Source organism: Asterias rubens, chromosome 8, assembly GCF_902459465.1.
Source record: "Asterias rubens chromosome 8, eAstRub1.3, whole genome shotgun sequence".
Lineage (NCBI taxonomy): Eukaryota > Metazoa > Echinodermata > Asteroidea > Forcipulatida > Asteriidae > Asterias > Asterias rubens.
The window spans coordinates 21,155,729-21,284,050 of record NC_047069.1 but is presented as its reverse complement, the minus strand read 5'-3'; the positions used below and the strand labels follow the sequence as shown (position 1 = coordinate 21,284,050).

Here is a 128,322-nt window from a genome sequence, read left to right as displayed (position 1 = left end):
AGTCTGATCCCTTTGTGATGATAATCTTTGTTGGTAATTGGCAGTATAAATACAGGGTTCCAGAGAATCTATGGTGATGAATGCTTTCTCGCTATTGTGATACATTAAATGATAGCTTTACCTTTAATATCGATAATACAATAAGATAAGTTCATGTATCACTGGAAGTCCATCTCAATCAACATGTCTACAAAACCTGTGAGTCAAACATTTCTTGGGACTGAAAAACCTGTCCAATGTAACGAGTACAAACAAACCTAACCGGGTTTCTACACCAGGGGTCGGGTTAGGCTTAACCTGCCGGGGAGTTTGGTGAACCTCAGGAATTAGAAACAAACAGTTACTTGCAAGAAACCACTGTGTCATAGTCACCTTTTTCCTGGATAACATATTTCTGAGAAGAATTGTACGATAGGGTCGACCTTGACTTGACGATTTAAAAAGGACCCTCACTCGTCAAAAAATATTTGAAAGGAAACTGCCCGAAGCCGTTGTCTGTAACATGGCCTTAACAGCTTTGACACTAAAATGAATAACAATAGAACAAATAAATAATACAAAGTCCTGAAGGCACTGGTGCGTGTTTACGAAAAACTGAATATTGAGTTTATTTTTAAATTTCAGACATCAATAACGTACGATCCATTTCCAAAGTACAACACCATATTGGACCGGTTGATTGCTTCTGTCAAGGTTTCCTTCTGACTTTACATTTATTAATGACATGAGATTACAATAACTGGAGTTTGAATTACTTATTATTTATTGATAGTTAAATAACGACCAGGAACCTGCAATTACATTGTCAGTCCAGGGATGGGGCGGTTGAATGGTACGTGCAGCCCGTGTTACCACCAGTTTGTATCTGCTAACTGTGACCTGACACAGTATTAGCCTACTAAGGTGTTACTAAATTATTTAGTGAATGGTCAAACCTTTTGGTCAACTCGATGATTGTTACATCAGCGGTATACATATCATGGGATTGAGAGACAGTCATATTATACTGTGTCAATCTAAACCATGGGAAATAAGCTATCAGTGAACCCCATGAACTACTTAAATTCTAATTTGTTTGAACACAATTATTTCTTTATCTAGCGACTACCCTCTTTGAGTTAAAAATGACTTTTGGCTTGTCCCTATATAGATCCACATGGAATCATCCCCAAATTAAGTCAAGATCCCAGTATATAACGTGTATCAGATCATCAATTTAAGCAAATTACTCAATTACTTCAACCATCTCAATATGACAGAGACATGCCTTCACGCTATGAGTTTAATTCGACCTTTCTATCATCACGAAGTCCTTAATTTGCCCCGATAGCCAAGGAGGTCAATGAAGATGAGGATGTGGTTTTAAGTCATGTATGACATTATTTCATATTTTGGGATGGATTAATTAGTGGATGCAACATGCCTGCCACTAAAGGCCGGTTCAATATCACAATATAACTTTCATCCAACATACGTCTATGAGCAATTAAGTTATTAGTGTACATTGATAAACGCGTGGCTAAGTGTCACCTCAGGCGTACAAAGAGTAAACAGCAAAGGCGTGAAAATCCTTGCGACGTACCGTCAAACCTGACTAATTAATGCTGATATTAAGATGCGGCTGAATAAGCGAATTGGATTCATTGGCGTGTCCCCTATGTTTACCTTCATCCATGGTGCTTGTAAAAGTTTGATGTTAACAACAAAAAACTCATGGGTAGATTTCATAAAGATAATCCTCACTTAGTCCCAATACTCATTAAAATGAGTTGTTTAAACAAACTTAAAGGCAAGTCTTAAGTTAGGACGAGTGACTCGCCCTACCTGGAGATAAGACTTGTCTTAACTCTTTGTCAAATTCACCCCTTATTGCAGATCGTTGTTACAACCGACGGTAGTCCTCATTTTCAACGGTGGTATACGGTGTTATTAGGACCGTCGCTGTTGGTTGGTATCTGGAGTATATACAATGACATCATGCTACAAACACGCCAGAACTGAAAGGAAACACTTGGAATAGCAAACTTATAGCCGTTACCTGGCAACGCTTTATTCTCGATCACCACACACATGTATACAATGTATACAGGTCTCGCTGATTTATTAGGCCAATGAACTTAACTCCTCCAAGTTTAGGTTTGAACCGCGGGCTTGACGAGTTGGTTCATGTATACATGGGCATCATTTACAAAGTACTAAGACTAACCCCCTTTCGGCGATCAATTTCCAGAAATGTACTTTGTTGTAGCGTAGCTAGGCCTATATCTTTAATTTGATAAATTGGGGCGATATTCAATTGATTGTTTCTGTTATTATGTTATTGCTGCAAATGCATTGACAAGTTGATACCTTTGTTAATAATGTTCTCGTATTACCTACCGCTAAGCCTCGTTTAACTATTTACAGATCGTGATACGGTGGGACAGCAGCTCACCGTGTTCCACCCGGGATAGATGGACACGTAGGTAGGCCCTTTGGGTAATTAAGCACGCATTGTGTTCCGTTGTGGTAATTGACAACAAGTTGTTGTTAACACAATAATATGAGATGCGGAGTCGTTATAAAGACAGGTGCTAGGGACATAGATATCATTGTAAATCAACAGTTTCCCTTCAATGTCAAATATGGCAATTTGGATTAACTTTTTTTTTACACGAATACCCAATCGAAAGCAATGTTTGTTGGCAACGGTACGATCCAAGATTTTATTTCACATTTGCATTTTACTTTAGTTGGATTCAATTACCTGTATCGGATCATGAAACTTAAAAGAACATTTGATACTTGCTGCTGTAATATCGGTAAGTAAGATCATCTAGATATTCTTGAAACCAACCCAAACCTTCATTTGATTCGTCCTAATGTACGATTGAAAATAGTACTTCCCGTCTTTAGTAGTTTTTTCTTTTGTTCACTACTATAGAATACAGATGATACCGGTGACTAATAAAACGAGAAACCTTTTAGCCAAGTTGTGTCAACAATCTTTGTGAGCTAGTTTTCCCACGTGTCTAGATCAGCAAGTGTGTGGTTGGGTTTCACTAGATAGAAATAAAGGAACAGAACAAGGGAAACAAAAGCTGTGTTGTCCTAATACAACTGTCTCCCAGCCTAGGCTCTTTCTTGTTACCCAGAGGAGTGAGAAAGTGTACTTGACCGGGTTAATCAACCGGCGCCGATACAAAAGGAGAAGGTTGAGCCTTTCCAGAGTGATCGAAACCATCAATAACTCTGGGTTGAAACGGAAATTCTTTATGGATACCATATTGAAACTTCTCGGTAGAGGTCGATCTTAATGGGTTGGGGGATATTTTATTCTGCTTTGAAGGTGCAATGTTGTCCCTGAAAAGCCGCCAGTTATACTTTGTATCGCCTTTTGTTTTGTTCGGTGCAGTTGATGTTGAAAAAAATCGAAAACAGGACATCGAATTTAAATGTTGACGTTATGGCAGACTCCAACATTATTTCAAAACTCACGACTTGTGCTATAAGTCGTAAATATTTACGACAAAATTCAAGATGGTGACTTTGGGGGCAAAAGTAAATATAAATAAATAATTGTATAAACATTTTACGACTTTGTAAATGAAGTAGTGAATTGTTGCGTCAATGTTCACGAATTGAGGCACACATCGTAATTTTTGCGTCAATGTTCACGAATTGAGGCACACATCGTAAGTTATCTTGCAGTCTGTGAATGGTTATTTTCGATGGTCGTTTTTTGCGCAATATGACAAGCGTTTCGATCAACTGGTAAATATGCCCAATGACTGTTTTGATGTAGGACTGTTCCCATTGGACTTAGTGGCTGATTTTCACATCCGTCTGATTTGGTCCAATCCGGTCCCTTGCTGCTCGCTTCCGATTCTAGAATGTGTGAATGTTTTACACCCTCCAAAGAGTCCAACTCAGATTACAACAGGATTTCATGAGACAAAATGTTTCAAAAACACGCACACAGTGATGGATGTAGAAGCTCCATAGGGGGATAGGTGTGGACTGAGAAAAACCACCGCACTGCAATGTGTCAAACCACCTAGTTTAAACAATGTGTCTATAAGGTTTGAAATAATGCATGCAGTCTCTAAATGAGTTGGGGTGGTTTCAACTTGACGTTTCGATCAGTGCTCTTATTGTCTTCTGGAGAAAGCTGGACCCTGCTGTTGCATGCTGCTTCAGTACTGTGGATGCGGATTAGCTTGGTGATGCACAAAGGCGGGCAGATTGAGATTATCATTGTATATGCTGGTGGGATACAACGGGCGTGTGTTTAAATACTATATGAAAACATAGTTTTGGCTATATCATACCTGTTATTATTATTATTTGGTGGAAAACCATTGATATCGGTTCGGTTGGAAAGTGTGGTAAGATATAAACACATTTTTTTGTTATCACTCAAACATTTAATTGTCAAATTGACCCAGATCCAGGTTCCTTACTAGGGTCTGACCCATTAATGGGTCAGTGTGACCGGAAAGACAAAGCCTGACCTGGAAAAGGGTCAGTCCCCCTGGGACCTGGAACCCTGCTTTGTCAGATTCGTTTTAATCGAGTCAAGCTTCTTCATGCGAAATGCAAATCTTCTATGCACATTTCCGAAGTGTAGGTGGGGAGGGGGTGGGGGAGGTACTCCAGTAATGGAAGCCATACAATACAGGTTAGCTCAAGTTCATTTCAACATTGTGCCGTCACACCTTGCAGGTAGTGGCCTACGCATCGGTATGTTGGCATCGGCCCCGTGTCCCATGGGATCAGCAGCGGCCCATAGCGGTCGCCGAAGCATCTACACACAACTACCTAAAATAGCTACAGGGGGAACTCGGGTCTGACCGCAGGATCCGTGCAGTTAACGAGGACGTCTTATCTGACCGTAACACGAAATAATATCCGTAGCTCGTGACTTGAGATCCTTGAACATGATACGTCTATATGTCATTAACTTTCCTAATTTCAATGTCCTCCTCCCCCAATCCATCACCCCGCCCCTTACCTTTCATTGGATGGGTTCCGGAAGTAGTGGAAATCCTTAGTGTCCATCATTAAGGGCCACTTAAACCATTTAGGAGGTGGACCTAAATCTAATTATAAACGTCTAGTCCGGGGAGGTGTTTTTATTATCACAACATTAACATCACCTTAACCCTTAACGTAATGAGTGCATTGGAAATTAATAACCATAGAGGAAGAATGTTCGTTTGGAAAGCTTTAGGATTTTCCGGTCAATTTTAAGAGGCAGGTGAACCCTGAAGATCACTGTTTTCTCCTTGTATCTGAAGCTTGACGTATGACCCTACAGTTTGACCTGTCACACACACGCTGTGTTGAGAAAGCAATATCTTTGTTTCCATTTTGATAAAAATTGAAGAAGTAAAACCAACAATTGTCAGAAAAAAGTACATCTCGATGAGTTATTGTATTTTACAGTTTGACACAATTTCGGTTGTCTAATAAACCAAAAGAATTCAAGCCAAAGCTAATTACACCTTAATTTTCTCTCCAATGTTGTAGTTTACGGATTAGTTCGTATTTTTGTCGCTTCCCTTCTTTCGTTCCTTTGCATTTTAAAAAAAGTATGTTAACCCGGTAGATGTGCGACTGTTTCCTCTCTCAAGTAGTGAGCCTAAGCGAGTGGAACCAAACTATCTGCCCCATACGTGACGAACGTGCAAATTGTATTGTCGAACGGCCTCAAAGTTTAGAATTTAAAACATAAAACAAAACTTAAAAGGGCGCCATCTATAAACCAATATGTGCCAAGCTATTCAAAGTGAAGACACCCGAGGGATTGAACAGTCCCACTATCATCTTAGGTCAGCATTCCGGATCCTCATTTCAGATCATTGTGGTGAGGTCACTGGCTTATAGAGGCGCCAGGGTGCTAAACTGACCCAAACCTTCCTCCATGCCCCAAACCATATATTGGTATCTCATCGTTGACAATCGATTGTAGGGAAAACAACTTCAACACTGCAGGATAGAGTGGAGTAGACAGGTGATGGGCAGGGCACTGAGATTACAGGGTAAGTTGTTACCATATAGCTCTATGGTTGTTACCCTTAATGCCAGGATGTCGGGATTTAATCGGTACTTAATTTGCCATTGACATTGGACAACAATTCTATGTCATTATATGTCTATAGGTAGAAAGTTTGTATGTACCATAGAACTAGGACCCTGTACACACCTATACCAAAGTTAACCAACACATCGCCACCTCTTCAAAAAGGCTATTGGATTATCCATCCCCATGTTCGAATAAAATCAAAGATACAACTTCTTTAACCCATGACTGTTTATGGCTAGAAGATTAACAAGTTAAATAATTCCACAACGTCGAACAGGACTCAGAACATCAGATTGCCATTTTGTTTCCTCTTGGCTAAAAGAAATGTCTATCAAATGTATTTCGCCCGCGGTAGTAACGTTTCAATGTGTTGATATGCTATAAGTGCGGCAGATAGGGGAATGTTTGGGGTTTTGGGGCACACGGTCGCAGCCTCAACAACAAGATATTTAACTGATCTGAGTTTTGAAAAAGTATTGGTACAATAATGAGCATTCGTGTTCTTTGTAATTTCTACCAGTGCCAGATTTGATAGAATACTTGCATATAGTATTTTCCCTGACAGGTCCGTATAGTCCATCTTTTCCGTAACACTCCGTGTGCGAAATTCAATACCCTACATGCCGCGTCCCACATGTCAGTACATTATTTGATCAAAGCGCCCTCTGTCGACAAGCGTTGTGTCGTTTAAGTTTGTCCAAACTTGGTAGCATATGACTTTGGAGTACTTTTCAATGACTAAGTTTCAATACTAATAATTGTTCGCAATCCTGTGAATAATTAGCTCCCTGTTAACAATTCTAAATGGTTTTAAAGAAGACATCTCGACCTACTTAATGTAACACTTTGTGCTAGTTTGTAAAATAACTCTTTGACAGCCCCAAAACCCAAATATATTTATACGACCAAGTGTTAAGACTTTGTGCTAGACCCTAAGGTCGAGTCGCCTATTTAATTGCACACATAAAATAAAGCTCCCCCCCCCCTCCCCAAAATACATGAACAGGTCTAGTATTTTTAGAATATTCGTCGCTGACGCTACAATTTGCTTTATTTCGGGTCAAAGCATGACGGCATATCCTGGAAAACCAGGAGTATGAGATGAAATAATGGAGGCAGGTGGAATTGGCCCGAATGACCCCTCCTTCCATGGAAATACGTCACTAAGTGCCTTACCCTTCTCTGTCCTCGGACTCGGAATTCGGGTTGAACTACCCGATGCGATAGCGGCGTCGATGGGGCTCTTTAATCACTCTCTGACTGGACTAGTTTCACCTGAGTTCAGGCACGGTTCACTCATACTAAATGTTTTTGTTCTCTGAGTGTACACGACGAACAGCGGAGTAGGTTTTCTGGGTCACAGACCCTGTCAGAAGTAAAAAGGCAAAGGCAGACTAACATTGGACGATGGACCCTCCATACGTCATTGAGATGTAGTAGGCAGTGACTGTTCACACACTGACGGCTGGCTGCTTTAGAAGTAACTCTTAGAACACCACACATTGACTGTGCTCATACAACGTGCACTGACTGCTTCACGTGGATACTTCATAGTAATTACAGCAGGATCGCAATAAGGGCCCGTAGGTTGGCATTTTGGAACCCGTTGGAGTATGTTGATGTTTGCTCTATCGTCGTGTACCCAAAGGTAACGACCGGAAATAATCCCGTCAACTGTGGTGAAACTCTGGGAAAACAAACTAATTGGAAAACAAACTAAACTGTTTATATTGGTATTTCAGCGAGCTAAACCAAAGCCTCATCCTTTTGACCATCAGATGACTACTCGGAGACTAAGTATACACCATTCTACTGGAGCAGTTTGCGTGTGAATGAACCACCATCGGTTTAGAGGAGAACGAATCCAGTTAATATTTCAACTCTTCATCTTTTCTTGTCTTGGATTATGACATTGGGATCGAGAAGGTGATAAAGGTTTCGGAGGTGTAGGAGGAGAAGATGTCTCTCAAGATGCTTTGGAAATCCTTCGGTGTGGTTTCTTCAATGCTGATGCTACTTCAATGCTCTCCTTGCTCAGCAAAGTAAGTCAAGTTCGATTTTTAAGACAAATTCCCACCTTTTTAAATTATCCTTTCCCCTATCTTCTTCCTCTTTAAAGCCTCCGTAATTTGCCTCAGTTGCGACGGATCTGTATTTAGTTTCATAACGAAGTCGCAGTTCTCGGTCAAATGAGGTTATAATGCCAAACTTCCTCCTACGAATTTGGGCTCCATACAGACACACATTGAACATTAATAACTGTTTAATTGGTCTCTGCACGACACCCATTAAATTGTCAAGACTACACAAATATGAAAAACACGATCTTAAGTAGCGTCTAAAACACGATGACAGAGTATTGGCACGCCGTACATCGGTACGCCATAGGAGGCTACCGGATGGAGCTTTCGCCGGCTGCGTTCATTGCAATCAAAACTACTGCCCCTTCTCGCTTTTGCTTTTCTCTGTAACCCCCCCCCCCCTTCCCCCGCCCAACATCCTCTCTCTTAACAGCTGTCTCTTTTAATATTAATTAAACTAATAACTCAAGTAAATCGGAAGTGAATGACGTGAACTACGCCGTTGTCTTCAGAACGAGTACTGAGTTATTCTAACTCATCATATCTTGTCTCCTTGCCCCGGGCATGGTCGCTTAATATCCTTGCCGATGGCTAAAGGGAGTCACAAGACGATTTGACCACATGGTTTTTGCTTTAATTTATTGACGAAAACACGGCAAACCGTGCATGGCGGGGAAGGGGTAGTCATACCCCCATGGTCTCTACAGGTGTGTTTGGGAGACGATTAGACTTGTGGACAAGTCGTTAATTTGATGTCGGGCGAAAGCGAAAAAAGACCTTTCGCAATGTCTCTCGACCTTATACGCGAGACGTTTGCTCTCACCACTATCCCGCATCCTGGTCCGATCAAATCTAGGAGAATTGTGTACGTCTTCGAAAATATTCGTGTTTGTAAGTAGTGGAGATGATATTGGTAGCTAGATATCACTCTTTTTGCAACTATATTATTGGTAAGTTGCACGCACCGCAGTTGAGTGCAATAAAACAGTAGCATTACTGCCTGACCGTGCCAGGGTGTACCATCTCTTTTTAGACGGTGAAGGTAACTTTGGACGGGAAGTGTAGACGATTAGTTCGTTAGTGTTGCTAGTAAAGGTTACAATAAATTCATTATCCAAAGTCCGAATTCGTTGTACAATATGAACATTAAATTTAAAGGAGCCTGACTACTTCCCGCGTTTCAGCCTCGGTTTAAGTCCATGTTAATGGGAGAGAAAAACAATGACCTTTGTAAAGGTATGCCACAATAAAGGAATAATCGTTCTTAGTCCTTCATGGTTAAATCTAAGTGGATAAACAGAGGGATTGGTTGGTTTGGGGGGGGGGGGCGCCCACATGTTGTACATTACTGGCATAAAACGCTCTGTTTTGGAATGATAGGAATGTGGTAAATCTTGTTTGCCCTATCACAGGACAGTTGTGTCCTTGTCAATTGTTCTAGTGATTGAGTGAATTGCTAAAGTAAACTGGATTTTCCAAATGTTGCTTCACCATGATGTAGCACTAGCAGTGTATTCACTGATATTTGGTGTTTTGTACGAGTAAATGAAGTGCGAGCTTATCCACATTCATTAAAAATGTTTCTTTGTAAAATAATTTCCCAACTTTCAATGAGAGAGACTGCAAATTGTTTGCACTCTGATATTTGCCCAATGTATTCCTTTAGCAACAATAGATCAGGGCATCATAATAATATTAGCCTAAAATAACAAGTACGTTTTGAAAATAACCAAATGAGTTTATTCTAAAAAGTCGCCACTCCCTTTCTCGTTTGCTGAATGTACATACCCCCCCCATTCATCCATCATCTCCTTTCTACGAAACCTCCTCAACTTTAAATTTCCGCAAACTCCCCTTCTTTTTTTGTATTATGTCTTGTTTCAGTTCTAGCTGCGCATCCTGTCTCATTCATCTCTCATGTTGGATCCTTGCTTAGTTCCTTCCTCGTACTGAGTACCAGAATAACTCACTTTGGCCCTTTGCGAATCCACGGCTTCGGTTTTGAATTCAGCTTCAGGCTCCGTTCTCTCGTCTGAAGCCCTGGGTACGTAAGCCCTGGGCACGTACGCAAAGCAAGTGCAATACTGTCAAAAATAACTAATATGGAGCTGAAGACGTGGTTTCAAGGAGGACTTTGCCATGTCTCCCCACTCTGTTGGTACCTCTCCAGAACAGTCTGGTTGCCTCTTACTCCTCCCATTAATACTGCATAAAGCCTCAGGGTCCTAGACTTCCAAACTGTCCATCTTCTTCATCCAGTCTTTTCTCGCATGAAGTCGCTTTGTGTACCCCTCATGAGTTATCAGTCCTCACGCCATGTTGTCTCCCCCCCCCCCCTTCAAGGAAGAGGCGTGGATTTTAATGAGCCTACAGTTTGATGCATCGTGGTATCAACAAGTTGTCGATTATTGTTACGATATTTTGTCGGGAAAAGGGTGAACTTATTTTGACAACATTTGGGAGGGGGGGGGGCTCGTAGGACGACGCAGTCACGGGATCGGAACCTGAACACACGCCAGACAATTGCTGCCAATGCAGGTATCGTCTATACTGGGATTATTCACGGTCAATTTAAAGCGGTCTGACTGGAAGTATTTGAGCCGTGAAACACTTCGCTACCTGAGGGTCGCGGAATTGTTTCTTGGTCTTTCTGATCCGACAATGGATTTATCTAAGTTGGATGTGACATTGCCTTGGGTTGCTTAAGCCCAGTCAGATCGTTCGTCCAAAAGGAAACTCATTGATTTTGGTTGTGAAACAACCGCCCTGCCAATACGGCGCCAGATAGAGGAAGGAAACTAATTGGCTATTCCTACCAAGTGTCAATCTCTGTCTTGGGGGGGGGGGGGGGCACCCAGTCACCCAGTCAACCACCAGCTCTTCTTGCCCACAAATCTCACTTGTCAGCATGCTGTGTTTCAGACGTATGTACATGTGCAGTTCTACTTGTTTTATTAGAGAGTGGACATTCATGCAAATTATTGCGGGATTGAAACTATGAGGAATTGTGCTTTATGGTTTTCGCCAAGTCATATTTTTATGATTTTGTTCTTTCTCGTAAACACATTGACTTGCTTAGTAATGAGGAAAGCAATGTTCCCATTGTGGTTATACAAAGAGTTACATAATTTGTTTCGTTTCATATCGGCAAAGTGAAATGCCTCGATAATATAATTAATATATTTTACTTTGGTTTCATTTTGATAAATCATCATCATTTAGGCTGTCTTCATCTAGCGTAATGTGTAGCCCTCCTCAGATAGACGCCATTCATTTATGTTTCTTGCAGTTCTGGTCCATGATGTTCCTGCATAATTGAGATGTCATCTCTCCATCTTCTTCTCTGTCACCTCTTTTCCTTTTCCCTGTCCTTGGTTGCCATTCCATTATTATTGTTGTCCATCTATTGTCATTTCTTCGGGCAGTGTGTTCAGCCCATCTTCATGATGTATCTCACTTCAGTTTTCTTTCGTATTTCTGTGCATTCAATCCCGTCTCTAATTGAGATATGTAGCATCCATAGCTATTCCTGTAATGAATGTTGTGATTTTGATTTTGATTTTTATTGTTTCAACCCGATAGAGGTAATCCAGGCAAGCCTCCATATTCAAACTTCATCACTCACGTTCGTGGATATCAATTCCGAGGCAATGATGGACGTACCACTACCACACAATGGAGACCATACCAGTCGACTACTCGCTGGCCCTCTAGATCAACTATTGGCACTACTGGACCTACATGTCGATATGGCAGCCGTTTCGATTGCTGTTACGGCTGGAGGAGAGACCACTATGGACGTTGTCAACGTGAGTTATCTGTGACTTTGTATTCATCATTTCATTTTCCAAGAAAAGTTTCTGACAACTAAGATTTAATAAGTTTTTAATAATTTCATAAACTTTAAACTATGACATTCCTACCCCCCCCCCCCCCGGCTCAAGAAATTGTAAAGAACAAAGGTAGGAAGAGTGTGGGATTTTGACCGTTCAACGGAAGCATTCTTGAAGGTGCCCTCGTTTCATTTCTCACACACTCTAAAATTGTTAAAGTCACCAGGGAAATGAATAATTAAAGTGCGGTTCAGCGCCACTCAATGCGTGTGCTCTCTAAGTTTGGGAAACCTGTTAAATTTAATTATTCAATATTTGGTTGACATGTGTTAAGCATATGGCATTTCCGACTACTTTCTTTTTTTTGTTCACGATTCTGTGTGTGGCCCTGTGCCTTGTATACTCCGAGACGTTAACACTTCGTAGCCTTGATCATGAACCTCGGGTTATTTGTTAATACATTTAGGAAGGAACACTAAAGTCAATATAGAGAGAGTATATGGTCTCTGATTAGGATCACAGCGGGAAGGTGATCTAGCGCTTCCTTTGGGTAGAGTCTGTACCCCCGGTGGTCTGGTGTTTATCAAGGGTATTTATACACGAGTGAAGAAGGCAACGCGACGTGGTCACTTGCTCATGTTTTACTTGTCTGCTCCCCATATAATAACGTGTGCAAAGAACTAAAACGTTCCCAAGAGAAGCCCGAGGCCCAGCTTGAGGAGGTTCTACGACCCCCGTCTCAATTCATTATCCCTCAGCTGTGGTCAATACCGAGTCATATTATTGAATTGTCATAGTTCAAAGAAATAGATCAAGTACAATGACTAGGGCCTATTTGACTTATCCCATCCTCGTTCCTGAAAAGTAGTCCAGTGACCAGATTTAACCGTTAGACTTCCGTATTGTTTTAAACTGGTTGCAAACGAATATGAACACGTGTAGGCATTACGTCATCGTTTGAGTATGTTAATGTACCGTGACTTAAAAGAGGGCTTGCCTCGTCTTTCCCCACCCAAAGGGAAATGTTTTGTGTTATCAAAATGGAATAATAATGCCCATTGTCGACATGACAGTTTTATTCCTGAATGGAAACAGTTGCACCAATTCATAGATTAGTCGATGTTGTATTATTTTGATCCCAGGCTCTAGCCTACGGTAGGATTCTGAAATAGTCCAGTGGGCTACAACATATAAAAATTTTGAAATGGGTTGCAGTAACCCTGAAGGAAACTTAATTTATATTTACATGTCATCGCAGTATGGGAAGCAACTTTGCCAAGCTCCATTCCTTAAGTGCTTTATAGAAATAGCCTTCAGTTAATAATAACTCACCATATTAAGTAGTGGCCTTCCTTCTTGAATTAAAGCTGCACTAACTTTGCTTGAGTTTCGACACTAAACGGTCGTGAAGAGGTCTGATGAGTACTTTACGTATGTTTTCATAAAATAGGCAAACAAATATGTATCTAGTTTATCTATAAACTTCCTGCATGTCGTGTGTCTCTTGTGATCATGTGAGTATCCATATAACTTCTGGCCCCTTCCTTGGTGGGAACACATCAAAAGTCGGGTGTCAAAAGCTGAGGTATTAAAACAGATTCAAATGGTTTCATTACAGCCTTCACACCGAGATAGTTCATAAGCACGTGAATTAATGATACTATCAAAGTTGTTGGAGTGAAGACACGGTGCTAACTAAACAACCTAGGGTGACGTTTGATGTTTGGGTTTTCACAACATTCTCCCTCTCCTGGGCAAATTTCCAGAACAAGATTTCCCATTGAAGCAATCATCTTGTTCAATATTGTGTATCCATTTTGAAGCCCGTCTTTAATTGACAGTGTCGGGGCAAAACAAAATATACGCATTATTGAAACACGCACTAATATAGTTCGTTGACTTTTCGTTAGCATGTCTTGTGTACAAGCTTTATGTAGGGCGTGGTCACAACTTTCAGAATTACTTTTCCGAACAGGCCTATGTCACTAAGCAACAAATTAAGTTACAATATTTGCTGTAATCGATGGATCACAAGTTGGCACTTGCAAAGCCTCTCGCGAAAGATCGATATTATTTTTCTTTCTTTTCTTCTTGAGTTTAGGGCAAAGGGTGGCGCAATGAGATTGATACAAGTCAGAAGATTGTGCAAAACGCTTGGCAACTTTCAGGAAACGGTTTGGAATATATCTTAAAACACAGGTGATTGACCACATCTGGGTTTTGTTTTGGTTTTTTTACACTGGAATGGATTTTGATAGATGATCTAGATGTTAAGCAAAACGCCAACAATCCTGTCAGTAATTGCCAGTTGGCATAAATATTTTGTATTTATAAAAGGTCAACAAAGAGGAGAGGGAACAGGGTCCAGTTCAATGTTTCGATTAAACAAAATTATCTCTCTCTTCAATTCGTATCTTTAGTGCATCTTTTTCGAGAAAAAGAAGAACACACAACTATTGCCTTTCTTAATCAACATACAAACGACACTTAATGGCGATGATGTCTGTGAAATCCATTGCAATGTGTTAAGACCGTAATTTGACAAAAATGCCTCCCGTAAATAAAATGCCTTGTTTAGATAACAAATAAATGTACACAACCTTGCGACAGCACGATATCACTGAAACCATACAGCGTGTCCTTGTTGACCCTTGTTGACCCTTGTTGACCCGTACTGGTTATGCCCATCAATTATGTCATCAAAGTGAAAGGGTAACTCTTTTTTTCTCAGAAAATAAAAAGAGCTAACAATTTTTGGAAGATTGAAATAGAGTAGAGGCGCCGGTGAGCCGATGTTGTCCGTGACCTTGGGTTGAAACAGTTGTCCTGATATATCGTTATTATTCATAACAGTGTAATAAAATTATAGGAAAAAAATGTTTGTGTATTGGTTGGCATGGGCGGCCGAGCTGAGGTTGCGTGCAGGGAGGAATTAGCGTGACCAGTGACTGGACTGTGTTACTGGCTGGAACCACCGTGGCACGCGGGCCCTTGACATCTTGCGGCTTGAGATTAGTTTTGCTAACACTGTTAATATCCCTTTATCATTTTAGGTTTGAGATTTTGATTGATACTTAAAATTGATACAATCAGCCTTTGTAAAAATAGTTTTCAGGGCTTTTGTAAAAAATTTTTATAACTATAGTGATTTAGGACAAGTTCAGTGTGTGTTTATCTAGAACGGAATTAGAAACGAACTTAGTTTTAGGTATAGCATTGTTATGTAAAGGGATGGTATGGTATACCTATACTCAACAAACGAATCACCATAAACAACGAATCACCATAAACACTTAAGAAGCTCTGCAGCTGTTGACAAAGTAGAACATTATCAGATTAATGTGGTTGTAGAAATATGAATGCAATCTGAGAACCGTTTTATGCATGAAACGTTTCTCAGATTGTGTATTCCATTTAAATGAATTGTTCACGGGTTGGTTTTATCGTATTCGAACTTTTTAAAGGCGAATGTGTAATCAGCCTTTATTTGGAAATTTGCCTTCGTATACGGATATAATGCGAGCAGTAAATTTACATATGAATTTCTTTAGTTTTATATAAAAGGGAAGTTTTGTAGTGGAATTACCCTGTTATTGTGTAATGGAGTGGTGTCTTGTTCTGGAATAGAAAAGGCATATACAGTGACGTAGCCTGGGTTGAACGTTTGCAACCTCTTAACCGTATCCGTCAAATTCAGAGAGCTTTATTCAACTTAAAATGGAAACAGTTAAGAAAGGAAGGTGGTTGATCAATCATTCGCTTGACTTTATTTTTCGGGGGATCAAGCAACCAACAATATGCAACCAGAACACAAACAGTACTGACTACAGAGCGCTCACAAATTGCTGCCATCCATCTTTATCACAATCCAATTTAAACAATGTTTGAAAAAGTTGGCATGAAAACAACTTATGTCAGTGTAGAGTAGCGGTAATCTCGGTATGTCTTTTTCAATTCACATTATTTTGTATAATGTTGTTTGTTTGGCCTTAACTTTGGTCTTGCGTGATTACGCACAGTAAAATATACATACCTTGCATTTAGCTAAACAGTACTGTCATTATTTGAACTGATTTTATTACTTTTTAAGCAAATGTTGCGACAAAGGTAGCATAACTGGTGTGACTTTATATGACACTTCACAAATTCAGTGTTATTGAACTTAGGCAATGTTGAACACTTCGTTAGTGCGGAATGGAACCACGATATCTGGGTACCCAGGTTAACATTGCTTAATAAGAATCCCATTTTCCCACCAATTTGGACACACTAAATCGCGTTTATATTCCTCAATGTCAGCTTCCAATACTTGATAAGCTCCTTGAAACTTGCCACAATAGATATACTTAAATTGTTCACTACCTGAAGGGGACAATTGATATAGAGCAGATTGCATTCCTATCGATAGGGCATGGAAGTGGTCATCCTTTTGGATTGAACGGGATTGGTCAACCGTTAGGGCTAGAAAGTCTCGCATGACAGACAGCTGACGCACAGCATTATGAACACAGTATACAGGTATTCGATGACACAATCCTACCCTGGTCATGCGTAATTATCTTCATAAACATCAAGGTTATCAATGTGTTAACCAGCCATTGAACAGGTGTAGCGGCACATGTCCGTAGTTTAGCCATGGATGATGGGTTGGCCTATTTGTTTTGTCCAGGAGGGACATAAGATGGCCTGAAAACCTCGATACACAGCGCAACTTTGTTTTCTCTTAATGAGCTTAGGTCGAGTTGGCTCTGCCCTCCGAATTTGAAAGTTTTTTCCCTGAGATTTGATCTTCTTTTGGCTAAAAAATTTGCATAGTTCTTTCTCAGCAATAACGTATGTGTTTTTATATAATACTTAATTAGTGGATGGGGAAAGGGTAATGTATGGAGGTAGAGTTTCGAAAGAAGTGTGTTCAGTCACAGTAAGTAAATAATATGATCACAATCTCAGGGATAATAGTCGCCCCTAGCTATGAAATTAGGACTGACATGTACTTCCACACAGTGTAACCTTTGACCTGCCTAGCCATTTGAATGCGAACGTATCCCCATCTAAAACCTTTGGCAAACTGCGGCTGCGTACATGTATGTCTGGTTTTCATGACGAGGCAGTGTGATGCACTTGACTACGGAAGCCGTTTCTTACCATACGTTCACCAAGCGGACCTCACTATTTATTCAACAATTGTAAACTGTGAATATTTGGTAGACCCATTTGTTGACTCAATCAACAATAGTTATTATGTCAGTCGATTGAGCACCAAGGTCAGTCAAATAGGAATTTCAACTTGTTGGAAAAGGAATGTTAGGCCTAGCCGTACATGTTGATCATCATACACGGTTATATTATATTATTAGGCCGTGTTAATTTCGGCTACCTATTCCAAGAAGCAGCAGTAACAGTTTGAAGTTGCTCAAGAAAAATAAAATTCATATTAAATTCAGAGACCGCCATGCTTACAAAGTGAACAATTTTTTCTAGTATGTGTTTCGCACAGTACACATGCAATGAAGAATCATTGTTACCTTCAAATAAAACATAGAAACGCCCCCAAATGCAGGTGTTCACTGAAGGTGTATTAATTCATTAAGTGTTTTAAAATACGTTAACTGTTATTAACCTTTAAAAAGGCAGGGTGAACTGTTGATTATTCTTCAAATACCATTATCACTTTTTATACCTCAACATGGCAAACAAAAATAGCAAAATAACCAACCCGTGAAAATGTGGTCTCAATTGGTCAGTCATTGAAGTTGCAATAAAGTAAAGAAGGAAAACACCATGGTATGTTGCATACGGTGTGTTTTCAGAAGTAAAACACCATGGTATGTTGCATACGGTGTGTTTTCAGATGCCCGATTGAGAAAGGCTTCACGCCTGAAGTTTCAATTTGTTGGTGATACAATTACATGTTTCTCGTTCCTAATAGTGTTTTGTTGTACCAACAGTTTTCCAGGAGTCTTTACCAAGTTTTTACGGTCGTTAATTTGTTGGAGTAGCTATAGGCTAGAAAGTAAAACCTCCTCCCGTTAAACAACAGAGATTGAAGCGAAGCTCAAATGGCCAGCAGGAGTAATTTGTTGAGTATACAAACATTCGAGCGAGAAATTAATGTTGATGTTTTTTTTATTCCGGTTGTTGCACAACTACGTCGTTAAAGCACCTTTGTTCACTCCTTACCACGTTCGACTGGATGTTTGCCAGCAGTATAAAGGGTTCAGGATATATCCGATTCAATGGGCCCTTTTTTAACAATGAATTAAATGCTATTGGAAAATATTGTCAGGTACACTTGACAAATTGCTGAGCTAACATACCACACAGCTCAATCTAGTGTGACTGTGATGATTAATGGCCTACGAACAACGAGCGGGTTGGGGTGAGAGGATTTTGTTTCGTCGTTATTGAAATACGGTTCAAATGAGAAATGTCACCTCTAGGTAGTTTAATGACTTGGGATTAGGCTCCTTTTCATTTCTATGTGGGTTCGTAAAAACCCATCCGGAGGACTACCTACTTTCCTGTCAAAATGATATTCGGTGGTAAAATGGGGGGTCAGCATAGCATGCAAAGAGAATGTATAGTATACAAATATTGACTGCTTCGAGTGCTGTGGTTAAAACTATGTCTCCCAAGGTGATCCCCGAAACGTTCTATTTTCCCAAGGCGAAAGCAGTCAATATTTGTTTTATAACACCCCAAACATTTCTAAATACTGTACTATTATTATTAAGTTACAGACCTGAATGCTACAATCCACGGACGACGCGAATACAGATTGCAAACACCTTTTTACTGTGCTGCATGTAGTGTCGTGCAATCCGAAATGGTTACAGACTATTAATTTATTATCCTCGTACACGCAACGGACGTCTGGGTACTGCACGCCGTGTGCTAGTCTTCGGACTAGCGCATGGCAAACCGACGCACTATCACACGGCCGTCGTCTAGCAAAACTAAGACATGTCATGTGACGCGCTCTAAACCAATGAGCAGGCAGAATACTTGCAAGGGGTGTTATAATGATGATTACAGTGTCTGCGTACGTCATATTCGTTAAATGCGCATTGTTGATGTTTGACACACCCCCCAGTACCCCAGTACCAGTAGCTTACATAGCGAACTACAAACAATAGTCAAATATTAACGAGCGAGATTTTCATATGCAATGTCAATTGATACATTTTAAATTCACATTCGGACTAAGATTAAGAACTGGTCTAACTTTGAATAAAAACAACAGGTTTTATTTCGCATTGTTACGTAGTCATCTATTTTAAAGACAGTGGACACTATTGGTAATTGTCAAAGACATGTCTTCTCACTCGGTGTATCTCAACATATGCATAAGATAACAAACCTGTGCAAGTTTGAGCTCAATCGGTCGTCGAAGTTGCGAGATAACAATGAACGCAAAACACCCTTGTCACACGAAGTTGATGTGCTTTCAGATGCTTGAGACCTGGAAATATAATACTAATTAAGCGGTCTTTATATCAAATTCGTGGAAATTTACTTCTCTTCCGAAAACTACGCGACTTCAGAGGGAGCCGTGTCTCACTTTTATACTATCAACCTCTCCCCATTACTCGTTACCAAGTAAGGTTTTATGCTAATAATATTTTGAGAATTACCGATAGTGTCAACTGTCTTTAAAGCCATTACACAATTTCGGTTCAGAAAAAGTTCACAGATTTACAAATAATTTACAGGGTTTACAGAAGGTAATGGTGAAAGACTTCTCTTGAAATATTGTTCCATGAAATGCTTTACTTTTTGAGAAAACATTAAAACAATAATAATTCTCGATAGCGAGAATTACTGATTTATTTTAAACACAAAAAGTCATGTCATGACACGGCGACACGTGCGGAAACAAGGTTGGGTTTTCCCGTTATTTTCTCCCGACTCCGATGACCGATTGAGCCTAAATTTTCACAGGTTTGTATTTTATATATAAGTTGTGATACACGAAGTGTGGGATAAGGACAATACTGTTTACCGAAAGTGTATAATGGCTTTAAAGAACAAGACACGCGAAATCAATACGTTCTCAAAAATGTATTGACCAATTTGCTTTCAATTGTTGTCATTGTTTGTATTAATAAGTTTACCAAAATGCAACTTTCTCCCAGAATATCCCAAGTTAATAAGACATCATACCTTGACAGGTTATTCTAAGCTGGGTCTGACACTGACAGATAAATAATAACCATACGGTTGTTATGCTGGTCTGTATTATTTCAAAGTGGACACAATACCATTGCACTTTAAAAATGCACGTTGTTGACTTTGCATTTACCACCCAAGGGAGTTTCAGATATAAAAACTGAAATATTTACCGGTTGACTTGCCCCTGAAACTTAGTAAATTCCTTGACGATTTATAGCACAGGTACTGAGGCTATCTGTGTCACTGTCATACAATACATTGTCCCTATAGAATGTCTGTTTGCCCCTTGAGTGACCTGCAACATTCACCTTTAAGTCCGTGATGGAGGGGAGAAAGCCTTGCCTCGCCAAGGCCTGTTGGTGACATGATTTACCATCACAGACCCTGACTTTGTTGGGGCTGGTTGGGGCGTGTATGAAGGTACAAGGACCCGACTAGTTATAAATGGTCATCGAATACCGCAGTACCAATGTTGGTAGTGTACATGTGAACGTGCCCCATCAACTCGTGATTTGCGTCATTCGGGTGCGCCACAGGTTCCTCCAGCATTCAGGTTTTATTTCGGTAAAGTTACATCCCTTCTGTTTAAAGCCATTGGACCCTTTCGGTTCAGAAAAAATAATAAAAGTTCACAGATTTACAAATAATTTACAGGGTTTACAGAAGGCAATGGTGAAAGACTTCTCTTGAAATATTATTCCATGAAATGCTTTACTTTTTGAAAAAACAGCAAAACAATATAAATTCTCGTTAACGAGAATTACGGATTTATTTTAAACACATGTCACGACACGGCGAAACGCGCGGAAACAAGGGTGGGTTTTTCCGTTGTTTTCTCCCGACACCGATGACCGATTGAGCCTAAATTTTCACAAGTTTGTTATTTGATATAGAAGTTGTGGTACACAAAGTGTGGGCCTTGGACAATACTGTTTACCGAAAGGGTCCAATGGCATTAAATTGTGGCCCAAAACACCCTAAGTTGTGCTGCCAATTAATCAATGAATCAATCAACCATAATAATTTTGGAGCGCCAAAATCAAAGGTTAATTGAAGGTAAGGAGAACAAAAGTCATTTTTCAATTTAATGTGGGTGGGGTTGGCTTACTGGATGGATGCCAGACCGCAGGATAACACGTAATTTATTTATTCTATTATTTTTGACTGATTTACGTAGTTTGACTTTAAATAATGAAGACTTTAGCAATTATTGAGCATTAATAATGACGATGTATGGATATAGTTGAGAGTAAATTGATCAATAAACAGGTCATGTTGAAGCGTCACTTACGAAGCAAATCGGCGTGTTCAAACTTGAAACCTCACTGATTGCAGTTTCTATTTCTACCGTAACAATCCCTTATAGGAAATGTTTGTATTTGAGAAACTACCAAAGGAACATTGCAAGGTCTCATAACACTGTGGCTGTCGATGATCCCCTCACATGGCGAGCCATAAACACGGGTGACCCCCCCCCCCCCCCCGTAGTCTGATCGTGCGCATACGTTTCGGTGTTGCATTGTTACCTTTTTTATCGCAAGACCGTCAAGAAGTGAATAACTATAGTTTTACGGAAATCAGCATGTAATCCTTTGAAATTCCACACCCGCGAAATGTGTTCACGCTACCCCCCCCCCCCCCCCCCATAACGAAAACAACTGTTTTGACTCTGCCTGATCGGGTCTATTTCCATGCGCAATGCTTAACCAACACACATTTATTTTATTAATGCGCTATTTGGGCAAAATACTTTTGGGAAGGGCAACAGGACTCACCCGGACGTTGAAGCACATTACTTGGTGCTTATAATTTGTGTTATGAAGTTCAAGTGGCTACAAAAACAAGGACTGTAATGTCACGAGCCATGTCCATGTGGTAGTGTCACAACATTAGACCATGGGCCAATAAACTATCTTGCTCCATGATATGAATAGACACACCCGATTTAGGTCTGGTTCCCGAAGGCATTGTAACCCACTTTATTTGGATCATCTCTAGTGTATCTGGGAACATGAAGTAGTAGTGAAAGTCGTGGGGGATAGACCGTGTACACTGTTTGATTGGTGACTTCTGTAACGTTACTTCCGGATCTTTATAGGATAGTTTGTGTCATCAGTTATAGTTAAGCCGGGCAAGTCAAATGAATGGGAGTGGCTAGTGGGTGTTTTAAACTATATCAGTCGTAATAGTGGTTTTGCTCATTACATGTCTATGCAGAGAGTGAGGTTTGTTGGGCCTTCGTGCCAATTCAGTTCTGTGGCACGTGTAGTCCTTGGTGCTCGTTATTTTATTGCAGTGTACTTACCGCATGGACCTTGCCAACGGCCTTAGACTAAAGCTACAGACCCATCCACCCCTGCCAGACTTTTAACCACCTACAATGTATGAATTCAACTATTTCGCATGAATGGCCTGACCAACGTTACTTATTGATGTTATTAGTAGAATACTACCTTGATATTATTGGGGTAATGTCCGGTTTGCCTTTTGTACTGCAGCCTTTGTGAACCCAGGTGACTTTTGGAAGAACGAAAACACCTTTGTTGGCCTTTGATAACAATCCAGAAATACCGGCGCATCAAATGACGTTAATACGGTCCACTAGTTTCGGCGTTGTTGTATTTCACACCAAGAATAAAGGATACTGATTACAATTCTTGAGAATAAAAGCAAGCTACAGAGTTTTAGAGCCAGATCAAAGGTGCCAGTACTATAACGACGCACCTTTTGTATACCCATACAACTTAAACATTTTCGGAAAGTCAACTGACTGTGAAGAGTTCATGATCGCTTTGACTATACGTACATTCAACTCCCCTGTCGGAGTCCAACAATGGGGTTGAAGGGAAGCAGTTTGAGATGGTCTTGCTGATAAAAGGCAACGAAAAGCGCGATGGATGTATAAATGCATGAAGTTCATTCATCCCTCCTAATTGCACTGGGCATCCGTGGCTAAAACAGAAGCAGTGCTTAACATTTAACAACATTATTCTTCAGGTTGCCTTCATCCATGGTTGCAATCCTGGTGTCTGCTCCATGGTTTGCTCCATGTATTGTGGAACCATGCAGTTCCCGATGGCTATAGGCTACATTGTACAACCACGTACAAAAGTCTTTTGGGACTCATGGGAGAGGTGTTGGTTCGGAGAACACCCGTTGTGGTGTTGACCTTTCGAATCATAGGCCATATACTCTTCTCCCAAAAGTGTTGTATTTATACGGAGTTGCACCCTCAAGTTAACTTCTTCAGTTTTTCTAATGATTCACAACATTCAAAGCTTCAAACTTCACTTGTGCATTGTTCGCATTGTAACATTCCAGTAGGACTGAACTTGTTTGGTGATAACACTAACACTACACGTTGTTGAGTGTTGGTAATGGATACGTTGTGGTCGAACGATTGGAAAGTGGTACTCCTTTTTGCATACCGTGGTATAGGCCTACTTGTCACCTTCAGAGGTCACCTAAAGGTTAGATAAGGCACTACAACTTGGCTAAAAGCTTCTTAGATGTCATAAGGTGGTCAATACACAAATAACACGTGGTCCATTGACACTTGTCATGTAACGCTAATTCTACCTCCATGGTAACGCCAAAAACGTGCGGCAATAGTTTTGTTTACGATAAAAACAAATCTATGGGGCAGTTGTTAAAAATGTTTTTCTCGGTGGCAATTTTTTTTGGGGGGGGGTAAAAAGCCTTTAAATTTGGTGGATTGTAAGGACTAAAACCTCAGTATTGCATACACAGTAAATGTCAATCACTGCAAGTTTTGAAAAGCATATACCTTAAACAAATAACAAAAGTACCAGTTATCTGGATTATGAAGTTGGTATGTTCAATAATCTGCCATTAGTATAATGTTATGTAAGGAATGAATTGCCATGATAACACAAGTCATGGCGAGGTGTTGGAAAGTAAATAACTCCGATAACCATGATGATAACATGTCCAGCTCATTCCAACTTACACCTGCCCTTTGACAATTATTATTGTAAGATACCAAATCGTCCTGACCCTTCTTACGTGCACTGGAGAGTACACACAACTCTCTAGTATATACAGAACAAGTAGCGTTTTGCTATCATCCAGTTACTCCAATTTGAACACTGATTGTCTTCACACCTACTAGAGATAAGATAATCTGTCGACTTTTTTTTCATTCATTTGTATTCATATTGTGAATGGAAGTTTCAGTTTTATATGTGGAAGGAAAACCCCAGAGAATTACACCAAGGAAGACCGATGTAGTCCGATCAGGACAACAAAGCAAAACCACGTAGTGTCCCCGTTGGGATTTGAACCAGGGTTTCAAGGCGAGGATAGATACCACTATTGTACAAATATTACATGAACTGTGATTATTTAAATGAAGGGGTCACCACTGGACAGCGCATACAATTTCCTCAGGTTCGCCCCTCATACATTCATATTTTCAAATTCGTTCATTGTCATTCTATAAGTGAACGACGACCGGCAATTTTCTTTTCTCAAGACCAGGACATGGACAGTTTTCGTAACATGTTCATGTAACTCATAACATTGGACAATGTTTTATTCCATCTGTACCACGGCATGGTGTCCTGATTGAATAATATATATGAACACGTGATGATATGTTATAATCATAACCCGGCCTTATTCTTGAACAATAATTGACTGCATGGTTCCTAGTGAGAGGGTTAGGTTCCATCTGACCTGAATGTGATTAAAGCCACACGCCCCATGAACTTCAATTAACTACACACTACATTGTGGTCAACCAGAACATGTACTGTTAGTGGTGTTGTGTTCACGTATCATATCTACATAGAGTTTTCTTTATTGAAGTGGGATGTCCGAATTTGGTTGCAATAAATTTAAATAAAACACTTTCTAATTAGTCTCAAGCTATCTGATCAAGCAGAGAAAACCTCCTGCTAAATTAGTACTGTCATTGTTTAACGACCCTACAACCCACCCCAACAACTTAAAGGATTATACAACAAGAACATGTATTAATAAAATTAAAATAAATAAATAAAAGGATTGAAACAAATAAAAATAATTATAAGACAATCAAAAATCAAATACAATCAAATATTTGCAAAAAAAGATAAACATAATTTAGAGAAGAAGAACAAAGTAATACCAGTCACCGTTGTCTATTTTGATTGCTGCGATCGAAATAAGAAGGGTTGACGAAGCAAGAACTACCCTCCGTTATTTAAATCAATTTCCCTGGCGAGTTTGATAATCATAGATTTATTGAAAGTCGGAGGTCTACATTTGTTCAATTCTTATTCCTGTATTTTCCTAAAGATGTTTTGATTTTTATCCACAGAAACCGGAACAATCTTCAGTGGTATCTAATAAGTTTGACTATATTTTTCCAAAGTGTTGCAAATGTTGTAGTTTTGTATGTTACCTTTAAAGGAAATACCCACCTGTGATAAACCCACTGGGTGGGTACCCAACCCATTATCAACAAGGTCGGACAGCATAATATTATTAGCTGTCAGCAAAAATAAACTTCAGAGAAGTTATCATACGGCACTTGATATCTTGAAACAGATAACTTTACAATTGGGGATGGTGATGTGTACGGAATCTTGGCTCAATAAGTAAGGAGGCCTGTGTTTTTGGCTAAGACACACTGAAAGCTGTGAGGTAGCGCCCTCATTGACCAATCCCTTTATAGGGGGACTGGATTAATAAATAGATCGCAAATAGAGAAAATTAAACCGTATACTTATGTTATTGTTAACACGTCTGGTTCCATTGGATGTAGCTACCGACCATCCGCAATTTTTGAATTCCTGTGTATTTTTTTATGCCCCCTTGTTTTAATGTCAAACCTAATTCTGATAATGTCTGCAATTTTATTGTTTTATCTGTAAATTTTGTAAATTCAATGTAATTTTGCCGATGGCAACTAATTTGAATGTTTTTAATAAACCACGAATAATAATAATAAATAATAAGGCAAAGTGGTGAAAGTCGCTGATGAACAAAACGTCCCTTTGCTTGTAAGTTCCACCTCAATGTTAACGTCATGTTCACGACAAGTGGATTGAATTAAGTTCATCCACGTATGTATCCTTTGTATCGAGAGACGCCCAGTAGAAGAATGTTAACTACATCTACATTTGTAGGTAAAGCCTGGCGGGCGACATGTGATATATTGCCCCTGCTGGACTCCTAGACCAAACATGTTATTGTTAACAATTAAAGCGCATGACCCAGTTTAAAGAGGAAAGTTATCGTATTTCATTGTTGACTTTTTCAGTTAAAGTGATTGTATTCCAAAAGTAATTTGCAATTTTCATTTACGGTATAATGTAAATGCAATTTTCTTTTACTGAGCTCGGTACTACCTCGCCTGCGCATAAATCTAGAAGTGAGGCTGTATAACCCTAACCCTACATGAAACAACTTGTTAAAAGGAAATCAGCCATTGAGCATGGTTTAGCATACTTCACGTGTAACCATCGTAGGTGGTCTTTGAATACGACTACATCAAGCTAGTCGAAACGTCGAAATTAAACCATTGGTTCTCCCCAGAGCCAATGCTCGTCCACTGTACCCGACCATTGTATTCGACACACATGGTCACACCAAAATGATCCATGTCGGACAAAATATTGTGTGATACAGACGTAGCATTGTTTTAACATGGTTTTGTTTTTAGTATCATAACGCATGCGTATTTCCATAAAGCTGTTGAGCGGGGGAAAACACTGTCAATTGCTAAAGATTGAATAAAATGAGTGGGGCACCAGATGCAACATACACTGTGTGGAATATTTGCGTTTAACCAATTTATGTAAGCAAGAATTTGATGTGCTTAGCACGTGGTTATGCGTCCAGGCTTTTTGGAATTGGGCTCCGTTTGTAGCAAGTTTGCTTGCAAAACGAAAAGAATAAATATGTGAAGAAATCAACAGATAAATATAGTTACAGCAACAAATACAACTTCACTCTCACATTCTCAATGTTCACCCGTTTCTTTCTAAGTCCTTGGGAATCACGTGGGGTATGTGGCGATATTAACTGATCTACACATCCGCGTTACAAACTTAATTTTACAGACGTGACTATTTAAAGAAGGGCTGAGGATCCGAGGTAGAATGGTGCGATAAGAGAAGATGCTGTTTCCGAAGGGATTAGCTGCTGTTTTATCGACTGTTTATTTTTAAACATGAATGGTCAGGGATCGTCTATGTTTTGAAACATTCACTCCGTGGCTGGTGGACACCGGGAGTGTATATATGGAAGGGTCTGCTAAGCAAGTTGATTTTCATTTTCAGAAATGTGTATAGTGTTTGTTTTCTGTGGAACTGTGGTTGCCGATTGGTGCAGTTAGTGTGAACTATCCAGCATCTCTTAATTGATGATAGGTTTATTTTTAAGCAAACGAATGAGCATTGTTCGTATAATCGGGGGGGGGGGGGTGGCGCTTGGAGGGGTTGCAAAGTCATCGACGGTATAAATCTTTGAATTGTAGGCTGGGTGTAGAATAATAAAAGTTGATAATGAACTTGCTGCAAGGAACTCCTTATTCCTGTTTGTTCCCAAGGAAATCTCCACATAAAACTTGTTTCCCGAAAGACCACAACGTTATAATCATAGCATGTCCGCACCGTGACCGAAACCACGAAGTGATGGTCGTGTATTCCACAGACGATTATTAAAGACACAATGCCGTGGAAATAACTGCTTAGTTCATTGGTTGTGATGTATCAAACCAGCTTAATTGTTATTAATCAGTCGGTGTGTAATTGTTTTCATAAGGTGGGTACTGTCTATCGCAAAGTGGAACAGGCCCCGTGAAATACTATGAATAAAATGAGTTTTTCAGACCAAGCATGATGTAATGATATACATTGGGTTATTATTTACATGGTGTAAACTTTCTGTCCTGATCCAGGGCACGGGCATAGGTCCATGTGCCCATTCCATATGATGTCCTTATAATTCGCAGGGAATGTACGCTTTAAAACCAACGATTTGCGAGATTTATAATATTATTAAAGTTGCTTGAATTGATTCATTCCCCAATACAAAGGTTGTACTTGTACAATTGTTAAATCGGCTGCGTATTAAACACACTTGAAATACAATCTTACACAAACCTATTTACAGTGCCCGTTATGTCATAATACAAAGCAAACACTGAGTTTGCCGAGAATCACAATATCGTGAATGTGGGTGCATTTTAGAGTTCAATTTTACTATAAGGCTAACCCCCGTTATTTTCATTACAAAGTCAAAGTTCAGGATTACGTTTGGGTTTTAACCATGAGTTGTGCAAAATCTACATTGTCATATTGACTCAAGAGGTCCAAATTCCTGCTCTAATATCATTGAATGAACATCAGCAGGTTAATATTATACATGCCTGAATTGTTTGTATTACCAGGAAATTGGGTCGCTTTTGAGGAAAAAAGGAAGAAACACTGAGGGTCACAGCAAGGGTAAATACCTGAAAGTGACTCTACCAGGGTCAATCCAATGAGGTCCTTATACCATCATTGGCACATTGTAAGACACTTGCTTTCTTAATAGTGTTATGTGTGTGTTTGCTCCGGCTTTTTGTTGGCGAAGGACTATGTCAAGTGTTGAAGGACACATTATGTGACTACATGCGAGTAGTTTTGTACAAAATGCGGTTCTAGTTTGGAGGTATGTTTGAATGTTGTGTATCTAAAGATATGACCAATGATCAACCAGTAACAATATATCATGTGGTAGGATTTGACCAATGATCAACCAGTAACAATATATCATGTGGTAGGAAGATATGACCAATGATCAACCAGTAACAATATATCATGTGGTAGGATTTGAAATGGTGCATGGTATAATTATCGATCTCATTATCGATCTCATTTGGGTATATAGTGGTGGTTCTGATTATCGATCTCATTTGGGTATATAGTGGTGGTTCTGATTATCGATCTCATTTGGGTATACAGTGGTGGTTGTGAAAACGATTGAAAACTTGAGTTATCAACCAAAGAGCCAACACTACCTGAGAAGATATTTACACATCTACCTCAAACCTCACCTGGTTTACCACATTGTGATTTAAGCAGTGAATGAAGTATAAGTTTATTCTGATCTTATTTTCCACACGGTGCAAAGCTTCAAACGTTTAACCATAGAGATTTAAATCTAAGCACGTCAGCGGCAGCTTTTTGTGATAAGCCAAACTAAGTAGGGTCAGCCTGTTTGACCTACAAGCCTCGGTTTGATACCGATGTCAATGACAGATATTAATAAAATGGCGGCAACCATAATTGTTTGGTGCGATGCACTCATTTGTGATTAGATGTGTGTAGATCTGTAAGCGTGACGCACGAAAGTGTGAAGTTTTAATTGATTAGACTAAATCAGGAGAACGTCATGACTAGGCTGTTTTATTTGTTTCCAATGAGGTTCCGAATTAATTCAATTACACTTCACCAGCCTGAAACGAACTGTCACATTGAACATCCGCTAGTGATCTCTGTGTGAACCAAGCCAGACAACTTCAGTGTCAAAGTTATTTCAACCGTTTTCAATGGGGCACAAAACGTTCTCAGAGCCAGAGCAGACGCTCCGTGGCAGTAACAACATAAAAATAAAGGATATTAAGAGCATAGCAATGATGTTGCCTGCTGGTTTGTTCGCTATTTGTTTCTTATTCGAATGGGTTACTAGGGCGGGGTTTGGTTGAACAGATGTGTGGAATTGCCTACAGTTTAAGGTCTCTTAACAGAAACCAATGGTGTGTCCATTCTGCCCACAGATTTCTATTTATGGCCTTGCTTCAATTGTCAACCCTTGCACTTGTCCTAGTTCTTATACTAAATCTGCTAAAACACAACATGCTCAATGTCAACCAGTCAAACGGATGGCGGGATAGTAACCTCGTCCCCTGGGTGTTTGGGAAGCATGGCCCTGCGCTTGCACATGGTTGTTGGAGCAGTCTCGTACTAATGTTAGAAAAGTAGGCACATGTGCGTCGAAGGGGGTTGACCCACTTCCGTTCCAAGGGTTTAACATGAACTTGCCCATGGTGCACTATTTGACTCTTCTTTCCTCTTTCCTTTTCTGACATTAGTTTAACAATGATATTGCGGTGGCAGGGTCATGTGAAAAGAAAGCAGGAAATACCATGGGGACGAGATTGTTTGAGATGACCTACATGGGAACGTATTCTGATGACTAATTTGTTATTATTCGATTGTTTGTTAAAGCCCTTGTTATAGTTCATGATAAAAGAAGATTCGTCGATGCGTACTATGTCTGTTAGCCCAGGGCTGTTTTTTATGGATAAGAGACAGACGAGCCCACATGGGAAGTCTGCTGCTCCAAATTTACGCGGCAAAGAAAACATGGTTGTCAAAAGAACAATACTGTATCGTTGTAAAACCACGTTGTAGCCACATTTATTTTATGCGCAAGATACAGCAAATTCGCAAACTTAGAGTGTTGTTATTTTTAACACACTTTGAACCGATGTGTTAAATTTCATGCTGTCTTGTTTCGAAGGAGAGACATTTGATAATGGTTTATGATTAGTATGTTTGTGTATCACTCACTTTTCATTAAGTCAATGGTCGTAGTTAAAGTTTCCCAGACCAACAGCCAACACGTCATCATGCCATTTGCGTGACGTATTTGAGCTACTGACGGCTAATAAGGCGCAGTTTTGATGACGTAGTTGGTCTGTGACGGCTATTGTTTTAAGTTTGATTGTCTCGTCGCGCATGATCAGTAAATCGTCTAGACATTAGTGAATACAAAAATACTCAATAATCGATGACTGTACCAGTACCTCTATGAAGTCAATCAGGGTTTAGCAACAATTATAATCACATTCAAATGAAACGACGATAATGGAAAGATCTAATTATTAGCCAAACTAACCTTTTCAGAGCTCAGTGTATATTAAAACATCAGTCGATTGTTGTTTCTATTTGACTACTTTTGTTATTAATTATTGTTTATATTATTACTAAATTTGTTCGGGGTAGGGCTCATTTTGCTATGATCTTTTTGCACTGATTGGTTTTCAATTTTTGTACCGTATTCATATAAATAATATATGTTTTTGTATATTGCACGTGACATTCAATACTCTTTAACTAGATGTATTTCCGTTAAGTTGATCCAAAGAGATAATAGTTTCCTTATTAATTAATGATCGTTTGTTATGACTGCTTATCTGCACAGGTGGCTTTTTCATCTTTCTCTTTTTTTTCCTGGTTTTAAAAACTAACCTAAAGCTCACGCAACTTCACATGTTATTTTTGAGTAGACGCATCAGCCAGAATGTCTGACTTTATAAATTAACTGCATAATCACATAGTCCTAATTAAATTACTCTCTACAGTAAATTCAAACGTTCATGCGGTTCAATAAAAAACAACATGTTTTTCAATGTAATTGTCTGTAATGATTTACCTTGCTCTAAGTAGACCAATGAACCCTTGATGATATAGTCGATTGAGGCTGCATTAACGTTACCCAACTCCTTCGCAAACCCCTTCCACTGAACTTCATGCCAATCCCTACATGGTTGTTATCGGTCAGGCACGACCCCCTGCCCCGTTTCCTGTACATAGATCCATTGTTTTGATTTACCGAAGGCAGGGCAGGCACGAATGATCCTTTAAAACTGTAAAAAGGGTGAATGTAATCCGCGAAGGTCACACAACTAAAGTGGTCCCTGGACTCTATACTAGATCATTCACAATTGGCATCATTTGGGAATACACATCATTCGTATAGATACTTAATGCACTGACGTCTGGACACCAATCTTCAACATCGTTGACAGCTCATTAGTATTATGTTTGTTGTTAAGATTCAATACATGCTTCATTGTATACATGTGCTTGGTTCACTTTTAGAGGGTGACAATATTGTTTGGTTCGGGTGTACGGAGCTCTGGAAGTGACATCCAACTTTTCGAGATCCTGAGATATACTGCACGGCGATGACATCATCAGTGTAAGATGTCGACATCCTGAGATGCATTTTTTTATTTATATTTTTTTTTATTTTTATGCACTACATCCTGAAAGTAGAATGTCGTCTTCCCTAGATGATTCATCTTGGGTTCTCGACATTTTCTGGATTCCATCTGTCCAGGATCTCAGATAGTCAACGTCCTACGTTCAGGATGTCGTCCTCCCGAGATAATTTATCTCAGGAAACCGCCATTGCACTCACATGATGTTGACATCTTAAGATATCATCACATCATAGCATATCATGAAGAAGGCATCGTAACTTATAGGATGTCATTTTTTCGTGTCATCTCGCAGTAAATCTAATTATCTCAAATAGTGGATGTTCTTTCCGGAACTCCGTACGAGTGGGACGCCTGATTAGAAGAGACTAAATGGGGGGGGGGGGGGGGGGGGGTGATGGTGCGGAGCTTTGGTAATTAGGAGTTATGAAGGATGGACATGGAAGTAATTTATTAATTAATGATCGTTTGTTATGACTGCTTATCTGCACAGGTGGCTTTTTCATCTTTCTCTTTTTTTTTCCTGGTTTTAAAAACTAACCTAAAACTCACGTAACTTCACATGTTATTTTTGAGTAGACGCATCAGCCAGAATGTCTGACTTTATAAATTTACTGCATAATCACATAGTCCTAATTAAATTACTCTCTACAGTAAATTCAAACGTTCATGCGGTTCAATAAAAAACAACATGTTTTTCAATGTAATGGTCTGTAATGATTTACCTTGCTCTAAAGTAGACCAATGAACCCTTGATGATATAGTCGATTGAGGCTGCATTAACGTTGCCCAACTCCTTCGCAAACCCCTTCCACTGAACTTCATGCCAATCCCTACATGGTTGTTATCGGTGTCAGGCACGACCCCCTGCCTCGTTTCCTGTACATAGATCCATTTAAAGGGGTCGAGGGTCCTGTTAAAAAGCAGACCCCAACGAATTAAATCATTGCTGCGACGGCTGTTGCTTGTCACAAAATATTAGGATTAATTCATGTTGTGCAAGATCCGTCACTACCTTTTCTGGAAATAGGTACATCTTGTTAATAAACGTTGTACTAACTGTTTTTGATTGCGAAATTAATTAACCTTAAGTTCGATTCAGTTCATGTTTTAGGTTGAACCTACTTAAATTGGAAACACCGGTTATTTATTTTTTAGTCTGTGTGGATTTGGGCGTTATTCACCTATGCGTGCAAACAATGCGAATGCAGCTTTCAAGTATTGCACCCTTTTGGACACTGACTGCATGTCACACGTAACGCTATAAACGTTGCGCAAGTGGACTTACGCAGTTGCGTAAAGTTTCGTGAAATCGGCTGCTAGTCTGCAGGAACGCCAGTTTGGGAGTCAAACTTGCACGTGGAAAAAAACTTGGAGGAGTGTAACGCGTAAACTCACATGGACACTATAACTTATAATGGCACGACGAAGATGACGGTGACGTCATGTGATTTGATTTAAACGTCATTGATTGTTTTGTTGTGTGATGGTGTTTTTGTTTAGCTGCGTGTTAAGCAGAAATTATTGTGCTTACCGATTCCAAATTAAAGAAAAACATTTTAAGAGCAGATATATGATTTAGTCTGTCACCGCACGATTGCCAATGGTAACAGTTATAATTTGTTATGTTCAATGAGATCTGTAGTTTTTTAAACTCATTACTTTCATAGAGGGTGTTATAAAGCATACCTTGATACCCATGGAACACCAATATTGCCGAATCTATTTCATGCTTTTGGAAACATATCGGTTTACGTTTCATCTTTAATACATAGGTATAGTCTTTAATATGTCTTTTTATGCTCCCTTGTTTTGATTGATTGGCGTTTACTTCACCTTAATGATGTTAGCCTTTAGTCAAGGCGCACGCGGCACACCGGATAGCACGCACAGCCCCAAAAATGTAACGCACGAAAAAAGACTATCACCGCGAGTGGCGAAGCCGCAAAGCGCCTTTACCAACTCGTTTTGGGGGCCTTATGGTTTTCTTTACATTTGCCAACGATTTTGGTGGGAGAAAATGAATACATAATGCATTAGCGTGGTGAGTTGCTGGCCAATAAGAAGCCACAACTACTTGCATGACGTCACAAGAACGTTCGATGCAAATTCGTTACATTTTCTCCCACCAAAAGGCGCTTCGCGGCTTCGCCGCTCGCGGTGATAGTCTTTTTTCGTGCGTTATATTTTTGGGGTTGTCCGTGCCATCCGGTGTGCTGCGTGCGCCTTGACTAAAGGCTATAATGATGTCTGTTGCAAAGCCATGGTTGTCGTTAGGTTAACAAATAAATGAAGAATAGGACCTGTGTTTGATTGAACCTGCAGTTGCAGTGGCAGCCATTGGATTCTCCCATATATGGTTGTCCTTTAAGTTGCATTCGCTTGGTTAACGATAACCACCATGAAGGACTACCACGTGTAGTTACGCATCCCTGGCTATTTCAAGAAGTTCATTTAGCCTTTCAATTTAAAGGATTATCGAGTCTCTCTCTGAAAATTAAGCATTATATATTGCACTGCGTGATACACGCGGCACAGCGCCAATTGCGAACCACGTGAAATACCATACCAGGAGGTTCTCCCGCCTAGCTGACGTAGGCAGGAAACATCTCAATTTGATTGCCGGGTATATCGGAGCTTTAGACGGTTGCACCATGGAGGTGGATCACGCTAGGAGGAGACTGATGAACAGTAACAAGAAAACTGCTGGCTTGTAATATGGTTGTAACAATCAGGCGGGGATGCAATCCGGTGTAACATTCCACTAATAATATGTATCGTGCTTCGCATATTAGCGATGGGAAAATTGCTTTATTATGCTATAATTCAATCAATGTTTCAACTTGAGGTTCAGTCTTTGCTCCAGTCGTTGATAGATAGAATAATTGATTTACTTGATTTGAAGTGTTATTTGAAGGTCAGTTATGTTTTGACCACAAGTTTAAAGTTATGTCGCCTGTATATTATGTTGGAATGTTGACTAGCAGCTGAGAATGGTTTGGTATCCATTGTAAGTGTTCTTGGTATCCATTGTAAGTGTTCTTGGTGTCAATGTTGAAGACTATCCAAACAAGACATAGATTGTTTACACCCTGCCTGACCTCAACTAAACACTATGGGATAATCTTATGTAATGTTTAGCAAGGTCAACAGAGCTAGGCCTGGGGCAGGGATACAATAAATGTTTCAACAGTTTCAAACATTTTGTATAACTGAACGAAAGCTCTGTCGATGATTCCCATATTCTGATTAGACTGAAGTGCATTGATAATCTAATATCGTCAAAGGATTTGACCTCAGAGGTTCAAGGGTTGACTTGTAGCGTTATTTAGCTCTTTTCATAAGGCATACTTAAAGACATTGTACACTATTTGTAATTGTCTAAGACCAGTCTTCTCACTTGGTGTATTTCAAAATATGCATAAAGTAACAAACCTGTGAAAGTTTGAGCTCAATCGGTCGTCGAAGTTGCGAGATAATTATGAAAGAAAAACACCCTTGTCACACGAAGTTGAGTGCTTTCAGACGCTTGATTTCGATACTTCAAATTCTTAGTCTGAGGTCTCGAAATCAAATTCGTGGAAAATTACTTCTTTCTCGAAAAGTACATTTCTCCAGAGGGAGCCGTTTAAAAAAAAATATTCTATCCACAGCTCACCATTACTTGTTACCAATTAAGTTTTTATGCTTAATAACTTTTTTGAGTAACTACCAATAGTGTCCACTGCCTTTAAACAAGTCTTCAAACTTTCTCAATTCCCATGAAAGGAAAGTAGAATACGTAGTATTTAATTGATGGCTTCGGTAGTGGCTAATGCCTTTAACGTTGATTGGTCGGAAATGTGTGAATGTCTAGGTCAAGTTTTAGCATCCTTATCACTTTAACTTCATAAAGTGTGCCTCTGTTAAACAACAGTACATCACAATCCACACTTACAAGCCCATATTGTATAGCACCATGTCATCTGCGTCCAACATGCAAAAATGCAATATTGGTCGCAGCTTGATTTGGATTGAACACATTTGTTGCAAACTCGTAAAGGTCGAAAGAAGGGCAGGTTCAGGATATCGTCCAGCCCTATAGCCTAAAGCCTACGGGGTCCAGGGTAGCTTGAAGGTAAGAGAACCATCGGGAGGTATCAACGCACGGGTGGCTATCTATAGGAGAAAGGTCGCTTCCTTGAGGTAGCATGTGATGCCTAGGACAAGAGGGAGTAGCTCACATTGATTAAACAGCTTAATATGATCGGTCTGTGGTCCAACCTGGTCAGCTGAGACCAGCCCTTGCTGGGTCACTCTGATGTTTAATGCTGGGTTGTTGTGTGTGTGTTCTTAGAGAATGAAGGAACAAGTTAAAGAAGTCTAATTAAGTAGGTCGCTTTAATCATGACATTGGATATATGCTTGCAAGATAACCTTCATAAAACCAGAACACGAAAAGGTCAGTTTGGAGGAGCTTGGTTGTGTGGAATATCTACTCGGTTGGAAGTATCGTTTTTCAATCCTCACTGATGGGATTCTACTATTGTTTCTTTCTTTCTTTTGATTGAATCAGAGTTGTTTTGATTTACCGAAGGCAGGGCCGGCACGAATGATCCTTTAAAACTGTAAAAAGGGTGAATGTAATCCGCGAAGGTCACACAACTAAAGTGGTCCCTGGACTCTATACTAGATCATTCACAATTGGCATCATTTGGGAATACACATCATTCGTATAGATACTTAGTGCACTGACGTCTGGACACCAATCTTCAACATCGTTGACAGCTCATTAGTATTATGTTTGTTGTTAAGATTCAATACATGCTTCATTGTATACATGTGCTTGGTTCACTTTTAGAGGGTGACAATATTGTTTGGTTCTGGTGTACGGAGCTCTGGAAGTGACATCCAACTTTTCGAGATCCTGAGATATACTGCATTTTTGTTTTGTTTCATGCACTACATCCTGAAAGTAGAATGTCGTCTTCCCTAGATGATTCATCTTGGGTTCTCGACATTTTCTGGATTTCATCTGTCCAGGATCTCAGATAGTCAACGTCCTACGTTCAGGATGTCGTCCTCCCGAGATAATTTATCTCAGAAAACCGCCATTGCACTCACATGATGTTGACATCTTAAGATATCATCACATCATAGCATATCATGAAGAAGGCATCGTAACTTAGGATGTCATTTTTTCGTGTCATGTCGCAGTAAATCTAATTATCTCAAATAGTGGATGTTCTTTCCGGAACTCCGTACGAGTGGGACGCCTGATTAGAAGAGACTAAGTGGGGGGGGGGTGATAGTGCGGAGCTTTGGTAATTATGAGTTATGAAGGATGGACATGGAAGTAATTTATGAGTAGGATAAAACAGGTGATTAAAACACACCCATTAATGCCCCTTCATCAAAACAAACGGAAATATTAGTCAGTCAATGTAGTAATTAAATTAATTTGAGGACCAGCTTTTGAAAACCATAATGTTGCGTTTAGTGAATTTTAAACTTCTTTTGCCCCTTTTCACGTTTTAAGATTATACAGATCAAGAAAACGTACTTGTATCTGCGACTAAATGTCAGACATTTTAAGCGTTCCAATTTCCCAAGCTTATAAAGTAAAAATAATTTTTGTTCAACCCCAAAATCAAAGTAAAAATAGGTAACCTTTTCACTGATACTATATTTTGAAAGCTTGATTTCTTGAGGCCTGTCTGATGGAGACAACACGTTTTCGTTAAATAAACTGTTGAGTGAATGTTCCCAGAAGATCAAGGTTCGAAATTAACTTGTTAAATGTTAGCGGATGATGTTGGGTTGCAGTTAAACTGGTCAATGTATAAAGTGACAGTCAAGCGAGCGACCATTGTGACATTACAGGTCAATGTCTCCATTGCTGGGTTGTGGAATTTGTTTTGGGTTTCTTTAAAACAAACATTTCGACTCATTAATAAAAAGGCATTAATGGAAAAAAAAATTGTGGCTAGCTGGCAAAAAGGCTATGACACCTCAATTGTTTTTAAACACCAAAACACCATAATGTAATTGTATGTAGACTCAATAATATCCCAACGGAACATTGATTGGGGGAAGAATAAATGTGCAAGGGATCAAGATGTCTGTTAAGAAGATTATTAATAAAATACATGTATTATTATTTTTTTTCTTTTCGTTTCAGCTGTTTGCGACAGGACTTGTGTACACGGCACCTGTATCGGTAGAAACCAGTGTCAATGTGAGCAGGGATATCACGGCCATACCTGCGAGAGAGGTAACAATTTGTAATAACTTTGTTGAACTTCCTTTAAAGTGTATAAAACAGGTCCCGGTAGTTCGCATGTTTCCCCTAGGCCTACTGTGGAGTTCATCTGTCGTACCATGGAGCTCCATGGTCATTATACAAGCTTGTCATTATGTGCTGGTCTGAAAAAGTGTCATCATCTAATTCCGTGTCGAGGTTTGGATTGGGTCGATGCCTATAAACCCAAGTAAAATGAATGGAGAGAAAATAGGTAACTTTCTAGAAAAAATCAATGTGAGATTTATCAATCTGTTTACATACAGTAAACTGTTGAGGTCTGCATATCACTTTGTCGCCATGAAATTATTATCTTCCCTTTGTTTGTCATTAGATAATTTCATAAGTCAATCACTCTACGTAAAACTGCTGTCACTCTGTAACAATCCACTGCGAGGTAGTTCATCGGGATGAAACCAGTGAGGGTATGCAGATAGGTAAACTCAAAACCTATTTATAGCAAATGACATTATCGGATGTTAGTGCGTGACAGTAATGTCTATTGATCTATATCATCATACCTCTTTGATATTCATCGACCTTTGGATGATCATCTTCAATCTCTTTCACTCCTCCCATCGTTACATTAAACCCATCACCTGTCAATCAAACCCTTTGAGAGACGTGCGGAATTAGCCGTGGTTTCCTGTCACCACACATCCAATGGACGGAACATCACGATCTTCATTTATAGTTGAGTCATACATGAATGTTAATACACCTCTCAAGATGGTTTTCATAATTGTCCACACTTATTAGATTACACCCAGGGACTTATCAGTGAACATTATCGGATATCGGTAAATGTCAAGGATCAAGGGAAAACCGGGCGGTAACCTTGAATAGTGTGCGCGCTCAAGCCAGCTCCATTTATCGTGAATTGCAGTTCATTTGTCGTATAAATGTGCTTGTTCATAGTTATATTAGCTAATAAATTGAATTAAAGCTTTATTGAAATACGAAGGGGCTACTAGGCATTCGGCAAATATTATGTAATTGTATTCATAGAAAAAAAGCACAATTTAGTTTTTAATAATATGTTATAGAAGTGAATTTATTTAAACATCAATTTCTCAGAGTTAAGGATCTAGAATGAACTGTCTCCGGCCTTCTTATAATCTTCTATACTGTCTTTGGAAATGCCCGGGTAGTCCGGCAGTAACTCAGGCAAGGGTTTAAAGTGTCTTGGGTTACAAACACGAGGGCGTAAACGTCCATTTAGGAAACTCAAATAAATCCCGGACATCCTTCATGAGATTTATATGTTATCTTCTCCCTTCATAAAATAAATGCATTTTATTGCATTTTACTTATTGAAAGAAGTAAATGAAATATAGACTCAACTTCCTGAAAAATAAGTCCGTCGCGATTGAATGTATCACCCTGGATTGGTCGATTCTCTCGTCAATCACTCTTTATGAATGACGGATTCGAACTGCTTGATCCGTTTTAAGTAACTAACTCGACAAAGTAATACTCAACTGGAAATCGATGTTGTAAATAATAGTTCATGATCTGGAATCGTTAGAGGAGACTTGTTGGACATTTTGTATGATGTAGCATTATGACTATCTTCGGTTTGTATGGATCTTATAGTTCTAGGTCAGATTTTGGTTCCTAAGTCTCTGATCAGAACCAGACCTGTCTGACTGAAAGGATACAACGAGGCCCACACGAATTCCGATTTGCAGAATGCACTCTTAATGCGTAATTTACGAATGAGCAGTGGCTCAATGCCAGCTGATTGAGAGTGATTTAGGAATATTACTGGTAAGTTTCCAAAATTGTAGTCCAATCTGTGTGTAACAAGCTATTTGCATTGAGTGATGTTAAAACGGGAGCTCAAAGAATGTCGGTACACTCTCCCCCGTCCAATATTGGTGTGTCTGAGCATCTTTCTTGGCTCCATGGTTTGAGCGTGTCGGGGCAACGGTGTTTGAATGCACAGTTTGGCAGACCATTATACGTTCTCGGTTCAATGCAACTGATGCCCTTCCCATAAAATAAGCGAAACAAACAAAAAAAGAAACAAACAAAGAAACAAACAAACAAACAAACAAACAAACAAACAAACAAACAAACAAACAAAAAAACAAACCAACCAACAACGCAAGTAAACGTAACACTCAAAATTACTTCAACATAATCAATGGGATCCGTTTTGTTTTTTTACAAACCCAGGGCGTCCTCGCTCTTATGTTCGTGTACAAAACTAACAGGGACATTGCAAAAAAAGGGTAAAACGAACCATCTATGTGTGTGGTAGTGGGGGGGGGGGGGCGGTTGACAACCCCCTCGCAAAGTTTCCATGCCTGCGGTTATATCCCCTTCCCCCCATCCCTCCCAATGGAATAAAACCAGGACTTTGTCATGTAATGACTGGCGCAGAGAACATGGTCTGTATTGTACATCATAGACACGAGAAGAGATCTGTATTTTGTTGCCTTTTGGTTAAAACCAGATGCGCAATTCATGGTATCTTAAACTGAACATCCGAAACTAGAGGAAGATTCCCATCATCTCCCAGTTAGGAACAACTTCATTATTGTTATTCAACCTACGGGCATAAACCACAACAAGAAAGAAGTTTTTTTTTTCCTTCATTTTGATATGAATCTAAAAACAGACGTCTATTCACCTGGGATTCATCTTGAGCTGCCTGCGGGTGTTCCCGTCACGTCAGACGGCCATCCCGATTCCCTCCATGTTTCCTTCTCTTTAATTCATTTACCCATCTTATTATAGTTCCACCTTCCCTTAGTTTGATCGTTAACAATAAGTTAAACTAAAGTTTTGATGGGCGGGGTAGATGATTACCTAAAGATATTACATAGTGTGGTGAATGTAGTTTGCTGGAAGATGTTCATATTTTCATTTTGAAGTCTTTGAAATTTTCGAGCTGGCCTTAAATCGTCTGGTTTTCATTTCGGGGTGAACGAAGAAACATTAACCTGAGCAGGGTTTTGAACCTGCGACCTCAGGGGGTTGCACCCTCCGGTATTTACTAGACTGATCTATATAAAGCCATGGTTGTTATTACCCTCGCAGTGTTCTGGTTACTCTAACCTATTATACATCGGAAACGTTAAAATCTGACGTAAGATTTAATATAATCAGTGTCATTGTAGTCAGGACACGTCGGGGACAAAAATGTGTAAAACTTCTAAAAATTTAAACAATGAGGGAACAATTATTCCTTGATTAGATCGTGACTAGAGTGCTTGCAAATATTGCACCGCCACATGTTTCTGATATTTCTGACCATTATCAGCTTTGCAACAAACTGACACCAAACTGTACATGAATGTAAATGAATGTACATGGATGTACATGATGAGTGAATCTCTGTCAACCCCGTCTATTATATGACATTTTGGTACGGAAAAATTAATTAATTTTGGCTGTTGTGCCAGGAGCGATTTCCGAGTTGTCATCTTGAACAATGTTGACGGTTGTGGGTCAAAGAAGGAGCCTCGGCCTGCAGTGGTGGATGTTAATCGGATTTAACCTGCATAACATCCTGGCTTCAATACAGAGTACAATATTTGACACAATTACTAGTTTGCTTTTTATAAAGTTCATACCGGAAACAAACCCTCAAGAGAAATAAATATAACCATCTAAGCTACTGTCATCGAGTTCTATAAGAGATGCCTTCTGGAAAATTAACTATAACACTGCTTTTTTCGAATTCAGCAATCAATGTTAATCGTCTCTATAAGTCATTCTGAAGCCCTTTTATTTTAGCACAAAAACTTACGTGGTAATGAGCAATGGATGGCTGTTGATGGTGTAAAACATTGTGAGAAACGGCTCCCTCTAAAGTAAAGTAGGTTTTGAATAAGGAAGTATTTTTTCACAAATTTGAATTGAATTCGAGACCTCTGCTCCGGGTCTCGAATTCGAGGCATTAAAGCACACAACTTGTGCAACAAAGTTTGTTTTTCTTCTTCATTTGTTCTCTCGCAAACTCAACCGCCAAATGAGTTCGACATTTCACGGGCTTGTTATTTTTTGCATTTGTTGAGATACACCAAGTGAGAAGACTGGTCTTTGACAATTTCCAAAGGTGTCCATTGCCTTTCAATATTCTGCAAGGAGATAGCAATCAATCCGACAAGTATATCAATGTGCTAAGATTCGACTTCTGGATAAATATAACTGGCCCGATGATCTCAATATTTCAACTATTACCTTTTTATGGCCAAATAGACATCGTAGATACTAGACTTGACTCAAGTCTACGTAGATACCAGTTATTTACCATTGTACTCTCAAAATGTATATTTAGTCAAAAGTAAATCGAGTCAAAAATGCACCCGGTCGCGCGGCCTTTTAAGCCGAGAGTCAAAAACGGCTTATCTATTATAATGACCCCTTGACACCAGTGTCGATTTTCCACAGTTCTCTAGCTTTGACAAACTGCGGGCGCTATTTTCCACATCAAATAGCCGCCACTGACGTCACGATTCCTTTGTCGCGCGGGTTTGTTTGACCGTGCGTTTTTCAGAAATTTAGCTTGTAGCGTTCTAGAGAAAAACAACTTTGACCAAGTTTTAACGTGAGGTAAGAGACTCGTTATTTTGTGTATGTTTCCTATTGACTTCGGCGATTAGAACACCGTAATATCTATATATTTGAGATCATCCTTTATTGGCACTTTAACGTTGCATGAGTAGCAATTTAAAATGCACCGGTGTATCGAAAAGTATTTCAGATAGTGCCTGCTTTACGACGGGTTATCGACCGCGCCCCGAACATCCTCTATGCTGGGTGACCTGGTATCCTCATAACCCCCTGTTGCAATTTAACCATTACCCCCTGCTACCAATAAGAACAGATGTAAGGCATGTATCCAGTGGACAAGATGACCCTCGGAATAACACTTATATTACAACTAATCTGTATAGAATGTGTAACCTTTGACTCAGTAGCTTGTCTTTGACAGTTGACTCCTAGCTACGCCTATAAAAATGTGTGAACCTATAGATTGATGTTGAAGGAAATAGTCCGAGACGTTCATATCAGTCATGCGCCTGGATCGGACTCGGAGTTTCCCTTATTTGAAATAACAAGAACTCACGAAGGATATCATAACTCTGACGTTTTGGCTCAATCCTGGTGTCAGAGTATCCCTTGTGAATTTCGTGCTCAGGTCAACACTTTTAGGGGGTGACAGAAGCTGAACAAAACGGGGTTCCGGGAACAGATTTGACATTGTGTTGTCCCCAATCTATATATGAACAGGAAGAATTGAAGATGGCAAGACCAATATACTTGGCTTGGGGAGATTGTCTGCTTTGCAAAGCCAATAGTAGTTCTATTTGTTGAGTCTGCCAATATAGTGAACCACCCCTCAATCTGGTCAAGGTCTGTGGAAAGTCTGTTTCTTAGCGGAACCATCTCATGGGGTTCGACTAATTATTGCAGAGCAAGCGTTTCATCCCAGGTGGGGCCTGACTCATATTATGTAATACATCAGATGCATCAAGTCAAGATTGATGTTCCCTTGTGAGAGACTTTGTCTTTATATAAAGTTGATCTCATGACGTCACCCCTGTTGCTGTAGTTCATTCACCCTACACCTACTCCACAGTTGAGTATGGAACCAAATACTTCCCAAACGCCGATGTTCTAAGTTCAGAACCAAACATGTATTCCTGACCAAATGAAATGAGTTGGTCTTCCAAGTCGAAGCTATAGAAAAAGAGATTGAGTGTCACGTGACAATCACAAAAGTTAACTTTCTACAAGTCCAACACTGAGGGCGCACTTGGGATCCCTACATTCGTACAGCCTCTTTGACCGTTACGTCACCCCACCCCTCCCTCTACAAGAAACATGTTTGGATCGCGTTTTTATTTAAATCTGTTTTGAAATAACTGAAACTGTCAGATTGACTGATATTCGGCAGCTGTTGTAAAATACTACAACCAGAGGAAGAACATAAAAACTAAAAGCTGGAAACTGCCAATAGAGTTTACCAGCAGCAAGTGTTTAGTTCGGTTGCAAATGGTTTTGAAACGAATGACCAGTTTTGGGGTGACGCCCTTTTGCCAATTTGCTCACACCCCTTAGCGTAAGAATTTATCCTTAGATGTGTCAGACAGATCATGTCGAGGCATTGTTGCAAAGTGTGCCTAATTGTTAAGTTAACAACGTTTTGGGCCTCATGACATGTATTGCCAATGGTGTGGAAGTATCGCAGTATAAGTAATACAGGACAAACTTGTTTCTTATTTTTTTTATACTTATTTTCTCCTTCGTTTTGAACCACATACTATCCTTGTAAACATTGCTGCTTAGTTGGGAATACTGTCTCAAGTGAAAATAATTGGTCTGGATGCACAACATAACAACTGGTTGCACTCACATTAATGTGTGCCTTGGGTTGAACCATTGAGAAAGGTTGTAATACACCCACATGGTTTCTGGGGTTGACAATCTTGTCTGACTTGTAAATCATTCAGAGCATGAATTCACTTTGGGTTTTATATTGGGGCATGATGCATGGTGGTATCTCATGGACAAATACTGTGATTCATCCAAGCGACAACCTACCACGACAAGTCTCTTTCCGCTCCAGCCAAATCGAATCTGATTTGGATCTATATGTAATTAGATAACTTTGAAATAGAAAACAGGAGATTGTTAGAACATTAATCTGAAACAGATTGGTGGAGGCGTGTGGTGCTCATGGGACGTTGTGAACGAGGCGCACACTTCATTATCACAGAGCGTATTGTGTGATCACGTTTGTTTGAAGAAAAAGATCCTGTCGAATTACACCAAAGTTAAACCAAGGTTTGCAAAATCCGTGCAATTGCATCCGTTATACCAACAGCGAGAAAAGTTGTTCAATACTCATGAACCCATATCATAAACTTGAACAAGGCTGATTTTTCTTTTTGCCATTTCGTCAACCTTGTAATGTCACAGTCAGTCTAAGTAAAAACACATGATCTCGTTCATTCAGTGGAATTAATTAAATTACACCAGACAAAATACAGTTTACAGACTAACCGAAACGACAAAATACAGAACACAGACTAATCGAAACTTACATCAATTTAAATGCACTGTAACCAACAAATACATCAATATTAATTAATACCCAGACGGTGAACTTTTTCCTGATATTAACAGTCTGCCCTCTCAAGGTTTAATTCAGAACTGTGTCATGTGAATACCTTCGTTTAAGTGCACAATGCTGTAATAATGCAAATCAAACAGGAATCTTTCGCATCGGTACAATATTCTGTTTCCAAGTTCCTTATTCAAGAGAGTGGTTTTGCGTGTTCATTCACTGCCAATAAAAGCAACCACTCCAGAATATACCCCCCTTTCCGCCGATAACTGACTGTCTCCGGTTTGAAAATGCGGCACTTGTGCTTTGCAATTGGAGGAACTGCTGCCCATAAGTCCCTGTTTACTTGTACATTTTCGTATAAAGATGCATCACCATGAGCAGTCAATAAAGAAAAAACGCCAGTCAAATGTTGTAGGCCTACTGAATTGAGTAAAATGGAATGAAACGAATAATGTGTAACTTTATTTGTCTTAGGACAACAAATCCCTAACTCCAGATAGATCTTCAGTGAGAACGGTTAACTTGGAAAGAATCTGCTTTGCTCTAAAAAATAAGTTTTTAATCTTGCTCAGTTTATATGGTGGCAACAAACAAACAAACAGGCAGGCAGGCAGGCAGGCAGGCAGGCAGGCAGGCAGGCAGGCAGGCAGGCAGGCAGGCAAACAAACAAACAAACAAACAAACAAACAAACAAACAAACAAACAAACCCAATGACAAGAGCGTGTCTTAGTACAGGTTTCTCGTGCTCGTCGCTCAACCTATTAATATAGTGACGTACGGTATCGCGGAGTACGCACCTTGGCAGGGCTTGACGTTGATACAAACCACAAATAAAAATGGTGGTTTTCTTAAAATGATGACGGGTAGAACTATGCAATCCTGTCTGCTCTTAGACGGCCAATCAAGTTGAGTTAAATCCCTGGAGGAGTGACATTTAGGTTTCCATGAGTAACACTTCCCGACTCCTCTATACCGGGACACGGCTACCGGGATACTATGGGGAAGCTTTTGGCTCAATGTTTGTCCATACTCCCACTATGAAAGAACTCCCAACAGCAAGTCAATCAATCTGCTCATAAAAACACTCTCTTCATTCCCTTTCGAAACTATTTTTAACGATGTCTCCAACTTTACATTTGAAAAGTATCGCATTTGAAGATAAAACTCATTGTTGAATTCAAAATGTCGAAGTACCTTTTCAAGTGTGGAGTTCATGCGATGAGGTTTATATTAACCATAACAACTTCCATTACTATTGTTTTTTCAACAAACGTTATGACAAGTAATTGAATAATGATTACGAAATGATGACTTTCGTCGACTTAGACTAACCGTAATGGTGTTGATTTTTATTGAGCTCGTATTACGTAACTATTATTTCTTTATTTTATTTATTTAAAGGCAGTGGACACTTATGGTAATTGTCAAAGTTCTAAACTTGAGGTCTCGAAATCAAATTCGTTGAAAAGTACTTCTTTCTCAAAAACTATGTCTTTTCAGAGGGAGCTGTTTCTCACATTGTTGTATACCATCCATCTCTCCCCATTACTCGTAATCAAGTGAGGTTTTATGATGATAAATATTTTGAGTAATTACCAATAGTGTCCACGGCCTTTAAAGGCCGTGGACACTATTGGTAAAATGTTAAAGTATAGCCTTCACAGTTGGTGTATCTCAACATATGCATTAAATAAGAAACCTGTTAAAATTTGAGCTCAATTGGTCGTCAAATTTGCGAGATAATAATGAAAGAAAAAAACACCATTGTCACACGAAGTTGTGTGCGTTTAGATGGTTGATTTCGAGACCTCAAGTTCTAAATCAAATTCGTGGAAAATTACTTCTTTCTCGAAAACTATGGCACTTCAGAGGGAGCCGTTTCTCACAATGTTTTATACCATCAACCTCTCCCCATTACTCGTCACCAAGAAAGGTTTTATGCCAAAACTTATTTTGAGTAATTACCAATAGTGTCCACTGCCTTTAAAGATCTTTATACAGAATACAACAATCAGCACAAGAGCTGTATTACATAATGGTCCTGTGTAGTAAAAAATGGAAAGGGAAAACATTGCTTTAGAAAAAAATATAATATTGCTCACATATTACGCTAAATATGTGAGCAATATTAGTACTCGGACATTCTATTGATTTATTTCGAGCTGAGGAGAAGCAATTATGATCAAAGTAGTCTTGTTTTGACTGTCATCTTCGAAATGGTCGAACAATAAAAGTACTGTTTGTGCATTGCCTTAGGTTTCTGGGAGGGAGTAAATCGACTGCGCAAGTTATGCAGTCTTGAGACAAGCTTACAACATTACTTTAATGTATTCTTATTGTCGCTTGAGTTCTATACGCCTCTCTTAATACTTATGCATGACGTCATAATTCTTACCCAAAATGAGGCTATGGGCGTACGTTCCCCATCACTTGCAGTGGCTGCGCCCATCGCCTAGTTTTTAGTTAGCATTGTGACGTACCTCATGCATAAATATTAAGAGAGGCGTATTGCTTTGCAATGTAGATACAAGAGAGAACTGTGGAACTATCAATTTACGAAGATTCCACAATTTTAGGCTAAACTATCTTCGGAAAGATTGATTATTAGTACCATATCCAAAACTGAGAACATTCATTTGATTTGGAATGACGCTTCGGTGCTACCCAGAAACAAAACTGTATATTATTTTACATGGAATAACGATTTGCTACAACATATATCTAAATAAACTATACTGACGGAAATTTCTTTCATGACACACCCATAATATGCTGAATCTCAAATCAAAACAATGGTTTATTCATAGCATGGATGATATTCGAATCACTTGTTGTAAGTAATCCTCAATGGTGCTGAAAAAAACCTATAATCTATGAAAATACAACTTCATACCCCACCACCACCTTTTATTTTATTTTAGTTGTTTAGTCATGTATTTTTTGTCTTTTTTGAATAAATAAATCCAACCATTACTAGTCCAAGCTCTTGACCTTTGCATGACTGTCAAAATTGAGTCCGTTTTTGACAATTAGATTCCAAACACAAAGCTAGAAGATAATAATAGCTTCTTGGTCTAGTGATAATCCATCGGAAACATCCAAAATGAACAGCTTCCAGTTTATATTCCGATCTGGACAATAAAATCTTTACACCCCTTTCACGGACTCTTCCTGAGAGACCCAGTTGTTTCCCAGTGAGTCACATTCACAGAATATGTTGACACTACACTTGTAGTTTTGGTTTTCCTTTCTCCAAACTCACTAAAATACTTCTGTAAGATCCTCTGAAACTAAAATCTAATTTAGCTAATTGTTTCAAAGTTAGTTGGTTATAAGTAGGATTTGAAACTTTGCATGGTGGAAGTAAGATATAGAAAAGTTTGCGGTAACACCATGTAATAACAATCTCTCAATGAGTTGGGGTGGTTCTGAAAAGAACCGTTGGATTAACTCGACGTTTCGATCAGTATGCTCTGATCGTCTTCTGGAGAATGCTGGTTATATTAGTAATTAGTTTAATCCGTCCTCCCGAGGTAGGTTCCAGAACTTTCTATTGCTTGCTGGATGTCCTGCTGCTGTCACATTGACACAATGACTCAGTGTTTGGTATCTTTGAGCCAGCTTTTTCAGATCTACCTCTTGGTCTGCTTCCTACAATGTGACATTCAAGAAGAATGTTTGGGTATCGGTCACTGCCAATTATGTATCATGACCCGAAATACCTAAAAAAAATCAAAATGGTAGTTTGAAGATCTTTGTATAGGCCCTATATAATAGTAGTAAAACAGTTCACGCACTGTTGTGTTGCGAAGTATGTCCATTCTGGTGACCCCCCAATTATATTTCAAGCAGGCCACCTTGATCACCCTTAAGTCTCTGCTCATCTGTTTTATTCTGCTCCATTTTCCATAGACTTAACCTTTTATAGTAAAGCATCTAGTAGAGACCATCCGTTATATAAGTTATATTTGTTACTTTATAAAAGTCTGCTCCTCCACTAATGTTTCGGACATATTGACTACTGGTGTTAAAACACGAGAGAAACAGACTGGTATTGTTAACGACTTTCCAAAACATCAATATTAATTGAAGATATAAGTCGTTCGTACTTGATATATGCAGTTTATAAAACAGTATAACACATGTTACACGCAATCGGCAGCAAAGTATGTTAAAGGCAGTGGCCCCTGTTGGTAACTTCTCAAAATATTTATTAGCATAAAACCTTTCTTGGTGACGAGTAATGGGGAGAGGTTGATGGTATAAAACATTGTGAGAAATGGCTCCCTCTGAAGTGCCATAGTTTTTGAGAAAGAAGTTATTTTCCACGAATTTGATTTCGAGACCTCAGATTTAGAACTTGATGTCTCGAAATCAACCATCTAAACGCACACAACTTCGTGTGACAAGGGTGTTTTTTCTTTCATTATTATCTCGCAACTTCGATGACCGATTGAGCTCAAATTTTTACAGGTTAGTTATTTTATGCAAATGTTGAGATACACCAACTGTGAAGGCTAGTCTTTGACAATTACCAATAGTGTCCACTGCCTTTAATTAAATGATGCATAAGTTTGGTAGAAATACTCCCTGTACGTTTTGGCAAAAAAACTTCATGTAATGACCTCAGTGTAAATGGTGTTCGGCAATCAAACTGTTATGTGTGGGATGATCAGAATATATTTACTCTGTCTGAAAACAATGGTGTCCGCCAGAAGGTCCCCTTTATACTAAAACAAACGACGCATTTGAAGTTAGTGTTATTGTATGTAGTCAACGTGTCCTGTTACTGATAACATGAACTACATCGTGGTTTAGGTTCAACCAAAGAGAACAGACTCTCTTTGGTTGAAATATGTACAGTATACGTAGGAGCTCCCACAGCGTTTCGTGACGCACCTCCGACATTCGTTTAATCAGACGCAGTGTTTTCATTGTACAATGTTATCGTTGCATTCACACGACTTGCTGACACGCCACAATCAAGTACAATTGACGTATACAAAGCTAGCTAGACCCCCACTACGAATCATAATGACGAATTTTCACAACGAAATGCCAGAGCTGAAAGTTTATCTAACAGAGTTCCTTTGTAAAAGGGAAGTTTGTTGTTAAATGTGGAAAAGTGGTGTCCCTTAAAAACAAGTGCACAGTATTGATGCTAAAATCTGGATCCTCCAGGATCTGTGTTTGTTTTTTCAAAACTAGTGGATGGATATCAAAATATTAGAGAACGGCACGATTTCCAATTATGGGTTTGGAGGTTGTTACCGCTACCCGGACATCACAGAGCAAGGACAGTGGGGACATAACACAAAATAAACCTTGGAAAACTCTAGGGTCAGTCATCCAGGTGTGATAGTGTTCCGGGTGGGGGAGGGGGAAGACGTCTTGGCCCGAAGGGGGGAAACCTAACCGGATCTGCCCTGATCTGGCTTTCAATCAAATCGATCACCAGCCCAAATTGGTAACATGGTGTTTCAGTGAGCGCCAAAAAGCTCCTTGGCTCCGTAATGGATTTATAGAATTACGCAAATCCCCTGGTGGAGCTAAGCTGAGGCGGGGTTAGGTCTTGTCATGGGGGGGGGGGTTGATTGCAAAGGTCATAGGTTGGCGCAGCTTTGTTACGGGCATCACACCCCTACTCCGTGTGCCAACGTAGTAAAATGGTTCGTGTATTCTACATACTAATGCATGTTATGTTAGCCGAACTTGCCATAACAATAATAAACCTACAATATTATGTTTGTACTGTATTGATGAAACTCGAACAGCTGCAAAGTAGAATCTAATTTCGGGATACAGATACTTGATCCATCAACACTGTTACACCAAATGATGGATAGTCTTTGTGATAAAGGTTGGTTTAGTTTTTAAACCATCAAATTAAACCCTATTTTGCAAATAAATTATTGGGTCTATATGAGAGGAAGGCGGCGGGCTTCCATCTTTACCAATCAATGTACGCCCTGGGTCACAGAAGCACTTGTCATACAAGCTTTAATAAGGCTCGAAGCTTGGTTACTCTGACTTTAATAAGGCTCGAAGCTTAAAAGATTAGCAAACGGTCTGAAGATTTTGCCTGTCTTAATTTCATGCATAATCTTTCTACACCACCCGTACCCTGCAAAAGGGGTGGAAGTAGTGGTAAGAGGAAAGCAGTCCCTGGTCAGAATCACGAGGTGAGTGTTTGGGTAAGATTGTACCATTCCGCAATAAACTGTAGATCGCTAACAGTTGCAAGTGCATTTACATTGGAGGATTTGCAATTAGGGCCCGTCGCTGTGATAAGACAGCGGGATCCGTAGTGTAGCTACGTCCATCAGGAGTTTGTCAGCTCTGGATGTGAATTGATGAAGCAGGTGCTTTAGGGGTTCCTCTAGGGGGCATAGTGCATCATCCTCAGGGGGCTAGATGAGCAGAGTGGCTCGCTTCATTACCGTACGCCATCCATCCATTAAAAGATATATTAGTTTGACAATTATAACTGTCATGAAAAAAAAACTCCAGGAGTGGACGGTAATTTGTTAGCAAGTGAAACAGATTTTTTCTTTAAGACATTTTCTTCCTTTGATACAATTATTTCATCAATATCTAGGAACTTTTGGTTTGGTGTTAAACAACTTGGACCAACTACATCAGCAAAAATCGCTGTTCCACGACTCGGTAATGACTGCAAAGTTCTTGTGTGTTGAGCTTTCAAGTCCACTTTTAAATCTGGCTGAAACCCGTTAATATTAGCAATACATCAGACTAGCTCTGCTGTTTTTGTCTCACTTGTTTGACTAAAAATTTACAATGTCATGGTGTTGCGATATTAAGTCTTTAAAGCTTATCCATCTAACTTGAATGTTATCATCGTGATGTCGGCTTCGATTTTACTTGTTTAAAATTCAGAAGAGTTCATTTCTTCTTCTTCTTTCCTTTTCTGTTTTCGTTTCCTGTTTTTGTTTTAGAGTAGGACGAACTTGCAGATGTCCAGCAAATATGGCATTATAATAACTTTCAAAATCAAAGAGGGCAATTTCATTGAGAGCAAGTTGGATCAACCATAAGGCGCATTCTGCGGTTGCTGGCACGATATGACGATAAATTGCTGTATTTGGCAAAACGCCAATGGTTCCCACGAGTTGTGAGAGGAACTTGATGACGAATTAACTCCCACCCCACCAACTATTTACCCACTTCCCTCTATGGGTGATCCAGAAGTTCCTCAGCCGAAGTATTTACAACTCAGTTGTCTGTCCCGAGTTACAGATTTTCTCTTGAAGAACACAACCCACTACTTGGACCTAGGAAATGTCAATTGGTCCTGAAAGCTGGAGGCTACGTAAGCCATTAACATGACATTAAACCGATTAGAATCAATGGGACACAGACCTTCGAGAACACCCTTCTCTAAACTTCGAGATTGCAAGTCCATCCCACGGTTTGCCTGTGTTTACCATCTGCTTCAGGCTTTTTCTAGCTTCAGGTATTCCTGGGTTACGGCTTCCGAACCAAAATCATGTTCAACCCTGGAAGTCACGGCACTGGTAAAGTTTTTTGTCTAGCAAGAATAACCCAAGGGCAATGTATTCAAGATCACTCGGTCAAAACATACACCTTGCTCTATGGTCAAAACAAGCCTATTCCAGAGAAAGGTAGGTACAAGCAAGACCATAAATATCCCCCACTGCAGCTGATATTACTACAACGAAAATATTTATGTTTGGCGAGGCAGCTTGGTTTCCTTGTATTTATGGCAGTTGTTTTAAGTCTCTCTACATTCAATAACATGGTTGTAAAGTGTACATAGTTTGACAACCAAGGAATTCGATTGGCGGATGTAGTATTTCTTATTAATCTTACGATGACAGGAACTGTAAATCTTATCAAATACCGATAGGTTGATATTAAGAAGTAGGAGAGGGCATTTAGGAACGTGTGGGTGGAACAGTTTAATTAGAAACAACTGTAGTGTATGAAGTGTTTGAATAAGAAGAAGGGATGTGTTTTATATTTACTTGTCTGTAGTCAACCTGCATAATGTGCATTGCGTTTGACACAATCAATAAACTTGCGTCGCTGCAAGCCGTCTACAGCGCACTGACCACAAGCTGGGGATCACTTGGGTGTGGGTTCGAGTCCCGGTCACGACATGTTTGCCCCTCTAGAAGACACTGGAACATTATTTGTTTCGTCTTTCGGGTGAGATGTAAAGCCGCGTTCCATTATGCCTTTTAAATAACCCAGTATCGGTAAAGGGAGGGGGTTTTCCCTGGTGTTTCTGGCAGAGGTTGCCGACTGTGTCGTAGCACTGTCTTGGTAAAACTTTACATACAACCAGGTTCTACATAACATTGTAACTAATACCGATGTGTGGATTTTGAGTTATGTTGCAGCCATTTATGATTTATTATTTGCCAGAAAAACTGAAAACATAATGTAAATTATAAATGTGTTAGTCACAATGATTCAGTCAAAATTATTCATTTCAACCGTGACGGAAACAAAGAAACTTGTCTCCGAGAACGAGGTGACTTATTTGGCGCTATCCCAACATTTCATACGTCACTGAAATTGCGAACACGTTAAATTCAGATTGGAATACAATAGTTTATTTCAGTTGAAATCTTCAGATCTCGGGAAAGATTTATAGCTGCGATTGTAAAGGTATTATAAGGTTATTATCACAAATAAAACATTTCAAATCAAACTTGTATTAGATTGTACGTCAAATGAATTTGCTTCGAATAACATTACGTAAAAAATCAAAACACGACAACGCCACTACAAATTAAACCAAAACGAAAACAACAATAATCACAACAACATAAATATTAACCGAATCAACAAAACAAAGCAGAACAACAACAACAACAATACAAACAAAAACAGAATTATACAACGCTTACAAACCATCCACCTCATTTTGCCACCTCGGCTTGGTTTGCATCTTCATTTACAACACTTACAAACCATCCACCTCATTTTGCCACCTCGGCTTGGTTTGCATCTTCATTTAAATGCAATCAAGTTTAAATCATTCTTTCCAAGATTCTATTCTAGATTGCTGGTTACTCACTCTTCATTGTTTCCCATTTTAGATCATTTTTGAACTAAATTTCCTGAATTCAGTTCACTGCTTCCTGTCCAGCCGGCCTGACGGTGGTATTTATAGCTGGTTGTATCGGTCAGAAGATCGTATCTCGCGCTGGTCACTCAGATGTCTGCCTGTCAAACGACTTGAGAGACAAGTTGCAGACATTGCAATCATACATCTGAGAACAAGTCATAAGCAAGCGCGACATTTGATAACCAATATCAAGCCTAACAGCTCTCTTATTATAGGCCAATGAGGGAAATATCTTAGTTCAACCTTCCCCCGTCTTAATAACATCATTCATTGTTTCATTCATTCAGCATCTTTCGAAAGAATTTATCATACTTTTTGACAATCATGTCACTTTGAAATAATATGCTATGGAAAAATATGTCAGTTTTTATCCCCCAATATAAGACGCCGAGAAATGTTACTGTCAGATACGTTTTTCAGATGTTGTATTCCGGACGTAATTGCTCACGATATTTCAAAAACGCAACCACCTTTCAATGACGTTTTCACAGATCGGTTTTATTGTATATACGTTTACAAAGGATTAAAACAACCGAAACGGTTCCTAATACCAAATGTACGATTTCCCTTTAAGTGTGGTGGTCGCTTACCATGACACAATATTATGATTAATCCCGTAAGAATATCAGACATGATGTCATCTTGCTCATGGACACATTTGTCGGCAACAATGACAGATTGATTAACCTCTGTCCCAGAGGGCTGTCCGGAGATCAATAAGTACCATATGGTTCTCTATGGATCAAAGATTCCTATGGGTACAAGTCAGTCAGGCCTGTCTGAAAGTTCAATAAATTATAGTTAAAACAATCATGAACTCATGATGCAAAGTGGGCCGTGTTGGTTTATTTGTTATAACTTTACGAAATACCACTCGACTTTTACAAAAACTAATTATTTAGTATACAAATCTAATTCAAACAAATGACCCAACAAAAGAGGAACGCGTGGTTGGCCTCTGCAATGCAATTGTTTGGAAATCACTAGATACAACAAAGATTAGTTTTGGTTTTCAATGGGTTGGAAAGTTAACACAGATAAAATAAGATCAGGAGAAACAATCCCTAAAAGTTCATTGCAATGTTGGGTTAAGTGAAATGAGATTGATACCAGTGAAATGAGATTGATACCAGTGAATCTGTTGTTACAGTCACTTCAAAGCTTCAGAGACGAGAATAATTTACACAAAGGATTGTGTTTATTTCTTCTAAAATGGTGCAGTATTTGTGAGATTTGATAACCGTTGAACTTTCGCGGATGTGTTGTGTGGTGGATGGCAGGAGTGTCCCGGTGTTTAGGGGGCTGCGTAAATATCATGCTTATTTATTGTTAAATACCTGATTAGTCTGTGTCAAAAATAGCAAATAAGCAAAAGTACAGCTTTTACAGAAGTGGCTCAGTAATGTCCGGGCAAGGGTGCCATGACCTTCTTTGCAAAGTGGCCGTCCATTGAGCAATAATCCAGGGGACAAACCTGGGAGCGATTGGGTCTAGATTTATGATTGATTGATAGTCGGTATGAAACTAATGTGATTTGTTTTGTTCCAGAATTACAGAGCATTAGGTCGTGGAAAATACATAAATGGAAGCCGCAAGATGAAAATAAACACGTGGACATTATTTGAAATTGTTCTGTTTGAAGAAACCGGGATAAATACCACGGTCCCTTTGAGACTGCTTTATATTTAATCTGGTATAATACCGACAAAAATACACCATCTGGGATTTAGCATTAGAGCATTTAGGTAGGATTGATATTTTAGTTGGTTGTTCGGATCGGGTTGTAGCTGATAATTCCTAATCATCGGCAAAGTGATTGATTTGGAATTAGATTTATTTACTGACCCAGGGCCCAATCCTTGATGGTCAATACGTTCGATTACCGAGTTCCACATTTCTCTGCTAACCATTACAAATAGTTTAAAGTGCCCGTTTTGAGAGCCCTCATCCATTAAAATCAAATCTGAGATATTACACTTACAGTTAGAACTGAGATGGCCCAAGGCCGTGTAGATGGATGTCTGCTACGGCCACACATGTGTCAATACTTTACCCATGATACAGGTTCCTCTGGGACGTGAACTCACGACATAATTTGTAACCAGTGCATGCAGCAAGCGTGTCCGTGCCTAATATAATCTATTAATGGAGTCCGACGGGATATACCCCCCCCCCCTTTAAGGTGGCCCGTGAAACTTCTGTCAACCAAATCTCCATCCATTTCATATGACAAGGTCAAGTCAAAATCCAAGCTTAGGTTGGCAAGGGTTTTACAGAGAGTTAATTATAATCACGAGAAGAAGAAAATAATATATATATTACCCAAACCTCACCTGTTGTGGGGTTGCACTCGATTACCACCAATTTATAAAATCAACACAGACGATTACACCACGGGAACGGTGGAAATTAGTAACCCCCCCCCCCCCCCCCCCCGGAAGCAATGACCTTTGGGTCAATACAAAACAGTCTAATTATGAGTAGTATATTGGAGTTTTTAACCCATATAATCCAACAAATTACACAAAACACACTCATTCAAAGGGGTATGCAAACATTTTAAGAGCTATATCATGTTTCACCTTGAAATTGGAATGTCTCTATCAATGAATCAAAAGCTGCATCAACAGTCCGAAAGTTGTTTGAGTTCCCTCTAGACCGATAACGCGATTCCGCGAGTAAACATGCTACGGGCTTGTTCAGCTACTTAACGGCGTCGAGCTCACCGTGCACTGGTCCCATCGTGTATGGGGTCAATCGGTGCATTTGACGGCGGAGATTCGGTTGTTTCAAAACTGTAAAGACCCACTTGAACTGGTTGAGACTTCGGACAAACAAAGTGGCCTTTTTGAGAGACACTCCAACAACAGTCATCGAGATAATGGTTTATAAGACCCGCCACTCAAGACCAATGCCGGTATTTGATAAAGGTCAATGACCGAACAAACATAGGGCCATTAGTTTCGCCTGGTTTCACGTCATAACACTTGTTCAAGGTCCCATGATAAATCAGGAATACTTCAGTTCGGATTGAATATAATGAATGTCTGACTGAAATAACACAGAATCATATCAAGTCGTCCAATCTATGCCATTCAGGCAAAAATTCAATGTCAAAGCTGGGGCCATTAAGGTATCAAATTGATTCCAGTTGATGAACACGTTGTAACCAGACCTGTCATCAAACATAGTCATTCGGATTCACTCTACAATTTCATATTAATGATATATCGGCAAGTCTAATCTGCGGCTTTAAATGTTATAGCTCGAAACACGTAGCACATCTCTAAATATATCCCCTACTGTGTTCCTAATGTAGGTTGGAGCATGGAGGTAGATAGCGGTCCACCTTACTGTCCCGCCCGTCAAACGGTTGACACTCAGGGGACAATCATGAGACACTCTTTTCATTGATAGCAAGAATGGCGCTTTCTAATAGAAATCTCAAGCATTAATACCCAAACGATTGTTGCCCGAGCTGGTTTTAGCACAGTACCGCAGTGTATTGTCATGCATGAAGCATTCAGGGACCAAAAAGAAATGTTGTTTCTTTCTAAAAAATGTCCTTCAGGTCTGAGGTGTGATCTCAGACCTCACACCACGGTGTTGTGGAAGACGTCGTAAAACAAGTCCCACATCCTACCATTTAAAGGAGGGGGAAAACCTTAGGCAGTAGTGTAGGTTGAACAAATGTAATGGCAGTGTGGTTCTACCATATCGAAATGTTTGTACCTCTGTGTTTGTACCTCATCGTAATATTTTACCTTTGTTGTACATGATATATTAGTGTACATATGTGGTTGTACAATATTATGGTATCAGCACCTCTGTAATTGTACAATATCATGATATCAGCACCTCTGTGGTTGTACAATATCATGATATCAGCACCTCTGTGGTTGTACAATGTCATGATATCAGCACCTCTGTGGTTGTACAATGTCATGATATCAGCACCTCTGTGATAGTACAATATCATGATATCAGCACCTCTGTGGTAGTACAATATCATGATATTAGCACCGCTGTGGTTAATAATGATAATAATAAAAAGATATTTATAAAGCGCCAAATTGCCAAATAAGGCCCCAAAGCGCTAGATACAAAGGTAAAAAACAATGGTTGTACAGTATCATGGTATCATGTATAACTCAAGACTACTATTCACTATTATTCATCAGAGGTATACAATACTCATGTTATGGTACAATCGTAGATGTTGGTGTATCTTATGATGAAATTTGTTTTCTGTGGTTGAACAATGTCTTTGTGGGTGTTCAATGTCTTGATATACATCTGTGGTTGTACATTGTGGTTTACTTCTGGGTGCATCAAGTGCTCTGTGGGCCTAAATAGTTGTATTTGTAGAACCGTCAAAGTATCGTTTTACCTATGGGTTGTGAACTACCGCAATGATTGATTTTACACTATTCACCTAGGTTTGTTGTGATCACTATTGTGACACGACCGTATCTATGGAAACGGGACAGCGTAAGGCAACAGTTGCACTCCCTCAAAGACATTCTAAAATTGAGTCACGCACACCAACGCGGTGTGTTTATTGACAAACCCGTATTCTGTCTCTGTCGCAGTAGACTATTCATTATCATTCTTTGACCCATTTGTGTTTTATTGGCAGGCAACGTAAAGACATTTGATCTCATTAAGTAATGACATCAACGTATATGTATTGCACCTGTCACCTTCTATTCAAAGTAAAACAGTGCAGGTCTGTTATCTGACCCTATAAAGTAAGGTTCCAATGCATTAATGCTAAAGCCAGACTGTCAATGTGAGGTTCTAACGAACATCCTTCTATGTTATCTTTATGTGGTGAACTTGAATTGTGCCTTAACCCATCTAATTGCTCTCTAATACTAATTCTTAAAAAGACCGTTCAATTATGAATAAAGAAAGATAATTTTTTTGACTTTCAATTATCAGTCATGTTTTGTTTAAAACGTGTTGGAAGGAATCTGTCTTTTTTCAGTCCGGCTTTAAATCTTAATAATTGATACACCATAATTCTTTCACCGTAACTCGGAGTATTACTACAAGGTTGGGGTATAATTTGTAGTTTCCAAATCTCAGCGGTTGGCTGAGGCATGTCAGATCCCCAGGGAGCTGGACGTATATCAATTGACTCTGCACCGGTAATCCTGGCTAAAATGATAACTGCATTTCTACGAGATATGACATGCGATCATATCTTGTTAACCTCGTTCTCAACAGACTGATCCACCTTGTACCTTCCGCTATGGAAGTACATTGACTCTTTGCTCGCACACAGAGTTATTCCATGGTATATCATACTATATAAGACTCTTAGTTATGTATTAATATTCAGGCATGGGTATCTAGTTTGGCTTCTCATTACATCACCTGCTGGACTGTTCGTCAAGCGAGTCCGTAACCAGACATAATATTTATAAGGATTCAACGTCTGTAAGTCTATCCATAGAAAAATACTCTGTATTTAACTGCAAGTCCTGTTTGAAGTAGCATATAACGTCAAAATTAAAAAACAATGTCGGGGGAAGTCCATACCTAAATATGTAATCTTTTAAACCACCTGTTGACCTTTCCAGTGAATACAGGTCACTAAACCATCACGTCTTCTTTCCTACTCAGCTCTTGTCATTGCATTGCAGCAGCAGTCCATACAACGTCATTAAGTATTTCATCCTGTTTCCCGCCATGTGGCAGAAATCCGTCGCTAGGTCAACCATATCAGCCAATCAGCTTCACTAATAAATCTCTTACGTGCTCGAACTCTGAGCACCTTATGATTTGTTTGTTTTTGTCTCTTCTAAAGGAACTTGGTTTTAATTTATATGATTTGAAAATAATACTTTAAACTTGTACATATTTCAACTTATTTCAACATTCATGATATAATCAAGTTATGCTTTTAGCTCATTTGGAAAGCAATTAGCCATTCTCGTCAAACAGGCGTTGTATTGTCCTCCCATCAAATGAGTACAAAATGTCAACTGAATTAGAAAGAATCCATTATGTAGATTATCAAACTAACAGTTGTTAATATTGTAGTTAACAATGACCTTCGCACAAGAAACTTCTCAGCAACCTTTTGTAAACAGAAACCCAAACTGCGAACGAAAAGGCACAAGTTGGGCAAAGAACTTGTCTCAAAGTGAACCTTTATGATACAAGGTGAACATTGTCTACTCCAAAATATAAGGCATGAAACGTCACCTTCAAGACTGCACGTACATTGTGTTGATGTAGCGGAACATTCAATTGCATGACCAGTATATTATTAAATTGATTACTTCCTGTCTGCCAAACTCCCTAAAGAACTACCGGTGGTGGCGCACTTCAACCTCTACAACATATGACGGGAAGATCCAGGTGTTGTTTCTAATCCACCTATGACAATGACATACTTTGTTGAACTCACTCTATGGTTACACCATGGAGGTTGGTTACACATGTCACAGTCTGTAGTTTAATTAGTGAATGACATTACTAGATCATCAATAATGGTGTACAGTTGTTTCTAATCCACCTATGACAATGACTTACTTTGTTGAACTTTCTCGAGAGTTACACATGACATGGTCCTGTAGTAGAGTGAACAACATTTATAGACTATCAATAATGTCCCCTTAACAGTTCAAGTCTGTCTCCATTATTAGTTGGTGAGTTTCCATGTGGTCACTAGATGGTATTAATTAATCGGTCAATAATCACAAACAAACTGTCGCTGATGGCACCGTCCTTGTGTTGTAGACACCCTTCATTTTGAGTACGGTCAATACGATCCTCGTTAGGCGAATAAAACGATCGTTTGCCATGTTTTCTTGGCATAGGTCTACATCAAACACCCACACACCAATAGTTGACATTAATTAGAATTTCATGCCACACCGCACCAGGGCTCAATGTTATACTAATTGTTGTTGTTGTTGTAAACTCCTATGAATTTAGACTTCCGTCAAAACATAACCGAACTTGTTGACGTGTTTTGTCTACACTGCACTAAGTTGAGATCGTCCGTTTTATTTCCCTTAATTTGGGCTACCCCCGTAATGGTCGATAGAAGCAACTGATTGGCTGATTTTCTTGGTTTGCAAACCTTGTCATTTCCACTATTTGCAGGGTTAGTTGAATTTGTCTTGAGTATGTCCTCTTCTATCCAGTCTAGCCTTTCGTAGTTAATGAAAACTGCTTAGAAGCATTTCTGTTTGGTACAAAATGAGAAGCTGTCAAAACAATCTATATGATACAAGACTAATGTTTTGGTTTTCACAACATGACATTGAGGCTTGAGAAAGTCAATTGTCTATTTGTTGAATTGACTTGGTGTATGTACACCTTCATTCTATTGATGTTCTGCTTCATGTTCAGGTTTAGGCTGAGGTCTACCCTTCAAACATATGATCGATTTGTGGTAGTGTCCAGACCCATATTGACTTTAGTTGAAGCTAAAATAACAACACGCACACTGTGATTATTAGAAATGTATGCAACCTCGGCGTGCTAATTGACCACCTTCAGTTTGAATTTAGTATCCCAATGTGATGACAGTGTGATTTCCGGGCCGGCTGCGTACTTAATTACAAGTCTGCATCTTGGCAAACTGTTTTCTAGTTCAGTGTCAGCACTTTAAACAAACTGTAGAGCTGTAGAGCTGTGTACATTATATAAAGATGGATCAATTTAATTTCATGCGTAGGCTAGGCAGCGAGACATGAACTTAAACTTGTCATCTGAATTTTTGAGTATCGCAGAATCACCGAAAGTACAGTGATGCGTTTCGATCTGAATGCATGCAGTGGCAATATTTCTGTCTGATATCTTGTAATGTTAGGGAGTAGCTCACAAGTGACTGTATACTTACTCTGAATTTTCCTTAAATCAAATTTAATTTTAGAGGAATGAGAACAAATCAATGAAACGCCACCAGAAAACAAAAGCCGTGTTTCGATTGATTAAACTAAATGGGATTTGTATTTTTGCTCGTATGTTTGGACTACGGGGGCACACTTATACCCTAGCTCTATGCTAATACCATGCTTAAACACTGTGTGGCCCATTGTCTTATTGTCTAAAGAACCAACAAGTGCGCTCCCGTTACCCAAACATACATCAAAAAAAGTTCTTCCATGGTTCAACATGGACCGCACAAGGCTTCTTAAGAAAATGGAATAATAGAACAACGATAGCAGGACCCCACAAGCCGGTTCCGTGGGGGTGTGGGGTGTATGGGTGTGTAGGTGAGGGAGAGGGAGGGGTGGGGGTTGTACCGTTGGGATCAAATAAGTTAGTTCTTCCACAAACAAATGATACCTGTCAGAGCATCAGATACAGATTGCAGAGTTCAGGCACAGACCGCGCTTCGCAGTAGATCAAATCTGTGAATCCCACATGAACCTTTGAGGCGCTTCCTCTAAGGTGCAAGGGAGTATAACATCCTAAAAGGAGTACATCCTAAAACAAAGCAGGTGACCAACATCAATGACCTTCTACTTCACGACTATTCAAGGTTGTTTTAATTAGTGATCAATTTAGTCTGCCCCGAAACCCAAGTTCAATTTTATTATGAATGGCGAATGTTGTGACTGTGCAGGAATCTCATCCGCTAAAGTAGGAATCAATATTGCAATGTAACTGTGGAAAGGAAGGATGCTAACTTTGTTCCAGGATGGTGGTAGACAGGTACCCATTCTGTCTACATAACAAGAGTCACCAAGCCAGACCAGTGGATGGTAAAAAATATATTGACATTAAAGTTGGATACCTTTTTGAAAACATTGTCGTACTATAGTTGTGCATACCCTAACAAGAAGTTTGTGAAATTAATACATAGGGCTTCTACGCTTAGGACTTTTCTTGTAATTCCGTATCTCTTTCCTTGCACTGGCACCTATGTATATTGTATTTTCCAGGATACTCTCTAAAAACTGCTCAAAGACCTACTATAAGTAGGCAACACTATACAGTACCAAAGTCACATCAACATAGATCTTAAACTAAAACTATACTATAACTGTGTTCCTGTATGGACCCGATACATGTATTCAATACAGCAACTGTGGACAGTTTGAAGTTTAACCGTAGGTTGGTACAGTGATTGTTTCCCCCTCTACGTCCATTAAAATAGTATAATTAGTATGTCCACTTTCCCATATACTCGGCAGACGGAGTTTTTATGTCTCAAAGGTCCTTGAGAGTTTAATATCGTGATGTGATGTGATGTGATGTCTTAGGTTGATTGGTTCATCGTCTAGGCCACTTCAGAGGATCTTACCAACGGCTGCCTCGCAACCATGAATCCTCTCTCATTCTCTCTATCTCTCAAAGTTTCTCTTCCTTAATATCTACATGGAAATGGAGCATGGAATTGTCAAGTCTAGGTGATGTTGGGGTTATTCCTGAGAGCACGGAGCGCCTAAGAGTCTAGGCACATAGTAGGGACGCTAAGTTCCGAAACTCGTCAGTTTTAGAGAAACTAAAGTGACGCATAGCTGATGCAAACAGCTGATAAAACATTGTTTTTCAGAGGAACATTAATGACTCTGCCGGTAAAGGTCGTAATGTTACATTGAAACCCCCTTCTCTGTCTGAAGTTTACACTTAAGAAAGACTAGAGATCATAATAAGTGGGGCCTTGGTCTGGACTACTCGATCCTGTTCATCTTTATTTAATTATCAGCTTCCTCTTTTTGGACTTCTTGTGTGGATGTCTAATTTAAAAGCCCGCAGGTCATAATGTGCATCAAATAAACACTGTGTCTTCAGACATTTTGTTTGGTGGTTTGGCTTTTTCAAATGATTTAGTATGTAGAGTTTTAATGTGAAACGTATATGACTTTTTTTGTATAATAGTGAGCACCTTGTGTTTCGTTTATCCTTTCTGAATTGTTACTCGCCCTTAACGATTGGTTGATTAACTCTGACTTTACAGTAAATTACAATCATTGAGATTGGTTCTACTGATGAGGGATGGGATGCAGTTGAGATATCTAAACTTCGTATTTGACACTGGTAAAGTTGAGATTATGCTCAACCAAATTGCATTTTGCAATCGATAGCAACAAAATAAGTCGAATGTTTTGACTGTTTATCCGTTTGATTTAGTATGAATGTCTAAAAATGTTCTAACAATCTTTCAATGATCGGTATGTGGAATTTAATTACACAAATGAAGTTACCCGAACCATGCAATGTTGTGTATAATTATATTGTAAGTATATGAGGACAGTCTGTGCATGCCCAATGTATGTCATCATAACATAGTTTGATTGTTTGTCTAGCTCTAGAGCTGTCATCTTTAAGGAATGTGAAGGCGGTTTATGTTTGAAGGTGAAGTGGAAGCTTGTATCATATCAGCCGTGAAGTCACGAAGGATAGTCCTCAATGACGGAGAGCCCTCTATTCCTCAGTGAAGTCAAGGATAGCCATATAGTACGTCCCTCAGTGACATCATGCAGTTATTGCAAGGATTTTTGTTTAAAGCTAACATGAACATTATCTTGTTTCTTGTGTGTACTTGCATTAATGCATACCAGTGCAAGCTAGTGTTTCCCTGTTTGCCTCGGTTTGAATGCAATGGTTTGAATGGTGGCCGCACCAAGCCTCGGTTTGGATTCGATGGTTTGAATGGTGGCCGCACCAAGCCTCGGTTTGGAATCAATGGTTTGAATGGTGGCCGCACCAAATTGTCTGCGCCATCTCTGTCAGCAACCGGTTCGTCCTTCATATTGCCACGCCGGGAGTCATATTTGCCAATTTCTGTACAGTTTTTCTGAGCAACACAGTTTGTTTCAATTTTTCATTACTTTGTCAAAACTTCCTGTAGACAGTATGCGCAAATATTTTGACAACTAACAACTTGGATACGTCATTCACGCCGGTTTGCTAAACACTGACTTTGAAGTCACCGAGTGAGACCACGTGACTCTACTTGGGCTCATCGATCGAGGGTCCGGAACTCTTCGTTTCAGTTCGATGGACATGAACATGTTTCATGCTGTCGGGACTGCGTGAACTTTATGTCTTCCATATGTTCGCATAAAATAGTAACATCGAATCATAAACAATCTAACAATCCACACACTCGTTCCGAGATCTGACTTTAATATTAACTGAAACATCTTCGTTCCGCGTCATGGACTTAGTACCCAACCAGTAGGCGTAAGCTACCTTTTGGTTGCCGGTCCATGGAATTAATTTGTTATTAGTCCTTCGGACCACACGGGCACGAACTTTCGTCCCTGTATCCGTGTAATTCGGTATGGTCCAGGTGATCTGGTGGTCCGATTGGAAATCTACCATAGGCTCCCGTTTTGTATTGGTGGAAAACTTCCAGTGGGGGCATGTTCCTAAACTGGAATGTCAGGAATCCCTACAGTTAGTTCCCCTGATGAACTGTGAAGTTAGCAGGGACACGGGAGTTTACCTCATGGGACTTGGTGCCCTTTTGCACCCAATCAAGCCGTAATTCTTCGCTCGTTTCTCTCAATCAAACACACAGAATGTGCTCAATTAGAAGTAAATTACCTCTAGATTGATATACTTGCTTGGATGTGGTGATGAGTTATGTTGCAATGCCATCTTTCATCTATGGTATAAATGCCATTGCCACGGCGATGCATTGCGATGGTGGCCTTAACACGCCATCTAACTGTATGGTCCGTTTTCATTATCACCCATGAAGTTTGCGCTTTCTGGGGTTTGTTGAGCACTGTCCGAATGCGCCGTAAGCGCATAATTAGGCGTTTAGAAGCGCCTAGAGGAGAAAGCTTTAGACCAAGACGATGAAAACGTAGTTTAAACGCCGGTCATCACAATGTGCAAACCCTTTGGACTTGGATCCGGATGTCGCCTTATTAGAAAAAGGAGTGGAGAAGACTAAAAAGAGATTGAGACCGATAAGTTTTGTTCTCGTCTCAATCATGCAGTGATTTGAGGCGAATGCTACTTAATAAATCAAGATTCATCTATTTGATAAGACTGATTTGCCAGTGACCGTTGCCTAATGTTGGTCTTAATCATCAGAACATATAGCGAAATGAAAGACATTGAGTATTGTGGCTAGTGAGTTAGGGACACATTTATTAGTTTATCGCAATACATCTTGGAAACAACGATCCTCTTTTGACGATCTTTACGTTTTGTTTTAGTAAGCACATGTTAAGAAAAGCTGCCGATACATTAAGATACAATAAAGATGTTGATGATCCAAAACAAGTAACCATTGAAAATAAAAAGAGGAAAGTTATCCAATGTGGAAACGTCTGTGGTTCTATTAAACACTGATATTCAGGTTTTCAACATGCGATGTGAGGCCAATCTAAACGGGACGTTCAACATTGAAGTCCCTAATGTACCGATGGGTCAACAAACATGTTTTGTATTTTTTTTTTTTTTTTTTTACTGTCTTAAATTCATTTTCTATGTTTCATTGATGTTTATTAAAGGCATTGCGTTTCCCCATCATCACTATAATAAATCATACTGGCTTTGAAATTCGCCGGAAAGTTACCAATAATGAAACAAATCTTCAATCATTCTTGATGTGTACTCATGTTCCCCCTGACATAGCCTACCAATCATTCTTGATGTGTACTCATGTTCCCCATGACATAGCCTACCAATCATTCTTGATGTGTACTCATGTTCCCCATGACATAGCCTACCAATCATTCTTGATGTGTACTCATGTTCCCCCTGACATAGCCTACCAATCATTCTTGATGTGTACTCATGTTCCCCATGACATAGCCTACCAATCATTCTTGATGTGTACTCATGTCCCCCTGACATAGCCTACCAATCATTCTTGATGTGTACTCATGTTCCCCATGACATAGCCTACCAATTATTCTTGATGTGTACTCATGTTCCCCCTGACATAGCCTACCAATCATTCTTGATGTGTACTCATGTTCCACATGACATAGCCTACCAATCATTCTTGATGTGTAATCATGTTCCCCATGACATAGCCTACCAATCAATCTTGATGTGTACTCATGTTCCCCATGACATAGCCTACCAATCATTCTTGATGTGTACTCATGTTCCCCATGACATAGCCTACCAATCAATCTTGATGTGTACTCATGTTCCCCATGACATAGCCTACCAATCATTCTTGATGTGTACTCATGTTCCCCCTGACATAACCTACCAATCATTCTTGATGTGTACTCATGTTCCCCCTGACATAGCCTACCAATCATTCTTGATGTGTACTCATGTTCCCCCTGACATAGCCTACCAATCATTCTTGATGTGTACTCATGTTCCCCATGACATAGCCTACCAATCATTCTTGATGTGTACTCATGTTCCCCCTGACATAGCCTACCAATCATTCTTGATGTGTACTCATGTTCCCCATGACATAGCCTACCAATCATTCTTGATGTGTACTCATGTTCCCCTGACATAGCCTACCAATCATTCTTGATGTGTACTCATGTTCCCCATGACATAGCCTACCAATCATTCTTGATGTGTACTCATGTTCCCCATGACATAGCCTACCAATCAATCTTGATGTGTACTCAGGTTCCCCATGACATAGCCTACCAATCAATCTTGATGTGTACTCATGTTCCCCCTGACATAGCCTACCAATCATTCTTGATATGTACTCATGTTCCCCCTGACATAGCCTACCAATCATTCTTGATGTGTACTCATGTTCCCCATGACATAGCCTACCAATCATTCTTGATGTGTACTCATGTTCCCCATGACATAGCCTACCAATCATTCTTGATGTGTACTCATGTTCCCCCTGACATAGCCTACCAATCATTCTTGATGTGTACTCATGTTCCCCCTGACATAGCCTACCAATCATTCTTGATGTGTACTCATGTTCCCCATGACATAGCCTACCAATCATTCTTGATGTGTACTCATGTTCCCCCTGACATAGCCTACCAATCATTCTTGATGTGTACTCATGTTCCCCATGACATAGCCTACCAATCATTCTTGATGTGTACTCATGTTCCCCTGACATAGCCTACCAATCATTCTTGATGTGTACTCATGTTCCCCATGACATAGCCTACCAATCATTCTTGATGTGTACTCATGTTCCCCATGACATAGCCTACCAATCATTCTTGATGTGTACTCATGTTCCCAATCCGACCCTACCTGACTCTACCCCCCCCCCATCTCCTCCTCTCCGCCCCACCTTCTCATCACCCTTCGCTTCTTGTCCACCTCTCATTATCCTAACCCGTCTCATCTTTCCTCCTTCCATCTGCCTCATTTTCTCTGGCGTATTTACTCAATCTGCTCCTCATCGTTCAGTCTCCTCTATAAATTTCACTCACACCGTTCTCGTCGTCGTCCTCCTCGTACTTCATCTCATAGTTCATGTTACCTTTTATTTTAAACTTATATACCGATAAATTCTCATATTGAATTATTTTCCAAAAGGAAATAAACATCAAGTAGAATTAAATTGAAAACTACAGTTTTTGAAAATGGTTGGAGTTTCCCATGACTCCATCTCACTGTTCTTAACATGTTTGATGTGTAACTTGTATTTGTTTGTATCTGTCTCCATTATTACAGATGTAAACGAGTGTAGCACTAGACCGTGCCAGCATCGATGTATGAACACTCCTGGTAGTTACAGATGTTATTGTGAAGAGGGATTCACACTCCGGAGTGATCAGAGCTCATGCATGTGTAAGTAAAAACTTCATGGTTTATTTTGTTGTATTAAATCTTTGTTTTTCGTAATCTTTCTCTTCTCCCGTCCAGATCATAAAAATATAGTGGACGCCATAAACAGTGTAGTGTGTCAATGGATGTATAAGTAGACTTTATTGTTATGAGCCAAACCGTAGTCGTAAACGAAGGAATGTAAATTAAAACAAAGTATAAACAGGCATATTAACAAACGATTACGTAATAATTATAAACGCTTGTGAACGAGACATTTTTTGTTAATTTCGTTATTGTTAAAGTCATCTTCGTCGTCGCTACTCCTTTTTCTTTCTTTCTTTCTTTTTTTGGGGGAGGGAGAACTTGTGTTTTCACGCAAATTGCTTTAATGAGTGAAGGAGCAAAAATCAGGCGAGATTTAGCTAGTCTATCATCCGGCCATCTTTCTCATATTCGTCTACCGTTACCTTCCATCAAGCAGTTACCACGGACCGGGACAACCAAGTCAAAGTCATCTTGACAAAGTACACCTGCACAAAATAACAACACATAAGCACAACCAAAATTAATTGAACATAAATATTTGAAAGGGAGTCACAGGTGGTTGTCAAAACAGCAGAAGGACTATTACCGGCAATGCTTATGAAGCAGTATTTGGTTTATGGGACTCAGTGATTGTCGAAGTACGGCCGCCTTTATACCTTTGCGTAGAACATTTCTGCAACAGGTGTTTTTCGTCAATCGTTATTAAGCGACATACATTTTTACGATCATAACACATCAGATGTAATTTGCAAGAAATTAATAAGACGAAAGTGCAACTGGGACGTGCAACCATTGAAGATGCACCTTGTCAAAATCAGGCATTAGAAATAGTGGGGGAAAAACGACAACAGAAACATTTGATGTGATTCATCTTTCATGTGGAGAAATACTTACAGGTAGTCTACCTTATCCTAATTGGTGTAATTTGAAAGATGTTGTTCCGATCTACTAGAAAATCGGAAAAGTACGACATATGCTTTGGATATTTCATATAATACCGATTACAAACATATGAATAGCAAAATGTAGTGCAGTTGGACCATTGCTTTGATGTTTACCCTACACTAACTTGTGATAACCACTTTATACTCCATGCACCCCCCCCCCCTCTCATGTGAGTACAATGATCCAAATATACAAGGAGAGATTCGAACCCATGAACCCTGTAACCCAAAGCAGATATCTATACTCATTAATCACATAGAGAGCTCTGTGGATAGACTTCAGTTCCATTCCTGTATTGAGCAGTGGGCAAAGCCCTTATTTGTTCCACTTCGGCGATTATTTTTCATTTGTCACAGATGAACGTCCTTCAGCCACTTCAACATCGCCAGAATCAACATTGTATTTGGTAGTGAAACGCATAACTGGTGGCGCGTTTTACTCTACTGACATTCATGCCTGGTTTCATATTCGCGAATCTGCAAAGCGGGCATAAAAATAAAAAAAAAAACATGAAAAGGAGTTATTTAAGAAGCTGTTTAATTGTTTCTTAATTAATGATCTTGTACGCCACATTTCGCATCGGCAATAGTTTAGAACCGTGGATGGTGTCAGCTCAAAGTGCCTTGACGGTCGTGGCGTTATATTGAGGAAAACAGACCCGGCATTGATGAATTTTCGAAACTTGAGAACAACACTTTAAAGGCAGTGGACTGTGTGGACACTATTGGTAATTACTCAAATTATTTGCTAGCATAACACGTTAATTGGTAACAATTAATGGGGAGCTGTTGATAGTATGAAACATTGTGAGAAACGGCTCCCTCTGAAGTTACGTAGTTTTCGAGAAACAAGTGATTTTCAAAGAATTTAATTTCGAGACCTCGGATTTAGAATTGGAGGTCTCGAAATCAAGCATCTGAAAGCACACAACTTCGTATGACAAGGGTTTTTTTTTCTTTCATTATTATCTCGCAACTTCGACGACCGATTGAGCTCAAATTTCCACAGGTTTGTTATTGTATGCATATGTTAAGATACACGAAGTGAGAAGACTAGTCTGAGACAATTGCCAATAGTGTCCAGTGTCTTTAAGACTATGTGGCAATTGACGTAGTGTAGAATACGTGTTCAAGGTTGATTTAATTGACGTACAGTCAATTCTAGCCAATCATTATCCTCCACGTGTATAGGCCTAATCAAAGCACATTATATTTCCACCCACTCAGTTCGGCGCATAACATTTGTCGTACACGCAGTTACAAAAAGATTGTTCTAATCCTAACAACAATACTCTCAAAGCAGCCACCAAGGGTATTAGTCTAGTTCAGAACTGTTTTCCCTGCCTTTCTTCATCCGTGTCGGTCCTGGTTCTAAACTTCTAATCATTCAAATGATTTGCATGTTGATTGGGTTTTAGAACCGCGTACCTGATGTATTCGTTTTTAGTCATACATCAATGTTTTGTAGTATACCCTGCCATTGGTCGGGTCCAAGGCGAACCCTGTTTACGAATGGACATCCCTCGATAGAACTCCCACAGTTATTTACCAATGAAGTTGGCCATCAAAAACATTATGAGAAAAGGATACCATGCTGCTCGTGTTATTGAAAATTACGTAGCCGGGAATTGTTGGTTATTCTCACGCTGTTCTATTTGTGAAAGGAAGTCAACACCTCTGACAAGAATGTGGGTTTTATCTTTATTAAACAAATCTTGGTTCCAATGGTTTCAAGTAGCACATTCGCAACTACATGTTTATGTACACATTGTGCCACACTGTACAGTATTTTGGGTAATAGTTAGCGATTAATAACCAAGCCATACATGTCAATCCCATTGTATACTTGAAAGGGTTATAGGCTTTAATGCTTACTATTTGACACTCTGTTAATGCTAATGACATTCCTCCGTACACGCTGTCATAACATTTCCCGCCACTTATTATGCACAGTTTATAAGCTGAACTAAAATAAATGTTCCGGTTTTGGAGAAAAAGTATTTTCTCGAACGCAGCATTATTTCATGTATGTGTTAGTTTGCAATAAGTTTGCAGATGTAATTATCTTCAATGCTTGTGATTTAATGGTACACGTACCTGGATGTACAAAGGTTCAGTTAACGCATGGTCTGTGCATCTATCTCTGTATATACAAGTTGAACTAATAATATCCAGATTCTTCTATAAAATGGTACACTGGTTTGCAGTATTTGATATTACCTTGTCAATGTCAGTATACATACGATTTGGTCGGGGTTCGTTGAGTGTGATCAATCAAGTAGAACCACTCTTTGGATATTGAGTAAAATGAGACAAGTATTACGCTCAGCTTAATACATCCTAAACAGGAATTAAGCAGACGGAGGTCGGATTAGTATTAATTAAGGCCAGTTGACAGATTGAAATGTTTTCCCTTTTACATGATACATTTAGAGAATAAATGTGTGATCAAAGCCATTAGCCTTTTTGTTTAGGTATGGTGGACACTAAAGTAGTGCACTGTTTGGTTTGTGTGTATATTGTACATACACATTAATTTTACCCAAACATGGGTGTGTTCACCTTCTCAAAATGGCTTATGGAATACGTATTTCGAAAAATCAGTGAAATAACTACAAACCAACGTCAGTATTATTACGTGACTATTATCAACATCTCAATTCATTTGTCATGTGCCAAAACCCCTTTCTACTCTTCGCTACCTCCACCGATACGATATTCCACAAACCCACCGACAACAAAATCAACATTCACGACACGGACAAAATCGTTAAATTTACTCAATTTTCGAGCACCCTTTGGCCTTGTTTGAGCAGTTTTATAACCGTCAATGTCTCACTAGCTGACCAGCCATTGCACCACACACTAAGCATCTCATCTGGACACGCCCTATGCAGACGGTAATAAATTCAGCTTATGTATTACATACAGGCGGCAACGCGCCCCCTGTTGTTCGAATACAGATCGCCACTGAAAACCAATCAGTTCTGGCTCACTTGGTCAGCATATTTCTCAGAAAAACAGGGTAGGTTTATTGACAGAACTTGCGAGGCCAGCGGATAGAGAGGGCAAAATATTTGAAACTCCCAGTACCAATAGTTTTTCGTTATTTAGTTGTTGGTGTTTCGGGAAACCCAAGTATGAACAAAAGACATAGAGAAATGTGCGCGGTTTGAAATACTCATAAATCCAATGGTTTGATTTAAAAATTATAGGCGTTCAACGATTTATTTCCTGGTGACAATGTCCTCATGTGATTTGACTGTTTATACCAATCCACCCAAATGTAAGGGGTTACTGACCACGTTAATATACATCGTTAAATCTGTCACCAGGTTCAAATGTAGATGTCGTAGCCATGGGGAATGGAACGTAGACGAGAGTGTTAGAGAAGTGTTACTTCTGCGTCAAACTCAAGAAAACGCAAGCGTCTCTTTGTAGACTTGCAAGACTAATTGGAAGCAAATTGGTCTTTAATTACAGCCATTGGGTGGGTCAAAATGAGTTTACTATGTCAAAGTCATTGCCCCCTTCGACAGGTCTTGATCCTTGTGGGGTTGCTTATTTTCATTTGAACTTATCTGAATGTTGCAATTGTTGGGCTTCAACAGCAACTTATTAACTTATTAACTATAACTTATTATGTGTTATCCACTGATTTGTTCCAATTTCACTGTTTGCCGTTTTGTTTGATTTCAAAAATAGGCTGTTTTTGCTGCCATCAGTGTTGAAAGATGTCACCATAATATTCAATCAGTTTTACTCTTAACCGAATGATGAAGAACACTATGCACAATTGGCGTTTGACAATACTGTTTGATGCAAAAGTTCTCTTATAAAGTAGTATTATGAAATGTCCAATGTTAAGCCTGTGACGTGTCTTGGGCACCACTGAATCCCCACGCCTCTAGGCGTTATTGGAAAGGAGATGGTGCCTTTGAACATATTCATTGCGTGTCGAGCATCATTTTGGGTATTTAGTCGTCAGGGAAAACCAATCTGTCGAATCCATCGACCCTTCCTCAAACCACAACGTAACGATTCATCACCTTGGTTGGAAGTATTCAAATTATTCGTATTCTTGCATTTTGCAATTAAATGAAGACGGGAAAAATTAAATGGGGTTAAGGTCAACGATATGTGTTATGATTAATTCATAATCAATGGGACTTGAAAACAGGGAAGCTGGTTGACAATTTGGAAGCTAAGAGACTTCCTTGTCATTCGATAAGTCGTCTAGAGTAATTAGTTGCCATTGATTCATCATTATCGTCTCACCCTCGCTTAGCTCTGGGGGTACGGACCGGTATCTCGGTAACTCCCCTTCCCGCCAAAATAGAGCGTTTCATCTCGGTTAACTCGTTCTAACGCCATTATATGACTAGCTGTCATAATGTTAGCTATTCTCGATACCTGTCGAATGCACTTTTACTCTAACAGACAGTTCTAAAATGTCTTCATATAAGAAAGGGGTTGAAATTGTCAGTATAAATACCAACACGACCAATATGTAGGCAAAAATATATATCTTTTTACAAACTAATTTTGAGAAGTTACAAACAAAATACAAAATACTCCAGCCAGGTTAGTTACATCAACCGAAAGAAGCAACACTTGAAAATATGAGTAAAATGCAAAGATAAAGAAATGTAAACCTCCAAAATAAACACGTCTGTCGAAAGGTTATGCGAACAATGATAATGTTAAATCCCTTTCAGTCATATTTGACACTTGACAGTTTTTCATGTTTCCTATGGGAGTTTTAGTTTTAGTTTATGTGTTAAACCTAGCCAAACATGAGAATGACATGAAGGAATGTAACAACTCTGATGTAGGTCCATAACGCACGTCACGATGGGCAGTAAAATTCATGTCATGTATTGAAGTGCAGTCAACTTCCATAGCTACTCGCCGCGGTACCATACCATTCGGCTCACACCCCTTGGGGAACTGAATTAGTATTTGATATCCTGAGATATTATTTTTGATTTGATGTTCCCGACGGGGTCGCAACGGGGAATTCTAACGGGCGGTCCCAATGGAGCGGAATGATACTGGGACAGAGGTGCTAGGTTTACGTCGTTACTCTGTGGTTTTATACCACACACCTGACTAACTCCCGGGGTGCCACTTTGTATTAACCGCTGGGTATGTTTAGATAACGCCATACATGATACATGAAGTCTACGGTACTCAAGCTGTTGCAAACAGTTGATGTTGACTTAAGATGAAATTATGGTTGGAGTTGTTCCAAAGAATGTTCTGTTGAACCAATCGCTGAACTATGTGCGCATATTCATATTACTTACTTGAGCAAAACTAGCCAAATATTGGTGTTAAAAAGTACACGAGTCGAATTCTTATAAGAGTCGAATCCCATGAGGATTTCTGCATAATATAATGGGGTACATTCTTCTCAAACATTGAAGGGCATCAACACAGAAGTAATAGTGTGGAATGTTCTCCCAAATCTTCAATTTTTCTTACTGTCTTGCAAAAAGGGTAATGGCCAACAAACTGTAAATATTAAATAGACTGGCTGTTAATACACACTACATTTAATTTTTAATTATATTTTGATTTGTATGATTTGTATAATTTTTTTATGATAATGTTTGGTAGCATTTAATCCAGGGCAAATGTGATTTGATCAAAGCCCTACGTCATTAATCGAAGGTCGTAAACATAAAAACGCCAACAAGGTAAGGGGTTCAAGTAATACAGGCCTACCTTTAATACCCATATCTATCGTCGGCTTTCACTCAGGGAAAAAACATATCTACCACAGACATTGGACTTTGATGTGGTTTTATGCGAGCCTTCGAGGCAGGGTAAAACTGAACTGAACTCGGCCTGTATACTTACTCTATATCGGTGTCAACTACAATACATCTTACCGGCTTAACTTCAACATAGCCGGCGGTAACTGTTGGTTAGAACGTTGCGATATGGGAGGTACAAGCAAAGTTGAAGTATTCAAAAGATTGCGATTAACTTTAGGTTAGCGGCGAGTTTTCAACTTAAGCCGCTAAATCACCTAAATAAAGTAGCTGGTCTTATTGTATCGATGGATCAATTACCACAAATTGCTAAAGGGTTTGTAAGTTGTAGAACGAAAACTAAATTTCAGAAATCGTTTTTGCTGAAATCGTTATTACGTGTAGTTGCAGAGGACGAGTCCGGACGGCGGAAATAAAGTTTGGACAAGGACAATTATCTGTCACAAAGAAACAGCAAATATTAAAGTGATAAGACGAACACAATTCTGAGTTTATGACCATTACAGTGCGTTGTTTTTTTTATCGTTAGGCAGTATATTTAACCAGAATTCCAGTATGAAAATGGATTATTATTAATAATTATGTCCAAGGGTTCGAAGCGTCATGACGCGTCATCACAATGGGCTTAATCAACAATGTCAATGAAATGAATTTGCGTCAAAAGTACTTTTTTTCTTTCTGTTCTGCAATAATATTATGTCCACAACGGGAGTTTTAAATGTTTATTTACAATTTAAACTTATGTTATTATGTTTGTGTTTGAATGTTGTTATTCTAGATGACAGACGATGTGATTCACTGCGATGTTCCTATGGATGTCAAGAACAAGGATATTATAAAGTCATGTGTATCTGCCCGGATGGACTACGAGTAGCAGGTAATGGCTACAGCTGTCTTGGTAAGAACTCAACACGTTATTGTTGCTCTCTCATTGCATAGGCCAGCAGGGCCAGTTGACTTGATGAAAACAGTACAACATTTAAGGTTCATTTATATTTATAATATTGGGGATTATAATTGGAATGCCAAGTTTCACTTACTATAAGAATTAAAATCGACTGATATTCGGGTTGAATAGTATTTAAAGCGGTCTGGGGTTAAGTTACTGTAAATGTAAGGTTCGATAAAGCATGTAAGTAGAATGGTAGCATTAGGGTACAGCTGTGATGCTTGACTCGTTTTGGGTCAACTGTATTGATTGGTAACGTATGCATCTTCTCAGGCATGACCAGTTTAGGGTCAGTTTGTCTTGGCATTAGACACAGTAGTGACTTTACTTCAATATCGAGACCGTTTAGTTTGAGGATTCGTTGCCAGTGTAAACCCAAACCGGGGCCCAAGCGAGACGAGTACTTAAGGTGTTTCCTTGACAAGGACTGATATACATGACCGGTGCCATGACACCTACTCTGTAAAGGGGGGTCGAGATGGGCCATTTTGGGCAGCACCGGGGTACCAAGTGAAGGTCGCCGCTATCTTACCTTCATCCTCTCGTAGCTCACAATACACATTTCCTGAAGTGTCATTTTATGTTACACCACCAAGCAGCGACGCACACATGGGACATTTGGAATATTAACAAACATCCCACTCACTTATTGAACATTTGGGATTTGGATGTGATTTGTAATCATAATTTTCATATCTGATTTTTTGTGACATTATTCAGCAAATCAACACAAAGAACTTAGAGTTGTTGGTTTTGCCGTTATGGTATATTTTTAAAAACGATTATGAAAATAGAGCTATACCAAATCTGTTTCAGCATTATTTCGTATTAAGGGGCCTTCACGAAACCAAGGTTTCGGCTCTAGATTCGGCCAAGGCTAGCTTGGCGCTCGCAGTTGTTTTTGACAATTGCACGTGTTTTGCGTGTACGTTCTCAGGGCTTCAGACGAGATGACGGAGCCTGAAGCCGAATCCAAAGCCGAAACCGTGGATTCGAAAAGGGCCTGGGTTTATAGCCGCAGATTGCTGTATACATTTTGGATACGTGAGGGCGCACCATCAACTGAAGGCGTAATATGCAACGTTTATGTCAAGTTAACACATGGATTGATAGCGTGTCATCCAGTGGTTATTTGAAAATAAACGACTATGCATTCATCAGTCAGTAAAGAGGACTCATTGAGCATGTTACTTCACGACTCATTTTCAATCCCGGTCATTACTTTGTGACAACAGCTGGTTTATATTTCAATGTGTCGGGGCGGGGTTTGCTGGCAGACTCCCTTGATGCAACTCTTCAGCCTTTTTAGCTCATTTCGTTTCCAAGCACTCCATCATCTTTGGAAATTAAATTATAACAAGTCACGGATACGTTGGTTTGGTAAACATGTTTCAGAACATTCATGTTTGAAAACTCGTTTCATTCATCTGGAGTAGACCAGACGACTGTTTCTCTCTAATCACTACAAGCCACTCGGGCATTAGCACTTTATAAAACAGGCCATATCCCCTTTGTATATAAAGTGAAAGTCAATTTCAAAGAAGCAAACTCAGTGTAAATGGTGTGAATCGGTTTCCATATCTGTTGCCTTCGATCTATTTGGTTTGGTCTGAGAAAATTATGGAGTGTAAACTCCTTCAATGACAATTTTAGATTCAAATGCAACAAATGACAAAGCATTTCTGCGAATTAGATAATCAATAGTACAACAATCACAAACAATTGCAAGGGTCGTGGGTTCGAATCTCACCCGAGTAACATGCCTGTGATATTTTTTCACAGGACTCGGGAAAGTACTGAGTATACAGTGCTAACACACATCGGTGTATGGATAAAAACCAAAATTAATATTCTTTATCCCCGATGCAAATTTAACATCTATTATATCGTTGCGGTACCCGCTGCCAAAACATAGGATTCGAACTGCCTCTAGCTGCCGGGCAACCTCGGTAGTCTAGTTGGTAAGACACTGCTATAGAATTGCAAGGGTCGTGGGTTAGAATATCACCCGAGTAACATGCCTGTGATATTTTTTCACAGGACTCGGGAAAGTACTGAGTATACAGTGCTAACACACATCGGTGTATGGGTAAAAACCAAAATTAATAATCACAAACAAAATGATTGGATAGTTTAGTGTGAACAGTGTTGTGTGTAGGCCTAGAAATTGACACGTTAAATAAACGACAAAATGAAGTTAGACTGAAATTTAAGAACATTTTGTTTGACAGTTTGTAACATGATTAAACCTCCGTTTATTTCATGTGCATGTGATACTTGTAGCAGCAGTTATTGCCACTCCATTGTTGAACTAAGGCTTACATAGTTTCAAGTCCAGTGCATCGACCTTCTTAAGCAAGATGAATGTAAAAGAAGGCAGGTTTGGCCAGCTGGCAAAGTTTTACTGTAAACAATTTAGTTGTTTGTTAATGTTGAGCTAAAAACGTCACTGTCAGTTCCATTATCGCTGCGTGACAATAATGTTAAAGGTTTTTTTAACAGTTTGTTATTTCATGTAGGCCAATGTTGGGTCGCACTGAAAGTGCAGATACTGGTCTTTGATAATAGGAAGGTTTAGCTGTACGTTCCGCATTCCGCGTGAACGTAAACGTCTACATTTTCTGTACATCAAATCTCACGTTTTTAGCATAATATTACGTGAAATTACCTTTTGCGCACAGGTGTCAAACGTGAGCAGGCGATAAGCCCAAAGTGTTGACGTCACGTAGAAACAACACAATTGATTGACGTGTACGTTTACGTGTTTGCTCGCGTGACGTTCAGCTAAACCTCGTTAATAGATGGATTTCAGATGACGTCATTGACCACGATCTTTATTGGAAGCGTTCCCGCGTGTTGGCCTCCACGCTGCGCGCAACTTATATTGCCAGTTTTCACTCAAACTGGGATTTCTAAGTAAATTAAATTTATCTATCTTAGATTAAAAGATAGTTTGTTATTTAAACCTGGAATATGACACGGATTGTACTCTTCGGTGCACTTTAAGTCACTGTCTGTTCTAACTCATTTGCAAACACAACTTCATTTGTTTCTTTTCTGGCAGCACTATTCAAAATTGAAACATCTTGAATACATTGAATTGTTTTTTTACCAACAATTGACCAATGTACATAGTTATGTGACTTGCCATTCACTGTGAGCAGTACATCCACAAAGGACGTGATGGGGTTTAGATGCTCCCACATTAAGACGCTACCTGGTTTAAATGGTCAAGGTCAGTTCCGAGAACGAAGATGGGCAAGCTTCTTTAAGCAGTTTAGATCTGCGGAGATGCTTTGGATTAAGGATCTCTGTGTCCATGCAGTAACTGTCAATCTCAGCGTCCTTGGCAGCTTTACGTTGCGTTAATCTCATTGAAAGCTCATTCTTCCCCTCCATCTATATGGAAGATGCTTCGCGGAGTTAAAGAGAGATAACCGTACGTAGTGATTGAGCCAGGCATCTTACAGTTTACTTGTACTTCCTGATCAAGATGACGGTTATTGACACTGATTTTAGAGATTGAGGATGCAATGATGACACTCCTCTAGAAATTCAACATTAAGATTGAAGCATCCGTTAATGACTCGGATTGGCTGAGTGAGATCAGCTGGAATTCCTCTACTGTCAACATGTTATGTCGCACTTCATATGTTAATAAAGATATGATCCAGTATTGCACTGGGCAGGTCATGGTTTAACTTACACAAATTGCTCAAGTCTCAGACGGTAGCGTAATATATTGTGGTGTCCTGCCTTTCGAAGTATATGACAATTAAAGAAAGACACTCGCAAGCATGGGTGCTTGGTGTTTGAACTAGGAACACCAGGGTTATAACTTGCGGGTATTTTACGTCACGTATATCAATCGAGTAGACGGGACCCAATCCGAAGGATAAAGCAATTAAAATGGTAAAGTTTCTAGCTGAAGGACACTTTTGCCATGACCGGGACTTGAACCCACACCCTGCGGATGAGATACACCAGAGCTTTAGTATGAGGCTTGTATTACCACTAGCCAATCCACTGTCAAGAATGTGTACTCGCTGTTGAATATGAGACATTTGAAATGTCACTCCTTGCAAGAATGTGACTTTGGATCTCTGACTTACACTGCTAGTGATTAATCGACTGTTGAGATGAGTGTGTAGATTACTTTGTCAGGTAATACTTTGGTTGATAATCTTGGCAACCTTACAACAAAATAACATAAATACCTGCTGGATTTGTTTCTGGATTACTCAGCCGATAGTTAATTTCATTTATAAGTGAGACTTTTATGGGGTTCATATTCAGTTTATTTGTTTGAGATATTGCATGGTGAGGTAATATTTTTTGATAATTCTCATTTCTGAAAAGAACTGTTCTGCTTCACCAAACTAATATTCTTGTATAGGTTTATTTAGATGTGAGAAACACGAGTAAATTTAGAGTGCTTTAATTGTTATGGTTCAATCGCAGTGTCGTTGAATTTTGTTCTTCTTCATGTTCTTCCTTTTAATGTGAGGAGTGAATAAAAAACAGACTAGTTGCGAGTCTTAAGTGGTCTAGCCTGCCTTACAAGTCAACCGTGGCGGGGCCAGACGAAATGAACCACCCAAGTCTTTGCCCGACAAGTCAACCATGGCGGCGGCCAGACGAAATGAGCCACCTAAGCCATCGCCTTGGAGACAATTTCTTTGTCATGTTGAAAGACAACGTGTTGACGAGAGACAGCACCCACTCTCCTTCAATCCAGGAAACTAAGTGTAGTAGTTACACTAGGATAAAGACAATCTTTTGGTGTTATCGGCCGTGAAAAGTTCAAGTGCATCCCGCACTCAGTAGACAAGCTGCGGCCTGTACTTCGGCTCTTCTGCTCCGTCGACACGCTGTCAAGGGCCTCTTGATCCACCCCTATCGAGTAACCATTTTAAGTAATTCACGGGTTAGTTTTCAGCCTTAACAAGTGGTTTCGCTTCGTCACAAAAACTTGAGTGCCAATTTTCCCAAAACCGACGTGCCCATTATTGGCTGACAGAAAAGCACGTTTTGTAAATGTCGAATGTAAGTATATATAAAACTGAAGGAATTTCTGGCAACTGAGCATTATTTGTTTGGAAGAGTTTATATCTTGTAAGGAAAATGGGTTAATGGAAGGTCGGACGCTATGAGAACGCAAGTCGGTTTCAAACTGCCCAGTGCCGATACGTCACAATTAAGTGTGACCTTTTAATGGAAATTTGTAAACCTATTTAATAAAGAAAATGGCGTCTAACGGTTTGATGTTTGATACCATGTAAAACTATGTATATTATTGCTAAAGAATCCACTTAATGGTTTGTGAATATTTGACAAGCTTATATTTTATATGTGAATTTCGACTGGTTCACATGGACTTCTGCACACATTATTAATATTCGTCCCTCCTAAATGGCAAGTTTGTTTTCACTATGAGTTTAGGCTCTCCTTAATATTAAGTTTTAATAAATATCTCCTGGTGGCGAACCATCTGCATGATGTCTTTAGAGACCCAACTTTGCCGATTGCGATTGCTCGGTTCACGAAGTTCTTGAGAGCCTCACAACCCGGTCGCACTCTCCCTATAACCATTTAAAATTCTTGAAGGAAAACGATTCCATCAAGAAGCGCGAATATAAAGGAATTGTTTCTCTTTGGAGCATTGAACTGTTTGAGGCCTTTGAGGATTATCACATCCTTGATCAGTGTAGCTTTCAGTGTCTAGAGTTACAAGGGGTATTTATTTGAGTTTTTGATTGAATATGATTCCTTTATTCCTTCATTCTAAATATGAGACCCTTACAAAGGATTTCGTACAAGGAAATAGACCCAACTGCCCACTTACCCCAATCCGGCCTCTATATTATTATGGCCTATTTCCTATTTGATTACTGAGGCATAGAATTATAAATTAGGTACGTTGTTCCCAACTTTTGACTTTTTTGTTTTCGTCTGGTTCTAAAAATAAAAGAAACTGAAAAATGAATTGTTGCGCAGATGTGCGTCATTTTATTATAAGTGACGTTTGGCTGATGGATTGGTGGAGTGTTGAAGCGCTAACTGGCGAACTAGTCAGGGTGGCTTGACCATCCCCCCCCCCCCACCCCCACCAACCCCCAACCCCACACCCCAATTTCCCGGTAGACTGCCTATCGTTAGGAAGTTGCCTCTTGGTTTGATCATGGTTTGATGGACAATTTTGTTGCACTTTGAAAATGTTTCTAATTGACTTTAGTTAAGTAACTTAGGACTGACCTTTACGTCGTGTTCGGGGAAGAGCATTATTTGGCTAGTAATTGATTGGTTAGAACACTATGCAAAAGCTACTATAATTTTAATTTAGAATAGTTGGTATTAGAAAATGGTATGTTTATCATCGGCTAATAACAGCTTTAACATCACATTACTGTCACAAAAAATAACAAACATTATTGGTAAATTATTTAATTTCAAACACTTATTTCTCTTAACCTTTATAGATATCAACGAATGTGCAGAAATCCCAGGATTATGTCCGATTGATAAGAGATGTCATAATACATACGGCAGCTACACGTGTCTTTGTAAACTTGGTCTGAGCTACAAATTCATCGACGGAAAGTATCAATGTTCCGGTAAGTTCAAGTGTTCTCTATGTTTTTGTCAAACTCCTGTATAACTTAAACCGAATCTTGCAATCTCAGGCTACTTCTTGTAGGAGAGGTTTGAATTTGGGCTAAGAGTGACTGTGTCACGTAGACTTCTTAGTGGTAACGGCATGCATATTGCTTTGTGGTTGCATTCAGAACACAGACAAGATAAAATGAAAGAATACAGTTGACATTGGCACTGCGGTGAGTGCATCAATGCAGCCATGAAGCATGCAGTATGTTTTATTCCAGCCATAATGTTTTTAGAAACCCTGGATATTTATGACACGTGCGTCCATTTCATGTCTGCTCTGGGTTTAAAGCACACCAGTCGATGACTGTGTACATTCTCATAGCTAAGGGGATTCACTAGTGTAACATTCTGGACAGGTTTGAAATGGAAACGGATATACAGGTGAAATGTCCTATTCCTTTGTGACATTCCGATGTCACTTTCGACTATTGCTTCGGAATGTCAATGACATTATAGGTCATTGTCGTCTTGGCATTGTGAATGTAGTCAACAAACACTATGGAAGTACGGCGTAGGAACACACAAATGAACTGGTGCTTGTGGTTTGTTGTCATTTTTGTCTGAATTATATGATCACGTAATTTGTTAATTGGACAACTTTGTATGCTTGTATTTGCTTGTCAACACAATCATGGACACATGTGTACATATACGTATTTTTATATATTTTGCCCGTCGATGGCGCGTGTCTTCTTCGGTAAAATGATGCTGACAAAATTGTCTTGGACAAAATCTCCATTGTGGAAAAGGCTTATTTCCAACAACATAAAATATTGACAGAGACGTATAGGCCTGCACATCAAACACCCCCCCCCCCCCCCCCAAACACTCCCCAATGTACCCATTAGTGTTACTCCATCCCGTGGAACGCCCTACCAACTATACCCCCTCAACCATGAGAGTTAGTCATCATTTCCGGGTTGGAAATACACTCAGGGACTTCCTCGCGACCTACTTCTACGCGCTACTAATCCAGGCAACGGATTCTCTTAGTATATTGCCCTAGAACATCAAAATTAAGACTGTATCGATAACACAAGAATGATGTTAAGCAGCTGTTTCAGAAAGTTTGAAGCAAAGTATTGGATGGAAACATAACTGAAAGAAAATGAAGGAGTTTTAGGCGTTATTGATTGATGGGATGAAACCGATCCCAGGGTGATTTTAAATAGATGGAGCTTGGCGACCTGATGGATCACTGTCTTGAGACTACTGCTTCAAGCCTTCTGTTTAAAACACTGTACATGACAAAACATGGCATCAATATGTATGATATTGTGTTTACTTTCAGCCATGACTCCAGATACTTATCCATTCCCATTGGTTGAATATTTGTACATAAGTTAAGAAAGTTTGTACTCCATTTGCCTGAAGGAGGAGGCATGCGATGTCCTAAATACCACATGATTGGATAATGAGCCTGTCTTGATGTGATGCATGTCATTGTGCATGGTTCTCCCTTTGATTTGCTCTACTCATCGTTTTTTATATCCATCACTGTAATAACCTATCTTTCTGAAAGTTTGTTTATACTCGGCGCCTTGAGTACACATTTTTTGGTAGATACGCATAAGACTTCGATATTTATTATTATATTGAGTTTGTGGTCAATGGTAATGCATTATTCCTAAAGTACAGGGTGCTGGTTTTGGGGCGTTGGTAAAATAATGTCCCTTATCAGAACGAACCTGGCTAATTTATGCCAAGTAAACATTAATGTAACCACAACATGAAGGATAAGATGGATAACATCGCTCAATCATTGTTACATCCCAGGAGGAAATCAGTCACACTACAGACGACTGGTAGTTCATGTTCCATTCAATTTGGTTTCCTTTAAGAGGAACCCTCGAAGGTTGAAACCGCAAAGACGATTTATTTTAAATCGTGTCATGATTAGAAATAGGTAACCCTGGGCCTTTGGGCAAAGTAGGGTTTCCATTGAACGAGAAGGAAGTGCACAACCGGTCACATTAATGCATACATTACAAGCAAGAAGAGGCGTCTATCGATTTGTCGTGTATTGGATGTAGAAGTAAATCAAGTCGTAATCTTGCAGGAATATTTGTGCCCTCTGTCTGGGATGTTTCCATCGTTGACAAAAAGGCAGGCATGAGTCCGATTTATAAATAAACCACTGTGAACGATGTGTTTTGAAGCTTTCTATCGTTCGGGTACACACCTTTAGAAGAAGTTCTTGGTTTGAACGAGTCAATAAATGCATCTAAAGAATAGTAATGCTCAGTGTTGATAAATGACAGTTTTGGTCCAATAGATTCAATGCTAAATAAATGAGAACGCTGCTGCTACACTGATGCTAGGAACACGTTAGTGTGAAACTTGCAATGATCTCATTTTGCTCAATGAGGGCCTTGTTCCACAATGTGACGTCACATGCAATGGTTAGAGAAACATCTTTAAAAACCCAAACATTCCCTATTTCACTGATTGTGTCATTGCAAACCGTACTAGATTGTGTCTCCACCTTGCAAACTTTCAAATCAAATGTAGCCTACACATGGTCTGCAAACCTTCTTAAAGCCATTGGACCCTTTCGGTAAACAGTGTAAACATTGTCCAAGTCCCACACTTCGTGTATCACAACTTCTATATCAAATAACAAACCTGTGAAAATTTAGGTTCAATCGGTCATCGGAGCCGGGAGAAAATAACGGGGAAACCCACCCTTGTATCCGAGCGTTTCGCCGTGGTCAGGACATGTGTTTAAAATAAATCCGTTATTTTCGCTATCGAGAATTGATATTGTTTTACTGTTTTCTCAAAAAGTAAAGCATTTCATGGAATAATATTTCAAGAAAAGTCTTTCACCACTACCTTCTGTAAACCCTGTAAGTTATTTGTAAATCTGTGAACTTTTATTTGTTTTTCTTTACCGAAAGGGTCCAATGGCTTTAATTGCACCTCCACCGTTGTGGCGGTTTCAGTCTTCCGCCGTGTTCAGTTGTCCGGGACTCAGTACGGCACTAACAATTGACTGCTTTTGCTTGCTGTGCGCAGGCGTCGCATGACGTAATGTTACCGTATTTGACCATTCGGAAACTGAACACGGCGGAAAGTTGAAACCGCCACTACGTACAATGTTCAAAGAATTTCTCCACCATGCCGAGTTTCAGATCATAACTTTACATGTGTTACTGCAAACTTAGATTGTATCTCCACCACGCACAGTCTCAAAACCTTCTGACCAATATTTGTACTATTATCAAAAGAACTAGTTTGAATCCATATTTCACCTATGCTCCCTTTCCCATATACAACTTTTACTCCGTGAAGTTAAGTAAGAGTGGAAAAGGGTCACTTTGGTCCATTATCTGGGCCGGGGCCGTACACACACCTTTGTATCTATTTTAAGGAATTATTGCTCGCCATAGTTTGCTTATAAAACAGACAACTCTGAAGTGTTTTGTCATCAGACATGCATGGGTGATACATCTCAAGAATTGGCTTCCATGTTGGCTTCTTCTAAGTTGCCATGTCCCAAATATGATATCAATAATTTAAATTTTAAACGGGTATGATTATTATTACACCGTCACAAAATAATTGTAGCTTTAAAATAAACTGAAGTTCTGTTTTACAAACTGATTTAGACGCATGTTTCTGTTATGCGATAAGCACAACATAGTAAACAAAAAATTGAAAAACATAATCTGGGTGCGTATAATTATTTATTCCAGATTTAAGACCTACTTTATAGGACTTGAAGTTCAGCAACAACATTTCTGTTTGGAATTATACTTACCGGTAGAAACATAATAATTGCCATCCGATCCACAGGGCAATATGTTTAGGACTGCAACATTTAGTTACTTAAATTTTACATCATCGATTATTTCCATTTTGTAAACGAATTTCCCAGCAGTTCCATTCGAGTTATTTTCAAACATTGACCAGCGAACAAAGTTTGCCTTGAGGAACAGTTTGTTTCTCCTGGTTGGAAATGTTGTCCACCTTCTCAACGGACATGGATAGAATACCCCCTAGGGGTCTATCTTGGAGTCGTGACCCCTAAAAGTTTGAGCCACAGGGCTTGAATTCCCGACCTGAGAGGTTAAACATCTATTTATAGATCATAAATCTTCTTGGTTGTTATGCTTTTTGGCATTGACTTTATTAAGGAAGGGAACTTAACTCCAAAGTAGCAGTTTTTCTAAAGGTAAACAGGTTTTTAAAAACTTCGAAAGTTTCTTTTAAAAATAACTGAAATTTGACAAGTTTTAGTGTCTTGTTGTTTTAAGCGATGGGCAGTCTGGATTTGTTGGCACCTACACTCCGCCTACGCATTTCAGGTGCATGGTCATTATTCACTGATACCATAAAGATTCATTCACACCATCAACTCAAATCCATCAAAATCTGGTCAACAACTTCCTTGGATCGGTCAAGTTGGTCTTTGAAAAGCGTTTTGTAACCGTTTGTTATTAAATGCATATGGGTAGAAAGATGTTGTAAACGTAGAATACAATGATCCACACAAACATGCCTCGAAATTGCACGGTTTTCCTTTCACCTCGTTGACTAAAACGGTCGGCCATTTATGGGAGTCAAATGGCCGACCGTGTTAGTTCTTAAAGTAAAAGGAAACCATAATGCATTTTATAACAAAATGGTTACAAATATTTGTTATGGCCCAACTGATAAATATCGAGCAGCCATGCAGTAAACCGGTGTGTGAGTCAACAGCCATGTACATGTAAATTCAAACTAATAGCCACATCGATGGCTGATATAGGATTTGAAAGAGTTGGGTCAAGAATATGTTATGAAAGGTTACGAAAGTAGGAGACATAGGTGTCATTAGACAAAAACAGGTTATGTTCGATTGTTTGCGACTTTCTGAACATGCGCAGATTATCAGAAAACAGCGATCAACCTGAAACAGTTGCTGTCATTTACTCCCCGAAGGCTCTCGTCGTATGTAACGACATATTGTGCGGTACAACTGTCACAAGTTGTTACAGTCGTGTTACTCAGAAAATGCTACCAAGAAAGTGCTCCCAAATGGTTCCCAAAAAGGTTCCCTTGAGAGGGTTCCGTGCGACCATTCTCTCATCGGAACAGCCTTGAACTTCCGCTCAGAGTCAGGCCATTTTTTTAACTGTTAAACTTTCAAAACACGGTCGTTTATCTTCAAAACATGTCTTGCCGCCAAAATGTTTTAGTTGAACCATTAAAGGGAGATGCATGTATTCACTGAGTGATCGTGAAGTTTCAGATTGTCTCAAAACGAACTAAGCCTAATTTGCAAACTAACTTAAAGACAGTGGACACTATTGGTAATTACTCAAAAATAATTATTAGCATAAAACCTTTCTTGGTGACGAGTAATTGGGAGAGGTTTATGGTATAAAACATTGTGAGAAACGGCTCCCTCTGAATTGCCTTAGTTTTCGAGAAAGAAGTAATTTCCACGAATTTGATTTCAAGACCTCAGATTTAGAACTTGAGGTCTCGAAATCAACCATCTAAACGCATCCAACTTCATGTGACAAGGGTGTTTTTTTCTTTCACTATTATCTCGCAAGTTCGATAACCGATTGAGCTCAAATTTTCACAGGTTTATTATTGTATGCATATGTTGACATACACCAACTGTAAAGGCTAGTCTTTGACAATTACCAATAGTGTCCACTGCCTTTAATCCTTGATGAAACATTGTTCGTTTTATCCCTTCAACATTACAATTCTGATGACATTTTCCTTAATTGTTGTATATGGTCTGTGTATTGGAAACCGTACAGGATGGGAATGTGAACTCATCCAAACCCAAATGATCCGTTCAACACTCAATATTAATTGACTTCAATTCATTATGTTTGACTTAAGTTCACTTTTCATGGTGATTTTGACTTGACGTTGACTGTGATGTGAGATGCAGTTTAATATGTCGCTATCGAGTCAGACAACTAGCACTTACCTAAAAGGTCATAAGGCGAATGGTCATTGTATAGCAGTATCTATGCCATTGGTACAATTGAACTAAATCAAGCAATATGTCACCCGTATTTATACTATAGGTTGTTGGCCGTAAGATCACTGCACCCAAGACCAAGAATGGTGTCTTGTTTGTAAATATTGACACTGGATGCTTTGGGGAGTTTGGTTTACTCTGAGGTGTAATTGTTTGCGTGATCTTGACATTTTAAAGTCGGCCTCATCGATAAAATGTCAAACTGTCGAGGGCTCAATATGACAGAAGAATGCCTATGTTGATTGACATATCTTTTACATGTTAGCAGATTAGCTACATGGGGCATGGTGAAGCCCCACCCCTCCAATTTCTCTCTCAGAGTCAGTCTTTCTCTGTTCACTCTTTAAAATAATAATAATAATGGACACTTTATGCTTTATGTCTCTACGGGAAGCGTCCTCAACCTAAAGTTAACATCTTGTTTGTGGATTATTTACCCAATTGTGTAGCTCGTCACCTGAATATTCCTGGGTGTTCCATTTTGAAAGTCATGTTCCCCATGTTAGGCCAATTAACGAAGGCATAAAGTTAACGGATCGTGTTGGGGTGCGCCTACAGCGTGTATACACACTCACTATTGTTGCATCTTGAATTCCGACACGGCGCGGCAGTTAGCCATACGTAACTTGAGTTTAAAGACAGTGGACACTATTGGTAATTGTCAAAGACCAGCCTTCTCACTTGGTGTATCTTAACATTTATGCATAAAATAACAAACCTGTGAAAGTTTTAGCTCATTTGGTCGTCTATGATTTCGAGACCTCAAATTCTAAATCTGAGGTCTCGAAATCAAATTCGTGGAAAACTACTTCTTTCTCGAAAACTACGTTACTTCAGAGGGAGCCGTTTCTCACAATGTTTTATACTACAAACAGCTCCCCATTACTCGTTACTAAGGAAGTTTTTGTGCTAATAATTATTTTGAGTAATTACCAATAGTGTCCACTGCCTTTAAGGATTTGTTGGGTTCACCCGATGTGTATGAGTGTACATTCAATGAGTCTGATTTTAGCGCAATATTCCCACAAAGTGTGACAAGATTGAACCACATCCCGTTCTCAAAAAAATCATCAATTTCTGATATTTTGTTCATTGACAGATGAAGACGAGTGCGCCACCAGGCGGCACAACTGCCACAGGTTTGCCACCTGTACGAATAAAGTTAGGAGTTACACGTGTGAATGTAATGAGGGTTACGGTGGTAACGGCACATACTGCGTACCAGTAGGTAAGATATGCCTCATTTCTGATTTAACATTTTGTTTGAATGAGAACATGCTGACAGGTGCCACATATTAACTTCACTGTGACAACCGTGGAAAACTTAAGGCGTATAAAAGGTTAGTGATATTTTTTGTGTTTTAAAAAATGCTTTTATTCATTCACATTCTAGCCATGTTGATCACTTAATGTTGTAAAAACAATTACAATCACTGGCCTGCTTTTATCTAATTGATGTTCAGATTTTAATTGGTCTTTTGCTTGTTTTTCTTGATTATAGTATTTTCAATTCTTGCCTGTTGTGTTGTTGTATTATCACACCATTTTTGAGAAAAAGTAATTCAATTTCAATGTACAATTTTCAATGTGTAAATTTAGGGGAGTGGCTTAACTATTTCACTTTTTTTTTTACTTTTTTTTTATTACCAATTTGCCTACTATTTAATTTCAAATTTTTGACTATGTAAAATTGTTGTAATTCAGCCTTTGTGCTGCGAGGACAGTTTTTTAATAAACCTTTTTATCTATCTATCCATTCACTTCAATTGGCCACACCCTTTATTTGTGACCCACTTTAGACCAATTATAAACAAAGAATACGTTAAACGACACCCTCGACATTTAGAAAGGTCGTAAAATGTAAGGGTCGGGTCGGCATGGCTAGAGGTCTGGAGTAATTTAAACTCTTCGGTGATTCATATTTTGACTGAATTGCTTTTTATAACTTGGTATGATCGAGAACGCAAGGAGTGCGGGAAAAACATTCAGAATCCACCTACTTCCTTCACCACTCTTGGTATTATAAGGGGCTTGATTAGTGCTTTCTCCCTCCCTCTACCCCCCCCCCCCCCCCCCCCGGGGGAAAGTCATTGCTGTTAATGATTACAAACCGAGTAGAGTTTTGTCCGTCTTGAGTCGATTACAGATCGTGAATAACTTTAGCGATGGGATTTGTTGTTTGGTGTTTGAATTGGGGAGGCAGGCAACAGCTATGCAGCTGGTATCAAGGTGTTAGTTCTTTTGACCTTGTCCCCAGGAGGGTTGGACCACATCAATCTTTCTAGCCTGGTATTTGAAAGGGGAAGATTATTGAAAACACAGCAAGCCAATTTTGTGTAACCTTTACATTCCTTGTCTGGTGCCAAACAAAATAACAGGGGTACTCAAAGCACCAAAGTTCAAAAACAAAATAATAAATAATAAATAAATTGTGTTCGCCATAATAAATTCGTCATTTTTGTTTAGCAAGATGGCAATGGGGGCATTTATGGTTGGAACATCGGCACAGTATCTATTTGTCAGTTGGCCTACTTCCCTGTTGTGTTGCAGTAGTAGTGAGTTGTTTGCTGTTTTATTTTATTTTTAAAGCCGGTATGGGCTTAATGTTTCGTGAAAAAATTTTTTACTGTGAACTGTATGAATTCAGTCTTGAACCTTGAAGTTATGCACTGGAACAGTTGGGACCTACCCTCTATTTTGAAAAGTCGACTTTTAAGATGAAATATGAAAAATTACCAGAAAAAAAAATCATTTATACCCCCAGATTTTTTAGGTTTAGTTTTCACGCCCATAAATAAGAAGAAGGTACTGGAAAAGGGCTTGCTACTTATGCAACGGAAGAGAGAATTTGACTTGGCTGGAACACCCCCCCCCCACTTCCGACCCTCACCCCCCCCCCCCCCCCTGCCCGTGCCCCCAAACATAAGCTGAATTCCACCGCTACATTGGCGCCGAGTCCAAGGGTCAGTTAAGAATGGAATTCACAAGAATTTCTAAGTTTTCAAATTGAGTCGTTTGTAAACTTGTGACACAAACTCGGTATGCCAAGGCCAAGGGTGTCCAACCGTGTGTTTGTTTGTTTGTTCGTTTGTTTGTTTGTCGTGTGAGTTGCGGTGCCATTCTTTTTTAAATTGGGGTGTTCGTTTGTTTGTTGTTGATTTGTTTTTGCTTGTTTGCGTGCTGCCCCCAGCAATGTTAAGGTCAGTGCCTCCTGAAACCAAATTTGTCTGTTTTGAAATGTCCATTCTGGCCAGGCTTCGGGCGCTTTAGCCCCTCTATTGACAAGCTTGTCTATTTTCTTTCCCCTGGCTCGCCCCTTCGGCTGCCAAGAAATTGAAAACTTGCTAACCGTGACGAGGGTTTAAGAAGCTGCTGATTGAGGACTCTGTTAGGTGCCATCCAAATAGGTCAAAATTACAACCAATCCAACACCATGGGGAAGTTTTTGACTGACTTTATATTAATTTCTTATAGTTTTTCTGCACGAATAAGTTATTTACCAATTTGTTACTGTATTGCCGTAAGTGATAAAACTATAAAAACTCAAAACATTTCAAAATAAATTTACAAAGAAGCAATTCAATCAACGAATTTGTAGTTATGTTACAAATATTTAAAACAAAGGATTTGTGACCGGTCATTCGCAGAAGATTTCACTGTAATTGTTTTGGTCTACGTGACAATTGTGAGGCTACTTTCTATTTAACCTTCGCAATTGTTTTGTCTAGCCCCCTTTTGGGACAAACAACAAGGTGTCTGTCTTGAGATGGCTTGATTTGCCTACTGGTCAATGTCAAGGGTGACAATTACCGTCGCCCGGTAGCTCCTGTAATTATAGTTCAGACTTTGGGAGGACGTCCAGAGTGTAAACTAATTGACTACATGTAGGTATTCTACATGTCCAATTATGACGTTGTCGAGCAGTCAGGTGCGTGCGAAGTGCCACTTAACAATTTATGAATAGCGCAAGAGTCTCTATCTTCTGGGAATACGCCAGATACCATAAAGTAATTTATGTCTGTGTTTTGTTGTTTTGTCGTCGATAATACTTGTTGATTTATAAGAGTCGGTGCGTTTTTTCGAATTTTTTTATGTGATATCCATTTTTTAAACTTGATGGTTAACATAATGATTTGAAGTTCTGTCCGATACCATGTTATTATACTCAAAACAAATGACCAAACAAACACCTCCAACAAACAGACAGACACAGTCACCCAGCACCCGATTGCAAGTGTTTAGTTGAAGTACAATATTAGTAATGTGGTGAACAATAGTATAGGCTATAAATGTCAAAGACAAGTATTGGCACAATATGTGATCCAACATACACAAGTAATAACATTTAAATCTGGAAGCTCAATCGACTTGCGAGATCAACTTTTCGTTGCCTCTGGTTTGAGCGGACATATACGTCGACTAATAATTGTGTGTTATTTTAGTCTTCAGAACGGTGAGAGTCGATCAAGTTGGGATTTGTGAAATGTGCTATTAAAAACCAAACTTAATTCCGGTAAACTGTAAAAGCCTCAACCATCAAATCGTGATCACTCCGAAGGCTTTTTATAATACCACACTCAGAACAAGTTGTGAATTACCAAAGTCAAAGGTCACAAGACTTAGACTTTGAAAATCGTTCCCATCCGATTTAGATTTCCTCTTAAAGGAAACCCAGTAAACATCGCTCAGCTATAAATAGTAATTTGATTACTTTTAACCAAATTAGAAGCAGTGTCGATTTTTTGGTTTGTTGGATCATGGAACAAGAATCTGTGTTTTAATTGATAACTGTACCAAGTCATGGTTGTCATTCCCAAACTCTAAAATTGTTATCGAGCTGATCAATTTCAAATTGTTGCTTGTTAGATTTATACTGCTTAGTAACGGAATACTGTTATATGCAGGACTTTGCATCGAAAGACTAAATAAAGTTGCACCGCAATCATGACACGTGATGTCCTGAATTATTACTTCTGGGTGTTGTAATGTAAAGAAACTGCTTGGATGGATCTATCAGATTCTTCAACAGAGTAAAGAAGCTGCCTGGATGGATCTACCAGATTCTGCAACAGCTCTTGTTTTCTATTCTTAACCATTCTCACCTCAACTAGACATTCAACCTGAACTAAGTTTAAGGACGCTGTTTAGTTTACGGGTTTTTTCTAAATTAACGTTCCGGTAAGGACGAGCGATCGCATTGTATTCATATTATATATTATTGGTAGACAAGAAAAGGTTCATAATGAAGCTCACGAGTTACTTGCACCAGAGACATGAACGAAACAAAGAATACACACTGTTTACGTATCGTTTATTTAATTCATTTCAACTGCATTTTTTGTTTTATATTGAAATTGAAAAGAGTCTTTTTCTTGCCGAATCGGTCAATACCACGTGTAGACTTTTTGGTATACCTCAAAGATAATTTGCTCGAGACAGGTTTCTTGTAGATCTAGATAAATCACTTTGGAATGGTCGTGATAGAGAATGAAATGAGGTGCAAACGGATGGAACCGATTTGCCGAGACCCGATAGGAATCTCTTAACAAACATAACTCGGTTCACATCAACCAAAGAATTCCTATAAACCTCGGTAATTAGGAATAACCCTTTCAAGAAATGCAATAAAACAAGCGGATCCTTCACAGACTAGATGAAGTAGGAGGATTCTTAACTGGTCGTGTCTTTATAAATGTTGATTTGTGTTGAGCGATATGGCAAAATATGGACTCACGAAAGGCATTTATGTTTAATACTCTGGACGTTTTTACCCTTTGAATACTCCTCTCGGAATTTCATACAAATTGTTGACAGTTTCAATTAGTTCTGCAGAACATAGCTTCACCAATTTTAAACAAAACGATCATATTTATGAAGTGTTGGCCCGATTGTGATCGATAGACCATAGAACCTCTTAGGGAATGTGATTTCCTTCGTATTTCATGTTGTTTGAATTGGTTTGGTGCCTGGTTGTTTGGGTGTGTGTGGTTGTTCCTTTTTAATCTCGACTGAAGATCACTTTAAGCTCACATAACGGAAACATACAGTGTTGAGAGTTGTGTTCTCTCGCTCTCTCTTTTTAAACTTTCGATTGGGAGGGTGGTATTTCTTTAAATTTGGAATGAATCACCATAATTGAAAGTACTTGTGAATTGAATTATTGATCTTTGAAATAAATGAATGCCTTTGACGGGTCTAGATTGTACATTTCAAGGTCAGTAGACGTGTAGATGAACTGACAGGGGATGTTGAGTGTGGACGATGAAAGTTCTTTTAATTGCAGTTGAGTCATTTCGTTCTGTTCTTCTATTGGAATTGCAATTTTATGATAAAATCAAGGCTTACGGGGATAGTTGGTTCGTAAACCACACATGGCACCTAATTAAGAAACATGGCGGCAGCATGGTGAGATTCTATGTTGACTGATCTGGGGACTAGTGCTATTATTATTATTATTATTATTATTATTATTATTATTATTATTATTATTATTATTATTATTATTATTATTATTATTATTATTATTATTATTATTATTATTATTATTATTATTATTATTATCAGCATGTTGTTATAATTTAGTTACAACTGCATTCTGTTGTCCATAACTTGCTTCGTCATTGGTGTGTCCGTATTATACTTACAGTGAGCAGATATTATCTTTAAGCTGTGTAGCATTAGCGAGTGAAATGAGTGTCTTTTTGTCGTACTATGATAAGCGTGGTATATTGCGAGTCTTTCTTAATTAATTTGTGGTTCTCACTTTGTTTATTGTTTCTCTCTCTGTCGTTAGATCCGAGTACCTGTTTCAATCGTCCTTGCTTCATCAACGTAACATGCACAGATCGCAATATTAACCCACGAAGCATCGGTTCTCTACTGCCAAACACAGCGACAATACGACTCTACATCTGCGGACCGTGTCCAGGGGGTTACGTTGGAGACGGAGTCAACTGTCAAAGTAACCATCTCAATTCATTCTTTTTGGTTTTCACATCGTCTAATGTTTAATTTCATAGGCACTGGACACATATTGGTAACTTTTCAAAATATTGTTCAGCATAAAAACTTACTAGTAAACGATCAAAGGAGAGTGTTGATAGTAGATGACAATGTTAGAAACAGCTTCCTCTGAAGTAAATCCGTTTTGGTTCTTTGATGCATATTTTGGGATACTCCAAGTAATGATACTGGTATTTGATGATACTACCAGTGCTTTAAATTGCAACTTTGAACGAAAAAGTATTTTCGTTTCGTCGGGTTAGTTTATAATCGGATCTTGTCACACAAGCCAAGCCTGTTTGTTCAAAACAGAACTCTTTACAACTTCATGTTGATGTTCATTGGGATTTTTTCGGAAACTGTCTGACACAAAAACAGTTGTTTGTGTTATCGACTTGTTTTATTTCTTTACCTTCAAGTGTACAGTGACTCCCTGTGAAGGGGGGGGGGGAGTATTGGTGAAGAAGAAAGACAAAAGGGTGTTTTTTTAAGGTGGTATTTGTTTATTGGTTTGAGGTGCCTCGTCAGCCCATTGTTTCTTTCTCAGATAGATAGATAGATTGTTTATTTCTTTTTACATTCGTGGTCAACGGCCAAACAATACAATACATGAGGCTATATTAAAATTTACAAAGAGACGTGAACAAACCACCTTCAAAACACACACAAATGAAAGTACTACCTATTAAGTAAATTAACAAAAATATTAAGGAATAGGACTATTTTTAAAACGTGAGTCTGTCAATCTGTCAGTTGGTCCGTTCTATGGTCAGTATGTTTCTTTAAGATTGTTGACTGGTTTGCCTTAATAGTTTGTCTTCCTTCTTTGTCAGTTTCTTACTGTCCGTCTGCGGCCATGTCTCTTAACTATAGCTAAGCACAGTGAAATGTTTTGTACCTTGTGTGTTACAAGTGTTGTAACTATAGTTAGTACTTCATCGTCTCTGTCTGTTACAGTTTTTTAACTTCGTTGCATCGTTCATTGTTTCTTACTGGTGTGCCTGTTATGCTCTGTGTGTTTATTATTTCTTATAGACGTGTGTTTCGCTTTTTCCAACACCAAAATGTCTTAACGACTCCGTCAAGGTTTGTCCTCGCTGTCTTGGTTTTGCCAAAAAGAAATGTTACTTTTAATTTGGCTTATCTTTTGAATGAAATTAAAGATGCACGAAGTTTTAATTAAGTCGTTGTCAGCATTTGTGTTCGTTTAAGGCTCATGCATTCATAAACAATGCAGTCATCATGTTTTGTCAGTTCTTTTAAAGCAGTTACTTTTTAAACACTCCTTTACAGGGCTCCCACCAAGTGCCATTTCTGTCACAACAAAAATGCCAACGACTACAGAAGCACCAACTACGACGGTACTTCTGACTACGACAACGATGCCACCCACAACTGCAGCACGTACCACAACATTGGCTACAACAGCGCCACCTTCTACAACTGTTACGACAACAGCGCCACCAACGACGACAGTTACAACAACAGCGCCGCCAACGACGACAGTAACAACAACAGCAACCCCAACGACAACAGTAACCACAACAGCACCACCAACAACAACAGTTACAACAACTGCGCCACCAACGACTACAGTTACAACAACAGCGCCACCAACGACTACAGTTACCACAACAGCGCCACTAACGACAACGCTTGCTACAACAGCACCACAAAGGACGACGACTGCAACCACGAGTCCAACAACAACAGAAAAAACATTTTTTAGAACTTCTGGACCTGAGATTCCCCAAGGGGAGCAGGCACCCGAGCGTGTCTCAACAACTATCCGTGGAAAAGAAGAATCAAAGACAACATCAACCCCGAAAACCACAAGACAACTAACAACAACAGTAACAATAGAGCCCCCAACGACGACAGTTACAACAACAGCGCCACCAACGACAACAACTCCTCTTCCTACAACAACTCCTACCACTAGACCACCCACGACGACACCACCTACTACAACTGTCACAACAACCCCGCCAACCACGCCCCCTACTAATCCCCCAACTACAACCCCTGCGACAACTCCAGAACCAACCACTTTCATCACTACAACTACCATACCTCCTACCACCACACCGCCCCCACCGTCAGTCACATTAGTAACTGTCGATAGAGGGGCTCAGAAAGCACTACTTCCAGAGGTTGGAATCAAAGTTATGATACCTGATGAAACAGAGAATGCTACAAGAATTATTATCAATGAAACAACGGGCTACGATGGCATCTGGAAAATACTCATTCCTGAGGACCAACCGGTTATTATCTCTGCCAGTAAAATGGGTTTTCTGGATACATCTTATGTCTACAAGTTCAGACCCAATGAAAGTAAGTTGCATTATGCTTACATTATCATGAGTGTAATATCAAACCAAAACAAAGAACAGGTCAAAATTGTTCTGGTTTCTGGTTTCATTCAGTGTCATTGTACGAAATAGTACTACAGTTGTGATAACCCAAATTACCTTTGTAGGATATGGAAAACAGAAAATAAAGACGAAAAACTGCAAGAAGACTGAACAAGCATACTACATACTGTTTCAGATATTTCCGTCCTTATTAACACACTTTCGAGAAAGCAACTTTAGTTAGAAGTTCCACCATGGAACACTAGGCATCGAATAAAAGAGCATTTATTTCCACACTAAGAATTGATTGTTTTGGTGGGTTTTTTTTCACATTGTTAATCTATTATTAATGTCCATTTCCTGCTTGCAGAGAACATGCTTACAATAGAGATGTCCAAACCAAGCGAGGTAGAGCAGTGGAAATGGAAATCTGGTTATTACAAGAAAATCCGATTTGGTGACTTGAATGACATCGCGAAGGAATACAGAGTAGAGGTTGCTCCAGGTTAGTACTGGAACCTTTCTTCTCTGTTACGTAATTCCTCTGATAGATGGTTTGCACATTGCGTCATCGACCGCCATATTTGATAATAAACAATAAAAAGGTGCAAGATGTGGACAACTCTCAGTCAATGATAGCCCTGTACGCGTACATGGTTCATCAAAGATGGTGGTCAGTGACGTCATGGGCAATCCATCATCTGGATCTGGATCATTAAAACAAATCCAATAAAGCAGATACCTGGATAACATTAATAATGTAGAATTCTAGACTATTCAATGTAGAGCTTCCAGTTGGTTTGAATGCAAACTGTCGAAAACATGTGCTGTAGTCATCACCATGGGACCGAGATACAAACAAAATTACAAATGTGTTCGTTCCGTTTGTTTTTCTAGTTATTGTGACTGCCAGTTTGTTTTGCAGTTATTGTGACTGCCACTATTACACGTTATTTGGGGCGTTGTTTCAGTTCGGTTACATTTTGCGTTGACCAAGGAAACACTTGAGTTCAAATGCTCTTGTACTACGATCAGTGACGTACCGTGTGCACTTTCCACCATGAGAAGTTTTGCTTTTGCAAGATGTGCGCGGCTTTTAAAGAGTCTACATTGTAAACATTTATTCTTACGGTCGTTTGATCGGAACAGTAACCAAAACAAGTTGATTTTCTGTAAGGTCCGAAGTGATGTTTAAATGTCGAGAAATCGTACAGATTGAAGGATTTCCGTTGAAACTGCACAGGGAGGGGGAATGTCACCATGCATGTTTGAATGTGTTTTGTTGTAAATTTGAGCGGTGTTAATTCCCTGGGAACAGACTTCAAATTTCACCCTGTATATCCTGAGATGCACCGAAATGAGAACCATAGAATGTGGTTAGAATGTTCAGAACACATTACACATAAGACACGAGTGTGTCTGTTCAATAACCATTCTAAGCTTGTGAGGGTTTTGCAACGAATCGTCATGAAACATCTGTCCAACGATGTAGACTACACGGCCACGGATTAAACTCAATGATTTGTGTCTTACTTTATATTTCGAGATATTCCTCGTAGGACACGAACCTGTTACTTATGAAGTGGGCATGCAGAATATGGGACAACTTTATTTGAAATAATGGATAATCCTTTTCTCTCTGGATATCCTTTGAATGTCAGCTTGGTCCATTTTTGAGATCAATGTTGTAGGGTAAAAATGGGTGAATGTTTGTTTGAAGGGCTGAGCAGGCGTCACGTGGTGATTGAAACATAATTCTTGCTGTTAAGGACCATTTCTACCTGTCGTCGTGGGAAGGATGACATACTTCTGGCTTCATGTTTGTCAGAATTAAGTTTAACATGAGTGGAAGGTTGTGGGGCAATGTTGGAAAAAGAATGTTGTCAGAAACACATTCTATGTTACCGATCTCACCCTTCAAGATGGGTCAACTGGTTCAAGTGACCTAACACGTATCAGATGGGAAGAAAACTCCTATCAGCCATGCTCTGAAGAAAGTCTGCACTGAACCGTTTCAATCTTTGACATTTAAAAGTCTGGTAAAAATCTCTCTCTGGAGGTAATTCACAGTTAAGCCTTGCACCTTAATGCCATGACTAATGTTGCCTGTTTTACATAAAGAGGAAGGAAGAATGCCTTGAGAGAGACGGGAGGGTGGATTGAAAGAACCACCAATAATGTCAACTGATCTCATTTCCTGCAGAGGTTTCCTTAAGATGTTTCCTGGGATCAAACACCAAGGACTTGAAGACAACCTGACACCTTCGCATTAAAGGTTCCAATTGGACCTCCTTGGTCATGGGGTGTCGATCAGGGTCGAGGTTGAAGTCCGTCTGACTTTGCAATATCAATGAAGTCAACTTAGTAAACGGGAAAGGTCATGCAACCTTTTTGCAGGTGTGCTTATGTTGGGAGGAGAATGTGTGTTTGGAAACAAAATGTAAAGGCCTATATTGAAATGTGAGACATGAACGAGTACATTATTAAGGCAATCATTACAATTTGTGAAATGTGCCCCCCCCCCCCACCCCATCCCCTCTGCAAGATCTTTGCCGGGTTCAGCTACAACTTCATGTTTTGCACTTATTTTCGTCAGCTTAATAACTGCACCGGAATTGTTAACTTGTTTTTAGGGTTTGGTGCAGCGATAACTTAATGTGTTGACATTAATAATTTAATGTGTAGAAAAAGTTCTATGTAAAATCGTAGTCTGGTTTTAATTGTGACATTCTGTAAGTTTAGGATGGGCAAATCCTGGTTCTTGCTTGCATTTTTGGTGAGAGAAGGACATACTTTTCTTAGTCAAGTTAATTTTCACGCAAAAAACTACAACAACTATTAACACCAATGTTCGCATGTGGTTTTGTAGCTAGCTGTCTTGTATACTGACACACAATAAACACTATACCCTATTTGAGGATAAATCAATGTGTTTCCCATGTTTTTATTTTTCATATTTTTTACTAATGGTGAATATTGTTGCTTTTATTTGTTACAGGCGCCCTCAACGTGATTGAAGGAGCAGAGGTCACGATGCGTTTTACTACGGTCGACATGGCTGATAAAGATGCATTGACTCATGCACCAGAGCTTATTGCTGCAGTACCTAATGGAAGAGGAGGTAAGCAATGACAACATACACGGATACAGATTAAATGCGCTTTGGATTCACTCTCGAACACAACCAATGGGAGAAGGGAGATACATTTCGAAACACATGCGATTGGGGACCTCCTTTTGCCACTATTTTCAAGTTGCCTGTGCCTCCTGTCAACAGCTTCTTTTTGTTTTTGTTAACACCGGCCCCCTGTCTTAAGATTCGAAGTGTGTGTGTGACGTCAGATGTTCAGTCCAACCTTCACCCAACTGGAGATTCTTTTACCCCATGTAGGTTTATGTTTTGATTGTGGCCGCTGGGTGGCGCTAGATTTACCAGATAAAAACATTTCCCCTCCAAATAAATGGGTTCACGCCTAGAATTGCAGAATTGCAAGATTGACTACTGTTACGTATATATTATTGTTTGCTAATGCTGTTTTTTTTCTCGGTTTGAAGGTTTTGATATGGAAGGTCTAGAAGTGTACGCTATGGCCGAGGCATCATTTTATGAAACAGACTCGTATGATCCTATTGAGGTGATGTTACCAGTAGTTATTGAGATGCCACTACCAGAGGAAGTACAAACACATCATGGCGACCAGCTTGAGGCATGGTACTTCAACACCGACAGGGGTAATTCAGATTGAAATCAAGAAACACAGTTAAAAATTATCACCAAAAATTAACCATAATCATTTGACCAATTTCAAATATCAAATTTAAATAGTTCGCTTTTCTGTTAAAATATTGTGCATGGTTTTGTTTGGTAAGCTTATTTTGATTTCAGATAATATTTCTGTAATTAAGAATTGACCATCATGCTAAAGCCTCAATAGAGTTACATTAATTGAACTTGAAGCACCCGAAGAATTCAAAAGACCTCCGACCATAATGTCTTTACCAATAGTTCAATGTATGAACGTTATTGGATTAGTGGCTGAAAATGGATAACGACTACACATCTAAAAGCACAGGATACAACATCCCAACATGTGCAGTTCCCAATGAAGTTACCAATTCGGTCTCGACCAACAAAAATGTACAGACCACGACCAAGTGTTTTTTAAAGTACAGTTGAGGCTTACAATTGACTTGTTCTAGTCCCCTGTGGATAACGAGAGGCTATTTAGAAAAGCTTCCTCGTAGGACACGTGACTGTGTATTCCTTTATCGATATTGACTGACCGTGCTTGGCCAAGTTTAATCTGATCGGGAACCGACGGTCACATCCAAAGCTACCAACCCTCACAGGGGACTTTCAAGCTATTTATAAATCGGTCACTAATCCATCACCATTGAATTATGTCTATAAATAGCATTTAAATGACTCAAAAACTGAGATTTTATTTTTGAGATCTCGTTTCGCAAAAAAGATTTCGCCGCCAACAATACAAATTGCCCAGTCTGTCATTGAACCATCTGAATTTGCCCGTAACCTCGGTGTTATTATGGATTAATCATTGTGCATGAGTAGACATTGTGATAATGTTTGCAAAGGAGCTCTCATGGCTATTAGGAAAATATCACAAATTCGCCGCTACCTGGATGAAGCAACTACTCTTCGTCTTGTTCATGCCTTCGTCACTACTAGACTTGATTCCTGCAAATCACTTCTGTATGGACTCCCCGATAAAGATCTTGCTAAAATTCAACGTGTACAGAACACTGCTGCTCGCCTCGTTTCTTGTCTGCCTCGTTCTCACCATATTACACCTGTACTAATGCAATTGCATTGGCTCCCAGTTAAGTTTCGAACAGTTTACACAATTCTTCTGTTAACTTTCAAGGCTCAAACATGTCAATCTCCTGCTTATTTATCTGAACTTGTTCATCATTATTCCCCTACTCGGACTTTACGATCATCTCAACAGTCACTGCTTTCTGCTACTAGAGCTTCTTCCATTTTTTATGGCCACAGATCTTTTTCTTACGCCGCACCGTTTCTTTGGAATAGTCTTCCTGTGCATATTCGCCAAGCTAATACTTTACAATGTTTTAAGTCCTTGTTGAAAACTCATTTGTTTAAAGCTTCTTTTTTGTAATTTGCCTATTTGTATCTTGTATCTTTCTCTAATTGTTTATTTTATTGTTTCTTTAATGCGCTTAGAGGCTTTTGCATTAGGCGCTTTACAAATGTCTTATTATTATTATTATTATTATTATTATTATTATTATTATTATTTCGTTGGTGCTACAATCTGATAACTGGTTACCTTCAACTAGCTTTGACAATCTGCTGCCAGGCACTATAATGACTCAATCTCAACATTTCATAAAATCTGACAGTATTTCCTGTATTTTTCTTATCTTTGTATTTCCTTGAAGGTGTGTGGATGAAAGCAGGACAGGGTGTTGTCGAATATTACCGTGGTGGTGTATTGATCTGGAGGTATAGGGCCAGTCATTTCACATGGTGGGCAGTTGGACGGACCTTCCATCAGACTAATTGTGTACAGGTGTATGCTTGTTCTGACTCGTCGTGTAACAACCCCATACCCAACGTGCCCGTCAGGTACGGTACGCTCTTATTTTTAATAGATAGGCATATAATGTACTTTCATCAGGATTGTAACACAACTCAAGACTTGCGAAATAAATTACAGTTTGTGTTTGCTACTTCTTTAGCTTTAATAGTCACATCATAACTAAATGTTTAAAATGTTTCAGAACAGCATAATGCGAGCTCATCATTTGAAGCGATTGCCACAAAACACGATGTAAAGCTTCTATTCGAGATGCCCAGAAGTCATCATTCTGGGAAAACGGAGATAACACACTATGTCAGATAATGGGTCACGATACACTGTTTTGCTTAGCATTCTGCTTACACGTCTTGTTGCTTTTTGGGTTCACTGCATGCTGACCCTATAGCCTAGTCACACCAATGAATCCAAGTTGCGCTTTGCAATGAGATATGAACAAGGCTGACCAAGGCTACGTTTAATGTCCCTATCTCAGGCACACCGGGGAGATGCGAATATAATAAGTTTAAAGGCGTCAGTTCAAGTAAAAAAAAAACAATAATAATAATAATAATAATAACTAGTATACAAACATATTCTTAATTTGCATAATGGATTGACATCGTCCATTACTGTCGAGTTGATAGTAGTTACGTTTTGTATCAAACTTGGCGTATAGGTTTTTCCCGCCATATGCCTACCTTTAAATCACATCTTTTAATATGAAGGATTAAAGGATTCCCAAAACAGCTCAATGCGTAAAAGTAAATTGATTTGCTTTGTTTAATTGATTGTTAGATTTGTTATGCAATTGATACTGAGGGTATAATCAACTTTGAAGACGATAAGTTTGGTTGGGTAAGAACCTCTCTTATAATACCCAATACCACTAGCCTGCTAAAACTCGTACTTTCCCTTGGTTTTCACTAGTGCTATACTTGTGCCCATATCTCTCTTATAGGCTAACTGGAGTGGACTTTTTCTACTCTGCCTCAAAAGTAACGAACGAGCATGGCCAGACCTGCTTCCATTTCAAGAAACAAGGACAAGTCAAGATCTTCTCACCGTGTATTGAGCGAATCAAGTTCTCCCAGGGTAGAGGGAAGCCTTCGATGTGTCCTGCTCATATGAATAGTGAGATTATTCAAACAAAGGCCAGCAATACGATTGATTCATGTGCTTCGGTTCGACTGGTGGCAAAACGTAAGTCTATAAGTTATAAACTGTTTCAAATGATCATGAAACGGGGTTAAGGCCCCTTTTCATTACGTATTGTGCACATGTTTGTGATTGTGAGTGAGAACTCAGTTTCCAAGTGCATTCATTTGGGAGTTTTTAGTTTATTACTCTATCAAGAAACTGGTATATTTCGTTATACCAAAACATAAACCAACAATTAACAAAAATGATTACCATTTAACAAATTAATTCTTGAAAACAGCAAGACTTCAAACCAATTTAAAGGTACTAAAATGAAGACTATAAACCTGTTACATCCCGAGTTAACTATTATTAGGCAAGTTGGCTGCCATTTTCGTGGCTACCATTTTGAAGTTGGAACAACAAGAAAGGATCTTTGTAGTTTGTTTGGTTTTGGTTTTGAATATCTTTCTCTGGAGACTCCGCAGTCTTAATAAGACATCGAATTGATGACACCGAATAAAAGAGGGGGGATGGCATACGTCTTCTTTGTTTCCCTTAAATGATGCGAAACGGCGGTCTTTTTGAAACTTTCCAGGAACATACACCGATTTTATAAATAAAACGAAACTTCAATTGGATCGATAAAGCTCTATACATTATTTGATGTGTTTCTATGTTTACGTTGGTCAAGGTGGGGCCACGAGTACCTGTGAAGATCCAGGGACCTTAGATCAAGGCATCGTGGTTGGAAGTGACTTCACGTATGGAAGTCATGTCACCTTCTTCTGTGGTCCATCCACCTACATGCTAGGCGCACCACAGAGGGCGTGTCTCGACTGTGGTGAGTGGGGAGGTTCAAATCCAACTTGTGAACTTATGGACAATGCTGTACCATTACCAGAGGAGAATGTTGGATTCCCATCGCAGAAACCCTTCTCAAATGCCCAGGCAGCTACAACCACGGAGTCAGCTACAAAGACATTTAAACCATTTAATGATCAACCCAAGAAAAGGAAAAAAAGAAGGAGGAGGCCTAAGTTTAAGAGACCTGGCCAATAGGTGTTGGTCACTTTCTTTTTCTTTTGTCTTTTTCTTTTTTTGTGTTTGTGAATTGTACAATTAAGAATTTAAAGTTGCAAAGACGCAAAGCTCGAGGCAATGTGAATCAACCCCACGTTGCAAGTGACGACAAGGGAGGTGGGAGCGAGGGATCGAGACGTGTGGTCAAAGCTTACTTACTATGCATTTGAACATTTTGACTGAGCTAAACATTTTTGGTGGAACAACCGTGCGCCTGTAACTTCTCTTAAAAGTCTGGTGAAGGAGCTAAACATTTTTGGTGGAACAACCATGCGCCTGTAACTTCTCTTAAAAGTCTGGTGAAGGAGCTAAACATTTTTGGTGGCCTGTAACTTCTCTTGATAGTCTGGTGATTTGATTCTACAACATGGTTGAGGATCCTATTCAAGCAAAACTTGCGCTTATTCCAACTCTTTCTTTAACTTTATGAATAGAACAACACCACATGTTTTATGCCAATAGGGTCCAACGAGTTTCAAGTGATGAAACTTTATTGTCGTGATTGGAAAAAAATAATTAAAAAAGCATTAAACCTGTAAATGTTTTTAATTAAAGAACGTTTTATCGCACAATTGTGCTTGTAGATAATTATGGCGTGGCGTGGCGGATCCCGAATTCCCAACAAGTCGGTTCAACAAGTGGATAGCTTAAACTTATTGAACCAATTTGAAGTCTCTTTCTGGTTTAACACTTTCATCGTGATAATGCTTTTTATTGTCATTACATCAATTATCAATTGTAATTAAATAATTGGTCCAGTCAGTCATACGATCTCTTTTGCTCTTCTTAAATTATAAATTTTGTATATCGTAGGATGATTCAACAATTATTCTATGTCAGGAATAATAGAAAAAAACTGGTTTTTTCCCCCGTGGTTATTTACTATTTATTTATCGGATCCATGCCTGTAATTGTAACAGGTGCTCGATGTGTTCGTTTTAATATCGTGTTATGTGGGCGTTTTAATGAGTATTTTGCCTTCAGTTCGTTTAAAACCATAGGTTTAATACCACAAAGTGTTTACCATACTTTAATTGAAGTCGAATTTAGCAAGGGATGATTAAAGTGTGCATATTGGTCAAAAACAAGACCATTAATTGGTTTGTTGATTTATGGTGCATTATTTAAATTATAATAAACATATCTTTTAAAAACAGCCAGTTCCCTGTTTTATTTGTTTTGAGCTTAACTGTTATGTGTTTGGTAAACAGATAACAGTTTCTTTATTTTCCTTTTTAAAGATCTAGTATCATACTCAAGTCCCTTGCCTCGATTGAAGACCCTTAAGTTCCGGTTCAGAATTAGACCATGTTGGGTCTGACCCACTTCTTGATCACCTTGACCCGGAATTTCTCAAATTGCCACATAAATTGATCCAACCCTCACATAGTCCAAGTTAAACTTATTTTCCTCTCTACTATTTTCCGGGTCATACTGATCCATACTTGCGTCAATCCCCAGCCTTGTAATTGACAATCCGGGTTAATTCTGAACCGGGAGCCTTTAGAGTAAAGGGACATTTCATGTAGCTGCAATTGAATATCAAAGGGTGGCATTGAATTCAGGTGAATTACCTGAATATTGTTTGTTATGAATTCAAGTTTAGAATATAAATAAGCCATTTGGCTCCTTACAATTTTACTTTATGGTTATTTATTTTTCTTACAGTTCTGCCATGGCTCTTGCGCCTAATATTTATTTGAACATTCTTCCATCATGTTTAGTTGGTGCTGTTAATTTCATTGCTTTTGTACCGATTCCAACTGGAAGTACGCCCTCTTTTGTGCAACATTTTTGTTCGCTGACTGATTCATGTATTAGTGCATAATGTCAATATGTACCAGGAATGATTAAATATTACACTGCTAACTGACTGTTGACCGTTCCTGATTCATTGTACAAGATGTGGAATTGGTCTGATAGGTTGTATGAACGTCTTATCCTGCTTGACCAGGTTTATATACCTTGCCAGATCTTATATTGGAGAGTGTGTTGACTAGTATTCTTATTTAGTATTGGATTCAACTTTGTGTAACAATAATTTGTATGCAAAACCCCTTGGGATCATATGAATATCTTGCCATTTGTACAAAATGCAGTAATTTGTTCGCCAAGCCCCCTTTAAGTCACTTTTATTTAGCTTGATGTTAAAGTTCAGATTGTGTTTTCATCATTGGACAGGATGCGGTTACCGGAAACTAACCGGCAGATTAGAAAGCATAAACAACAACTGTAGCTCTGTATGCAAATTATTCACACCTCAGCTGTGATTGGTCAACAGTAGTGTCAAAAGAGTCACGAACACCAATCACAAGTCAGTTTGTTTAAGAAGGGGGTCACTGACACGATGTAACCCAATGACAGATGAAACATTGAACCTTTAGGAAAGGGCGGGTAGTCCTGACTTAATATTGACAGTGTACCAACCTCTTGTCGACCTCAGTCATACAGTATTTCAGACTGGATAAATACAGAAACACATTAGAAGTTCCGTGATATGCCTTTTTGGCACTGTTTTCATAACTATGTTGGCAGCAAGACTGTGCGTTTTGAGATCAGGTATCTTATCTAAAGAGGTCGGTTTGTCATTGGAAATAAAGAATAATTTATTGGGAATAGGGGTAAAAACATAGCAAAACACAAAGAGTGCCATTTTTAGATAATGTGTTATCGACTGGTCCAAGTAAAATTGCTGTTCTTACTATTATTATTATTCTTTTTAATCGTTAAGTGCAAGTTCGTCTATTGTGTTTACTCGGTTGGTGTCGAGAAGACTGTTCGATATTATGGTTGCCCAGGTGTAAACGCGTTTCAAAGATACGGTTCAAGTACCCGAACACGTGTATATACAGTCGTCTCAAGTTTCCAAGCAACGAGGTATATCATAACAAGGACGGTGCCCTCTCTAACAAACTAAAATAATATCCCAGTCAAATGGGTTTTGCATAATATCTCTGTCGATTGGATGTGGATTAAAGTTGATAGTTCATGCACATTTAGGCTGCGGTTTCGTCTACGCTGTATTGTGCACTTTAGTCAAAGGATGGTTTATTTTTAGTGTTACATTAAATTCCTAGCAAATGGAACAACAACAACGACAACAACAACAACAACCGTTGAATACGTACATAAGTAAATGTTTATTATATTACCTCAGATGACGATTTAAGCATTATGTAAACGTATTACAGTTTTGTAATCATAGGAAAGTATAGTGCATTTTGTTGAAATGACAGTCTCACGTGGGGGCTTGACTTTTAAGAATTGTTTTGAACCATTTATTTTTTGTCTTGCATCAGATCTCGGTTTTATTTTACTTATTTGTTTGTTTGAAAAACAAAATACTGTAAAATGTGTAAATATCCTAAAGGAATATATATATATGTTTATTGTTTAGTGATATTTCACTATTAATGTTATTGTTGTTATTGTTTATATCTTCAAGCAAACTTGAATCCTTGTTCCTGATTGGGTGATCCGTAGCAACATCAATGTGAAACAAGTCTATTAAAGCCAGTGGACACTATTGGTAATTGTCAAAGACTAGCCTTCACAGTTGGTGTATCTCAACATATGCATACAATAACAAACCTGTGAAAATTTGAGCTCAATCGGACATCGAACTTGCGAGATAATAATGAAAGAAAAAAACACCCTTGTCACGCGAAGTTGTGTGCGTGTAGATGGTTGATTTCGAGACCTCAAGTTCTAAACCTGAGGTCTCGAAATCAAATTCGTGGAAAATTACTTCTCTCTCGAAAACTACGGCACTTCAGAGGGAGCCGTTTCTCACAATGTTTCATACCATCAACCTCTCCCCATTACTCGTCACCAAGAAAGGTTTTATGCTAATAAATATTTTGAGTAATTACCAATAGTGTCCACTGCCTTTAAACTGCCCCCTATTTCGTGAAGTTTGCTTGAGGATAAACGTTATCACAACTGGTTATAATTCAGCGTGTTTCTGCATCCCATATCAAACTCCGCCTTTGGTTAAATATGGGACGCAGAAGTGCTGTTTTTTTTTTGTCTTACTCCTTGAGCGTCAGTATGATAATATTTTGAGGCTCGCTCATCTTCTCGCTAACATGATCAAGAGGGGAAATCTGAATGCCTCTACCAATAGTGTGTCCATGTGTCTCGTTGATGGTGTTAGTACACTTTTGTTATTATAGGTCCGCATGAGGTATGTGCCTAACAATAGACAAACAGCCATCTGTATTATTTTTGAATGAATTTAATGTTATCAGGATAATCCCAAAATTAATACTATTATTAATAATATGATGTTAATATCGGCCTTACGTGTCCTGACTGCCTTTAACAATATCAAAACATGATCAAGTTGTTTTAAGTCAGATGATGAAGAATAAAATGTATTACTTCTTCTACAAAAGAGTAATTGGGCTGGTTTGTTGTTAGAGAGTAGAGTAGAATTTCGGCATTTAAATCAAATGTTGGCCTAAATATGGAAAGAATCGCAAGGGGTAAGTCAAGCAGTTCTATCAAACTTGGGCTTAAATTGTCAACAAATCACAAGGGGGTAAGTCCAGCAGTTTTGTCAAAATATGGGTCAAGAATGGAAAAAATCGCAAGGGTAAGACTGGTAGTTTTATCAAAAACGGGGGGGGGGAATTGTGTTACAACCAACCCATTGGGGTTGTTGTTGCAACGAGGAAGAATAAAACACTGCAGAAATAAATTTGCGCTCAAGCCAATCAAGATTATATTTACAAAATATTACAATTTATTTACAACACAACTCTTCTGCAATCTGAATTCTTTTCAGTGGCCACACCTCAAAAAACAATCAATTCAACTTCAAAAATTCACTCATTCCAAACCTCAAATTGAGTCAACCCGACTCTTAAACTTGTGAGTTACAGTTACTGGCTTCAAGTAACCTTAACTCGCCAGTAAGTTTATTCAAGTTTCTACGCCTTGCATCACCTCGATCTCAAATTCCAACTTCTCAATAATTTCAACAATATATCACCGGTACTTTGCAACTTCTCAATAATTCAACCATATATCACAGTACTTGGCAACTTCTCTACAATCCAACAATTACTGTCTACTCTAAGGGTTCACACCACTCCTTAGGCTCGTTAATTCTCCTGAGTCTACAATATCATAGTTCCTCAATGGTCGTGAGAAGTGCACTGTTCATTGGATGTTCATCTGTGCATTCTGTGTTTCCAGCTCTAGAAAACCCTGCCATCGGTTAAGTTCCAACTCCACTCTAGTGATGAAAATGTTGGCGTGACGGTCCCATGTGATTTATCATGTCATCAGGGGCGTCCGATCAGTTACTCCCGGACATTAAAAGTCGGGTGGATAAGGGCCATGATTTGCTGATCTCAATCCATTTCTGTTCCTCACCAGAACTTAACGTCTGTGCTGTAGCATCGCAAGCAGAACTGTACATGCAAAGCCCCAACTTCCCACACATCACCCCACTCACTTGGAACTGGTACTCTACACTACAATTCACTTTCTCCCCTTCATATACACAACTACAACTACCTTCACTCAAGCATACCAGTGAAATTCTCAAGACATTCCTGAGAGCCAACGCCCCAAGGAAACAAAGGACCGACCCTAACAATAGCCTTTGTGCTTGCATTGCAAGTACTACTGCTGCACAGTAGCACTTGTCCACCTGTCCAAACTTTACAACTATTTACAACAAAGTAGCGGTAGCGCTGCACAGTAGCTAGTGGCGCTTGCCCCAGCAATTACCCAGAAGCAGCTTGCATTAGCACTATATACAACAGCAAATCATGGCCCTTTATACTTTAGTGTACCACAAAAATATACAAAATGACTAATTCCAACAGCTTCCATTAGTCAACCTGTGACAAATTGACAAGGGTGGGTCAAGCAGTTTTATCAAATTTGGGCCACAAAATAAAAAAATGCAAGGGGTAGGTCAAGCAGTTTTATTAAAATAAAATCAAAAATCACAAGGGGTAAGCTAGCTGTTTTCAAATATGGGTAAAAAATTGAACAAATCGCAAGGGGTAAGTCCAGAAGTTTTACCAAATTTTGCCCTTAAGTTGAAAAATTAACAAGGGGTAAGTCCAACAGTTCTATCAAATATGGGTTTGAATTGAAAAAAATCACAAGGGGTAAGTCAAGCAGTTTTATCAAAATTGGGCCTAAAATTGAAAACATCATACGGGGTTAAGTCCAGACGTTTTTTTAATTATGGGTTAAAATTTGAAAATATCATACGGGGTTAAGTCAAGACGTTTTTTTAATTATGGGTTAAAATTTGAAAATATCGTAAGGGCTTAAGACAAGCAGTTTTATCAAATTTGGGCAAACAATTGAAAAATGCAAGGGTTTACTCCAGCAATTATATACAAAAAGGGCAAAAAATTGGAAAAATCACAAAAGGTAAGTCAAGTAGTTTTATCAAATTTGGGCCTAAAATTGAAAAAAATCACAAGGTTTAAGTCCAGCAGTTTTGTCAAATATGGGTAAAAAGTGCGGAAAAAATCGCAAGGGGTGTAAGTCCAGCATTTTTATCAAATTTGGGCCTCTAATTGACAAAATTGCAAGAGTTTAGTCTAGAAGTTTCAACAAATTTGGCCCTTAAGTTGAAAAAAATCACTAAGGGCACCTAGCATAGCATTTTTATAAAATGTGGGCCTAAAATTGATAACTCGTAAGGGGTTATTATTAGTCCAACAGTTTTATCAAAAATGGGTGAACAAATCAAAGGGGTATAGGAGTCCAGCAGTTCAATTAAATTTGGGCCAAAAGTTGAAATAATGCAAGGGGTGTGTCAAGCATTTTTATCAAATTTTGACCTAAAATTGAAAAAAATCACAAGTGGTATGACCAGCAGTTTAATCAAATTTGGGCCTAAAACTGAAAAAAATCGGTTGGGGTAAGTCCGGCAGTTCTAACAGCAGTTTTAACTAATCATTCCATTATCATGCGAACGGGCTGACGCTCGACCAAGCATCTTTGTCAGTCTTTACCAAGGTCTGCAATCTTGATAAATGACACATGTTTTTGAAAGGATTTTCACTCCTCTTTTTTTTGTAGTTATCATTTGAAACTTGGTGAAATGACAGTGTGGCAAGTTACATAAAACCGGTAGTCACACGACAGGATTAAAATAACAAATTGAAAACCATTAATTCATATACCTTTGAGATATTAACCCCGGCCTACAGTTTTTGGTCAATATTTACCGATAATTCGCTAATGGACTTAATTATGACATACGTCAGTCAACCCCTCAGCTAAAAGCTTCTGCAAAAACTTTTTTTTTTTTTTTAAGTTCATAGCTTACTTACATTAAGAAATGCTGATTAAGACTTCGTCAGAGAAGAGGGGGTCACTATTTAGATATAGGACAATAGGACATGGCGGTCGTTTATTATTATTATTATTATTTGTTTGTTTTACTACAGGACTGAACTGCCTGGCAATCTCAGTTCCGAGGCCTTTGCCCTGCAATAGTAAAGGTCGTGGGTTCGAATCTCTTCAGAGTAAAGTGCCTGTTTGTTCCCCACAAAACCCGGAAACATACTGGTTGTAAAATGATTTCACTCATTGGGGTAGGGGTAAACAATAAATAACACCCACGCTCGTTTTGGAACACCTTAACTAGTAGTTAGGTTATAAAGATATCACTTTGTATCCCTAGTAGTTAGGTTATAAAGATATCACTTTGTATCCCTAGTAGTAAGGTTATAAAGATATCACTTTGTATCCCTAGTAGTTAGGTTATAAAGATATCACTTTGTATCCCTAGTAGTTAGGTTATAAAGATATCACTTTGTATCCCTAGTAGTTAGGTTATAAAGATATCACTTTGTATCCCTAGTACTTAGGTTATAAAGATATCACTTTGTATCCCTAGTAGTTAGGTTATAAAGATATCACTTTGTATCCCTAGTAGTTAGGTTATAAAGATATCACTTTGTATCCCTAGTAGTTAGGTTATAAAGATATCACTTTGTATCCCTAGTAGTTAGGTTATAAAGATATCACTTTGTATCCCTAGTACTTAGGTTATAAAGATATCACTTTGTATCCCTAGTAGTTAGGTTATAAAGATATCACTTTGTATCCCTAGTAGTTAGGTTATAAAGATATCACTTTGTATCCCTAGTAGTTAGGTTATAAAGATATCACTTTGTATCCCTAGTAGTTAGGTTATAAAGATATCACTTTGTATCCCTAGTAGTTAGGTTATAAAGATATCACTTTGTATCCCTAGTAGTTAGGTTATAAAGATATCACTTTGTATCCCTAGTAGTTAGGTTATAAAGATATCACTTTGTATCCCTAGTAGTTAGGTTATAAAGATATCACTTTGTATCCCTAGTAGTAAGGTTATAAAGATATCACTTTGTATCCCTAGTAGTAAGGTTATAAAGATATCACTTTGTATCCCTAGTAGTAAGTTATAAAGATATCACTCTGTATCCCTAGTAGTAAGTTATAAAGATATCACTTTGTATCCCTAGTAGTAAGGTTATAAAGATATCACTTTGTATCCCTAGTAGTTAGGTTATAAAGATATCACTTTGTATCCCTAGTAGTAAGTTATAAAGATATCACTCTGTATCCCTAGTAGTAAGTTATAAAGATATCACTTTGTATCCCTAGTAGTAAGGTTATAAAGATATCACTTTGTATCCCTAGTAGTTTGGATATAAAGATATCACTTTGTACCCCTCCAAATTGAAAAAAAAATAACATTTATGCAAGGTTGCAGTTATTTTTTTATTTCGATAAGATTTCGATATTTTCCCTTGATGTTTTCGAGACTACAGTTTGACAACGGATTGCTATCCTGTCAATACTGCACCATTGGTGAACAATAAACGGCTTAATTTTTGAATAACGCACGCTATACTTTCCTCGCACATTAAAAGTCTTACAAACGGAAATGGTTTATGGATGTAATCAACCGAGGGTCGGGTCTGTTATAGACCCATGTTGTACTTTTAAAATGTGGAATGCATACAATTTGACATGCGGGCTAAGATATGCGTTTGTTTCAATAAAAAAATCAAAATGCAAAACAAAAAGTCAAGCCCATTGGATAAGATATGCCTGGGATGTTTGTACGAAGCACTTACTGTAAAAACAGGATTATAATGGATTCGATCTTCTATAAAACAAATGCGTCACCTTTACCGAACACACTTCAATTAGCAATAATTCAGAGATCGAACAAACACGACCAATGTCGCACTGCGAAACGGCATCAGCTTCCTTGATAACAATCCTTCTTTAGTCACCAATGCAAATCGTCAACAGCCCCCCCCCCCCCCCCCCCTCGTACGAGTTTTATTGAAATATTGCCGCAGAACAAAAATGTGTTTCGATTGTTGTGCAATGTGTGTGAGGATTATTCATTTCGAACACAAATGTAGAACGCTGGCTGAGTCGATTGGCGGCGGATAACAAAGCAGGGAAAGAGGTTTGGGATTGGATGGAAATGAGCTTCGCCTTGAACTAATAATTAATACGACTGGTTATTTATTAAGTCAGAATAAAAATTGAATCATAGTACAAGAGAGCAAGAGGTCTCACAAAACTAACCAGAATGTACACCTACCATGCACAGTTTTAAATCTTACTTTTAATCAACGTGATCATTAAGAGGTCTCACAAAACTAACCAGAATGTACACCTACCATGCACAGTTTTAAATCTTACTTTTAATCGACGTGATCCTTAAGAGGTCTCACAAAACTAACCAGAATGTACACCTACCATGCACAGTTTTAAATCTTACTTTTAATCAACGTGATCCTTTATTATTTTAGTTGTGTGTATTTTTGGATATGTACACTGATTTACATTTTTAACCATCTAGTCCCTGCACCGCCCGAGTTTGCTGAAAACTAATACTTTAAGATTCTTGCAGTTAATTACTGGAATCGTAGTCCAAATTTTAAAAGATAGCCACAGCTTAATTTTTATGCACAATTTGAACCTTGATATTTGTATAAAAGTACAAGTTCGCATAAGAACAATACATGTCTCTCGTTAAACGGCTGCGGTAATTTGTATGGCGAATCGTTGTTTGTAAGGATAAAATGAATACAATAGCTTTTCAAGGCTTTTATCTGACTCAATGATTATACTGATTAAATGCAAAGGCGTGAGTTTTCGACAATATTATCATGAATGATGAATAAATACAGTTTCCTTTGTGTTTACTAATGAGCGTTTTGTTGGGGTAAGAGCTAAATTATTTCACCATCATTAGCTTCATTAGCTTAATAATGACTATCGAGGATTCTTTTGATGTTGTTTTTCTACAAACACAAGCTAGCAAGGTTTCCTCCTACCACTACAGTATATCGATAGGCGGCTGGGCGGTCCAGTGGCTAAATTGTTAAAACCCTAGTCTTGCATCCCAAAGGTTAAGTTGCACAGTGGTAATACATGTTAATGCAATAACAATTTAATAACACAGTCGACACATGAAGATAATTATGAAGAAGTATATTGACGTTGGAAAAGTAGTTTCCCCCCCCCCCTCCCCTCCCCTCATACCGGCTGATTAATTGGTATGTCAAAAAATGTGTATGTTTAAAAATTATACAATTAAAAGATGGACCCACAACGCGATCAACAAGTACCAACAAACAACTCCCACAACGGTGACGTAAAAAATGAAAAAGTAGTGTTTACGTAAATGATTTTGTTTAAATCCAGAATTCATTCATCAAATAATTTGCACGCTTAGTCTCGGTGGTAACATGTCATCATTATTTTGTTGTATTTTGTTTGGCTTTGTTAGATGAGAATTGTAACCACATTGAAACAGTTAACCTTTGAACATCTTTCAAAAACGCGAACGAACTGTGAAATAAGGGAGGTCAAAGGTCAAACTACACACAGGTTTTTGACGCACTGTCACATCGCTCAACGCACACCGTACGACTACTGTGTGCACAAGTCATCCGCACTCGTACCACTAACGTACGGGGGGGGGGGGGCGTTGAGTTACGCACAGTGTGCAAGGGTGGGTTTTTATACAGCGCGGTCTTTTTTTCGGAGTGAATAATAATTCGACTGCCATGAGCTAGGCTACTTTGAACTTGGCTCCATGCACAACGCCTACAGTGTCTTAGATGATAGTTAAAACTTAGATCAATGGTGAAAACGCACACGATGATGATTGAAGCGTGTGCGCAAAGTTAGAGGTGATTTAGGCAGGATCCAGCCTTGTGCTCGAGGCCGGTATCTAGTGATACTCACGCGCATTAAAGTGTGACGTCAGGTCTTCGTGCTAATGAAGGCCGAGAGGTTTTCTTTCATAGGCTAACAACACATTGAGATATATGCCATGTTAGTACAGTTTGTTGCCTTCAATACCAATGCTAGTATAACTTAATAATAATCAATTATTTTATTTATTAATTGGGTCCCTGTATGATGTGCGTGGTTGACGTGAATGATGACAATGCACTGTTTCAATGGTTATACTTATATTAACCCTACAACTGAGTGCTGAGACTAACAGGTGTTGGATGTTCCGTTAAGGGATCGTAGTGATTGATTTTGTGTTATGCATCCACAACATCTCAATACAAGAAAACCTTGAAAATATTATCCCGCCTACAAGACGATCAACTGCTCCGAACTCTTCATCTATGCTTGATGAACCGAACAACTTAAAATCTGCTTTTACTTTCGGTACGACGAGTTTAATGGCATTAATGGCGTGTAGATAATAGCGCGGTTTTAAATTGAGAGAACTAAAGCTCTCAGGATTTAAGAAACAATCCCATCGAGGTAGGAAATGTTCATCACTAATAAGAGTTGGAGGTTTACAGTAGATTAGTCAAAAGCCATCCCGTTTCCGCCTCTATAAAAGCAACCTGATTGATCGGTTGCCTACAATCAAACCTCTACCATTAAATGTTCATGTAATTCATATTAATGTATTACAACCAAACATCCTACTGAAGTAGCCGAATCCGCTGCTGCTTTTAAGCGTGGATACAGAATACAGAATGTGAGAAACAAACAATAGCTTCAAAGGTACTATGAGTTCCATTCTGTCATTCATACCTGAGGAACCACTAACCAACATATTCAAATAAAGTTGATTAGGCCTACGTCTTATGCAAGACAACTTAAAAATAAATAAAATAAACGATGGAAATTTTGAAACACAATGAGGCCCGTCTTAGTTTATGCTTATTTTGAGTTTCAAAATCTAAAGGAATGGCTGTTTTCTCGTACTGAAATATATTCATGCCGTAGTGGTAAAGTGTTCAGAAATGTGTTCCCCCCCCCCACGTTATCATGTTGAAGGTCGCAGAACATTAACACGCTAAGCGACTGAAACAGCCACACAAATATAAAGATATGTTTATATACATTTGAACCAATGCTGCCTTGAAAGGAAATTTAACGTATTCCTAAGATGACTGCTGCCTGAAGATCAAGCTATTAAAGATATCTCATAACAACCATGTATTGTAAACGTACTCTACTTCACTGAGCACGTATATACAAACTAATCCTAGTTTTTTTTTTCATTTTGGCAGGCTACATCGTACATTATTATGTTCGAGAGTAGATTTTGGTGTGGCACAGTATTTGTAAGTTTATAGAGAAAGAGAGACAAAACCATATGGTTTAAAATGTTATAATCAAAAATGGCCATAAAAAGATGATTTTCCCTAAAATGTTTTTTTTTTAATACTGCTTGCTCTGAGAAAACATGAAATGTTTTTTTTCCCCAAAGTTTCTCCTGGGTTGTTTTTGGATAACATGAAAGGCTTATTTGTATTTTTCATTTAATAATTTATCATGGGTTGTAAACCTAACACAATATATTATTCCATGTAATTGTAGGTTGGGTCACATAATGTATGGATACTGGTCTTTCTAGGGTAAATACCAAATGTTGTAACAGGTACATGTGCGTTAAAGCCATTGTACACTTTCGGTAATCAGTACTGTCCAAAGGCCCACGCTTCGTGTATCACAACTTATATATAAAATAACAAACCTGTGAAAAGTTAGGCTCAATAGGAGACTTTCCAACGCTAGGCGGCAGCAGACATACCGGGTAAATTTCCATTGTTTACGTAGTTCTGAACATGCGCATAATTCTGAGAACAATGGATTTACCCGGTAAGTCTGCTGCCCTCTATCGTCCCAGAAAGTCTCCCATTGATCATCGGAGTCAGGAGAAAGTAACGGGAAAGCCCACCCTATTTTCCGCACGTTTCGCCGTGTCATGACATTGTGTTTAAAATAAAACCGTAATTCTCGATATCGAGAATTGATAATTGTTTTAATGTTTTCTCAAAAAGAAGCATTTCATGGAATGATATTTCAAGAGAAGTCTTTCACCATTACCTTCTGTAAACCCTATGAGTTATTTGTAAATCTGTGAACTTCTAACTTTGTTTCTGTTCCGAAAGTAAATAATGGCTTGAAATAGTGTTGTTTTGTAGTTGTTGGTGTTCTTAGGAGGTTTTTTTTCTTCAAAATCTTGAAGTTTCAATGTGCACCTTTCGTGAATTAGTCCTCAACTATCCAATACAAAATATAATTAAAATTTATTTAAATCCACAAAAAAAAATTGTCGAACGGTTACTGACACCTTTACGTATAATATGCTGCACAAACAGATCGGTCCCCCTTTTACATTGATCAAGTCAAACGGTTGTACAGGGGGCAGACTGTTATGTCCAAAACCTCGCCAATTCATCCTGTCCTGAGACACGCATATCAAATTCTTATCTTCCATCGATGAAAAAATGAAACATTAATGTCAAAAGGTGACTTATAACGGTGGCTCAAAAAAGCTATTCAGCAATCCCTCGGAGAACTATTGATTATTTACGTTGTCATATTGAAGATTTCAAACTAAGGCCATATATGATTATGAATGAAATGACTAGAATCCAATGAGTAGATGTTTACCTGTTTACCTGTTTACCTGTTTACCTGTAGATTCGGGCTCTGCATAATGAAGGCTAAATGAAGCCTTATAAAACGCCCATCCATATTCACACAAAACTTACTGTGACCCATAATTTATTGCTACCGAGTTGATGCTTCGCTAGCCCGACGTTGCGTCCAGAAAGAACCATCTCCCTTTAAAAATGGGATGAATATGATATTTAAATTCAATATTCAAACAATTGTTTTTTAGTTTTATATTGGTCTGAGTTTCTTCTTAAATGTGTTTAATCACTTGCTGAATGAAACATATTATTGTTGTCATTGGGGTATTATGTGCCTTGCTGCACCATTGAGACATCATAAAGTTTGGACTTTAATATTCAAAAGTATACGTAGTGGAGATTCCATCACTTGTACTTAAAACAAATTATTTTAATTTAGTCCAGACCTGAGATTTAAATGCAAACGAAAAAACTATGACTTGATGAATGATCGGGTGAATTGTCCTTTTAAATGGTTGATGTAGTTAAGTCGGTCTCTCAGAGAGATATGCAATAATCACAATATCTTGTTTTACGCCAAACTTTCCCCCACGTGCATGTTTACTGCATACATAATTAAAAGTAAAACGTGTACTTCTGACTCTCAAGTATACTTCATCTAAGTAACAACCGAACATAAAAGTCAATGTTGAGAGCTCGGTTTCTTTTTTTAAATTGACGCATCGCGCAAAACGAACTGAGTTCAAACGGCGTGATCATTTGGGGTTCCATTTCCTACAATGCGCAGCGGCCCTATATTGCACCCTAATCCATCCACAATGTCAATGTGTCTCGTAAGTGCGCACCTGTTCAGACTAAAATCCGTTGATTCAAATAGACGAAACTAAACTCAACCCACGAGCACGACGTTTCCTCGTAACTCAACACTCACTGCGTTCCGTGCAGACCTCTGTAACCCTTGTCACGATCCCTCCCTCGCTACTATCATTACACCATACTGATGAGCAAAAAAGTGTTTACGCAGAAACAGTGACTGACATCATGACGTAATGCCGCGTTAGTTTCAACACTATATACCCGAGTACAACACACGCAAAAAGTCATCGCAAACCTTAGTTAGCTTGAATACGCAGTGTGTTCTTGTCTGACATTGCTTGCTGGAACTCTGTCCGCGCATGCAACACCAACTTCAGAAATTCCTTCAAGCAAATAATGTTCCTGGCATAACCTTAGGTTGCATTATTCCCTATTTATGGAGGTTTGGGATTGGTGACTGTTCTGCAGCGGGTAATCTTGTTTCTACCTCAATGTGCCCATAGAGCTTCTAGCGACGACGATAAACCAAAACTGTTCCACTGGTCTCACGTTAAGTAGCCTATATATGTATCTGCGAGTTTCTCGGTAACAAGCGTGACTTTTAGCTGAAGGACTCTTCCTGTATTTTCATAAAGGCTCCTATAAGAAGGTAAGCGCGGTGAGTTATCTTTGATGAAACTGTTTGTATTTGTTAGTTGTGGTGTTAGTTTGCTTTTGGGGGTGTTTGTTTGTTTGTTTGTTTGTTTGTTTGTTTGTGTGTTTGTGTGTCTGTCTGTCTGTCTGTCTGTCTGTCTGTCTGTCTGTCTGTCTGTCTGTCTGTCTGTCTGTCTGTCTGTCTGTCTGTCTGTCTGTCTGTCTGTCTGTCTGTCTGTCTGTCTGTCTGTCTGTCTGTCTGTCTGTTTGTTTGTTTGTTTGTTTTGTTATTTAAATTGTTTGTTTGTTTGTTTGTTTGTTTGTTTGTTTGATGCACTTATATTCATGTAATCTTCAGTAAACACGGTTAACAATTGAACAAATAAATAATAACTACCACAAAATTTAAATGGAAGGGAAGTAATAAGCATTTGGGTTCTATCTTCAACTTCTAGCTCTTGTTTTGTTAATGGAACAGTCTTAGGTGTGTTTCTCAGAATATGAAATTACCTTCCATGTTCATTAATAAATCAAAGGTTCAATCAAGGCCAATTTGTACCCAGTTAATGTCTGGGATGTCATTTACTCATATTATCGGAAATGTCGATTTCTATCCATGGAATGGCGGCACCCAAACCTCCATTGTTTCTATGGTGTCAAGGTATTCATGGGTATCCAATTCAATTAAATTCATTTCAATTCAATGATATGTTTATTCCATACTCTTGTTGATAACCAGAAAAATCAAGAGTAATTAGTACATAGATATATACAAACAAAATAAATATCTATCATAAGGCTGTTAGAGTTAGCCAAGGCTGGTAGAAAACAGCCTTTAAGCTTACAAACAAACAAAAACAGAAGACGAAACAAGGACAAGACAAACAAAACGAACACCATCTCAGAGAAATGTATAATTGAGAGAAAATTTAACATTAATGTTTTGTCCCTGGACGAAAAGGACTAAGAACGAAAGCCACTAATGTGCTGGCAAGTTTGTTTTGTTAGAGTGTGCTTAACAACAAGAATGTTGAGGTTTTGGGGGTTTAGCGATCGTTTAGCCTCTATCGATGAGAAAGATATTGGGTTGAGCAGAACCGATAAGAGCCTGACATCTGACGTCACACTTCGAGGCTCTTGAACTACGCCAGAGAGTGGCCTCGAGCCTGCTGCAATATTCTGATTGTTGATCTTGCGATCATTTCTAAGTCAAGTTGTATGTAGGCCTAAATGTATACAAATAAAACATTATGACGTGGGTGTATGTTCTTGTACTGTGATCGTTGTATCCAATGATATGCTGGTTCTGTAAAAACAAATGCATCTATTTATCATTGTGAATTAGGACAGGGGACCAGTCTATTGGAACAGTTAGGTAACAATAATTATGTTAATGAATCAAACTCATAAACGATTCGTTTACTATTCGAAAACAGCAAAACACAAGAAGTCATGAATGTGTTCTTCTTTTTCGTCGTATTGTGGTTATTACCAATGTGAATTTAAGGAGACTAATGGCAAACTCAACATGGTATCGTATGTATTTTGGGAATTGTCAATTATTTTCCATACCTTGTGTTAAAATAAAAAAATCAAATTCGCTCACACACATGCGACCAAAAAAGTTGGAGTCTGAACTTGGATTCCTTGCCCTAGAACTTAATTATCTTGTTTAATTTATAAAGAAAAGCAACTCTTACAATCTTTAATTCATAGCCGCGCTCTGTGTATTTGCAATGTATAACTCGCCATAATGACTCGACTTTTCTTTATATGCCAAATGCAAACAATATTCTTAATGTACTTCTCACCACGTGGCTATACACTAATCATCGTTGCCAATTCCCTTTGTTTTAGGCGGGAACGGAGGGGTATTGTTACTTGATTCTTTTAAAATAGGTGTTTAGCAAACGCTAGCAAACGTCTCAATCGGCAAACATAATCTTTAGAATCTGCTATGCAATTAAACAAGAACAAAACATACATTTGTACCCATTGTGCTGCTGATGTGTTTACGTGGAAATACATTATAATGTATATTTGTCACAGTCATAATCCTTGGAAAAAAAACTTAATCAAGAGCAATCATACAATAATACACGTCTGTCGTGTCCTTTATAGTATTTCTCCTATTTCCTTATTCAGTCTCCCCCATCGTGGAGGAAATTAGATATTAGCATGGTCTCTTTGTGCTTTCAGCACTGTGTAGTTACGCTGATTATATAGAAGGCAGCTGCGTTAGCTTGTTGAGGTATGAAAACGGACAGTTCAAAATGATGGGTAATCTGTATTGGTCTGGAGGGTTTTTCTAAACTGAGTTGACTGTACCCAATCCATCAAGAATCGACACCTGACTTAATGAAACAGACGTCATTTCATTTTAGGTGATGGGGAAACAGAGACACTGTCTTGAGACGTTTCCAAAATTCGAGAAGAGTTTATTAGGAATTCTACTCTTCCAGTCGTCACCTATTGGCGTTGTGACACGTTGAGTGTGGATGAAACCGTGCAAACAATGCTACATGACCACTTGGGAGTATCCTTAGCTACTGGAATGGTTAATGTGATGGGGTACCTGGATGATTATTAATCGGCCTTACCCTGCTTTGGGGTCATTTTGCATCAATGATCGGTGCAGCTCATTTTGGGCTCAAATTTATTGGTGCGATGTACTTTTCTATCTCAATTCTATGTGTTTTTGAATACTGAGCAAGTAGTTTCAAATCACATTGAGTTGAATTTTGGTAAGTCTCTAGACAAAGACGTTTAAAATGTAAAACTTGTCATGGTGTTTTGCCGTCTGATTTGTATCTTGCGAATGAAACATCCTATATTATACAAGTTATTGTTGCAAAAGGCGTGAGATGTCACTAGATGTATACACCGATGCATGATGTCATCGCGAAATTAGCATCAATCAATCAGTTTATTTCTACAGTTTCAAAATCACAATCAGTATCAAATCATAGGCAATGTAAGTTGGAAATTAAGAAATAAATAGTTGTTTGATAAGATTAATTAAATGAATAATGAGCATAGGTCACGTGACGTCACAAAAAGTAATACATAATAATCTGATTAATATGAATCTTGGCACGTCTATAAACAGGGACACAATATGGGTCAACATTGAAAAGAAGTAGTGATTGCATCATCACGTATCGGATGACGTCACATTAAACGTGAATTTTTCTGTGAAGTCTGTCTGAGAAAATGTGATTGCGGTGAATCTTTGCGCAAATTATAGCATTTTTGGCGAACCAATTTGTGGCTGGCTGCCGGACAGTATTAACATCCTAGACTGACTGTGCTGCCTGCTGGGGTCTAGTTTGTCTATTGAAAAGATTCGAGTTAAGATAGTGGTTGCTGTTCACGTTAAAGGGGTGGAACAAAACAAATACTTAACTTATTTTGACACAATCTTTCGAAGATTACTTCATCGTTTTATTCCAGCAGGTATGATATTAACATGACGTCACTACTTTATGGTTAACTTCTATAGGGAGCAGACTGTACACTGTTCTGCAGGGGCTAATACTAAACAAAGTTGGAATAGTTCCACTCATCACTTTGAGTTATTATTCAAAAAGGTTTATGACACCCATCTCAAATGAGTCTATTGAACCAATAATATCCTATTAGGTAACTTCAAAGAGTCTGGATATAAAAATAATAATAGCAACCGCATTTCTATAGCGCCTAACACCTCCAAAAGAAAGTCTCTAAGCGCTCAGATGTAAGCACAATAATTATTATGTATATGATGATTTGAATAGATATGTTTTGAGAAGAGTCTTGAAACTTGAGATCGTGGTGGCTTGTTTGATGTGTAGAGGGAGATTGTTCCATAAGTGAGGTGCAGCAAACTGATAACTACGTAGACCAATATGCTTTGGTGTCAGCTTTAGGGATAACAGGGTGTCTTTGTTAGCAGAGCAGAGGTTTGTAGTAGCAATGTATGAAGTGAGTAGATCTTTCAGGTAAGTTGGTCCACTTACACGACTGCATTGAAATGTTTGAAGGAGAATTTTGAAGATGATGCGAGAATGAATAGGAAGCCAATGGAGAGATTGCAAACCGGGAGTAATTGAATCGCGTTTTCATAACCGGGTGATGAGACGAGCCGCTGAGTTTTGAATGAGTTGGAATTTTTGAGCTGTGAGTCGGGCAATCCATAGATAAGACTATTGCAGTAATCGAGACGACAAAATCACAAAAGCATGGATGAGCTTTTCTGCTGTTGTTTTACACGGTCATTGAAAAGGAAAGGTAGTTAATGAACAAGATTGTACTGTTACTACCTTCTGTTTAAAGAGATAGAAGCTATTATTGGAAGTATGTTAACTGCTTGCGAGTATACGCGACACTGGAAGCCTATTTGTTGCGCGTAATTTCTGTTAAACTATAGTAATTTTCTCTCACAAATTACTCTGGTAGAATCAGTTTTATAATTAGGTAAGCTGTCATGAAACCATACTCCACGGAATGATCTTCCTAAGTGCCATCTTACAGGACAAGTTGGCCATGCCTGCATTTATGTCATGTCCTCTTAGACTTCTCTCGAAAACGGTGGAAATAAATGTGAGGGGGGTTTCAACTACATATTTCAAGCTATACGATGCATTGACCGTCAAAGAAAGTCACAAAGATAAGGGATATAGATGGTCAACTTTGATTACTCTATACTAGGCCATTCTCTGCTAGCCTTAAGTTATTATTTGCTTAAGTTTACTTCACCAAGTACACTTTCAACACATTACAATTGCACGGGATTTTGTGAGATGACGTAGTTTGCGTCTCAACTCAAGCCATAAAAGCAATGTGAAGTTCGGATAACATCATCATAAGGAATACACAAAATGCGTGATTCAATAAAGGTCTGCTTCAATTTGCATTTCTCTAAACAATATCACTCTTACTGACGACTACATGTTCGTGTTTTTATACTCCCGACATAAATGCTATATTGGGTTTATATGGTTGAGGGGAAGCAACTTAATAATAAGATCAAAGACTACATACACTCAAACAAGGAACACAGTCACAGAACAACACCGTGCCACCATATTATGCCTGACATTACAGGGTTAGAAAACGTCACCATCACTTTGCATGAAACCCGAATGCCAAAATTCACTTGGACCACCATCGTGGGAATAGTATTCATCTAAATAGCATATTAATCATGCGCAGCATATCCTGTAGTCTTGTCTCTCTCAAACCCATCAATGCACCTACCTTGCAGGAAGTCGACTAAAAATTTCGGTTCAACTTATTCCATGCATAAAGTTATTACACGTAAGATCTGTATATCCCTTAAACCACAAATACCGCATATTACTTTCTAAAACTATATAGCCAATCTTTCTATCTTGTAAGGGTATTATTAATTGATTCCACCATGATAAATGTTTGGAATATTTCTTCAAAAATAGAAGCTATTTCGGGTGAACTAAAGCTTTATTTCTTTCCCCCATTGTCCCCATGGTAATGTATGTTTACTTTCAATTACTTGTAAAGTTCCCAAACGTACCCTCTAGAATCCTAATCGCAGTTAATGGCCAAATCTCCCCATCGGGGGATTCCCAGCTGTCCTTCAGGAGGGAAAGCAACGTAAGATTAAGATTCAAACCACTATAGAGTAATCTTTATTTTGTATACAATACTGCATGTCATATTGAACCCTCAAAAATTATAACATCTCCGTCCAAAAGCCATGTTGGTTATTAATAATAGTAATTGTAGTAAACATCCTGCAGAAGTATTTCATCGTATAATAATAATACCCACCTGCCGATTAGAAATCAATGAATGCATTAATCATTACTAAGATTCTAGAGAATTTGTGATCTTTCTCAATAAATTTGGCCATATTTGCGGCTGGTACCTACTGCCACCTCGTAGTGTTCGTCAAAATCTTGTGGCACTTAGTTGTTTTTCGAAACAATTATAAGCACTGTATTCAGCTTAAATTGTCATGTTTGATTATCTTCCTTGATAATTTTCCCAAAAGGCCTAAATACGCTGCATAAGTTGAAGAAGAAGAAAAAAACAGTACCTCTACCTTTAAATTGTAATACTTTTCTTTAAAATGTATGTTTGGAACAATGCCAACCACTCAGCTA

The 128,322-nt window shown here is 38.9% G+C and overlaps 1 protein-coding gene across 1 annotated transcript; it reads left to right on the top strand.

The window, feature by feature from the left end:
• Positions 1 to 7,550: 7,550 nt before the first annotated feature.
• On the top strand, positions 7,551 to 108,698 carry LOC117294050. The gene is made up of 15 exons (XM_033776561.1): positions 7,551 to 8,109; positions 11,731 to 11,957; positions 38,318 to 38,410; positions 69,218 to 69,334; positions 76,861 to 76,980; positions 83,511 to 83,645; positions 90,786 to 90,914; positions 96,480 to 96,647; positions 97,982 to 99,025; positions 99,416 to 99,550; positions 102,044 to 102,166; positions 102,601 to 102,777; positions 104,470 to 104,656; positions 105,568 to 105,809; positions 106,441 to 108,698. Exons 1-15 carry the CDS (start codon positions 8,027 to 8,029, stop codon positions 106,806 to 106,808), a joined length of 3,348 nt encoding a protein of 1,115 aa, XP_033632452.1. The 5' UTR covers positions 7,551 to 8,026; the 3' UTR covers positions 106,809 to 108,698.
• The last annotated feature ends 19,624 nt before the right edge of the window (positions 108,699 to 128,322 follow it).

Bases quoted from the DNA above. Each gene is read 5' to 3' on its own strand.
- LOC117294050 (XM_033776561.1), top strand. From the start codon at position 8,027: ATGTCTCTCAAGATGCTTTGGAAATCCTTCGGTGTGGTTTCTTCAATG. The intron at 76,981-83,510 runs GTAAGAACTCAA...TAACCTTTATAG, and splicing joins TAATGGCTACAGCTGTCTTG to ATATCAACGAATGTGCAGAA. The intron at 104,657-105,567 runs GTACGGTACGCT...TCTCTCTTATAG, and splicing joins ATACCCAACGTGCCCGTCAG to GCTAACTGGAGTGGACTTTT.